The sequence below is a fragment of the Aplidium turbinatum genome, chromosome 12 (assembly GCF_918807975.1).
Source record: "Aplidium turbinatum chromosome 12, kaAplTurb1.1, whole genome shotgun sequence".
In the NCBI taxonomy this organism is placed as follows: domain Eukaryota; kingdom Metazoa; phylum Chordata; class Ascidiacea; order Aplousobranchia; family Polyclinidae; genus Aplidium; species Aplidium turbinatum.
Window position 1 is genome coordinate 16,032,244 of NC_137483.1, and position 144,179 is coordinate 16,176,422.

Here is a 144,179-nt window from a genome sequence, read left to right on the forward strand (position 1 = left end):
TAAATAAAAAAGTATAAAACTAATTGCAAATTTTGCGACTTTTTCAAAACTACTGTAATTAACCTTGGCTTTGGGTGTGACGTTGCGATTCTACGCAAACTACGTCAACAATTGATAGGCCTAATAGCAACAGTCACTAACTCATTACAATTCTTAGGCTAGCGATCGAGTAGTTAAAAGTAAAAGTTAGCAATACCAACTATATACCTTTACCCAGGTTGCTCATAGTAATTAATTTTTGCAACATCTAATTTTTGCAATTAATTTTTGCAACGTCGGAAATACAAAAGCTAGTTATCATCTTTAACATCAGGAGGTAACCTAGTAAATAGTCACCAGAAGAACGCAAATTACTTTTATTATAAAATGCCTGGTGAACAGTCTCTCTCTGTTTTTGCAACATCATTGATCAAAAACCATTTTTTTTCAAGTAGCCTACACAAAAAGTGATCTTGAAAGTGATCTTGATCTTCAAGATCACGATCTTGATCTTGATCTTCAAGATCACATAGTTTGGTGATCTTGATCTTGATCTTCAAGATCACATATTCTTGGTGATCTTGATCTTGATCTTCAAGATCACCAATACTGGTGATCTTGCCCATCTCTGCTTGTAGTACATATAGCCTATTGTAGCCTAGACCATAAGCCACCAGGAGTGTCCAAAGCCCGGCTGCGATGCGTTTTTATGAGCTGTAGTCCGCGCTTATTGCACAACGTGTTGTAGGCTTTTGTAGCCTATTTGGCCTCAATTGAGTTGCGGATCAAAAGGAACACTTGCAAGCTTTTTATCTTTTCCGTTTAAAATAGATATTTGAAATTTTGACTGTGGTATTGAGATACAACGCCATCTTTGTCTACGAGTCTTTGAACAAAACTGAAGTCTGTGTAAGATTTGAGACAATAAAACGATTTTTGAGGCAAAAAAGTAAAATTTTCGCATCTTATAGAATTTGTATTTTGTACTATAGAGCAAAGTGCTTATAGAATGTGGTTTAATAGGAAACATTCTCAATCCATTTAAGTTAGGTGATGGCAAATAACAGACTTGAAAAGCTAGTCCAAGTTTCAACTAAGGCTATGCCAAATGCAAGTGGCCGCCATGGGGACCAATGGTTCACAACCTGGTGGGGACCAGTGGATCAGCTGAATGCTGAATCAGCAGTATTGTTCGCCTACCGAGTAAACAAACCACAGAGATAATCAAATTTCTCAGCATCTTCTAAAGCATCCTTCAAGTTTAAAGTTGGTTGCAGCCTTAAACGTAGCCTATTAACAGACCACTATGCAATCATTAACTCGATAGTGATGACGTCAGAATGGCTTCTACGTTCTAAGGGACATGTACTTTAATTTCCTAATATACTTTGGTTGCTAGAAATATAAATTAAACTGCAAGACCATGCAAATAGTAATAAAAATAAATAAGCAAATAATGCAGATGCAAATTGCATTTGTTTTGGACGGTGCTTGAGTTCTTCTTCAACAAGATGTTATAAACCAATGGTCCCCAACCCTTGAACCAATGGTCCCCATGGGTGGGACCAATGGTTCAATTAAGTTGTATTTTTTGCAAGCAAAATATAAACAACTTTTCTCTTCTTACATTTTGAGTTAAATGCTGTGGTATGTTGAAGGATAGAATAAAATTCATGTTAAGACTTCTAGATCCCATTTTACGAGGCAAATAAAACCTGCACATGCAAAAACGTCAAAAGTGACCCACTGGTCCCACATTTTCCCTAGTTACTTTCCCTCACAAAATTTTGTGCTAGTTACGCCCCTGGTTAGGTTGTATAAGTTACCGTATCTGCTTTTCAACAAAAAATATCACATCTAGAAACATTGTAAATACACAGCTGTGTTATTGTGAAGGAGGAAACTGACGTCTTGATTTTAATAACCAGGTCAAGTCTGGATCGAGCACTAGCGAGCGAGGCACAAGAGAAAGATGTTGCAGTCAGCTTTGCAGAGAAGCTCAATTAGCTGCATTTGAGCTGGAGACTCATCAGGTTTCAAGCAGAAAGAAGTGAGTAAATAGCAATAAATCCTTTACATTTGCAGCAAATTTCGAAAGCGGTTGTCAAATTTGCTAGCGAGAAAATTAATAAATGCACGGCTGTAGACTGTAGGCTACTACTCATTTCCTTTTATCTCCAGGCAACAATAATTGAATTCGCAATTATGACGCAACAAGGATTTTCACTTTTCTCTCCTATGGTCTGTCGGTGAGAAAATGTGGTTTTATTAATTTTTGAAATAATGCAAGTTGAATTTGTATGACTTCTATGTGTCTGCGGACAAAAAATAACACATTGTGCAACAACAGGCACGGGTCATACAAAAACGTATCGCCGGCCGGATTTTGGGCACCCCTGATCTAGGACAAATGATTGACCGCAGCAGTTACACATTAGTAAAATTCACACAAATAACAATATGCTGCACATTTGACAACACAAAACTCTGCCATGCTGTTTGGTCTATTCAAGAGTGTGACAGTCGATAACGATATTACCAGGCCTTGCGAAGCAAACAAAAACGCACTCTGTAAACAACCAATGCAGTGATTGCACAAAAACTTAACGAGAACTGAGCCTATATGCTTAGCAAGGTAGATTTCAAAAGAAAACATTCTAGAAAATTCTTCAGAAAGCATTTTACAAATTGCAGATTTTCTGGCAATAGTTGAACAAAGATATCACAACTAAATGTAGGCTATAACTGCTTTTAAGTTTAAATCATCTTGTCAACAACAAAAACACATAGGCTACGTTTAGCAACAGCATTAATCCAGATAGCTTGTGTAGGCTATAGTCTTGTCTAAGTTGAATAGTAGGCTAAGATCAGTGACGTTCGGTGGCTTAAACCGTTCGGAAAGCAACTTGGAAATATGCTGCAGCAAGGTAGTAGGTACGAAGGGCGTAATCGTCGGGTCTGGGGGGCCTCCCCCAGAAATTTTTGAAAAACACTTCCAATTTGGTGCGCTCTGAGAGCATTTCCAAAACAAATCAAAAATAAAAATCTGTCAAATTGTGCTTCGCCTATGTCGTGATCATACATCCATTTAATGTTTAGAAGTCATGAACAATCTTAATTTTAACGTTGCAGGACCAAAATCCTGTGTTAGACATAGAATAATAGTTGTCTAAATGTTTAATTCGTCATGAATGTTCATTCTCAGATATTCAGTTAAGCCTACACTACAAAAACTAACACTTAGGCCTAAACATTACAACCGCAAGCAATTTGTACAAAAAGCTGGATAAGTTTGCCTCCTGCGTATAGAAGCTTAACAAACTAAATATTGTATCCGCACCTGAACGTTCATTGGCGAAGTAACGTTATATCAACGCTGTAAAAAGGGCAAAGGCATGACTATGAAAGCTAGTACAGTAGGCTAAAGTACATGGCGAGGAGACATCAAAAAACAGCAACAAGCTTTTTGGCATTATGATGCTGTGCGTTTACCGTGACGAGATACCATTCTGACGAGTTAGTCTAGTCGCTCTAGCGAATGTTCGCATTGACGTCACTGGGAAAGCACAACTAACCTACCATAACCATAACACATCTGATTGGCTAAGCAGCTGGTGACGTTTTGCAAAACGGGTGAGGATTGGTTAAAACGAAGGCGTTTTTTGACATTTTTGAATCTGGGAAAGCAAGTTTGATAGTTGCTTACCTGGAGCCTCAGTGATTGTTTCTGACAGAAGCGTTTGCGTCAATTGGCATTTATAGGCAAGACATGCGGTTTGGTGAGGACTTAGCCTACTCACAAGCGTTACGAGTAATTCTAGTCACGAATACAGTAATTTTCAAGTTAAAATAGACGTGATAAAAATAGTAAGTTAAACCTAGAAATCAGTCATTATATTTTGCATAGTTTTTGCTAAGGTAAGCACTGCTTTCCTTGCTTTCCCTCACCGATCGTCACTGGCTAAGATATAGTAAGATATTCATTATAGCACATGACTAGGAAACTGTGTTCTCAAAGCTAGTGCAAACAGGAAACAGCCACTACCACAGCGAACTCGCAACATCAGGCTAAAAGAGATCGTTTGTATCTACATTGTGAAGTAAGATGTAGATATAGAATGATAGATGTAGAGCTTGTAAGCTATGGCTACAGCTTTCATTAGGCTCTCATCAACACCAAAAGCTTATGAAAGCAGGTCACTTTTTAAGAGCACTCTATACAATTTTCTGTTTAAACATTTTTCAAATAGTTGTTTTTGTTTAAAATGATGAATGAAGCCAAAATTGGCGCCTTTGCCTTTGTGGTTTTGTGGCCGTGTTAGCTGTATACAGACATAGGCTATACCAGTAGGCCTACTGCATAAACCAAAGCTGTGGAGTCGAAGTCGGAAGGATTTTGGCATGTCCGGAGTCGGATTCGTTAAAAAAGAGCCTACTTTGGTTTGATGTAAAACGATGAACAATAAAATTTTTGTTTGCAATCTTTTTTCAAAACTTTTTTTCTTGTTCTCTGTATTGCGCTCTTAAAATTTAACAGAAAATATAAGTGTTTGTTTTTGCCAGTTTATGGAAAAGTTGCCGTTTCAATTTGATCGCAATTTAAGTGAAATTAAATTTTAAAAATGTGAAAAAGGACAAAACTTAAAAAAATTAGGCAACTCTCAGAAATCTGGCAACACTAAAGTCGGAGTGTGCCAGTTATAAATTGAGGAGTCAAATTCGTATAATTTTCGCCCGACCCCACAGCCCTGGCATAAACAACTATTGATTGATTGCTTGATTTGAGAATTATCCTCGAACTGGAAAAGCTGCTTTGAGAGCTTAATCCTGGCACTTTCGCATACTTGAAGGCAGGGGCTCGGAGAGGGGGGGGGGGAAGTCGGGCTACTTTCCCCCCTAGCATAACATTGTAAAGGAAAAACGAGTAGTTTTTCGTTTTGTCACTTTTGAGGGGGGCCCATTTATACTACTAAAATAAAAAATTTTCAACCTAAAAAGAAACAAATTTTTGAATGAAATGGGTAGTTATACAGCTTTGCCCAATACAGCCATACAGCTATAAAATTATTTTTCGAACAGACAAGAATTCATCAGAAAACACGCCCGCACTGCCTTAACACAAGAGAGTTTGAACAAACTATACTACATTCTTTGGATATGGTGCATTTTTCTTGGAAGTGTCTTTATTTGGGGCTGGAAAATCGTCTTAGTACGGGACCTAAATTCTTCTCTCGACGGCCGTGGCCAGAGGCACTATGTATATGAGGTGTGCATGTGCACATCATACTTTACTGCAATTCTTTCAAGAGGAAATATTGAGCAGCAATGGCAATTTTGCTGCAAGTATAGTCGAGTGATTTTTGTTGATTTTCATAATTATTGAAAGAAGTTTTTTCATATAGATATAGGCCTATACCTACGTTGTTTAAAATCGAAACTTTAAAGGAATTCAATTTCACGATGAGGAAAGTAGCCAAATTCGGCTTAAGACACATGATGCAACGCATGATACGAATTCGTTACTTGTATTTTTGCTGAAAAATGTTCTTTTGGGGCCCACTTTTAGTATTGTTTCCCGACCAGTCATGATTTCTCTCGGAGGCCCTGCTTGTAGGTAGAGGCTTTGAACCACTGGCGCAGGGCCGATCACTAAAATTGACAAAGTAGAGTTTTCGCTTGTGTTGAAGTGTTGTTAGCAGAGAATTATTCCATCCAGTAGAGCCGCTGAATGGAGAGCAGTCCTAAAATGCGTTGCTCAAGCCCACACCCCGGGAACCAGCACCTCTTGATCTTGAGGCAGGCGCGTAACCACTGAACCAACCGGGGCGTGGCTTCAGTCGCGTCTTAACCTTTCAAGGTTTGCTTTCAAGTGTCATGGATGATGAAACCAAATACTGGCTGCTCTCTAGTAGCCTTCCAGTGTAGTCCGGGAACATCGTGAATCTGGGGTGGTAAAAGGATAGACCCTCGGCCCCAGACGCTCACACGACGACGACGACGAATGTTTGCCACCTTTCCCACACATTAACTTGCTGATATATCGATTATTGTAACTAGTAGGCTACTATATTTTTCATTCCCGACACGCTAATGAAAGAAAGAAAATAATTTTATGATATGATTGTAAGTTAATCTATGAATGGTTTGCGTGGCTTAACGACCGATTTGATGACTAATTCCGCTTCTTACCTGAGACATTTGAAGTGGAAGCACTCAAAATGATTGTCACTTTCATCCTTGAACATTCTCACAATGTTAAAACTCCGTTTTACAAGTTTTAAGCAGTAAAAGGTTTTTGAAAAGTAAACTACGCCTACAATTTAGATCTACGCTACTACTGTAATAAGCCTAGAGTAGAATCGTATGGTGTGCATTGCACATTTCATACTGTATCCAGCCTTTTTGGTGTTTTAATCAGTGTTCGAACATGTCGCCACTTGTACAGCAGGCTATTTATTGATCCATATCCCCATCAATTTTAGTTGCTGGACTATCCTTGACCAGGTGATCGACGTCTTGAATGCCACATTTGCAGTGAGGTCATTCAGGGACGCTCAGAGTGCCCATCTATGCTGTGTTTGAGCAGTGCGAACGTGTTTACTACTAAGTTTGTTGGCCTGTTCCCATTCTTGTCTATTTGCTGTATAGCCTACAGTGGAATTAGGAGAAATCTTTGTTAAGTCGCTGACGAGATTTCTTATCCTTTACAAGTCTGCGAGCCAGTATTGATTCCATTCGTGATGAGAATACAAGTTGTTGTAACTGGCAGTTTTGTAGATAGATTTTCTTGATTTTAATAAAAGTATTCATATGTTTAGTCCGTTCTACTCTAGGAGTTAAGGTATGAATTGGTACACATGCCAATTATACTCAAAATAATGTAACCGTGCTGCAGTGCTGGTGTTATTGTTTTTTTTTTCATTTAGCATCTTCCATGCTTAAATTATCCCATGAAACCTTTTCTTGAAAATTGGCTAAAATATATAATTACAAATCTGTGGTCAACCATTGTGTAATAAAAAAAAAAACATCTTTCTAAGAGACTGGGATACAAGGCAAGAATTAGACCATAAATTAATCCGAACGTTGTACAGTGTCGATAGCTTATCAAAATCTATTGTGTTCTAGGGGTTACCCGGGTTGTGATCTCATTTTCTTAAAGCAGAAAATCTGAATATTTTCAGGAGCTTTGTTTACATATACCTAACAATTGACAACAACATCCAGGTTTTTTAGTATTCGACAAGAAGTCTTCAAGAATAAGATGAAGAAACGTAAGAAAAATTCCAACTTTTAGCGTTATTTGAACTTAATTTTGTATCAGTAACGTGAACACCATTAGGCCTACAATGTAGAAATAGCCTACGTAAATGCGATAGCCCAACCGCAAAAGAAAAAAGGTGGCATCACCAAATTGTGTAAAAAAAAGTGTCCAATGAAGCATTATTTTTAAGTCTTGCTTTAAAACAAAAAGTGAATTCAAGAGCTCAACGACATTTGTTTATTACTGCTGTGACCAACGTGGAGCAAACGATATAATGAACTAGATGTTTGTCAAGAGCAAAAAGAAAACAAGAAACAAAATTGTACGAAAAATATAAATAGGCAAAATAAGAAAAAGTGAAAAAAGCAATGTCGAGTTTGCTACGACACGAAATAATGAAAGAAGATAATTATGTAAGAAGACCAAGAGACAGTTGGAAAACAAGAATAGAAAAATAGGGACCAAAGATCGTGCGCTAGAATGTAAATATGGTGATGCGCAAGAGGATGAGATGAACAAAGGACGATAAAGAAACAAAATCTGCAACAGTAACTCTATCTAATGGGGATTGAAAAATCATGTGAATTTAAGTAAAAATTATCATAAAAACACTGTATTTATTCCTGATGATCGCATTATTTTTCTGTGGTGATGATGTAAGATAAGCGTGTAAGATGATGCAAGTTTAATGCTCTCAGCAGGTGAATACATAGCTTAGAGATTAGTCCAGCTCTGCCACTGGTCTAGTGTATCATCCTAACATTCAAATATTTTTGTAATTGCATTGATAGAATGCTTTATACTTTCATTCATTCTTTTGTCAACAGCAGTTGATGTAGATGGCGACAGCACGAAGTCAGATGTTGACTCCAACGTTAACGATCTAGAAGAACAACACACTGGGTCAAGATGTTTATCTGTTCTTCTGCTATTTTCTATTTCCTTTGCCCGAATCGGCAGTGTAAGTTTTTCTTTTATACTTTAACAATTAACTTAACTTGTTACATCAGAAGCTCGATACTACGAAACTCTTGTACTAATTTGAAGAACTTGAAGTTTTCTCGAGACAAGCAATTATTATCATACAGAGACAGTTGTGTTGAGAAATTGCTGGTTCAGAGGGGTTTCAGAGTCTTTGTGATCTCAGCTGATAAAACTATGACACATTAGCCTATAACTGCACTTTCTATAAATTAGATTATTCACAAGTATCATCACTTCATTTTGGACACGAATACATAATATTGTACAATGTAGACTATGGTGTTGTTTATGGGTTTTTCAAAGATGTCATAAACGTTTTGGGGCTAATGCAAATAAACTACCATATATTATTACTTGAACATTCAGGGCTTATTTATATCAATTCACGGACCAACTTTGCTAACTCTCGCAAACAACGTTGGATCAACGGTTGGTGACGTGTCGTGGTTATTCAGCGGTCGATCTCTTGGCTTGCTTGTTGGAGGTATACTTACTGGCCCCATCATGCGGAGAACTGACAAACTTTTGGGATTTGGTAAGAAAATGTAGTTGGTAGAAGCTACGTAACACAAAATTCTCTCTGTAACTTTGTGTACTTCAAAATGCTTTTACTAACAAAACACTAATACAAGTACAACCATACAAAAAATTATTTCAATTTTCCAATATAACTTAGTAGTCTAACGCCTAAAGTTTTGCTTTTACGCTGGCAAACAGGCTATATGCTCGATACCAAAGAGTGAATGAACAAACTAAGTAATTCATGAATAAGAGTTACCGTAGGACTATCAATGTACAAGCTATTTGCATTCACAAAAGGTATGTACATCTGCACTATCTTTTGCTAAGCAACAGAAATCTATGGATGCTGAAATTGAGCCTGGCAAAGACCATTGTTACACCTTTTCACCTTTACAACATGGAATCTACGCGTCAATTGTCAGTCTCTCTTAACGAAAACCCACTCCCACACAACCCGTGTCCCACCTACGTAGGAGTGAAGCTCGACCGACAATTAACCTACAAACACCATGTTGAAGCCCTCCATGCTAAACTATCAGCACGCAACAACTTGCTGAGATGCCTAGCTGAAACATCCTGGGGTGCTAGTACATGCACACAACCAAAAAGTGGTCTTGCACTTATTTACAGCATCTTCGAACATGCTTTCCTCACTTGGTGCGTCAGCGTACACACTAGCAAAATTGACACTGCCCTCAACACTACCATGAGAATAATCACTGGTTGCCTGCTTCCAACTCCCACTGACTTTCTGCCTGTACTATCAGGCATCGCCCAAGGTAGACATCGCAGGGGAAACCACCATCTTACAAGCTATCCTACAAAACTATCCTACAAGCTATGTCAAGGGATGACCACCTCCTCAACCAGATTGTTCTAAACTTGCACTCCCAAAAGCCCCAGCACTTGAAACCTCGATTCCCTTTTTCCCGATATGTTGCAGTTATCTGTAACTCTAACTTCCACATTTCCGAAATTTGGAACAGTGAATGGAGAGAAGTTGCGAGACCAACTAAATTCACGGTCCTTCCCAATACTAACACTCCACTCGGAGCAGAACTACCTCAGAAGGAGTGGATGAAAATCGCCTGCGAACTGGGGTGGGCTGTTTCAACAGTAACATGTTCCAATGAGGCCTCGCCAACTCATCATCTTGTGCATGTGGCTCAGATTCTCCGACTTCACACCACATTATCTACCATTGTCCTGTATATCGACCCCTGGACGGATATGTAGAGTTGTAGACCTCACAATGCTCGATGAACACACAATCCATTGGCTGCTGCGCCTGGATGTAACAACGTGATCTGCGGCGGCATCAAATGCAAGAAGAAGAAGCACCAGGAATTCAAAGAAAGCGCCATGGAATAAAATAAAAAAGTGCCTGGAGGCAGGCCCGTTGGGAGGATAACTTAGACCCGATACCAATGAGATTCTTGGGTCCCAAATCAATAAACTTTGTAGAAAGCGAACTATATCAAAAAAATACGAGATAGTTTCTTCAAGTTCTCGTGCCCCTTGGAAAGGTTTCTTGCCCCTAAAATCATCCCAGGTTTGTGTCCAAATGTATCTCTTTGTTATAGCTATTGCCTATAGGTAATTTTTAGTGTTTTTTTTTTGCGCAGAATCAAGCTCAAGCTCTTTTTCAGGTCTGTATTCACAAAATTTTCAGGTATCACTTCGTTAATTCTCAGTGGCGTAATCATAGCAACCCCATGGATTGAGGACTTGTGGTTACTTGTAGTTGTTGTTATGATTGGAGGAATCAGTTTCGGGTATTTAGACGCCGGTAGGTAAATGTCAGAGTGGTTTACTTAACAAATTTTCGATTTGTGCTCGATTTAGGTGTCTAGAGAAGCGTTAAAGTAAACTTAGTGGCGATGATTAGATAGTAGAGTGCTAATTTTGCATGAGGATAATATCAAACAGGTCCGGTATATTTGGAAAGTGAAAACCATGTATTTGCACAAGGCTCTTAAATCACATGCCATACAACAGCACTATTGACGTTGTTACACAAAGAAAAGGCTAAAAGTAAAAAAAAAAACACGAAATCTACTGGTTATCATGACACTGATAACCTGACTCCCTTGCAGGGATGCAAGCTTTGATTTTGCAATTATGGGGAGAAAAGCGATCTCGAGGTCTCATTTCTGGATATCACTTCATGATTGCAGTGGGTGCCTTTCTTGCTCCTATTTTAGGTGAGTTTTGTGTTTTAAATATACATAGCCAGAATTGTTTCAAAATCTTCAATGGGCTGTTTTGATTTAATTGGCCTATGCTTAAGCTGTTTCCTACTGTCGGCTAGTATTAAGTTGCACTATTCTGAAGGAATGATAAAAATTTATTACCAAAAAATATTCGGTGTTACAAAAGCAGCATAAAGTTGTCACGTCTATATTTCATTAAACAAACTTGTTGTTTCGTATGACGAAACTTGTATATTTATAGAGTCGGGTTTGGATCGTTTTTAGTCAGGCATCTCATCCGCAGCCGTTCCAACATGGGTAACCCTGTGTTGGGCGCGCTTGATAGGAGCATCAAGCCTCCGCACGTCGACAACGTGACGATCCAGGTCATGGAGGCACTGAACACTAACTGAATATAAGTGTTGTTTACATTTAGCTGGACCTTTCTTATCACAACAGGATAGCAGCGAAACTTGTCCAAAGCGGAATGATGAAGATAACAACTTCAATGCCACAACAACATCAATGGCGGTACGATTTCTATACCAAAACTGTTTGAATAATAGGTGTATTGCAAAAATTTTCATCTTATAACTGAGAAAACTATTTAGGAAGCTCACTTCTGGAAGCTTTGCATGGCGTACTTGTTGAGACTTTAAGCTACTTATGCAGACCCGGTCACCAAAAGTAACAGAGTGAAGTTTTATTGTGGGCAGTAAATTATCTAAAGAGAGTTGACATTGAAATCTGTTGCTCCAGTACACTTCTCAAGAGTTTTGCTAAGTTTGCTTGATCTTGTTGTTACTTTGAAAACCGGGATATTAAACCAGGTGAACTTTAGGGACGGAGCTTGAGTTTATTCAATTTAGGTATGCCATTTTAGTCAATCCTACCGCTTTGGTTCATGCTTATAGTCAATGTATGGAATAAAATGGAAGACGTTTTTTACTTCTTCCATCTTGAGATTTTCTTCCATCCCATTTCCATTCCATCTCGAAAATTTTCTTCCATTCCATCTTCACTGCAAGTTTTGTGATTTCTGCAGTTGTAGGTCTATAGTGTAGACTCTGTACGAATTAAAGTGAAATGAATGCTGCCACTGACGAGGTGTGAGTGTTGTCAACTTTTTGTTCGCAAAGTTACGTCGGTTGAATAGCCTACGAACCTATAATTGACTTATTTCACTTTAAGAAATGTGATCCAACGAAAACGTTTATTGAACTTAGGCTATTTTACAAATTTTTGTATTTTTTGATACGTGTTAGAAAGGCCTTGATGGAATTGGGATGAAACGATGGAAAACTGTCTTCCACCCTATCGTCCGAATATTCCATACCTTTCCATCCTTGACATTTTCCATCTACCATCCCAATCAAAGTTATAGGCATTTCAGTCGTAGAATTGTGTTCAGTGATTGGCCTACCACGTTTAACAACGCCAACTTTTGTACACACATATTTCACATCAAGATGAATTGTTTTGCAGGTAACTGGTGTCGATACAACCACAAAATTTGGAAGTTCAACTGAAATAAATCCTGTTGTGTGGGCATATCTTATTTGCGGATCTGTGCTCGTTGTTGTCTGCATGGTTTTCTTGTTTCTCAGTTGTTACCGTTTGGAGTCCAAGTTGAGGAAAACTAAAAGCGAAATAGTTGAAGATAGAAAAGAGGACTCCATCAAAGGATTGATTCTGCTGTTCGTTCTGATTTGTGTCTATTACTACTTTTGTGTGGCGGGAGAGACTTCCTATAACAGCTACATCTACTCCATTTCCATATGTTCAGATTTACAATTTTCAGTGAGTAGCCTACAGTAAATAATTGGTAGGCCTATTGCTCATATGTTGTAAAACGAATTCTTGTAACAAAATGTCTTTCATATAGGTCTGTTAATTCAAACTTTACAGTTTTAACCTTTTTTTTTTCAGCCAAGCAATGGAACACTTATCAATTCTTTGTTCTGGATTGGATTTGGTCTTGGACGGCTTGGGGGTGTAGTATTTCTTCAATACCTTACTCCTCGTACTATCATCATTATTGACTTAGTGGGAACTATTATTTGTATGGTGGTTATGGCAATCGTTGGGGAATCCATAGCCCCTGTTGCTTGGGCTGTTACGTTTCTTTATGGCTTTTTTCAAGCAACGATTTACCCTGCTGGAGTATCATGGGCTTCTCAGTACACAAACATGTCAGGAAACTACATATTTATTTTTTCAGCCGGTCAGGCTTTGGGCACTATGACTCTTGTGCCTGTAGGTGGAATATTATTTGACATCAACCCTTTCAACGTCATGTATATCGTGCTTGGATGCTCTGTGTGTAATGCCATTACATTTGGCTTGATGCTGCTCGAAGGTAGAAGACTAACAAAGAAAAAGGAAGCTGCTTATGACGATTCTATTAAAGAAGATTACAAAACAAACACTCAATTTTAAAGAAACTGAAATTGTAGGGCTAGAGGTCTCAGCTATAACTGTGACGTTCACTATCGGAACACTTGTAATATATGTACTTCAAGTCTGATTGGCTTTAAATAACGTAGCATAGCCTACTATTAGCACTTATTTTAACAAATGATGCAAAATAATTACGTGCAACGGATATCTGCACTAATTATAATATTGCTGAAGCAATAGTTGTTGCTCTGTTATTGTATACTGACCGTAGCCAATAGTTTGTTATTTTTCCAACTTATTCTAATTTTTCCTTTAGAAGTTTAAAGGGTACGTTTTTATTAGTTAATTAAAAGGTAAATCCAAAAATAAAAGCCATTTTGCTCTCAGATGATGGAATACCCTGCCTGTTTGTAGCCATGATCCTGATAATTGAACTCTTATTTCAACTTAAAACTCTTTCATCCAGTGCCTTACTGATAGCTCACCAGTAAAAATCAAGTTTTGAATGTTTGGCATGATTTTGAGAAGTGTGGGGTCATTAAAAAGATTAAGAAGCAGCACTTAGCGCCACTAGTGGTGAAAAGGAATTTTGTTTATTTCAAGTAACGTACCTATACACATCTTTTGTAATTTCTTAATGGGTCTAGTCTGACAGAAAATAGACCTCAGATTTATTTCTAACAATGACGCCAATGTGACGTCAAAAATCATGATGAAGTCATCCTAAAATTTTAAACTGGCACAATAACGATCTAATCAAGTGCAAGGGATTACCCCATTACTCTGTATGGGTCGGGACCCACCGGTTGGGAAGCACTGGTCTACATGATTGCTTTTGTCATAGCCACTGTTTGCTGTTTTTTTTTCCCTAGCGGAAGAACATTAATAGACAGTTGAGTTCACAGTGGATAAAATAACTCACAGACAACACTTCAACAAGTGTGGAAGCTTCACTTTGCTTATCTAGGTAATCGGCGATGCGACAGGAGTTCAAAGCCTCCATAAGTATGCGAAACTGTCAGGAATAACCTCTCAGTTCAAAGAAAAACCTCTCAGAATAACTTCTCAATTAACATCCTTTGTTAGTTTGGTGATGAAGATTCAAAACTAACCAACCAACTAATACGCTTTTGCTTAGGTCAAGCATCGATGTCACCTTTGTGCACACCCTCTCAATAACTGGTCTTCTACTGTCCTGTTTGATTTATTGTGCATCCTTTATGCAACATCTGGAATGATAACATAGACACAAACCATAACATTAGCTTCCTATTATAAAATCTTGTAGCTTATGTATCTGGCTGTGAAAAGCAGGTCTAAGGCCAAAGTAGTTGGCAAGCCCTATTATTCTTGTTTGGCCACACTAGATGTCGTCTACAACTTCACTTGTATAGCCTACGCTGTATAGCCTACGCTACTTTGGCTTGTTCACTGTTCAGTGTAACATCACAGATGTAGAAAGATTTGATGGTAGCCTAAGGAATAAAAGCGTTTGAGAAAAACTTAAGCCTAATCTATGAAAGCAAAGCTTGTTTTACTTTTTCAGGACTAATCTTAAAAGCAGTCAATGAATCACAAAAATACATTCTTTTTTTACTTCGTAACAGCCTCTTTCTTGTATCTATAAATAGTAATCAATAATCATGCATTCATGCGTTTTTAATAGCACGTCTCGAATGGCATAATCGTTTTCAAAAGCCCAACAGCTGGTAATTGGCAGTGTTTTCTTGTTTGGTAATATTTGTGTTAAAATGAGACATCCGTTGTCAACAAGTGAACCTTATTTGTTTTTCATTAGCTTTGAAGTTTAGATAGGTTTTGCAAGTTAAAATGGTAATTAAACATGTCAAAAATGTTTTTTACGGAACTTTCCATTCTCTCTGGAAATCCATGGCATAAACCACGTGAACTAAGCCGGGGAGTCATGGATTTGATGTTTTCATACGCAAAAACATATTCATAAAACTGAAAGCAGAAACAATTTTTTTAGATTAGAGGTAGCATATTAGTCTACCAGGATGCAAGTTAGGTAGGCTAAACGTTTTTACAAAAACAAACTGAAAAAGGCATTTGAGTTTTGCACAGGAGACAATTGGTGTTTATAGCCTATTATTACAAGTATTTAGCGGGCTATTTGTGGTTGGTCTACATGCCCTGGTGGTCTTTTGTGCTAAACATTTTCTTAGTTATAGCTAGGCTAAAATGAGAAAAGAAAATGGTCCAAGAAATTAATATTTTGCGAATTGAGCATGAGCAGTTAAGCGAACGCTTTCAATTAAATGGTTCATAAGATGTTTGTGGTTTGTAAGTATACTGTAGTGCTATGTCTGGCATTCAAGCTTAATTAAGCGGTTATTGGAGGTGTGCTAGAAGGAGAAAGATGTAAAACGAAGTATACGGGATGACGGAAAAGAGTTTATAGAGGTTATGTAAATCAATGTGATGGCTGGTCATACATTCAACGCCAAGAGAAGAGGGGAAGATTGAAATTATTGGAAACAATCGACAGTCAACCCTAGCGTCGGAGTTGCCATATAGCCATGATGATGGATGGCATGAATTTTTTATACGGGGAAAGGTGTGTATTTTGAACCCCTTAAAGAAAAATAAGCACAACTCAGCCAACTTCCGGTCAATGTGTATTATTTTTCACCCAGATACAGTCTAGGTACTTGCAAACCAGTGTAGAAAATATAAATCACATACAATAAAAAAATACAGAATAATTAAGCAATAAAAAATGTTCAAAAATGGTCCAAATTACACATATGGTGTGTATTTTGGACCATTGGGGTGTGTATTTTGGACCATTGGAGTATATAATTTCAACTGAAGTTGCTTGAGGTCTTCGAAATGAAATTTCTGGATGACGGTTCAAGAATCCCTTAAGCCAATCTTTTTCAGCCAGACCCTTTCCACTGTTGAAGCGGGTATTGATATTATTGGCAGACGCAATGTCATATGCAAGCTTTCTTAAATCTATGGCCCCTAAACCATAAAATCTTCACTCCATTTCCAAAACATGTTTGACCAGTTGATCTTCAATATTTTCGGGAAGATCAAGTTGTCGACCAATGGTTTTTGACACTTGTGTAGCATATTTATTGGTAGCCTGTTATGGACATGTTTTAACACTACAGCTTTGGGAATTTTGAACTGACGCGATGCTGCATAGGTGAGATGACTGGTCCAAATTACACACTGTCATGCACTGTTAAAAATTACCAACTATGACTTCCACACTTGGTTACAAGTCTTGTAATTGAGCACAACATCTCCTTATAGGTTAAAGATAATAACAACATCATATCAGACTCAAACGTCATGCCAATAACGTCTCAGCGCTTAGCAATCAACTCCCCAAAATAACATCAGCATACCCAAAACCACAAATTCCAATCTCCCGTCCACGTTTCTAAACCTAATGAGCTGAGTTTTTCACATCCGGGCTATTATTATTTTTTCTTTCAAGCTGTTCAAAAATACTGACAAAACGATTTTTATTTTTTGAGTTAGGGGACTGGTCCAAATTACACACTGGTCCACGTTACACCACTTTCCCCTATAGGCAACACGACATTGACCTGTACTTTTACATATTTGTTACCGGTACATTATCTTCTACTTGGTATGTTACTTTAAAATGATTTGTCATGTATTCACTAACAAATGGGTAGCCTGCTTGTACAGTAGCCTATTATAGGCAAATGTCACGTAGTATATTCGACTATCACATTTTGCTGTGTGCACTGCATTATAGAGCAAATTTATTTAGACGCAAAGAAAGCTCTTTCCAGATGTAGCGATGAGCAAACGTCCTTCAGTGAGTGCAGCAGCGGTTAGTTTCCAGGTTTCGAGCCATTTTACTTTGACATGACTTTGATATGTAATTATACTTTGGTCAATAAATAAGTGTACTACTAATACCACAAAAAGTGCTTAATGCCAAGCAAAAAAGCTAAGCAGAGCAAATTACACCAAATATAGTTATTACTTTCTAAAACCTCTACAGCCTGTTTTACCCTACAAGGGAGATCATCAGAAGGTCCTTTTTCAAATAAATATTTTATTTGAATAAGGTTTGAATATTCTATTCGAATATTCTATTTAAATAAATATTGTATTTGAATAAAAACCTTTTGATGATCTCCCTTTTAGGGTGAAACAAGCTGTAAAGGTTTTAGAAAGTAATAAATATATTTGATGTAGCCTAATTATAATTTGGCATATTTGGCATTGATGTGAATAGGCTTTACTGGAGTTTATAACTTGTTTGAAAATAGCTAGTCTATAACAGAATAAATGAAAAACCTTTTTGAACACCCTCAGTTGAATTTGTTACAGGGATGAAAAAATTGGCAAGGATGTCTTAACTTGAACTCAACAGTCCAGTTGTGAAATAAAATACCATAAACATCAGAAAACAAACTTTCTTTTTTGAAAACTTCATGTAGGCTAAGCATGAATCATACTAATAAGCGAAAAGTTTTATAACCTAAAATCGCCAATGGGTTACAAACTCCTGCAAGCACCATGAATCAGCAAATAACCTACGTTGCTGTGATTGTATCAGCACTCTCCCAACTCGCGATTTCCGGTGGCAAAGAACAATTAGTCAGCAGTTTATAGACAATGCCAAAAAATGACAAAGAAAAAGATTATAAACTATTCTTATTGCAACCCGTCTTGTCACAAAGCAGTAGACTATACCAGTGTTGTCAGATAGGGCGATTTATCTGCAATTGGGCTACTTTTAGTTGGGCTTGGCGCCAAAAAATGTTGATTTGCGACTTGCGCTTTTTTGGGCTACTTTCAGTCTCTGATTTGGCGCGAGATGGCGCTTAAATTTGGCAGAATTTTAAGTTGTTTGACAGTGAATTTTGAGTTGGCAGAACTGAATAATTGGTAGAATCCGACCAGCCTTTGAAAATGTTGGTAAAGTTTCGGTTTATTACTGAAAAAATGACGTTATTTTTTTGATTCGGCATGAGGATTGATTTTACTGCTGACCATTAGCAGCTTTGACTGTTGTTACAGCAATGCTGTATTTATTTTCATCCGGGAGAATGGAAGGACTGACTGGCGAGTGGCGAAAGCAAAATTGCACTTGTATCGAATATCGGAAATTATAGGGTAGTTATGATCTTGGTTTAGTACCGTACCATAATTTTTGAAGCTTTTATTGGTGTCTAAGCTATAAATTAAAGTGGGAAAAATTGAATGTCAGTGGAGAAACTTACTGAATGTAAACTGGTCTTCCTTGTATCATTAAAAAACAATGATAGATTCTTGTATTTTTTGTATCAAGGTGTACGAGTTTAGAAATGCTGCAGGGGAGTATAAATTTAGAGAAGTTGCTCAATTGGCACTAACAATGTAGCCTATACCAATCAGCAATGCATTACGGTGGTTGAGCGAGCCTTTTCGAGAGTTTCTGCAATCAAAAACAAACTGCGAAATCGTATCGGACTTCAACTTTTGTCAGCGATTGTGAGGATCAGAACTTTGCTGCAACAATTGGAAAAATGCTGTTTGATCCCCGGTCATCAATGCGGAAGCATGGCAGCTCTATATATGAAAATGAAGCTTCAGCAGTTGATGATAGAATTTTGTTGGGTGTTGGTTCTTGGTAGTTCATCTGAGTTGACGAGCTTATGCTATGCATTAGCATCTACTATGGAACCATTTGTATTTTGAGTTTGAAAATAGGAATTTGTATGAAGTCTGTATAGCATTGGCTCGTCTAAGTTTTTTTCTATTGAACAATGCTTGATTCAATATTGAACATTGTACTTATTGTATGTTGTATTAATGTATGTATTTTGTATCTACACAATCAGCATGATGGACAAAGATGTTGCTTTGTCCATGACTCTTGGGGGCATGCCCAAAAACCCCCCTAGAAAGCCTGTGCCTTCGTTGCTCAACCGTCAACGTCGCGACGGCAAATTGGGCTACTTTTAAGTTGCTTTGGCGCATTTTTGGGCTCTTTTTTTAAAAAAAATCTGGCAACACTGGGCTATACCGCATATGCAGTAGACTGCATGTTACGGTACCTTGAATCTTTTTACAGTCAGTAAAAACTGTTTTCTACCTATTGTCTGAAAACGTTTTATCTTTAATCTGCAGTAGTGAAAGAATAAACGTAGGACCAAATGTAACAAATAACAAAATTTTACTAAACTTCATTAACGTTGTTCGTTGGCACGTTGTTCGGAGAAGTAATGCAAAAATATTGATTTAAAGGAGGGATTCTTTTATTCAAAACACTGTGAGTTTTAATTGAGTGCTAAAAGATTGAGGACGACTTATTAATACTTGGATGCCATAGGGGCCCCTGGAGGGGTGAGCTTGCTGGTTTTAGACTGAAAAACAACAGTTTTCACACATCTTTAAAACGCGCTACTACTGTATTTATCTCTTCTCAGCGTTATTTGAAAAAACCTATCTTGAAAAGTTCATTTAGCTTTCACCGCCTACACCACTCCACGTCATTTCCTTTTGCTACTATCTTGCAACTGGAAGCTTTAGCAGGTTGATGTTGAAGCTACTTTGCAACTCTTTGACCCTTGCAAGGTTTTTGTTGTAAACTACACAGTAGATTGTTATCTTCTAAAACGCAGCATAAATTGTCAGATTGGCAAGAAAATTTAAGGAAAAGTTGTAGAACTTAAAACTGAAATGCTCTTGTGAGCAAAATTGGATCACGGTGGTCACTATGCAAAAGAGTTTGTGTGGAAGGTTATAGCAAGTGCAAAAACAGTTCCATGTGCAACAAGATGAGAGTAGTGCAATCATCGAGAATGAGACCTGAAATAGGACCTTGATAAAGCAAGCAGGCTACGTTAGCCTGTTTAACAAAATCAAAACCCAAAAAGGAAATTGTTACCATCGTTTATTGTGTTATTAATAATACAATGACTTAATTTAATCGTTCTAAAATAAGTTTTGATTTCAGCTATTACCTGCTGTTTATTTTTGTATTATTGTTTTAATCCATTTTTGCCTTATTCTCACTGTTATACGGGAAGTTTGTTTGTTTGTTTGTTTATCTTTATCCTGCATTGCTGGAAACCGGACTTGAGCGGTATGCATCGGTGTACGCCTTCCGACGTACACCTGACCCACGCTGCAGCCGACGGCAATGTCTGTTTCCGGCTGTTTACTCTACTTATGACTTAAATTTGGTACTACCCATTACTCAAAATCGATCACTGGGTAGAGGCAATTATCGTAAAGTTTCTTGCCCAGAGAAACAACAGCAAGTGCGGGTGGCTGGAGTCGAACATGCAGGCTCTCGACTGCGAGCCCAACGGGCTAACCACTCGGCCACTGCTTGTACTGTTACTGATGTTTTCGATCATTGTGGTGGTTGGTTTAATGCGGAAAGTTTTCCATGTGGAGTCATGTAGCCTAGAAGGCGAAGAGCTGGTAGTCTCGTTGGTTAAGGAATACATGGGACAGACAATACTTATGTTGGTTGTTTACTTCACTATATCTCACTGTCATGCAGCAGATTTTCTAACACACCAATGCGTAAGCAGAAGTTAGAACAGTCGACTCCGTTTCCTGGGATGGCTTATTGTCAGCCATTCTTGTCTCTGGAGCTCAAAACAAAACAACATGTTTTCGGTGTGAATGGACTCATAATTAAACTTAGGTTTACCAGAAGCAGGGACTGAATTGATAATAATTAATTATTTGATTCTTGGGCTGGTGATGTGATTGATATTAGTCTATCTACGACGTTGCAGAATAGTTTCTATCAATCAGCTATGTATTGTAGTGTAGACCTAGCACAAGATGTTTATAAAACTGCTTAGGCTACTGCACAAAACAATCAGACGTGGTTTTGCTGAGCAGTAGCATACAGTGTGTTTACCATTGTTTAAAAGATGAGTAGCTTTGAGTTAAAGTATCAAACAACATTTCTAGAAAAATTGAATCTAAACGATGGAAATTTAAGCTGCAAGGTTAATATCAAAAGGAAAAAAACACAATTGTTTTGTCTAGATATGTTGAGTGCAGATGTACAGTACAGTATAATTGCGTGGGCTTGTCTAATTCCATTATGTTAGCATATGACCGCAGTAGGCTACTGAAAGTGCGAGGTAGTTTGCTGTCTCCATCATTGAATTAACTTCTGAAGAGTGCAAAGACGTCTGAAAAAGATCATTTTACACTTTAATATTAACTTTAAAACAAATGACTTTCGTTGGATTCTACAATTATAAATATCACTATTAGTGACTGGTGTTATAAAGGTTGTAGCAGTTTTAAAGACCTGTTGTGGAAAAACTACAATGGTTTGAGAAAGTCGTTCTTCAAAAGGCTTCTTTACAGAATAGGCCAGTTTTTCATGAATCTGTTGCACTCTATTTAAAAGAATGCGCAGGTCTGGACTTTTTAGATCTCTAACATTGCATAGTTTCGCACCTGGAGTTTGTTCTTGTAAAGTATTTTCTTTCACCACCTAACCGATTTGTGGAAAAGAAGTCATGCGCTTTTAGGTCTTGCTGAGTTGTTAGTTTGCAATGCCAATTTCGCTTGTAGTCAGTCTTTTTAAAAGTGTTTCACTGAATGTGAACAATAACACTGCTCGTTTATTATCAATGCTCTTCGTATGTTTAGTTGCGTTGTATAATTTAGCTCCTTATTCTCCAAATAGGTCTACTGTAAAAAAAAACGGTATAGCATTTTAAATTTGTGGCTTTACAACATGGCAAGAGTTGATTTGCTGGGAATTTCGACAGCAAACGACTGTGGCTTGGATGAGATGTCTGATCTCGTTGACAATTTTGTCAATGATGTCTTTTCCAAGGAAGACCCCGACGCATTTTGGAATCGGCTTTGCAGTAGTCCTGAAGCGCAACAGCAGTAAGTGTGCCTGTTTACTTTGTCAAAGAAATACTAAATAATGTCAAAATTAACAGAACCTTTGTTTTGTTTAATTTACTTCCTGGCATTTTTATTCTGTAAGTTGCATGTGTTTTGTGAATGAAATGTGCAGTAGGTAAAATGTCACAAAACTTTCCAGTGGTGAAAATTTTTCATGGTCAATAATTGATTGAAGCATACTGAAATTAATCTTTTAGTTGGAACCCCACTAAAGTCTTTACAAAAGATTAAATTTAAAACGCACGTAAACAATGATTGTGATATTCATTCTTCGCATCTAAATAACTCTCTGGTGATGGAGTAACGACATCATGACTTGTTAAGGAATATCCTCTTAAATTCATATTGTTTATTGGGTAATCCAGCTTTGGTTGCAGCCTAGTAGCCCAGGCTTATGTTATGCTTATACAATAAAAAAAGAAATATAAAAAAAGAAAAATATTTCCACCTTCTTTTTATTTATTATTGTTATGTTTTGTTGAATTAAAAAAAAAATCCTGAAGTTCCCTTCTCAAAATACAAAACAGAGAAGAAAGCCACAGCTAGAAAGTTTTGATTTTATGTTTTAGCTGCAAACAGATAGACCTATTTATATAATAATGTTTATTAAAATGTTTTGTTTTAGCAGTAATCGGAAATATTATCACAGTAGATAACTGGAAAATACCTAATATAGATAAATTGTTTCTATTTATATTCTTTAGTAGCTATCTGTGGTTTCTCTTTTTATAGCTCATTGTTCTAAACAAAGCGTGTAGCCTTTTAATATGGAAAAATAGAAAGTTGAATTATCGATATGTAGACTTGCTGTGTCTTTCATATAAATTTGTGAATTTAATTTTTGTATGATATCTTCATTATCGTATGTACCATTATACCTATCATAGCATATGCGCTTTTGATAAACTGGATGCCAGGCTCGTATATTTTGCCAGCGTTTTCGGTGTCATGCAGTGACTCAATAGGTTCTTGGTTGATTGATTGATTCAATGTGTTATAAATTTGATGAAGATGTTATTCACCGTTTGTTGAGGGCACGCCTTCCACGAAAGTGATCTCCTAAATTTCAGCGGTTCTTAATTTTTCAGACAGCGGATTTTTTTTGACGTCCGCATAAATATTCGCAGACTTAGTACAGAAAGCTGCATATGAGTTACAGAAAATAAAGTAGTCTTGACAACAACACTAAAGTAAATTTGAAAGAAATTAACTGAAAAAAATTATTTAAAAAAGTTGCGCTTACGGACTCATGTACAACCTTTAGCGGACTCATTTGAGTCCGCGGACTCGTGGTAGAGAAAAATTATCTAGGTTCTAGACAGAGCTTTTCATAGCCTATTATTTTTTCCTTATTTCTTTGATATAAAATTTAACTTTAAAACTAACAATCAAGCTATTATTTTTAATATTGCTTCATTTTCATTTCAAAATTACAATTTTTTGTTGTTGCAGTTTGTTATAATTCCTTCTAGTTCTTACACGTAATGAGACTTTGGAAAGATTGATGACGTAGTTTATTGGGATATCAAACGTTAAACAGTCAGATAAATGGTCGAATAATTCTTCTTGTGAAATGATAGATAAAATGCTTGAACAGACAAATGGTTCACCACTTTTAACATGTAAAGAAATCAAATTCTGAACAGCAAACGTCTTTGTCCATTTCAAAATAAATATACACTACTACTTGCATCAGCTACTTTACAATTGACAATAACTTCCACATTTACATTCTATTCAATATCGGCTGGAACTCTATAATCGTTTTCAAAATACTTTTCATTTCAACTTCTAATTCCTATAATACACAACTCCCAACACAACTTTAATAATGTTGTAATCAAATCACGCGGCTATTTAGAACAGGCTTGCTTGGACCAAACGCTTCCAGTGACAAAGGTAATATAACATCACAAGAGTTTATTCTTCTGGTGAACAATTCCAAGACGTTTCCAAAATTTCACGTAGACAAAATTTTCTAGAAGCAGATTTCACAATAAAAGATCGCGTAACTAAAGGTTACTCAGTAATTGCCGAAACAGCACAGCAGAATTACAGAATAAAATAACTCACCTACTCAAAAACAAAAATGCAGCCTGACTCGGAAAATAAAATAAATAAAGATTTGGTTATGCATATTATGCAGTGTCATGTAACAGCAGCTGTGGATTTGACATAGCGTACTAGCTTTAATGTAGCTTACATAGTATGTCTTGTTATTTTGTTCACTGGATTTGATTTCTTGAAGTAGCCTTCTTAATTTTTTTGTGTTTAAGAACTTATTCATCAGATTTGATTTGAAACGATTTAACATCTATTGCACTATGTTCTGTTTCAGATATGCAAAATGCCTCATATACAAATATATCGCTCTCATTTACGGATTGGGTACGTAACTCTTACGAGAAAAGGATCTATTGCATAATGTTTGAAATGTGTTTGGAGTGCACGTTCAAGCTAGGAGGATGCCGGCAGCTTTATCGCGATCATCAGTTTGGTGACGTCGATAATAAAGGGAGCTTGTATTCAATCTTTGAGATTTTTTAATCAGTAGCCTACAATGCTAATGTAAACGTAATATACGAATTGAAAGAAGAATACGTTACTCGTGACATCTTTTAAAATAACATTATGAAAATTCAACAATATGTTTTAAAATTCTTACTAAAGAGATCAAAATGTTGCAACAAATACAAAACGCTGTGTCATTTCACCTTCTTCCCTATTTGTAACCTCAGTTGTATAATCACTAAACTAGGCCTACCGTATAGCTTAAATAAATAATAAAATGGAACTCTACTGTCTTAAAATAAAACAAATAACAGCTACTTAAACCATGATTTTTGCAGGGCACACGCCATTGAAAGAAGCCATTCGGATGATTAAGAACATTACTTCAAATCCAAGCCAGAGTCCTAAAAAATCCAGCGAAAACCTCAAAGTGAAAGAGAATTACCGAGCGTCAACCATCGAGTTATCACCTCTTCACAAACGAGGAAGGCCTTCTGCCACCACACCCCGCCGATGGACCAGTGCGGATAACAGGATTGTACAAACAAAGAGGGATTCTCTTGCGCCAGCAGATAACTTAAGTGCTCAGCACAACAGAGTTAAGCGTAAAAGCAGTGACAACATATTAGAAGATATCTTCACAACTCCACAAAGCAGCGATTCAGGTAAATGAAATTAACACACTCATGTTTGTCAATCCATAGACGTAGGAGAGTAAAAAATGTTAGGGGGACAAAAAAATTGTCCAAATTTTGTCTTTGCAAGTATACTTTCAAAAATGCAACATCACTCACTACCTCGGAGGTGGTGTATAATCTAGTACAAGGGTCGGAAGCCTTTGAAGCTGTCGGAAATCGGTCTGAAATCATGAAGCTACACTTTTACAAATGTATTTCCATAAGAACCATATAATGCATTAACACTTAATACAACTAATATGTAGTGGCAGGTGATGAGTTGTAAAAGGAGGGATATGTGCTTACGGAAAATGTAAAACAGCGGAGGGTTTGAGGAACCTCCTCCAGAAAATTGTGAAAAAATACATTTGAATTAATTTTTGCAGATGTTGGGTCGAAACATATTATTTCGCCCAAATTGCAATACCACATGCAATAGTTTCCAAAATCGATGATAATGCATTTTACATTCATTTGAAACTATCGATGTATCTCATAACTTATAACAATTGTGTAAAGTTTTTAAACTGGTGATGTCGAAACATCATGTGGTAAGATTGATTTGCCCAAATAACTGAACATTTTTGCCAGAGTTTACAACGTTTTTTTTTTCAGCGGGTAAGTGACCGCTCCTCTGTCCCCTACATCTCCTGCGGCTATGTTTGTCACTGTAAGCTATTGGGCTGATGTCATACTGATAAGGGTTAAAATATTTAAATATGCACTAAAACAGGTTAAAAAAGTAGCTGTCCTTTTTTCTCGTTGACAAGCTAATTTGTAGGCTATACATTGTAGCCTAAGTATAAAAAAGAAATGAAAACCACAAGGAAGATTGCACAAGTAAGAGCGTGGAATCTGTGAGTTTGTAAGAAAAAATGGACAAAGGATTTATTGTAGAAAAGGCAAACCAGCACGGTAGCCGTCAAGTTAAAGAAAAAGAAGCCTACTATGGACACCACTTCAGATTAGGACGCTCCACACTACAATAAATCATATTTTGATTTTAAACTCAAAGCTGTTTGTTTTGTTTTTATCTTACTTCGAGCCGTCGTCTGTCATGGAGTGAAATCTTGTTTAGTTTCAACAACAGATTGCTTCACTTCCAATCGTCAATGCGTAGCCTCAGTTGAATCAATTTTTTTTGTCGTATCCAGACTTACGCCCGGTGATTGAAAATATCAATCAATCATTTTATTTTTCGTCATTAACGCGTCCGGGACGAAAAAGATACTAACTACAAAAATCGATATAGACAATACCAGCAAAATATAGACTAAGTGAACGGGAATGCAAGGAAGCCAATCTTTATGGCCACCTTCAGGCATGCATTTAATTGTCCTGCCAAAGACACATTCCAGGGCTCTCACCGCTCGGCAATGCAGCCGACTTCAAATTTTGTACTTTACTAGATCGAACCTTCTTATTTATCATGTTTGTAGAATTATTTTATTGGTACAAATTATAACAGTACTTGTGGTGAGATAGACTACTGCATTAATATTTACTTACAAAGTTTAGACTTAATTTTTTATACAAATTTGTCTAGGGTCTAGACTCTTTTAAACATAGAAACGGCGTAGTACCTTGTGCAAATACTTCAACTGATTGCCAAAAAGCCTCCACAGAAACCTATAGTGAAACTAATGGAGATTGCATTAAATATTTCACTTTCTTTTGCCAAATCTGTTTGGGCATCAACCAGTCTACTGTACATTGTACAATGCAAAACTTTAAATCATACATTCATGAGTAAATATGTGTAAAAATACGCAACTTCAAATCTCCCGAGACATGATAAGAAATGGTCGCAACTACGTCACTAGAAATGTCACTGGTCAGCGTACTCCGCAAAATAGCTTTTATAAACACTCTGGTATCAGCAACTGACAGCCTCTAAAGATACGTCAGGCACGTTTTTTTGTGTGAAGGAAGCAAATTGGTTGAAATAACTTAAAACGAGCTGTTGTTTACCGCTTGATTGATACACGCTCTTACGCGGAATTTATTTTGTTTGCGATTATTCACTTGCTGAGTTTTGCAACTTTGTATGACGTCACATAAAAATCGTGCTTGCTTACTTCAATTTTTTACAGTCATAGCTTTTCATCAATGAGCTAGGCCTGATATGAATATAAAGCTAGGGTGCTTTTTCAACTTGGTTGCAGACAATTATAAAATATGCTTCGCGAGAACATTTCCTAAAGCGCTATGCGTTTAACTCAGTAGACTTCGTGAGCATGCAATAGATATGTGCCTCACCGAAAATAACGGCATAAAAAGTTTCGTTCAACTTTCTTTTGAAAAGTCTTTTTTAAAAAAAAAGCTTTTTTGTATATCGCTAAAGTTCATTCTTATCATTCGCTTCTGATTCTAAGGCATTTCATTTTAAAGATTTTGATAGCAAATGTGAATGAAAAGTTTACAATGAACATATAAAACCAATCCAACCAGGACAGTGGAGTTTATAGTTTTAGCTTAGGCCTACTGTAATTCAAACACAAACAGATAGGCTACAAATCGTAGGTTTACGGCTTCAATAGGAATGTTTTGTACTGTAGATCTTGGTAATACACGTTATGTTGTTTGTAGCCTATAACAATCCAAGCCCTCATTCAAGCAATGCTCGTTCAACCATCCATGTGCTGTTCTTTTGAGCGACGCATTTCACAGACAGGTCTTCATTCAGGGCTATCAGTAAATGGAATAACCCTATTTGACACACAACAACGCTAGTCTGCTGCATAGCCGAATGTTGAGAGCCTTGGTACGGTATTCGAAAGGGCGCGGTTTAATTCCGACACTTCGATACAGCTGCAAATCATGTCGCTTAGTCTTTAGCAGGACACGGAAAGGCATGCCTGAAGATGGACAAGAAGATTGGCTTGCTTGTCTTGCCGTCTACTTAATCCAAATCTTTTACCACCAGACGTATGCCTGGATACAACAAAAAACAACACATAAACAATATTAAGCAGAAAGCTTCACTTTGTCAATCTCGGAGACCGAGTCTATGTCACTAGTTCAAATCTTTTGCAAGTATGCAAAGTTACCAGAATCAATTTTCGAAAGAGTCTGTTTCAGTCCGAGGATAAAAACTTCCTAAATTAATCATAGCAAGGAGAGTACGATTGGACAGGCTTTATTAATCACCACTCAGTACTGTCACTTTAACTATGTCAAACCAATAACTTCAAGGCAAGACTCCCTCAATCAATGAAGCCTCTATTATGAGATCAATAATAATCATGCTTTTCCACAGAATATGATCCCGACACTGTCACCAAGTTGAGAGAGTTGATCTATTCCATATCGTTCTTAGTAAACACTTTCGACTTATCGAGATGGGACTTCAGTGGAATGAGAGAGGTCTTTTTGGTATGGAGCAAAGGTAGGCACCTTTCAAACTCAATTGGTATGCACGTATATTTCATTTACTAGATAGGATCTGTTCTCCGATCCCCCCGTTTCAACGTTGTCTATAAATTTACTTGTTTGTATCATACAAATATGACACATGTAGGTAGGCTATGTCCACTAGACACTTAGCTACGAGGTTTCGTTTGATTGCATGATAATAACGGGATACAATGTCGGCATATTGCAGTATAGAGCATATTTGTAAAGCAGGCAATGAGGTGGATAAAAAATGTTTTGCCCTACCCTGTAAAATCTTCTATCCCACATCTCTTCCAAACTTTCATCAGTCGCTACCATGAATCTCAAAGTTGACAGCTCTCCAAGTTGGAGTTTGTTTGTTTATAATGCCACTAAGTTAAATAAGCATTGGCGTCTGTTAAAGTTTGACGACAATGTTCTTTACGGCTAGAAACATATTCTATCATTTCAAAGACGAAAGATTATACTAAAGTTGCAGAAAAACTATGCACAATGCCATGAATAGAACATTGAACCGAGAAAGTAAACCATACAAGTTGCGTTGAAGTGAAGAAAATTGTTTTCATTTTATTTCATGTTTAATTTCCTATCCTGCTCAGTCTATCTCATAACAAATGCTATAACATTTAAACGGACTTAATCATAACGAGTAAGGTCGACCAACACATTTGTTAGTCAAGTGGCGTTTCCAAATCATTGATATTACAAGAAATAACCGTTTATTAAGGTTTTTATTTTGACGTCAATTTTAAAGTAATCGGTAATATCTTAAAAAGTTTAGTAAAAAGTGATGTTGCCTTGAACGTAAAAAGTTTAGTAAAATAGTCTTTCTGTAATAGCTGAGTTAGCTAAGCACCCGACGTTGTGCACAAAGAAACTGAAAGATGAGCAAGCAGCGCTAGCTCAGTTCTCCGATACGTGCTTGACCAACTCATGCTAAGGACTGATCTTCGATCGGAGGCACTTGGTGGATGAAATAATTCAGATACAAACACTCAAGCGAAAAATTTACTCTGTCAGCCGCAGTGAACAGGCCCGCGTCTGTGGTTTAAATCATCTACAAGTATCTACTGTAAAACTACCGGGTTTAAGCTACCAAAACAGCTTTCATAGTCGAAGGATAAAGATTCCCATTGTCACAATGACGCAATTAACAAGTATCAACGCCATAAGTGAACGTTTCTACGAAAGTAGTTTACCTGGGTGGATAACAGGTGGATAACATATCCAACAGTGGATAACAGGTGGATAACAGTGGATAACAGGTGGATAACATATCCATTTTTACATTATTTCGTTGTCTGACGACGTCTATACGAAGTCTGACAACATCGAAACGTCGAAAACGTCAACAAAGTCTGCGACGTTTGAATTGAAGCTATGTAAAACAGGCAAATTTTACTCGAGTTGCAGTTTTTTATGCTTCTTGTTTTGCAGCTCGAACCTGGAACAAATCTGCGACTGCGCTTGAGCAATCTGTAAGTGTTAAATGTTGCAGAAACACCTTAAAAGTAATAAACTATTAAGTGATGTATAACTTTCAGCCATTCTTTTATCTTTTATTCCATTTTTGGGCATATAGGTGCTGTGAATTTTTTTTATTAGGCTATATTAGGCCTATGTCACTTTCTTATCCAACATCTTTAACCGTTTGCTTTTAGACGTTGTGGCTTTTTTCTAAACTTGTACACTTTGGCTATAGAACATTTTTTGTATCTGTTGCGATGATCAAAAATCAACTAAACTGGACTGCTTCAAAACACAAACTGAACAAAAAAATTATCATCAAACTATTTGTAATGTACATTGACTGTACAGCGTAGACCATCTGGCAACAATTGATTGTCACGAATGCTCCACAATTCACATGTTTATATTCACTTATTCATGGGACTTTCTCATTGTTTCATGTTCCTTCTACCATTTCATAAACACAAATAAAAACTGAATTTTTAGTACAGTTTTGTGTCATTCTTAACACAATACTTCAGAATGATTATTGATTAAGTTTAGTAATTTTTCTTGTTGCCCTGATATTTTTTTGCTTTACAAAATTCATCGGAAGTAAAATTAATACAATCCTTATATCTGAAGATATTTTGTTTACAGATCATGAAGAGAATATCCAAACCTCCCAACATTTACAACATAGCTGAACGAAAATGGGAACACGCACTTATTGATATTCTCAATAACTGTCATTCCGATCAAGATGCTCAAAGTTCGAAAAGCTTAAATCATGAAATGGGTAACTGTCTTAATTATAGGCCTACTTTGCCAGAGCTTTTGTTCATTTCAACAACAATTTAATATATACAGTATGATTTATTAAAAACATTATCGTCAATTTTCACCAATGAAATGCCATTATTTTTTACATAAATATTACCGTACAACAACTTTGTCAGTTTAAACGAGATATCAGCTGATTCATAAAATATCTGGCCAAGAATATTGTCTCGTTTCATATCAGAAACCGACTATTGCTGCAATGCCTAAAAAGTGATTTACGTAAAAGAAATTAAAAGTTGTAAGTTATTGTATTTACAAAACGTGCATCCTATCTGTAGCCTGTGGCATGTAACCTAACTTGCAGCAGTGATTTTCAACCAGTGTTCCGTGAAAGATCGTCAGGTATTCCGCAAGAAATCCCCCACAAGAAATTTATTACTTTGATTAGTGTTCCATGAAACACCAGTCAAAAATCAAAATCACAAAAACTTCGTGTTTGTCTTTTTGCAATTCCTGCCCGAATATCAACTTTCATCCAAACAGGCCAAGATATCGCACTGAGACAAACTGAAAGTGCCTAAATTGTTGTTGTGTTTGTTTATTTTGTTGCATGGTTATAAAATTTTGTTTGGTGTTCCGCAAGATTATTTTAATGCATAAAGTTTTCCTTGGCTCAAAAAATGTTGAAAAACACTGGCTTACAAAAAGAGTGGCACTATTGTTTATAAATAACGCAAGCAGAGAACTATAAAATTGTTCACGACCATCAAATTTTGTTGCTAAACTATAAAGTCAATCTAGAAAAATACCTATCTATTGCTTTCATTAGCCTATCCAGAAAAGATTTAAGACGACTCAAATGTTTCTGAAACTTTGCCCTATGATCATAAAGTCCAGGCCGGCATCTAGCTGGTATCAATCAGTCTCGTAATTTTCGTTGCTGTTAGGCTGTGACCACAAAGATAATACATTTTGTCAAGCCGGTCGTCAAACGTGTTTTGGGAATCCAATTTTAGCTTGCGTTGACTGCTCTTCCAGGCAAGGGTTTTAGATGGTCTTGTCGTGTTATGCCATTCAATTTGAAGCAATTTTTTTTCTACTTAAATTTTTGACTGTTTAGTAACGTTTTATGAGTATACTACTTAGAAATTGGTAAGTTATAACTCACTTAAAAATGCGTTGCCTCTTTTTCTTCTAAATAAAAAACGAAATAGCTTACTGTTTATAATGCGCTAGTAACACCTACATCCATTCTGTATTCTGAGTAGCTGGCCTAAAACCTATATTTGTACGAGACATTTTCAGTACCAAGTGTTGTTTTAGTGTATTCTGGTTAAAAAATACTATTTTTACTAAGTTTGCTATATGTATCCAAAGATAGGGGAGGCCGGGGTACAGTGAATCACGGTACACAGTGAATCACCCGATCAAACGTAAAAAGTATATATTAAATTTTCTCTGTAATCACTGTTGCGTGACCACAGTAAAGCTTTCGTTTCACGTGCAAAACCACAGGCGGAGCATAGTTCAGCATTTTGTCCAAGATAGAATTTGTCGATTTCGTTAGTAAAAAGTAAAAAAATTATGTTGAAGAGTTTTGATCATATCTTTGTGCATGGTCAAACTTATGCAAGAGTGTTTATATAAAAAAGTACAGTTATAAGTGGGCATAAACAGGAATAAAACTTAAAACTAAACTCGTTTGAGAAAAGCATGTTTTTCTCATTTTTGTTTTGAGGATAGGCATAGTACACAGTGAATCATGCCTCAGTGAATCAATGGCGGATTTGATTCACTGTGTACCGGACTTTAGCATGTTGTGATATGTGTATAAAAAGTTTTTTTTATTTTAGATACGTTTGTAACTAAATATGCCTAGAGCTAGAAATAAGCCAAGAAAAATTGGTGCTACTCCTCCGGAGTTGATGAAAGAAGCTGTAGAGCAGATCATCAAAAATAAAACTTCAATGCCGGGGGAGGCAAGCTTGCAATCGAGGGGATGGCTCCTCCTCCCCCACCCCATGGCTACGCCTCTGTGTAGCTCATGGATCTGTTCCTTTTGCCTATTTACAAGAAGAAATTTATGTCTCACTTTTAAAAAGTAACTGATTGTAACCGTGATTCACTGTGTACCGGCACCGGTCCACAGTGAATCAATTTTTTGTTTACATTTAAAATGCAAAATTTCAAAAACTAAAAGTGCAACAGATCTTGCATTAGAGTCATGTATAGTTTAGATTATGCGGAATCGTGTGACAAAATTTGATGTTTCTATGTTGATTTGAATGTGAATAAATGCAAAAATAAACATTTGTGATTCACTGTGCCCCGGTCTCCCCTATATATCAGCTAATCATTAGAAGACGATATTTTTGTTTCCTTTACATCTGCAAATTTGTGTGGTCTTTGCAACATACACGCAGTTATCACAAGTAAAATGGAAGAAAGCAGTTGTGACAACTTACCTCCAAAAAGCTATGCTTTGAGTCAAAATAGATCAATCATGCGTGAGCTCACATGAAGAAAGTCAGTTTGTTACACGATATATCTTGTCTGTGTTATTGAGCGTCATAACTTTGCATCTACACTGTTCATGCAGAACGATTGGAATTCTTCTGTTTCTCGCACACATTTTAGTCAAAGAATATCACAATCTGCTTGACCACTTGTAACAGAAATGCTATTTCTGTTTTAAAAAATAAAGTAGAACCCATTTTTTTAGTTGAAAAATGTTATTACCTTTTGTGTTAACTTTTCCTTTACTTAGTTTTTATTCAAGCTGAGCAAGTGTTCCAGTTAGTGAATACTATCTGCAAACCATAAGAAACCTTGTGGTGTAGTTTCTTAAGTTTGTGCGCTGAATTTTCATCTTCTATAACGTTCTTGTTTTAGTTGGAAACAGTATAAAATACACAACTTTGCGATACAAAGTGGAAAAAAATGAAGACACTATATTGTCTTACATTGAAGCTATAAGATCACTAATTGAAAAGGTTGGTTATATGTTTTTTAAACAGTTAAGATGTTGTGCATGGCCATGAGCAATTTTTTAGCTTGAAATGGACTTTGAAGTAATGACAATAAAAAGAAAGTGCAGGCCTAATTTGTGATTACTAATGAGTAGCCTAGCTTATTAATTAAAAATATTTCCATAATATTTTTTTCAATAGTTTTATCATTTTATAAAAAAGTGTAACTTATTAAAATATTTTTTTAGTTTATGTCTGTTTTCATTTGATAATTCCTACTTAGCTTAACCCTGTTCTGACCAAGCTATTTTTGGCAGCTAATGGCCTGACGTGTGGACTTATTCCATCCACACTTTCATTTTGTAATAACTTTTGATATAAAAACGTTACAAGGTTGCTTTTTTCTCAAAATTAGAGCAAAATTATTGAGAAACTGGTTAAAATTTTAAGTAGACACACATACTCTACCAGTTTTTTACTATTGCTTTTTTGCTAAAAGTAGTCAATTTTTTTTAATTTGTCTGATGTCTCCGCCATAATCTCCTTGAAATCGCTAATTTCTTCGTTAAAGGCAAGCACGGTCCAGTCACACTTTCTTGACATGACCTACTTTCTTCCAACAACTGACGCAAAATAAAGTGGTGGAGTTAATCCCTCTTAATCCCTATTCAATTTCACGCTGATTAATGTTTTAATAATTTTGCAGACAATTTTGGGAGTAGGGTGTCAAAAACTGCTGATAACTAAAAAACTATACTACACAAAAATGTCATTTTATTACTAAACCAAAGATGAATAATTTTTATGAAAAGTCATAAAACTTCAGTTAATTTGAACCAGTAGCTTTTATGTAATCGATGAAAGTTTTTGGTATGGACGGAACCCGTCCACCAGTCAGTTCGAATAGGGTTAAGCAGCATTCTCATATCATCCTATAAGACAAGTTGGGTACATGCAAAGCCTACTTTTACTTTTTGTTACGTCTTACATTTAATTGAAATTCATTTTTGGGTTATTTATCCGCTTTATTTAGATTTATACAAGGATAGACAAATCAAGTAACCAGTACAATGAAGAAGCAAAATTGTTGTCTCTCCTCCAAGTGTTTTGTGAAGCAATTGTAACGGTAACTATGCTTTGGTTTTGATTTAATTACTTTTTGTATAGTTTATTGTACACCAAAGCTATACACGCATTTTTACTGCAGATCTATAGTAGGCTATATGTAAACAAACAGTTTTTTTTATCCTTTTCTTCAGGCCCCCCATGTGCCAACAAGTTTATTGGAACGAGCGTATGGTACTATACAAAGCTTGATTTTGATGCCCTTACCTGTGTCTGCTACCGCCACAGAGGCATTAGATTTAATTCATGTAGAAATGAAATCTCCAGGTGACTACCATTTTGTAGATTGTAGTGGAGAGTAATTGTCAACCACTTGATGGTCTTTCATAAATTGTGTTGTGAATTTAATTTAAACTCACCAATGCTTGGTGCGGCTTGGTGCGGCTTAGTTGTGCCACATCACTCTAAAATAATTGCAGATTTGTGTTCTCGTGGTGTTGCATATGTAAACTGCAAAATATAACTGTTTAAAGTCTCTCCAACAGCAAGGTTACGTAATAACCTATTCTTTATCAGCTCTAGAATAGTAGCTGACTTAATGTAGGTGACCTTATTGTTTTGCTCTCGTTTCATACAATAAATTTTTATTTCGTTTTGACTTTCTTACATGAACAAGGAAGCATAATAACATAATAATAGCCTACTAAAATGAGAAAATTATTTCAGGCTATTTCAGACGAAAAATATTTTTTCAAGACCACGAAACAAAAGAAGACAGTCAAACAGCAAACAACATTTCTTTGTGAGTTACCTCATATTCGTTATTTTGACTCAAACAAACACGGAGATTAAAATTAACATTTAAATATCATAACTAGGGCTGTTTGAAACAGCTTTTTTGATAAAAAGCGATTGGAAGCGAAACTTTATGTATAAAAGATGGTGAAAAGTTAAACTGCAGTAGCCCACTTCAAAGCGTCATTTTTAGTGCCTTGCCAAGACACAAGCGACGCCTGTTTGGGGGTCGTGCCGATGTCCTTACTCCTTGACTATACCTAACGGAATTTTACTCTTCTTTCTGCATTTTAAGATTCCAATAAGTTTTGTTTTTTGTAAAACGAAATTGTTTTGATTTTGAAACGAAATAATTTGAAAGCTGACATTTGCCGTTGACATTTTCAGGGGAACACCTACAAATGTGTTTCTGGACACAGAAAACGGAAACTGGAATACTGTAGAAACAGCTTTTCGAAATCTGGCCGAAAAATGCAATTTTATATCCTCTAACGAGGGCCAGAAACAAAGATTGACAGTGGAACACATTTTTCATTCCGTGTTTGGTTCTTCTGGTTGTGACATGCCTTTATTGAGACAAGCACTCGAGGTACCGAATGAAAACATTATTTTCACTTTTTGTTGCAAAATTTTTCTTCTCACGTGTAGGCGCTAATATTACTGTATGGCACCCGTCGGTTAGCCACTGCCTGGTGTCATCATCAATAGAGGCTAGGCTGGTCGTGTCGAAATTGATTCTTACGTTTCAAACTGACAAGTAGCATACTGTTTATTTCGCTATAGAAAAGGTTGTAGTTGCAAAAAAAATAAGTGACTACCGCAAAAACTAGATGATGAATTTTGGAGCTAATCATCGTCTTAATGGAAGTCACAAGGGTTAATATTTTAGACCTGCTTATTCGCAAATTTGCCTGTTTACTTAAAGACATTTATCAAAATAAGAATACAAATTTTCGTCATGTAAACAAAGCACAAATGTAATTAAAATAAGTGGAATTCTATTATACCGTAGCCTAATTTTCTTTTCATGCAAAGCACATTTCAAAAATAGATCAAATAACATTTTCCTTTCTGTGAATATCTTTATTTCCCATTTATATTGTTTATTCTTATTTTTATTTTTGTACAATCTTTACTTTTTACTGTAAGAGTAAGTAAAATCCATTTATGTCTTTTAAACAATATAGTTTGGTTTAGTTTTGAATCTTTACCCTCGGACTGACAAAGCCTTGATAGGTTATTCCTGGTAGTTTCGCATACTTGTAGAGGCTCTTGACGCAGGGCCGGTTTTCGAGATTGGCAGAGTAAAGTTTTCCGTTTGTTGAAGTCTTGTTGCCGGGGAATTATCCCATTCACTTGGTGCCGCTGAATGGAGAGCGGTCCTAAAATGCGTTGTTCAAGCGCGCACCCCGAGAGTTGAACCAGCGCCGCGTGATTTTGAACCGGGCGCGTAACCACTGAGCTAACGGAGCGGACGTTGCCTTTGAAATGTTATCATTAAAACAGTAGACCAGGGCTACTCAACTGGCTGACCGCGGTTCAAATCCGGACCTTCTGGGTGTTGAAGGTGGACCTCGGACTTCTGGAAGAATAACTTCATTGCCACATTTTAGGGCCTCTTTAAACTGATTCCCATTAGGAAAAAGCAATTTTTTGTGATTATCCAGGGAGCTGGGGGCTTCGCCCCCAGACCCCCCATAGCTTTGCCGTCTTCTCTGATGTGCGATCCACACAGCTACACTACAAAGAAACACAATACATTTTTTCCTTTTTTATTTCTTTGTTTGTGTCAGACAAAAATCCAAGTCGTGTTACATACTACCTAAAAAGTGTTTGGGTGCTCGTAGGCTACTGGTTGTTTAATTTTCGTGGTTGCATATGAAATATTCACCGGACCGCGAAAATATTCAACTTGTTAAAATGGACCTTTGCGAACATTAGTTGAGTAGCCCTGCAGTAGACTAAGTGTAGGCTAATATTTGTAGGCCTAAATGAAACTGCAAAACTGGCTTTGTTTTTGTGGTGTGACCACTGACCAGTGACATAAGGTACTTTAATTTAATAGAGCAGAGTTGCTTTATGAAAAGGCTACTATTGTATCCAGGGCTGTATTTTTTACTTGATGATTTTCTTTAAAGTCTTGCTCGGAATCACGCTTGTTACAAATAAATTGTGAAGCAATGAGACTAACGGAAGAAGCTCTATCAATGGACAGCCCAAAGTCTGCGCAAGAGTTTATCAAACAACAACTCAAATCTCTCTCAAAAGTGATAGTACTTGACGAAGGTGAGATACATGCTGTACTATGTTTTTCTTTATTTAATTCAGACCATGTTTTGAAACCGGTAATGAAATGTTTAGATTAATTAATACAAAAACGAAAATCTTGATCAGCTAATCTGTGTCTTTGATCTTTTTCGCACATACAAAAAAAAAATCTTTGTTAGTAGGTTATGTTTTTTAAGAAAACACAGCTGTGTGCTTTTGGTAGTCGTCGAACCAACAACCTTTTAACTTTTCCTTCCGACTCACTCAAGCTTCCGACACTCTCAAGTAATATCATGAGATATTATCAGTAGTTTTTGTGTAATTAATCAAAGTTTTAGATTTGGACGGAACCAGACTACTCGTTAGTCTGAAAAGGATTAAACTTTCAGAAAAAAATTAAAACTGAAAACCTTTACTCTTTAACGCGGCATTGATACTTTATACAGTTTTGAAAGACTTTCAGTTTTACAAACGTGAAAAACGGAAATCGTTAAGTACAAAGAATTGTGCAGTTACAACTCATTATCAATTAATTGTATATTTTTGCCTTGGACAGATAATCAATCTCCGAAAGAGGGTCTACCTGTTATAAGGGAAGGACACCAGCAAGATACCAAGTCCGTTTTCAGCAAAGCATCTGCTTCAAGCAAATCCTCTCCAGCTCTTTCAAGTCTTATCTCCCCTCCAAGGATTCGTTCCCATTTGAGCAGAGCTGCATCAGAAGAAAATGAAAGCTCTCTAAAGTTAAATCGAGTTCTGGGCAGGGCTGCATCAGAAGAAACAAACAGCCTTTCAAAGTCAAATCGTGTGCTGGTCGAAGAAGAACAAGTAAAGGAATTGACTGCTGCAGAAAAAATGAACTACACTCAAGTAAAATGGCGTTATAGTGTTTAAGTTAACAGTTTATTCATAGGCCAGTTTAATCATGAGTAGGCTATATTCAATGAAACTCTTACTAAGTATATTCATAGGCCAGTTTAACGGTAAAAGCATACCTTTTTTAAATCAATTTTTGAAAAAAAATACTTGCAATAAGGTACTGATGTGATAGCTAAACTACTGAAAATCTCTTACAAGTGTTTAGTTTAAAAACTCAGTTTGCTTGTGACATGGGAACGCATAGTGTGGGAAACGGATCATCACTTTAAAGAACGTTGGTACCACATCCATTGAGAACATGGAATTTTTTGACTAAGCGCTTAATATTAAATGGTTGAGGATGAGCACGAAATTTATCTTCCTGAATGCCTATTTAGTCCATTATCTAAATCATTAAGCTGCAGGCGTAACTTAAAAACATAAAAGTGTAGCCTACAAATGTGAAACTGCAGTCGGTACACATCAATGAACTTTAATTGTATGTCTAAACGTTATGCTGGTAAAACACCTCACAGTATCTTGGTGGTTCATTTTGTTGTATTGGTTAGCTCTACTCAAGATGGTTTTAGTTCCTGAAATGGCAGCACACGTTTCTGGTGATTTTAAAATCATAGACACATTTTTTTACTTCTTCTTTCTGCGGCGGCCTCAAACGCAAAAAGAAGAAGAAGTACTCTTTTATATTTCAAATTTTAGGTTTTGGCTTCCTGTGTTGCTTTGATTAGTGCCCCAAAAAGAAATTGTTGAACGCGATGCAAGGCTGTTTCGAAATTGAGGAATGTATAATAATGTATTCTTTCAATTTAACAAATGTATATCAATTCTTTCAATTTGATGGTCTTGCAGTGATGGTGCGGTGCCATCTATAGAGCTTGGGTATTGGCTAATGTTGGACCCTTTTCGTAAGACTTAATCCCTCATGAATTAGTACTTTAGCAGTGTTTTTACTTTAGCAGTGTCTTGAAACGAATCTTAAAACTTTGTAAAATCTTTAGAACTACATAGAGCGTTGGTCTAACATTTTGACCATTTACTCTCACACTCATCATTCACCTTTTCTACAGATCATCCTGAAACACTTTGACAAAGACCAGCTATCGGACGCAATCTTTGAGTTGGTCCGGTCCACAGCCAATGAATTTTTGTCTGAAAAAAGACGAAGTAGCAGTGGTTATGTCACTGCACAAAAACGATGTGAGAATATTTTCAAGCATTTGCGTGAAAACTTATACACCTGTTGCCATAAAAACACTTGCGATATTGCAGCTTATAATACTGATATAAAAAAAAGGAATTTTTGTACAAAACGTGAATACCTATAGGAGAAGATGTTGCTGATACATTTACATGGTTATCGTTTTGTTGGTGTCCGACAAATTGTTCGTAAGCAATTGTTCGTAAAGCAATTGTTCGTAAGCAATTGTTTGTAAAATAATTGTTCGTAAAATTAATTCTTCGTAAAGCAATTCTTCCTAAAGCATTTTTTCGTGCATGCAGTTAAAGTTTGATGTATACGAAGAAATGCTTTACGAAGAATTGTTTTACGGATTTCATTTTACGAAAAACAGTTTACGAACAATTGTTTTACGAACAATTGCTTACGAACAATTGCTTTACGAACAATTGCTTACGAACAATTTGCCTATAACCGTTTTGTTGATAGCCAAGTTTGTCAATGTAAAGCAACATGTAGGCTATGCTATTAACAATATAGTCTACTGCAAGCGTTGCAATTAATTGAAGGAAATTTGATTTCTTTTTAGATCTTGTTAAAAAAAGTGCAAGCTTTTTAAGCACAGAAGGAACACGGGACAGTGGATTGATAGACGACTATCCAGAAGGAGAAAAGGTATTCTGACGTATCACGTTCTCACCAACAAATCCTTCATTTTAACATTGATACTACGTTGCTTCACGTTGAATCAATCTAACAAGACTGATCTTGCTGATTGGCTACAAATTTTCGAAAGAGATGTCTTTCAGTGCAAATGCAGTCATTTAAATTCTATTTATTATTATGTCACAAAGTAACCTAGTGGCAAAAGAAATTGGTTTTGATATGTTTACCGTTTGTGGTTTGTAAAGTTTCTTTCAAAAACTAATGATATGGCAATTTTCTAAGATATTGGTTCTTCCTGCTGGTTAGTATTAGCTTCAACATAAAACTAGTTTCACCTAATCTACTGCCATTGCTATCATTGAAGTAAAGCTTTTTATGCTGCTTATACAGGATAATGCAATTTAGATTCTGAAAAATACTTGAACTGAAATTCAATCACACTAGTTACAAGTTGTGGTGCTGTTTGAGTAGGCTATAATTTGGATTAATTTGCAGGATTCCCCGGCAAAATCTCCTGGAAGATCACCAGGATTGTCACCCATAAAACCACCAGGATTATCACCCATAAAGTCACCAGGATTTTCACCAAGAAAGTCACCTTTGGTTTCCCCTAATAAATCACCAAGAACATCTGGAGAAATGTATTCAGGTGATTTTTGGAAAAAATTTAGCGAAAAAGGATTTTCTGGTTCTAAATCAAATGAGGGTGAAAATCTCGACAAGTTGGCAAATTCATTTCGATATTCAGGATTGCTGTCTGACGATGAGAAAAGAGAGTTAGAGAATGTAAAAAGAAGGTCCGGGAATTTGCTTTCACCCAATGATGCGTTAACACGACGGAGCAAATCATATGCCTCTGATCTTCCTTCTATGAAAAACAACCTAAAACTTCCTCTCGAGCCAAAAAATCCACTCACATCCTCAATACCAAATAACAAGCCAACTTCAAGCCGATCAAAGAAAGCCAAGCACAGATTTATGACCTTAGGCCGAAAAGGAATCAGCATGATGCGTGGAATCCGACGAAGTTCATCTGCACGTACTCCAGATTTAACAAGCCCTGGAGATTTTTCATTCCCATCAGAAGAAAAAGCTCAATTCATCTCTCCTGCTAAACCTCATTTACCTAAAGATGAAAAAAATCATGAAGAGGTCAAGAAGGAATCAAGTAAATTATCTTATTTCACTTGTCAAACTAAAAGATTTACGTGTATATTTGTGTGGCTCTACGTTAGTGATATGCAATTGGTAATATACTATAAGATGATAATGATGTGCAACTCCGTTCAGATAGAACTTAATGTTTGCAGCAAAACCACAAGCCATAGGCCGGTGAGGTGGACTGTCCTTAAGTATCAAACCCCGAGTCCGAATAATTAACTTGCGTTCTGGGCTGAAATGACTTCTAGAGAAGCTAGAAACACAGTCTTGGAATCCATATTAGGGTTTTTGAGGATGGCGAGTTCAATAGTGTTACTTTCAACACCGTTTGAGGTCATTTTCAAGGTAAAAATATTATATTTTAAGGTCAAATTACTGAATTTTGGTACTTTTTGCCCATTTTTGCGTTTAACTCGTAAAGCAAAACATTTTTAAGGAAGTCGTGACGAAACATGTTATTACATAAACAACATATGTATTTCTCAACACTATGGTTATTATCTAAAGGAGTCTATGATTACAATATAATACACAAAGTGACAATACATAACAACATGACACCATAATAGACAATGTCTATCACTAGTTGGAAAGCTTTTCTTGCCTGCTGAGGCATCCCAAAGACTTTTCTTTGCCCCTTACATTGAGGACATAAGCTTTCAATAGAATGTTGGCTAAAGTAGTACAAGCATGCATTCACAAAGGATAACATCTCAGCAAAATGAAACCGGCAATGCATTTCAGTCTTGTCATGCAAATTACAGGCATTATGTACAAAAAAGACAGTTGACAACAATCTTTCAAACCACAATTCCGAGTGATTCCACAGGATTCAAATGCTGTTACAATTCAGCTATAGCAAATGAAAATAACGCGTTACGATACGTCGAAAATACGTAGATCATGCGGAATAAAATTTTGTCATTAAGTAAGCCTTTTTCCAAGTGGACCCAGCGCGTACAAAGCTGATAGATATGTCAGACGTTTAACACAAAGCAAAAGCCAAATTAGTAATCAATTTGTACTCACATGAAGCAATCTCTTTCAAGCTGCTTATCCGAATTCTACAAATCTCGGCTTACTAACTAAGTCCGAACTGGCTGACAAAACGCTGTCACAATCCAAGTTCACAAATGAACAGAAGTCTTGCCCCACATTTCCAGTTAATCAAGTGCAGTTGATGAATCGTCAAGAAAAAGCAGCTATGCCGCCAAAAAGGGCATTTATCAATATATCGCCATTCGTAAACACGTGAACTTCAAACAACTTAGGCAGTGTAGAGAAAATATCTTACACAACCTAGGTAGCAAAAGCTGTCATGTTTCCACTTATTCAACGTCTGCAGACTCCAAATCAATACAAACAGTGCGGATTTTGCTAGCTGGGAATAGATGAAGTAGGTGCACAATATCATGTTTCGTCACAGACTTCTTTCAAACAGTTTTGCTTTACGAGTTAGACTCAAAAATGGACAAAAGTTACCAAAATTCTGTAATTTGACCTTAAAATATAATATTTTGACCTTGAAAATGACATCAAACGGTGTTGAAAATTAATGCCATTGAACTGGCCATCCTCAAAAACCCTGATATGGATTGTAAGATTGTGTCTCTAGCTTTTCGCTAGAAGTCACTTTTGCCTAGGACTCAAGTTAATCATTTGGACTCAAGTTACAAACCTCGAGCATGGGAGGTTCCAGTCCTTTACTTAAAGAGTCCGTGGTTTCACTGAATATAAAATTGTCTGAGGAAATCACTATTTTGTTTATCCTTTTGTTGTGTCGTAGAATACTTGTATGTTACGTCTATCTTACTGGTTAATAATGCACCGCAGGTGTTACATGAAAATTAACAACTGTTTTTGCAACGTTTTCAGTGTCAGTCAGTTCCACGCCGGCAAAATCTAATGGTTTCTTCGAAGGAATGAACGTCCCTAGATGGCGCACTACATCACTCCCCCTGAAGAAATCACATCGAGAAAAGAAAAAGGATAAACCGAAGCGTGGGAACGTGATGCAGCTGTTCCAAAGCGCCGGAGATATCCGTCTTGAAACTCAAAATGATGTGCTTCCAGTAAAGCGAAAGTTAAGCAAGAAGAAATCGAGAAGACATTCTTCCTCATCCTCTAAACAGAAATCTATCTCTCTTGCAGTCCCTAAAGCACTCAGTTTCGACGCCCTTGATAGTGACAACTTAAACCCTTTCAACAAAACGAGCGCTGTCTCCAAATCTCATAGTACATTGTTGTCCAAGAAGCTTTCTTTAGGTATGACATGCATGACAGAGGCTTGCTTCAACAATGGAAATGAGAAGTAGGACATTGGTCGATATAGAGTCAGCGTGGGGTCTATGCAAAAAAGCAACTTATTTTTGTGCTCTAAGCTTAAAGTCAAGAGTGTATAGTTATAATAATGGTGTTGCAAGCACAGTGGTGATTTTTAACCTTTTTTCACATGTTAATATTATTTCAAACAATGCAAGAATTATTAGTTTGCTTTTGTTCCATGAAGTAGATGAAACATTCACTAACTGTGAAATGATTCAGAGTAGTTTATGCCTTTCTGTGTTAAAAGCTAAGTCATGTTTTCTACTTCTATTTGCTTGGCAACACTAAAGGCTCTTTAAAACTTGCAATTTATAATGATTTTTACATGTTTGTACAAACAACTGTAGCCATCATGTAATGCTGCATGTACAGCAGATGTTGTATGTATTACAGATGATAAGATGCAAGTTTTCGACGACGATGATGAAGTGAGGAACAGGTCGGCTCTGTTTCCTGTCTATACAACTATGTGTTTGTTATGTTGCATGTATTAATATCTTCACAATATGAAACACGTTTCTGGCTTTATTAAAAGATGCATTTTTATATGTCTGTAAACTACTGTACGGGAGATATGAAACTTTTGTTGGTGACTATTTCATTCCAGTGCTATCAAAAACGAGCCCCAAAATTGTTCTTCAAAATTCACGAAAAATAAATATTTGAAAAAAAATAAGATTTTTTTGGTTCACTGTTATTCCTCTCAAAATTTTCCCAATTTGTTATTGACTCAGCCACTCGCAAAGATTAGCCCCCCAAATAGACCATGAGGTTGTAGGGTTTTGGCTTTCAATGCATTAGAAATGAAAATTTCACAAATAATTAGAACTTACTCTAAATTTAAAGCTAATGACAAACTATGTGTTTTGACTCAGCGTGCTTGAAATTTGCAATAGATAGCTTACGCTTCTTTTGATTTGAATTCAGCCTAAGTATTTTACCTTAGCAGCGAAAGACGTCCCTTAATAACCAAACTAACTATTCTTTCAGAATGGACTCTGGTGTCACAGGAGACAAAAGCAGTGATGAAGCATGCACAGGAACTCCGGAGGCTGCCAAAGGTGGATGCTGGGAAAGTACAGGCGTGGCAGGAGTGAAGTTTGCTAGAAAGCATGTTTTAAGGTAATAATTTGAAAACATCATTTTTTAAATAATGCATGTTTTGTTCTACTCCAATCCAATTGCTTATCTACGATTTCAGCTGGTTCAAATGATGGTATAAAAACATTTACAAAACCTAGCATAGGCCTATCACGATTTGAGCTTAAAAGCAAAATATAATATTTATAAATTTTGTATTATCTAACCACTATAACAACTGCGTTTAAAACTTTATCATATTTAGTTCAACATACACTAAAAATTATGTATTGTCTTCAATGTTTTGTAAACTATAAGCTCATCTAAAAAAATTCTAATTGCCTGTTAGTAAGAGTATTTGCAATTATTTATATTACATAAATATTTGTGCATTATTGGCTATTCAATCGAATTGTTTTAAGAACTCATATCAGCTATACACATACCTTTCCTCTTTAGGTAGTGCAAAATGTTGGTTTACAGATGGCTTTGTTTTCGACAAGTCGGCAATCTAAAACGGCCCACATCAATCTGCTATTAAATGAAACAAATTCATCTTCAAACTTTAAGCTAATATGGTTTTGCTACTTTCCGTAGAATTGGTGAAAGCACAAAGTAATGAAGGATCAGTAATCTATACGTTGATAGAATAATGCCACTTCTAAGTGTTTTACTGATAGATAAAATGTTTTTCATTGTGGATGGATGATCGTTCGCACAACAAAGCTTTAACAAAAAGATGTTTTGATAACTTTAATTTCAATATACTCATAAAGTTGTTTTCTTTAAATATGCTTGGAAAACGACCAACTGGCTAAAGATAACTACAGTAGAAAATAAATGGCTCGATGGTGTATTCTTATAATGTGATGGCAAAAATCGTAAACGTTTTATTGCATCATTACCTCAATATTACTTAGTCTCAAAGTCAGCAATCTTTGTTTGAAGGAGGAATCGCAAAAGCAGATCTTCCTTTTCCCATCACTTCCGGGGATCATCTTCCAAGAAAAAGATCCTCAATCTTGCTTTTGTAGGAAGTGACAGAACCGTTGGAGACATGGCGCGAGCTTACTACGAATTGCGGTGGGAATGACATAATGAAATATATAATGTCCAAAGTTGCACCTACAGTGTAGTATAAATTCACTTAAAGTGTTGGTGCTCTTTACGTAACTGTTTTAAAATGTTTTGTTAAGTTTCATAGAGATAGGTTGAAAAAAAAAATCCAGATAGGCTATAAACATACGAAGAAAGTTAGCTGATACCTATTTTGACAGATAGTAATGTGTTTTTTCAATGAGATGTTATACAACGAAAGTATTTAAGTGCTGCTATTTTTGAAACATTACCATCTTCATTTAATACAGACGTCGGCAGTTAACCCGTGCACCGCTGAGACATCACATTGATTTGAGACTTTACTATATCCCGGTCGGCGGAAGTGCGTTTTCAGATGAGTTTGGATCAATTCAAAGTTAGTACTTCTCTAGCTAACGCTGGAATTTATCAGTTGTAATTTTCACAAATCAGTTCTTGCACTTCGTATTAAAAAGTTTCTATTATACCCTGCAAGGTTCTATTTTAAGGCCATCGCACTTTGTAATGCTTTAAAACATTATTTTTTGTTCAGGTGGGTGTGTTCCTTTCGACCTGGAAATAAGCAAAATGTTGGGTGATGTTGACCCGTGGTACAGATCAGTGGTGACGTTAGCAACCAACAACTTACGGAGAGTGTTTCCTTCGGTAATTGCTGATGACTTATCTTGCAGTTTTTTTTACAATACATGAGACTTTGGCTCTAATACTTAAACTATTGTAAAGATTGGTACTGGCTAATAAACAAGCCACGGCAATAACAAACAAGGCAAATACTTCAAGACAGGTTTGCTAGAAAATCCAAAAACTTTATAGCTCATTTCCATAATAAGTTCTTAAACAAGCAGTTACAAGCGGACATGATGAATTGTTCAAGTAATCAAATAATAATCATCACCGAAAATGGCTTGAACCATTTCTTGTTGATGGATTATACTAACGGCATACAATACAAGCAATGCAAATCAACATGATCACATTTCGATGGTTGTTTTGCACACCACGTTTGATACAAGATATTAGAATGTCGCTGATATCAATTTTACTGCATGAATCGTGCTTAATTTCTTTAGAATTGAATTAAAATAATCCTGAATCTTGTGTTATTGCTTAGTTTGATATGCTTGTTGTTCAGAGTGAACTCTTGACCAAAACTTTATCAATTACCTTTGCTCTCCAGTTGTAGACTAGCTTAATGCATTGTAAGTTTTTGTCAGAAAGAATACATTTAAATTAATACTTTTTTGTAAGGTGAGACGATTCTATATCTGGTATTCTTTTGTGCATGCAATTTTAGTGATTTGATAAGTGGTCAAAACATACTTTGATTTTCTATGCATTTTCGAAATTGCACACAATAAGTTTCATCATGGTTCACTCGTGGATGCACTACCAGCAAACGACCACATTTGCTAGCTGAGTAGGTCATTGGTTTTCGCAGCTGTGCTTACACAAGTTCGTTAAAATTTCGATTTTCTTAACAATGTGCTGTGTATTCCAGATCAACAGCGAAAATTTGGATGACAAACCCGCGCAATGCTCAGAAGATGCTCACTTTGCTTCCAAGCCTACACCAGATAATGTAAATTAACTTACTTGCTAGTTTTTTGGCCCTACAAAACTTTGATTTCTTTTTTACTCTAAATAGCATCGTTTAGTCACTTTTTTGCTCAGCACCTTGAAGAGATAAAAAACAATCATTTAATTACCTAGCAAAAAAAACTCAAATAGGTTAAAACAAAGAAGGTTTTCAATTCTACAAGAGATGTAGCCTACCAAGCGCGAAACTACGAGGTTAACCAACTTTTTTCAATCCAATTCTAAATATTTTCCCATTTAAAAACATGTTTTTACAAAGTAGGTAGGCCTACTCACAATTGCTGTTGATCACTTGGGAACAGAAATGTTGTATTAATAGATTGTTTCTTAATTGCTCCTAATTAGCACAATAATTATTCCTACCATGTCCAGTCTTTGAGTGAGGTTTAATGCGAATTTGAACAAACATGCCGCATAAAGGTCTGTATTGGCACTTACCACTTATCCGCAGTAGTATTTGATGACGTGTTTTGTATTTTTTAGATTCTGGCCAATAGCGTTCTTAGCTACTTCCGTTTTGCCATAAAAACATGTCATGTACCAATATTTAAGGTAAAGCGTCTTATTTTGTGTTTTGATTTATTGTTTAGTAGGCTTCCTAAAAATGTTTTATTAAAACTTGTCTTTCACTAAGTTTTTTAAATTAAAGATAGATATCTTTATAACAGACTGATCTCTTTGTTCAAATTATATGGAACACATGGGTTGACCAGCATTTTTTCTGTGAAAAAAACAAAAACAAAACTGAGCAAATTAAAATCTTTGTGGAGTAGCTTCATGCTTAGGCTACTTCAGAAAATAATATCCAACCACCATTGTCGGTCATTTGTTTATCGTTTCGCTAAAGCGCTTCTCCCCAAAACGTTCCGTCATTCCAGTTACGTTAGGCCATAGTGAAAGTACCGTAATTTGTCTTCTTCAGGCTGTTTTGCGAACCAGCACAGATGAACTGATAACAGAAGTGTTCTGCTGCAGAGTTGAAATCGGACACGTCGCGTACAAGCAGGCAATTGCCGCAGGTTTGCAATAAAAGTGTTGTATTTGTAGCTGTAAAATAGTAAAACATATTTGGAGGGCGAACAGAATTTGCCCAAATTTTGTCTTTGCAAATATATTTTTAAAGACGCAACATTACTCACAATCTCTGAGGCAGTGTAATACAGGGGTCAGGAATCTTTTTAGGTAAGCAAGAAATGAAAGCTACATTTTTTTAAATGTATTTTCGTGAGAATCATATAATGCTTTAACACAAATAGTTATTACTATCTAAACCCTTGACAGCCTATTTCACCTAAATAAATCATCAAAAGGTTCTCATTCAAATATAGATTCTATTTGAATCAGAACCTTCTGATGATCCATTTAAGTGAAACAGGCTGTCAAGGGTATAGTAATAACTATATTTGATTTAATTCACTCTGCTTTGCTTTTTTGCTTAGCATTGAGCACTTTTTGTAGTATTAATCGTTTTCATTGTTTCAATGCTTTAACACTTAATACAACTAACATGTAGTGGCAGGTGATGCGTTTGTAAAAGTGGGGCAATGTGTTTACTGAAGGTGAGAAAAACAGCGAAGGGTCTGAGCTACCTGCCCCAGAAAATTGTGAAAAAAATGCATTTAATTTAGTGCATTCTGAGAGTATTTTCAGCTTTAAATTGTAGTGAAAAGTTGAGATTAAACTTGCCTGGTATATCAACTGCATGAAGTAGATGACAAAACACCATAACATGTGCCATAACAATTGATCGTTGGTGCTATATTAGCCTACTGTGTCATGGATGGTAAATAGCTGAGCAAGTCAATCCTAAGATTGGCAAAGACAAACAGCAGTTCATACAAAAATCTATTTTATAGAAAACAGTTAAACCGTAGCTCAAACAATATAAAATTAAACACTGGAAAGTTCACAAATTGTTTTGAATTTTTAGTAACTTATGTAACTTAGGTGTTGTGAGCACAACGGCCTGTACCCACAGGCTATACCAACGTGTAAATCTACAAGAATGACTGAAGTCCGTTGTAACTTTTATGTTGAACTTTAAGCTCAATACACTTTGTATTTATTGAAAATAGTAGTTTTAAAAAATCAAGTTGCCAAAATGTGAGCACAAAATGAGATGATTAAGCTAAAGTAACTCAATACCATTTGTCATATAATCGAATATTTTTGCCTAAATATTTTTTACAAATAACTGCGTTAGGATATAACCAAAAAGAAAAAAAAAACCTAAACAGGTTTCTGAGGCCAAAACAGCAGTGGTGCCGAAGTTAGTTGAAGATTGGGGGGATAAATCAACATTTTGTCAAATTTTAGACGATTTTGAACATTGGGGGGGATACATATTTTTATACACAATTTTAATGATACCGGTATTAAGTTTATTAAACAATCACCGGACCTCGGTAAATTAGCTGCTAACAGCATGCTATCATGGAGATGAAAGTGCTACCAGTGCTCTTGTGAATGACTGCTGTAAGATTAAGAGACAAGCAAAGAATAATTAGTAGGCCACCTACAGCGGGATTCGAACCTATGACCTTTCAATGAATACTTAGTTTTTCCAAAAAAAAAACAGAAGTTATACTTTTCTTCTTGTCCTCTCCTTCACTAGAATCACTACACTTAGTGCACTATAGGACTAAGTCACTAGTCAGGAGACGGAAAACAGTCGAAGCTACAGAAGAACATCTGCAAATTTATGACAAAAATAATAAATTTCAAACACATCACAAGAACTTGTTACAACCGAACATATTGCGTCTTACGGTAGTGCGCATTGAAAACTCATTAGCAATGTCATTTATGCTGATGTCATTAGGAATATTTTGGTGAATGTTGCAAATAATGCTAGCATTCAACCTTTCCTGTCCCAAAGTACTTCTCAGCCAGGTTTTCAATCTACGAAGATTGGAAAACGACCTCTCACAAGCAGCAGAGCTTACTGGGAAAACTAAGAGGATCTTAATCAGCTGGAGTATTTAAGAATAGGAGGTTTTTCCAACTCGGACAATGCCTGGTAAGCTCTTTTAGCATCGCATAGAGATTTTGCTCCTGTTGCCTTTCCAAATGAATCAATTTGATAACTCATCGATTGTCTATTCAGCTCTGGACAATTTTTGACTATTGCAGGAACTAAGCCGGTCTTGAAAATTCGTGCAAGTTCTTTATACTTTGCCGATGTGGAATTCAGGCTACTTTCAAACCGTTCGGTCAGTTCAGAGATAACTCTGTCCATGAACTGATTGTAAAGTATTTTATAATGCAGTTCAGTGTCTGCAGTATAGCTGCCATCGAGCCTCCACCCAATCTTTCAGGGACTCTTCTTTGCCGCGCGGTGCTTGCAAAGACGTGATAAAAATTAGCAGCAAATTTTTCGGGACGTGAAACTGCATTTTTGTAATTGTTCTCAAACTCCAAATCACGATATTTCTCTAGAGTAATTTTCAGGATCACGACTCACGTGTTGAAGCACTGCAGCGCATAGAATGATACAAAACACGCATGTAAGTTAAATAGACGAAGTTGTTGATGCGATTGTCGTAAAAGTAGAACAGCAGACACTATAGTTACGAGCTGCGATTAAACGCAGGAGATTAATCCATTGCATACCAGAGACACAAGACCGACACAGGAGATTAATACAATGAGTCCTCTCAAAAGCATTACTGCAGTGCCAGTGGCCTGGTCCAACTCGTCCTTAATACCTTCAATGAAGGTCCTTTCATTGCCTAGCGTCAAATCCAAGACAATTTAGAACTGTGATCCAGCATCAATAAAAGAAAAACAACAGCAATTCGATATGCTTGCAAACAACTGAATCGAAGTACAACTTCATAACAAATATTGTTTCTAAATTATTGGTGGGGATGCTGCCAAAATATTGGGGGGATATATCCCCCCATCCCCCCCTACTTCGGCACCACTGCAAAACAGAACCTCATAAAGTTACCAGTAGGCTTCCAAAGTTGTACCTTAAAAGAAATGTAGGCTAGTATCGTAATGAATATCTTTAACAAGATTACCTCCGCTTACCAATTGCATTCTTTTACATTTATTTTCTGCAGATACTAAATCGAAGTTTAACATTCAGCCAAAATTGTAATACCAAATACAAAAGCTTCCAAAATTGATGATGCTACATTTTGCAATCTAAGAAAAATGTTAATGTATTTCAAAATACAGCACTAAACAAAGTTCCTAAACTGGTAGTGTTAAAATTTCATGGTAAAAATTGATTTTTCCAAATAGCTGGACATTTTTTCCCAAATGATTTTTATAAATAACTGCAATAGTAATAATCCATCCTACCCGTGAAGAAATGTAGCCTACATGCTATTGAATAAGTTTACCTCTGCTCGCCAATTGTGCTCTTTTTACACTTAGGCTACTTTTTGCAGATGTTGAACCAAAACTTGTCATTCTGCTCAAATTTCAATACTACATCCAATAGTTTCCAAAGTTGATGATAATACACTTTACATTCATTGGAAAATGTCAATGTATCTCATAAATTATAACAATTGTGTAAAGTTTGTAAACTGATCATGGTAAGATTAATTTTTCCAAGTAACTGAACATTTTTGCCCAAATTCAGAACTTTTTATTTCAGCAGAGGAGCGGCCGCCCCCTGCCTCCATCTCCAATGCGGAGATGGGTGGCAGAGGGAGACCTATGGCTATGAATGTAGCCATAGGTTTTATAAACAGTTAAAACAGTTAAAGGTCTTATCAAACAGTTAAATAAAACCATAGCCATGGCTATGGTTGTATTTAACTGTTTAAATAACAGTTCAACTCATAAATTGACTCGAACCAATTAGCCCTATCAAACAAATTATTTAGTAGAGCTTCGGTAGAGAGTTTGTCTTGTTGAACCATAGGCATACGAAGCCGAGCAACGTGATCAAGTTTAACATCTTCAAGTTTATTACATTTACATAAACATAAAACTACGCAACAAATTAAGTATCGAACGTTTTCGACATCACAAGATGTTCTCTTCAGGAATAATATACATACAGCTTAACTACATCTGAAAAAAATTACAATGGTTAACTAAATCTATAAACAGAAAAAGACAAAAACTGCACAGTACTTCTGACTAGCTCAAACTCAACGATATAGGCTCCACGAGAATCAAAGGTAACTGCATCAAAAGGTGTTAAACAGATCACATGATATGGTAGAAAGGCAAGGTGCGAAAAACTAATTTTAAAATACAGAGAGCAAGAAAGACGAGCCGCAAGCATACAATTGTTTGTTCAACAGTGGATTGTGACGTTTTATGTACAAGGCTTCCAAGATCTTAGTTTGATACTCAGACCTGCCTCTGGACATGATCTCAAACTACTTGATAGAAACGTTATTTTGGCATTCTGTACATGAAAAAATGTGATCTTTAATTGCGCTTTTCTGTATAGATAAATGGATACCCGTCATACTTTTTTGATAAAATATTAAAAGCTTTTTTGGATACGAAGCCGAAAGTTAAACCCGAAGAAGACGATTTTAGCAACTTTTTTGATATACCATTCTTGGGAAAAGATTCGGTAAGATTTTCAAAAAATCTAGCTAAAATTGTCAAAAAGAAATTTGATTGTCAAAGTTTAATAAACTTATAGCTGCGTTTGTCAACAGAAAGTTCTTTTGCGCAATGATTACCAGTAGTCTTGTACTTTAAGTATTGCATAGTCAGTTTTGTTCAAATAAAGTGTAGATTGTAAAATTAGATTTTTTCAATGCTTCCATTGATGGGGTGAGTTAGAACAGTGGCTGTGGTGCCAGTTGGAACATGTTCCAACTCACTCCACTGTATAAGAACTTAGAAGTTAGGCTAGGAATAATGTTGAACTGACTATGCTCAGTTACAACCTATTATATTCACTACAACCTTTTCAATTTAGAGTCTGCAAAGCAACACAATTAGAAAATAATGTGTGTTTTTATACGAAACGTTTTTGCAAGCTCATCGCCATAAATAGCCTATATTATTATGTGACATTGCATGCATGTGATCGTAAACAATGACAGCTATTAGCCGGTACGAATACGGCTCAACTAGAAAGTATAAGTTTCGAAAAATATACACAAATAAACACAATAAATTCACTTTTTCAACTCGCCCCATTGCATGCTCCAACTCACCCCACTAGTGGGGTGAGTTAGAACGTTCAGGTTTGAGATGAGTTTATCAGATTTTTTTATATGAGCGTAATACAACTTTAAATATTTGCGAAAATGTTTAGTTACCATTAGTCTCTCCATTTGTGAAGTTTTAAGAATTTTGAAAAAGTGAAAGCGGCAAAAGAGGCTTCTAGAGGCAAAACAATAATTTTTGTTCCAACTCACCCCACCTTCCCCCTATATAGAACGTTCAAAGTAGGCAGATATTTTCAGCTGAAGCCGCCTACGCCCTTTGCTCTATGTTCTAATGTCGTTTGTAAATTCAGTTGTTTGCGTGATGCAAGCCTGACATACATCGGTATGTCAACAAGACATTTATCGACTAGAGCTGGGGAACACCTGAAATTGAATTCTATACAGAAAAGCGCAATTAAAGATCACATTTTTTCATGTACAGAATGCCAAAATAACGTTTCTATCAAGCAGTTTGAGATCATGTCCAGAGGCAGGTCTGAGTATCAAACCAAGATCTTGGAAGCCTTGTACATAAAACGTCACAATCCACTTTTGAACAAACAATTGCATGCTTGCGGCTCGTCTTTCTTGCTCTCTGTATTTTAAAATTAGTTTTTCGCACCTTGCCTTTCTACCATATCATGTGATCTGTTTAACACCTTTTAATGCAGTTACCTTTGATTCTCGTGGAACCTGTATCGTTGAGTTTGAGCTAGTCAGAAGTACTGTGCAGTTTTTGTCTTTTTCTGTTTATAGATTTAGTTAACCATTGTAATTTTTTTTCAGATGTAGTTAAGCTGAATGTATATTATTCCTGAAGAGGACATCTTGTGATGTCGAAAACAATTTGTTGCGTAGTTTTATGTTTATGTAAATGTAATAAACTTGAAGATGTTAAACTTGATCACGTTGCTCGGCTTCGTATGCCTATGGTTCAAATTATTTAGTCGGTCTACAATTTAAAGTAGAACTTTCCAATCTTTACACCACACAATACTGAAGCCTAGCAGCATCTCACTGCAGTTCGTGAAAGAATCATCCTTCGGTTAGAAAGCGTCAAACGACTACAACACCTTGTTAACTCTTTGAACACAGTCAAAACAAACGAACTAAACTCTCTCTGTGTCTAAGCTCGTGCCGGTTTTAGACCTATATTTTTTCAATATTTACAGACTTTTCCTAAATTTTATCAGCAAAGGAGTCTACTTCAATGTTGTGGACATTACAGTATATCTTGATGTATTGTATTTACACTGTAAAGTAAGTTTAACAGGAGTTCTGAATTTCAGGCCGTTTCGGAAAGCTCGGAAAACTTGTTGATATATCAAACGACACTGGACCCCCGGCAGCATACACGCAGTTTAGATACAAGAAAGTAAGCAAACACTTCATAGCAAATGGTGGGACATTTTGAACGAGACGAAAGCTTTGTAGTGGGCTACAACCATTGGTCTTTAAGGCTGTTGGAAATAAAAATATTTATAATCGTTTTTACTTGTTTCGAAGTCTTCAGTTTAGTTTCGTTTAATTTCGTTTCAAAGAAAGAACTGTTGGCTTTTTATGTGGATTCAACGTCTGCAGACATTGCATTGTTGAATTGTTGCCGTGCCCTTGAAGACGTTGTCAATGCAAAAAAGAATTAGTTTGTTGCTGTCTTGAGTTGCAATTAAACCAAGCTTCAAGCTATCTTATTTTCAATGTATTTATTGAGTTCCATTAAGGATTGGGGATCTTATGGGATCGCATTTTTAATAACAAAATATCTTATTTTCAGTATGGAATAAATGGAAACTTCATTCTGAGCAAAACACTTGAAGAAACCAATTACTACAGAGTTTCTTTGATTCCTGTTGCTTTATCTGGAAGTAACAAAGGTAGAAGAAGCATCTGTTCATGGAACTGTTATAATTTATAGCTTAATTATAACATACATTTGGTACAAATCTAAATTATAACGTTAGCCTTGTTTCGAAACGTGTTAATTTTCGAAATTACAGAAGACTGTAATAGTTACGCTGGCATGTAGCCTAACGTTAATTTGTATAACTAGGCAAGACTGAGCCACACGACGTAACCAGCTTATTTTCTTTCTAAGCTTTGGAGTACCCAGCAACAACTTCCCATGCGTCTGCCTGATCTGAAGGTGCTTTTGACCCACAATCAAGATAGTTGTTCCGCTAAATTGCAAAGCTTCTTTACTTGTTTTCTTAAAGGCAGCAGTGTCTACAAGTTAAAGACGGGTCAGATAGCTAAAAAAAGTGATACAAAAATACGTTTTTAATACTTATTTTTTACTTTTGCAGATCAGGCAAGATTTCCGGGAGCTGATGGTCTCTATGTCACCTTAGTGGATAATGAAAAGCGGCTGAAATTGATAAAACGTGGAACTAAGGTAAGAATGCATGTAACCCAACTAGTATTATCAGGTAACAAGTAGATGACATAATAGTAGTTACTACTGTGATAGTAAGTAGTATAGTATTTCACCACTCAGCTACACAGAAGATGCGCATTATTGGCAAAACTTTAGAATTAGGCTGAAGCTCTACCAAAATAGGCATTTGTTGGGTAGCCGAACGGTGATAGCCATTGCACAGCGCTCGAATGAGCGTTGGTTAAACTCCAATCAAGAACGCACAGTTGTGGCAAAACACGTGACATGCTTAAAGAGTTAATTTCATTGTCCACTTTATCTAAACATTCACCCAGGACGTAGCTTGCAGTGGTCTAGATGTGACAAAAACAATTTATTTTTTAATTTATTTCTATTGAACGTTCTTGGCTTATAAAACAACCACTTTTGAGAAACTGTATTTCGAATTTTATGAGTAATTTTATTGAAATTACTTATTAGTAAGCTATCGTTTGCCAGATACTATACTGTAGGGGAAGGGAATTTTTTATACACTGGCAGTCTGGCACAAATCTCCCTTCTTTATGTTTGCCTTATTTGAAGATGTATTTTCTTCTTTCGATGCTTTCACGTCGCATTATAAATCAGCACTTTTTTTTAGAGTCGAAAGGTAGGCCAGCTTCTCGGCTCTCAACGCCACTGGCATGTGGTTTAACATGACAAAATATTTCATGCTTGTCCAACAGGTTCCTTTGCAAGACGAAATTTGCACTAAATCACGGTTTACTGTCAGCGAGGCTAAAATGGAAGTAGTAAGGCCTGTTCAAGGGACTTTCACCGTATGTTTGGATCATACCTTAATTCACACCAACATAAAAAGGTAGGCTAAGTTGATAGACTTGTCTTGTAACAAAAATTTAGTTGCTTTATTTATGCCATCTATTAGGTAAAGTTAATTTTTTTGGCATGCAATCGTATACAAAGTTTGAAAAGTTATAAACACCTTGTTGTGAGACCTCCATATCTATGACACTTCGTCATTCAGTGGCAATTGAATAAGAGGAACTTTACACTATAACCTCGGTGAGTGGGTCTGATTTAAGGGTTCTAAGCCTTTACATCTACAATTAGGCAATGAAAATTCCAAAGCTAAGCTTTCAGATTTTCTCAATTCTTTGATATGTTTTTTACAATCCTTTAATGAATCCGCAAAATAGGAGTTGTCTTGCAATTATTTTGAAAAACTTATTCTTACAGTTTTGAAGTTTCCCGTTGTCTGGCGCCAGAGTACGAGCGTCCCAATGCAAGAAAGCGGAAGCCGATTCATGCCGCTCACGTGATGTCGCTGCCATTGAAAACTTTTTGGCCAAGTTCTAATTTAGCTTAATTAGGCACTTGTTGATCATTAAAATTACCCTTCCGTTTTCACAGTGAATTGCTAACTTGATTATTATTGGACAAAACGCTGCAATCTTATTTTTTATAAAGCATGGACGACTTTAACTGATCCATAAATATTTCACGCGTAGTTCAAAGAGCAAAAACACAGATGGCGAGCAAAGAATGACTGGTGCGATAGAACCAAAAATGAAGTCAAGCATTTGTGAAGTGTACAGTATTCGTTTGTGTAATCAACCTCGGTAAAAACTTTTACGTCTTACAACTTTGAAAAATGGGCTTATATTTTTCAGAAAAGTTTGCAACCAATGCAATACAAATGTAATCAATCAAACCTAAATATTAATTTATCTTTGTTAGATTAATATTGCTCTTTTTTAGGTGGGTAACTTTAGCTATCAGTGAGCAATTGCAGCTGAAGAGAGTTCATGGCCCATAGTTTTGATCCAAAACAAAATCAGCTGTATGGTCCAAGTTACTATTTTGAGGTTTCTATGGATAAGATTTCTTATCCTGCTCTCTGTCAGTTACGTCCTTGGTGCCAGAGGGCAAACTTACAATAGTTACAAGAGGCCTATGGTCACTTTTTGGGTGCAAGCTATTATTAGCATGGCTTCATAAAGCGTAGCTATAGGCCAAACCTAATAAACTAAGACTAGCCTATGCACTTAGCCTACATGGGTTTAATATTGTCTTTTTAGTGTATGTCTTCGGTGTAAGTTATAGCGTTGAAAATAACGTTTTTTGAAAAACTATTTGTTTATTTAATAGTATAGAGCAAAGATCGACATCAATTCATTTTTGCATAGTTCACTCAAGTCGGTCTAGCCAACTTAGTCTACATTGAATTATGGTTTATTAAGCTACTGCTCATGCTATGTTGAGTGTTGCAGTCACAGGGTAGCCTATAACCATATCGTTTTACTAGGCTTAAGCATAAAGTCAATCGATTATTTACCGTGTATGTCACAGCTCTGTTTGTTCCGTAAAGCCTGTTTCTCTTACTTTTTTTTATTGTTATTTCGTACTTTACTTTTGAATACACAAAATAGATGAAATTTATAATTCATTATGTTGCAAAAAAGTAGGCTTAGAAAAGTTATCATCAAAGCCAAGGGTGAACAAGCAAAGTGAATCAGCCTGAAATTTAGAAATAAAAGCAGTTCACTACATCAAACAATTTTTAGGGAAATATTTTAAACTTTTGTAACAGATTCGGAAAATAGATTAAGTTCCACCTTTAGCAGCTGCCAGCTAGCATGATCGTAGCTTATTCTACAAATGGTTTTTCACAAGCTTTCGGAACACAGTTTTCGAGTCGTGTGCAATAATGAGAAATATATTAATATGGTTAATTTATTATCGTTCTACAGCTGCTAAGGTCTTTTAGTGACAGGGCTCTTGTTTAATTTTGTATCAGATTTACGATATCACCACATGATTACCTAATTTATCCTCAAGGATACAATCGGTAGCCTACCATTTTTGAAGTCTTCGGGTTGACTCGACCTGAAATCGATCTCAGACCTATCAGCACTAAAGCCAAAAGCGAAACCTTTCGGCCACAGAGCTGGTTGTGATGACTATAGTGGTAGGCTGCAGGAGTCAGGCTATTTATCGTTGTTTTATAAGGGCAATAATACTCTTCGCCATGCAGCTGCTGTCTCGAATGCCATGAGTTAAGTATTCGTGCTGCCAAGCTTGATCGCTGTCGCACAGTTTGTAGAATCCGTTAATCCCTCTTGGCACGGTTGTCGATTATCACATTGAATGTGCATTTCTAATAGCCCACTCAGCCAATTTAAAAAAAAATCTCTCGCTAATGTCGTGTAGTCTATAGTCCTATTGTCTCGGGTATAGGCTAAAATGAAAAATGTTAAGTTTTTCAAAATCGCAGTTAGTTCAGTTCTTTTTTCTTTTTTTTAATTTTTTGACCATCATGACGAAACACAATTATGTTAGGCTATGCTTAACATAATAGCAGGGATTTAAAGAAAGGCTAGAAGCAAAAAATGCGACCGTTTTTTATAACGTGCTTGTGCTTGATACGGATGGATGGATGGATGGTCATTTTATTTTTGTTTGGATGCGAAACGCCGAAACACACATAAAACAAAAACTGACAGTGTGCATCCAATGAGAGAGTGCGAAAGACCGTAGCCCTGAAGGCGTAGGAGGTCGTCGAGTCTGCACTCTCTCATTCAAATAGTTACACAAAAGAAAGTATTGCGTTGATAATATTGTTGTATTGATACCGAAACGAAATAATCAGTTTGAAATATACACGGTCGTAACCATAATTGCGTTAACATACTTGCGTAATTGCGTTAACATACTTGCTTAATTGCGTTAACATACTTGCGTAAACATAATTGCGTAACCATAATTGCGTTGATAATATTGTAATATTGATACCGAAACGAAATAATCAGTTTGAAATAACGGGCGAACGGGGGCGAACGGGCGAACGGGCGAACGAAATAATCAGTTTGAAATATACACGGTCGTAACCATAATTGCGTTAACATACTTGCGTAATTGCGTTAACATACTTGCTTAATTGCGTTAACATACTTGCGTAAACATAATTGCGTAACCATAATTGCGTAACCATAATTGCGTTGATAATATTGTAATATTGATACCGAAACGAAATAATCAGTTTGAAATAACGGGCGAACGGGGCGAACGGGGCCATGGCCCCCCCCCAAATTTTCAAAGTTTGGATTCCGAAGTTGAACCCTTTGTTGAAAATATAATATAATTTGTATAAATTTATATTGTTTTCCAAGACATCTGGCTATTAACACCCCCCAGGACTTGGTTTAGACACACAAAAAGACACCAATAAATTTTGCAAATCGTAAATCGCGCAAAGTTTACGCGATTTACGCTTCTTTTAACTAATCTGTGGAAGCAATTTCAGAATCGCTTACTCTGTAGGGTTTTTGTGTAGCTGAGTTTTTTGTGTTCTCTAATTTTAGCCGCAGTTTTTGCCCGTTTGTGTGTAAATAAGAGCTACCTTTAATAAGTTAATAGCTGTTTATCTGCTAATAAGTTTCATACAAATATTACCCTGAAAGTGTTTCCAGAAAGCGTTATAATCCATTATTTAAGTGTAATTTTGCAAAAATTTTCCGGGGGAGCATGCCCCGGACCCCCCTAGAATACGCGTGCCTTCGGCACGCTCTAACCCCCACCAGCTTTATTGCTTCCCTTGCTTAACCCACCAGGATGCGCCACTGCACATCAAGTGGTGATGTCTTAAATCAAACATTTTGTCGTTCTCTTCAATTCATCAAATATTTGGCCCCCCCCAAAATTTTTTTCTGGCTACGCCACTGGTCGTAACATCTTACTAGTCTTTGCCAGAGTTGTACGTCATTTGACGGCGTCAACTTTTTGTTAACGCTCAGGCTAGCGCCGTCAGTTTATTTTTTAGTTGACGGAAGTGATAGCGCGTCAACTATTTTGCCGATTTTAAGCGTCAAGCGCTATGCGTCATTTTTTGGTTTCATGGAAAACCTCGTTTCACAATGTATTCTGGCCAGCGCAGCTTGTCCGAATTAACGGCTTTCGCGTTGGTTGAAATGGCTACCTGGAATACAAGCGGAAGAAGTTTGCCAAATGGTGATCACTCATATCGCGAGCAGTATCGAGAACTAGGGATCAGAAAAAGAAAGCGAAAAATCAATAAATGTGATCACGGAGGTTGACGATAGTTTATGTCAAAAGCTCTATGCCCTGAAAAGAGCGATGTTGGTGCAATGGACCTCGTTAAAAGGTTTATATATGCTAATTGCTAAGCCATCACAGCACGCTTGGAACAGCGATCTCTTTCCGAGCAAACGTTTTCAAGACTTGTTTTTGTGGAACGCATGCTTTCACTTGGAAAGGACATTATGCGTCCCGAACGCAGCAAATTAATCAGACAAACGTTTTGAAATGCTTGTGTTTCTACAAGGAAATAACTGAGAAACTAAGCAACTAATTAAAATACAGTCTCACTCTCAAAACACAAAACTTGCTCTTTATTTATAGCCATTGTTAGCCTAAACTTGGTTGCAATACTTCCGTTTTGTGAGACCCTGGCTAAAATAGCGCTAGAAATTAACGCTGACGCTGTCAATTTCTTTAAGAGCTGACGCAGTAGGCTACTTTACGCCGTAAAGTTTTAGGAAATTCGCGCTGACGCTGACGCCGTCAATTTATTTGATTGACGCGTAGGCTACAACACTGGTTTTTGCATTTCAGTCCACCTCGCCAGATTATGGTTTCTCAACTCGTTTTAATCAATGGACCACAAGACCAATTGTTCGCAAAAAGAGGATATAGGCCTATAACCACGTTTGCCGTACGAACTTGCATGTGATCGGTATTGCATAACTGTTTGCTCCGGTTCACAGAGTCAAAGGTTTTTGAACTCTTTCACTGGTTTTATTTTATCTCCCTGCTTTTGTTTCATTTTGTCGGCAGCCGTGGCCGAGTGGTTAGCGCGTTGGGCTCGCAGTCGAGAGCCTGCATGTTCGACTCCAGCCACCCGCACTTACTGTTGTTTCTCTGGGCAAGAAACTTTACGATAATTGCCTCTACCTAGTGATCGATTTCGAGTAATGGGTAGTACCAAATTTAAGTCATAAGTAGAGTAGACAACCGGAAAACAGACATTGCCGTCGGCTGCAGCGTGAGTCAGGTGTATGTCGAAAGGCGTACACCGATGCATAGCGCTCAAGTCCGCTTTCCCGCAATGCAGGATAAAGATAAACAAACAAACAAACAATTTTCTTCTCTTCATCATTATCTTCTGTTGAAATCTGGAGTTTGAGATCGGCTTTGTTTTTACCTGCTTTTTTTATCCCTCGATTCTTTGTTGGTGCTTTCTAAATCTTCAGCCTCTGTTCTGCTTCCTCTTTCGTCTTTTCACACACCATAACGTAGTCTGCAAAGCAGCTTATCCCACAGTAGCCTACCCATTTTTATTTTTAGGTTTTGCCACAAATAACACATTTTGCATTATTTGTAACTTACTAGGCTACTAAAATGTCCAAATTTTAAACTACAGTAATAGGCTACTAGTAACAGGCTACAGTAATCGGCTACAGTAATAGATATGAAGAAAAGACTAGAGGCTGCCGAGATGTGGTTTCTGAGAAGGATGTTGAAGATATCTTGGACTGAAAAGAAGAGTAATGACAAAATTATGAAACTGGCAAAAGCAGAAAAGAGATTAATAACAACAGTTAGAAGGCGCCAGATGCAATTTGTAGGCCACGTCATATTCACAGACATGGAGATTTGGAAAAATTAGCACTATTGGGGATGATGCAGGGAAAAGAAGCAGAGGTTGACAATTACGACAAAGATTAACTTATTTAAACAGCTTGAATCAATGGGCCACAAACACAACAGTCAAAATGAACGATTTTATACGAATGGCAAATGACAGAGAAGTTTGGAAGACTATGATCGCCAACGTCTGTACAGGGCCTACAAGGGAAGTCAGTACTGGTCGGGAAACAACACAAAAAATGGGCCCCATAATATTTTCTAGCAAATATTGCATTGCATGTTCGTGTTAAGCTGAAATTAGCCTACTTTCCTCAGCATGAAAAGAACTTCGTTCAATGTAAAAATCATCAATATATAGCCTAATCACTGGATTACACTTGCAGCAAAAATGCCATTGAGGCAAACTATTTTGTCTAGAAAGCTTTGTAAACACACAATAGGCCGACAGGCAACGCAAATAGTTCAACCAAGCATTTAATTCAGGAGTGTCCAAACTTTTTCCCACGCGAGCCAGATTTGATGATAAGTAGGGGAAGGTGGGGCAGGACGGGACGCTTAACTTTAATCGATGTTTTGCAGAATTCCTTTTTATCAATATCGGCAACTTTGGTTTCATGTTATTCCTATTGCACACCACTACCAACCAGCAAGATATAAAGACTCAGTCAGTATCGCATGACCTCATAATTAACAAAAAAAAAAAATAATAATTTGTCCCATCTTGCCCCACACCCGGGGCAGGACGGGACACATGTCCCATCTTGCCCCATTGTCACTAAAATTCATTACAGTATTGTTTATAACTTAGGGAATCAACTGTAAAACCACAAATCCACTGATATATCTTGTAATTTCAAAAATGACTTGCATTTACAGCACACATAATGACATCAGGGCAAAATGACAGTCTACTTTTTTCCATAAAAATCCCATACAAAATTGCCACGCCCATTACAAGCAGAACAGTTTTCGTGGCACCATTTTTTGCACAAAGAATAACTATCTTAGACTTTCAATACAGACAATTGATTGATTGCTTGTTCAATTGTATTTATTCAAGTCAAAGATAGAACTTTGTGACAAAAAGGTGGTCCTTTAGTCTGTAGAGGCTTTGACTTAGTTTAATGAGATAATAATATAATAATAATCAAGAGATGATAACATAATTATGTGACAACCCATTTTATGTTGTACGATCAAGCCACCTATTGCTAAAATGATAACTGTTTTAACAAAGGTTGGCTACAGCATGCTAAAACTGCTTCAACTTTACAATAAAACAAAATTCATCTAACCTCTCCTCTACCATTTATAGTAGGTGTTGCCCTAATGGAGGGTGTGATGCAAAGCTTACTAATAGATGCCTAACTCTCAAGTTACTAGTTAACTTAGCATTTGCACTACCTAGTAGGCCTTGCTTACGTGACAAGTTGGGCTAGCATATCATTGAAAATTGATAACTTCAGTGGGGCAAGACGGGACAGATGTCTCATCCTGCCCCAAGCAGCTCTGTCCCGTTTTGCCCCAATGATTGGCATTTTGAAATTTTCTGTTTGTGTATTATATATGCAACTCACATCTAAAAAGTCAGATACCCCAAAAAGCACTTTTATTACTGTATCTCTAGACCACGTATCATCTTCCAGATTTTTCTGAAATCATGCTAAAATGTGAAAAGTTTTGATAAGATTTCTTATAGCAACTAGCCTCTAATCAGTTATCCTGCTGCCACGACCACGTTGTTTCTCTGAACATCTCTTTTTTTGCAAGTCATTGAGAATCATGGTATCCTGTAACATCTAAATGGGTAGAGGTTGCTAAATCTAATACTTTTAAAAATATCCACGGTGTCCCGTCCTGCCCCACGTCCCATCTTGCCCCACCTTTCCCTATTCGCGGACCAACAGCCACAATAATTTTTCTGAAAACTGCAAGTTGAATTTATATGATTTTTGTGGGTCTGCAGGCCAAAAATAACACATTGTACAACAACAGGAACGGGCCATACAAAAACGTCTCGTGGGCCGGAGTTGGCCCGCTGGCCGAACTTTGAACATCCCTGATTTAATTCAACCCTTTCTGGACTTTTTGCAATGCAAAGTTACGGTTCACAGCATCAAATGATCAAATTTTGCGACGTCTGAATTGATGCACAACATGTATAGTTAGGCTTTTCAATCGGTTTTGAGTCATAGACCTATACGCACTTCATTTAAGAATTTGTTGATTATTTAGTTGGTAGCCTACATTTTTACTTTAGTAAAACTAAAAATGGACCCCCCTCAAAAGTGCAAAAACAAAAAAAGTACTCGTTTTTCCTTTACAATGTTTTGCTAGGGGAGAAACTGGCCCAACTTCTCTACCCCTCTCGGAGCCACTGCGTCTGTATCAGACCAGGCACATAATCATCATCAATAGGTTCTTCCAGAATTTTCTGGCAACTCTGGGGCTTGGGACCGGCAAGCAGCAACCAGCTGGTCAGTGTAGGTCCACGTCCCAGTTTGTTAGGTTGAATGAAAATACCAACAATAGCCTACATAATAAAGAAAAGGTTCATTAATGTATAATTTTATAGCTTTAAATTTGTTTTATTGCTGCCGCCGTCATGCGGTTACCTGCATGCGCAACCTTTCGTTTCGTAAAAAGATACGGGAGGTCAAGTTTAACACGCCTGAGCGCATATTCATTAGAGCAAAATTGCCGGTTTCGTAATTTCTGGAAAATTTTAGCGGTTGCTGGTTTTGTTAGTACTGGACTGATTGATTTCTTTTTATTTCAAACCAAACTGTTATTTCTAGCTAAAATTCGTTTTTTGACTAATTTTTGCAAGCACTCAAACTTTCTGCTATCTGGTGTTGTTTCAACTTGCAAATGATTGGGCTGCTTTTTAATGGCAATTGAGCTGGATATATAAAAATATCTGGCAATTCTGCCTCATAGGGACAAAGGCATAGTGAATGGGCTATACCAGTATTCACAATATGTGATAAATATAGCCTAGAGCTGCTTTTTGCAAATCTATTTTCAAAGTAGGTCACATTGATATGTTGCTGTTTTTCAATCAATCATTTTTTTATTTTTGTTATTAACGCGTCCGGGACGAAAAAGATACTAACTACAAAAATCGATATAAACCTACCAGCACGTTAACGAACGGGAAAAGGTGGCAAAACCTTGAAAGGTTTAAAACGTGCCTGAATGAAAAATTATATAGTACGGTAGGCTATATATCAGTAGTTAGCACGGCCACAAAACTACTCGAACGTATCATTTGGCCAAAAGTGTTTCAAGACTTTTTTCTTAACACGTCAAAATATTTGTTCTGATTATAACGTTAGGACATCATCATATGAAAAATTTATTGCAATCAATGCTTGATATTTTTATTTCAATTATCTTTGGCTTTTTTCATAACATATTAGCTTTTTTCTTAAAATAGATTGACTTTTTTATTTTCAATTTGTCAGTCCTGAGTTATATGAAGTTTGACTGGCGATCTTGGTGTCCATGGCCAAAATCAAGAAATTTTGCACTGAAACACTCTTAGTTGGAAATTATTTGTTGAGCAGTTTGTTTCTGCTTTTGTTTTAATTTAGAATTACACTGCAACTGATGACTTTTTTAGTTAAGGTGGCAACGCTTAAAGGTGTTTTATGAAGCCTTCAAGCCTATCCGAACGATCAAATTCTTCTTTGGTGTGAGACTGATTGAGACATGGTTGTTTAGGACAGGTGATAGAAAACCATATGGATTTAGTATCGCTCATCATTGCTGATCATGCACTCTATATGGTAATTTGGTATAATACTTTGTAAACAGAACATTCAAAAGTGACATTGTCAGCAGTTTGTTCCTATGAGCTGCTTTCGCAGAGGGAGCCAAGCTCTACTTGTGCATGTTGGAATGGAAGTGGCCAACTTCTGTTAAAATTCTATTTAGCGTGACCCTTAAGTCAGCCAAGCTGGTCCAAAATAGAAGGGCGAGCGATTAGGTGAGGTATAAACCATGGTGTCGATGGCATTCCAAGTATCTTCTTTATAATGTTCTCATTGTTATCATGTGAGCTTCTAGGGTCTATCCTTTTACCACCCAAGATTCATGATTTTTCCAGACTAAGCTGGAAGGCTACTAGATGCTAGTAGGAGATCACTGAATGGAAGTCAGTTTAAGGGTATGGTAGCAAAACTTCAGTCACCAGGGAGATTTTGGCGTGGGATGTGGAGTTTTGTGTGAAGGAAGTAGTTAAGACGTTTCATCAAAGTTCAGCAGGTTGGATGTCTGCAAGGAGTGGTCTGGAGTTGGTCGCAGGCATCCAGTCACAGTACGCTATAATGTCATTGATTGGCTAGTCCACCATGCAGGAGTGCAGTATCTAGAGGTCGATTAAATCAAAGTCAGGGTTGCAATATGCTAGCTGTCATCACTTGAACCTCAATTTGTGCTTGCCAAGCACCCCAGCAAGCCGATTTGAGATGTCAGCTTTACCAGTGATGGTAACAATACGTAAGGGATCTATTACGGGTAACCTCAAAATATGTAGGCTCTGGGTGAAATAGCAAATTTTAGCCACTGATGGCCACTATCACTGTCATGTTAACAACAAAATAGCCTAGAATAGTGGGGTAAGCCTAGAATCAGGGTATTTCTGGGGTGGTAAAAGGATAAACCTCGGCTCCTGAGAATGAAGAAACATTCTTATCAGAAAGAAGCACTTGTCAACATCTTCCAGTTTAACATTGAAGTCCTTGCAACTAACAAAATTGATGTCATACAAGGAATAGCAAACAACAACTAAAGACCATCAGTATTATATAATCTAATTTTTGGAAGCTAAAGTCTGTTTACCAGGCATTTGACTTTCAGGTTGTCGAGAAGGTACTGTTAAAAGCATAAACACAATCATCTTTAAAAAAATTTTAGTATAAAAGTAAGTTTAATGATTGTATGCTACAATGAGGCAGTCAGTATCAAATCAGAATGATTAAATAGGCTACATTTAATTATGGACAAAATTATGTTATGAAAATGCAGTACGAACAGCTACACTTAATTATGGACAAAATTATGTTATGAAAATGCAGTACAAACAGCTCATGGTCGAGAACAATTTTTAGTATAAAAGTAAGTTTAATGATTGTTTGCTACAGTGAGGCAGTCAGTATCAAAACAGAATGATTAAATAGGCTACATTTAATTATGGACAAAATTATGTTATGAAAATGCTGTACAAAAGGCTACATTTAATTATGGACAAAATTATGTTACGAAAATGCAGTATGAACAGCTCATGGTCGAGAACAATGGCGCATTGTATCCAACCCTCAATATGAGGAAGGAACGTAATGATGATGATTTACTGTCTGATTAAAACTTAAAACAAAATTATGTTATGAAAATGCAGTACGAACAGCTCATGGTCGAGAACAATTTTTAGTATAAAAGTAAGTTTAATGATTGTTTGCTACGATGAGGCAGTCAGTATCAAAATAGAATGATTAAATAGGTTACATTTAATTATGGACAAAATTATGTTATGAAAATGCTGTACAAATAGGCTACATTTAATTATGGACAAAATTATGTTATGAAAATGCAGTACGAACAGCTCATGGTCGAGAACAATGGCGCATTGTATCCAACCCTCAATACGAGGAAGGAACGTAATGATGATGATGATTTACTGTCTGATTAAAACTTAGCCTCTTATGTTTATTTTTTTCCAATTTTTATGAGATTTATTGTATTTTTACAAAACGTATTGTTTGGCCTTTATTGTTCTGATATTTGGCTTGTGATGATTTTTCCTTTTTCGATTTTTACATCTGGTCATCCTGAATATAATCTAACCAACAACTGGATCTGATGTCTTTACTGACTTGATGCTTTGCTAGCTTTCTGTGCAGGTGCTTTGACTATGTACTTGGGCACATGGCTGACAAAAAGTTGGGTCTATTAAGAGGCTATTGAAATATCAAGGTAGCCTATCATTTATTTGTTTTTATACAGTATATTCTGCAGCGGTATACTTTTAGTCAACTTACATGTCACAAGATGATAATTCTGATTCATCACTGAGGGCATCATATAATATTGAAACTGTAATTTACTACCTGGCTAAGTTGTTTTGTTTCATGTAATTTACATCCTTTACCAAGCAGTGTAAGAGATATAATTTTTTGAATTATGAATGCAAAAAATGAACTATGGAACACTTTTGATACTTTTTTTCAAACCATAGTTGAGGATTTGTCCACTTCAGAAAATGAAGATGAGGTATCATGGAGTTACAAAAGAATGAAAGAAATTCTTGAGTACAATGTTCCTTTTGGAAAACGAACACGGGGCTTGACTGTGGTGTCATCATTTAAAAATCTCAAAGGAGAGAGCATATCTCCAGAGGAAGAAAAAATTGCCTTGATACTTGGATGGGCTGTTGAAATAATGCAGGCATCTCTGTTGGTGGCAGATGACATTATGGATCAATCAACAACTCGTCGTGGACAGTTGTGTTGGTATCGCAATAATGATGTTGGCTATCAAGCCATTAATGATAGTTTATTGTTAGAATCATGCATTTTTACTTTGCTTCGTAAACATTGCAGAAACTTGCCTTGTTACACAGATTTGTTCGACCTATTTCACAAGATAATGTTAAAGACTGAACTTGGACAAAGTCTTGACATGGCAACTTCAGAACGACCTGAAGTAGATTTTTCATTGTTCACGGAAGAAAGGTATTTGGCAATCATTAAGTATAAAACTGCATATTATTCATTTTATTTACCAGTTGCTGTGGCAATGTATTTGAGTGGGATTTCTGATATTAAATTGCACTCAAAAGCAAGCTATATTCTTTTAAAGATTGGATGCTTATTTCAAGTACAAGACGACTATCTGGACCTTTTTGGAAATCCAGATATCACAGGAAAAATAGGGACTGACATTGAAGACAATAAGTGTTCTTGGCTTATTGTCAAAGCCATTACAATTGCAAGTCCAACTCAATTGGAAACCCTTAAAGAGAATTATGGAAAAAAGGATAAAGAAAAGATTGCCATTGTTAAACAGATTTATGAAGATTTAGATTTGCCTTCTTTGTTTGCAAAATACGAGATGGATACTTACCAGGAAATACGTATTGAGGTAGACAATTTTGAAGACAAGTCTATACCAAAATGTATTTTTTTAAACTTACTAAACAAAATTTACAAGCGTGTGAAGTAAGATTGATAATGCTAAACCAGCTTTCTTAATATGGAAGTGAAACTAATCTTATTTTTTGTGATGATTGTTGTCATAGAAAATGTATTGTCAATTGTCATTTATATATAAAAAAAAATTATTTCTGAAACTGTTCAATTTTTGCTTGCTTGAAAGGATAATGATGAGGAGAGCTGTATTTTTTACTGATTAGTAGTTTTTCATTGTCATAGTTGTCTTTATTACAATAGCAAAATTTTTCGCTGCTTTGTAGTTTACAAACAAATTAGTATTGCAATGCTAATCATGGTTTCTGTAAGTGTTGAAATTGTCCACTATATTTCTTGCACACTGCATTGGCTACCTTACACATCACCGTACGTACGTACACTTCTGGATATTACATCGTGATATATTCAAGACCCTTACTGCATGCACTCAACTATTTTTTTTATTTATTATGGAACTTTTGCATAATTGGCAATATCATGGCATTGTTGTTTGTTCATCTGACCGATTTGTTGTTAATCATATCACAATTTTTGTATCGTGATAACAATTTTGTGTGACATGTATTTTACTAGTAAATTGCTAGTTGTGGTGGTATATTTTTTAAAGAACAGGCAACAATTAAGTGTAACAAGGTGGCTTGATAGCAATACAAGTGTGCAACACATAGTTTTTTTCACGTAACGTCATTTTTTCCGTAGATTGGCGAAAACAATTTGCCTGAGATATCAATTCAAATATGAAGAAAAAATTATTGTTGCTTTAATAAGTGTTTGTTTTATTACTAATTTGTGATTGGTGTGGTACTTTTACAAGCTCTTATAGCAGATTTAAACATAGACCTTCTGGGCGTTGCCGAAAAACAGTTTTCTGGCTAAACTGATTCTCAGTGTAAGATATTTTTGCCGATTTTGAAGGTCACATGACTTTTTGGGGCATTTAGCCATCTGGTTGTACATTACTAATCACTTTGAAAGTTGTTTTTAGGCCTAAACGCCACTTTTAAGACATCTGGTTTTTATATTGTCCATTTAATGGGTGTGAGATGGTGCCCATTACTGCCAGCGATGGATATGCATCAGTATAATGTTCCTGTCCAATCTTGTGTTTGCGATACTTAGAGACTAAGTTGACCGGAGATATTTGGAAGCATGATTGTTTGCATAAATTTAAAAATACATTGCTTGCTCGAAACCACATCTGTGTGGTGATTGTAGCCATGAGGCCACCACAGTAAGTTTTGCGCAGTATGAAAACGAATCCTTTCATGTATCGCATAGCCTACACACTGCAACGGTGTCCGACGTTTTCTTCGTAAACAGTTGTTCGTAAAACAATTGTTCGTAAACAAATGTTCATAAAAGTTAGGCTACAGTTTTTTTTTTAGTGTAGACGAGCAGACAGAGTGTAGAGTCCCTGATTCAGAATGGCATTACAGTTTGTTAGCAGCGAAAAAGGAAAGCCAAAACTTTTGTATAGTGGCTAGCTTTATTACGAAGATTATAGCGCACTTAACGCACAAGGGCAAGAAACTACTTATTGGAAATGTGAGCATTTTCAAAAGAAATGTCCTGCAGGAGTAACAACTGCAATGGCAGCCATTGTACAATCCAGAGGTGAGCACAATCATGCTGGTCATGTCGAGCAGCAAAGGTCATGGAAAATATTCGTTGTGCAGCAAAAGACAGTCGTGATGCCTCAAGTTACCTAGTCTCAGCAGAAACTACAAGTAAAACTCGGTTAATCCGGATTCGATTTGACCGGCGATTCCATCCGGATTAACCGATGACGGTTCTATCAAGCCTGACGTTACCTAGATAGAAGGGTATCGGTAAAAGTCACCGAAATTGAACGCATTAATGTGGTCATCTGCCAATTCCGAGACGCGCGATCACCATATTAGCGACCCAGTGATAGAATTCTTTTGAAATGCAGTAGGCTATGCATGTAAAATGAATGTACAGTAGAATTCGGTTAATCCGGATAAAACTGGAAGTACAAATGATTTGTAATCTTTTTCTTGAGAAACAGCTTTGGATTATCCGGATTATTTAATCCGGATCTTCGCCTATTCCGGACAAAAGTTGCGCTTTATCCGGATTTTCCCGACAGTTTTGCAATTTTATGCTAAAACTAAAACTTTGAGAGAGAGAAAACTTTTATTTTGTCTGTTGCAACAATAGCATGGTACAATTATACACAACATGAATAGAATAGCACCATAGCCATCTAGGTACCACAACAGACAGGAAGCAGCGAAAGACTATATCAGTCATCGAGTCAGCTGCTTCCCTGATCTTAATGTGACAAATGTCAAGCATCGGTAAATTACGTTTTAGTTATTTTTCCAGTTTCCCTTTTGTTAGTTTGCCGTTCACTACGTGTTTGCGCCAACAATTAAAAAAAAAAAAAATTACAAGTTTCCCGAACTTTTTACTTTGAGTCTTCATAGGCAAGTTAAAAAATGAATTGTGATTGTCACAGAAGACCCCCCCCCCCCCCCGCAAGATAAAAAATTAAGGAAACCGGTTCAGCACTTTAATCATTTAATTTTAGTTTAAAACGGTGGTATTAAAACAAATGAATTAGGTTAAAATGCTACGCAATTAAAAATATGCAGCTTTAAAAACAAAAAATGGTTAATGGATCAAGTAGCCTAATTAAGACATCAATTAGTAGTAGTAGGCATCCTTCTATCTTTTCAGATGATGGTAGCACTCTGGGTACGGCAGCTTCTCATGTGGCTCTGAAGTCCAATCCTGGCGTGGCAGTTTCGTCCACAGTTTGGACATATGAAATCAGAGGAGTTCTGAGGCTGCTGTCTCTCTTTTCTTCTTTGCTCTAGTTCAGGGGTTCTTAAACTTTTTGAGCCGCGCCTTCCTTTGACGTGCCATCGAAACTTGCGCCCCACCAAACTACAAAATTAGCAAACATTAAAGTGTAATGACTACAGGAATTTATATTTAGCCTTCATCAATGTGAGGGATGTAATTGTTTTTCGGAAACCAAAAGTTTAATTCGAGGCTTTGTAGCTGATAATAATGCACACCTCAGATCGGCTTCACAATCAATAAGTTTGTTTCGATGTTTTGTTTTTATGTTCAAAAGTGTAGAAAAGCCACTTTCGCACAGATAATAGACGAAAACGAAAGAAGTGTGCGTATCGCCACGCTACCCACTCCCTTGTATATGTGCAAATATTTAACCCAAAAATCAGTTAGTGGCATTGCTTCATAATCGTCTTTTGCAGTGGAGTTACACTTTATTTCCAAGAATTCCTCTTGCAAATCGTCGGGAAGAATGTCCTCGTTAACACGAAAGGGATTTCTTGTCATCTTCTATTCTGGAAGGTCGGTGTCACCCAAGTCTGGGAAATAGCGTTCGAATTCTTGTTTCAAAAGCTGAAGGTGAGCCTCCACTTCAATCCTTCCAGTTCAAGTTGCTTTTTGTCAAGTGCAGTATCTAGGTTGGGAAATGAAGCTGCATTTCCTATTTGTATTCGGCGGTGCCACAAATGCTCGAATGGAATCATAGCTATTAATCCGGTTAGTATTTCTGCCCTGCAAGAGCAGATTTAGTTTAGTCACATAGTTTGACATCGCTCGCGCCCTCCTTGTGAACCTTTCGCGCCCCCCAGTTTAAGAACCGCTGCTCTAGTTGCTTCCTCCGCCTCGACTGACCCTTTGCTAGACCCGCACTGACTTCGTAGCGCCATCAATTAGACTTACAAGACCAATTAGGCCTACTGTAACATGGGGAAACGAAACTTTGACCGGGAAACAAAAACGAAACTTTGACCGTGATTTTTTGTAAGTTTTCCATAGAAACTCGTCTTCGGTAACTGTTTTCAAAAGTTTTGAGTGACTACAGATTATTCCGACACGCATGTCTGATGATGTAACTTTTGCCAGTGTGTTCTTGCGTAAGACGCAGAGTCTACAAATACATTCATTTTACTTGCATTTTAAAAGAACCCTATCACTGGGTTGCTAATGTGGTGATCGCGCGTCTCGGAATTGGCAGATGACCACACTAATGCGTTCAATTTCGGTGATTTTTACCGATACCCTTCTATCTAGGTAACGTCAGGCTTGATAGAACCGTCATCGGTTAATCCGGATCTTCGCCTAATCCGGATGGAATCGCCGGTCAAATCGAATCCGGATTAACCGAGTTTTACTGTATTTGTAGACTCTACGTCTAACGCAAGAACACACTGGCAAAAGTTACATCTTCAGACATGCGTGTCGGAATAATCTGTAGTCACTCAAAACTTATGAAAACAGTTACCGAAAACGAGTTTCTATGGAAAACTTACAAAAAATCACGGTCAAAGTTTTAGTTTTAGCATAAAATGGCAAAACTGTCGGGCAAATCCGGATAAAGCGAAAGCAAATCCGGATAAAGCGCAAACTTTTGTCGGGAATAGACGAAGATAATCCAAAGCTGTTTCTCAAGAAAAAGATTACAAATCATTGTACTTCCAGTTTTATCCGGATTAGGCGAAGATCCGGATTAACCGAGTTCTACTGTTATTGGACTCAGTCAAGCCACGGCAGCAAAACTGCCAAGTGTGCACAGCATGAAAAGGACAGTCACCAAAGTGCGATTGAAGGAAAATGCAGGCCCAGCAATCCTACGTTCTCTCCGTGACATTGTGCTTCCAGTAGAGTACAAGCATACGTTTGCTGGCGTCACATTTTTGGCCTATGATTCTGGGCCTGCAGATAACCGTATGGTCCTCTTTGCCACTGAAAGACATCTGCAGCTCCTTGCCCGTTCAAAGCACTGGTATGCTGACGGCACCTTCAAGACAGTGCCTTCACTGTTCGAACAGCTTTACACAATACACGGACTGAAGGAAAACACTTCAGCGCCTCTGGTGTATGCCCTGCTGGGGGATAAAAAGAGGGGGACATACATTCATCTGTTGCAAAAGATCAAGAAGTTACCTGTTGTTGCTTTTCCAGAGACAATCATGACTGACTTTGAGATGGCCATGGTCAATGCAATAAGCAGGGAGTAGCCTACCCACTTTCAACTCACCGTGGCTGTATCTTCCATTTGTGATTTGGAGAAAGACGCAATCAAGTGGCCTGAAGGAGCAGTACGAGACAAGTGCAGAGTTTGCTTTGAGGATACAAAAAATGCGCTTTTTTATTGTACTTATTTGTTTGTGTCGTCGTCACTTGGTTATTCTGGAAAACTTGCATTAGCCTATGCACCTTCATCGGAAATTGCAAGACAAACCTTGCTGTTGCGAAAAATTGTTCACGAACAATTGGCCTATCACCTGTTTACGAACAATTCACCTATACGAAGAATTGTTTTACGAAGAATTAATTTTACGAACAACTGTTTACGAACAATTCACCTATAACCCACTGCAACGTAACGACATGCTATAGAATAGTAACCTTCTATTTATCCCCATTTACCACACACCTCTTCCATCCTCTCAACATTGAACCTAAAGAATGGTGGCTTAATTGCATATTGTCCATATGCTGCCGTATCTCTAGTTCGCAATGCTGTTTGTCGAAGACTAGGAGACAACATTGCCAGAGCGTTATAATACGTAGACAACATGAAAACAAGAGATTCTTTCTCGTGTTTCTCTTCCATAACTGCCACACATAGTTACCAGGCTGCGTCAAGATAAAAAAGTTTGAATGTACGATCATGAGGTGGCAAGCTAAACATGTTCTTACCATAATACGCCCTGGAAACTTGTCGACTGCGCAATGTTGAGGAGTTCCAATTAACAGACGACGAAGTTAAATCCGACTGGAATTTTTCCCAGCATTGTTTTTCCAACATCATCAATCGGTGGTCACGCATAACAGTAATTATGTTTATTGCTAAAGCGCACAAATAATATCAAAATGACAAGTATAAAGTAAAATGATTTGTTGCATCTTGAATAGAAGATCAAAACAAGAAAAATATTGAACTGGCTGACAAAGATGTGGTAGGAATAGCGCGGTGCCGACAGAAGACTGCCGCTTCTCTGTCACAGTCGACTGTAGATAATGCATAAAAATCCTTTATAATCATATTTCTCATACTTTGTTTAAATTGCGTTATAAAAGTCAAGATCAATAAATACTACGTTGCTGAAGGTTTCTTCAATATACCGAGCTCCGATTTTCAAGATCACTTCATACCGAAGTTGCAATGTGACCACTCACCAGGTAATCGTGGATGAACATTAAACATTCACTAAGTGAGAAATGCAATCTCGGCTTAACACAAAACCACCAAGCCACATGATACAACAATCATCAGTAAAATCAATGATCACGCTTGTGTTAAAAATCAGTCTTGGCCGCGGGACACCAAACTACTCACGCGAGGTTCGTACACCCGGCAAGCCGAACTATGCAAAGCATGTGATGTAGCGGTGAATAAAAATTCTATTAAAAGCTAACGCTCTATGAAAAATTTAATTCGCCTGCAACGAACATGTTGCAGACAGCTGGATAAATCTCTACCAAAAGAGCACTTCTCAGTCACCTGGCTCTTAAAAAAATCTGGTGACTTCTGGTCTGACAAAGAATATACCAATGACAATTGTTGCAACCGGTAAAACTTCAAACAGCAGAGTTTTTATGCAGTTAATGCAACATAATTTCTCACAAATACAAAGTGCCCATTTCTTCTTGAAGCGAACAGAAAGGTTTTGCATTGAGAACAAACTGTGTCAGGAACAAGGCTGATACTTTTATTCAGAAACACTTCATTTTCATTGCTCTCTTTTCCAAATAATCACAACGCCCTGCAATGGAAAATAGCATTTCAGTGAAAGCAAACTTTATTAATACCGGTACCTTGAGACCACGTGCGTTTGTCAAATAACACTAAACACAATGATTCTCAGTAACTTGTAAACATAAAGCATTCTTTGTGTTTTTTCGCCTCATGCTTGCAGTCAAATTTTACACAGCCCTACATGTGTAACTGAACAACTTCACCACAAGCAATACAACTTAACTCAACGTACAATACAACGCCAATTTGTTTAATAAGATTGAACATAAAACATCAGTTGTACCTCTGTGTCGCACGAAGCTAGCATGCTTTCGTCACAATTAAAAGAAACGTCAAGCACGATTGAGGAGTGGCCTTGTAACCGGTTGACGCAAGGTTTGTAGCTGCGCTCGATATCGAAGAAGCAAACACTCATGTCTTCGCTGGCGGTTACTGGAATGGTAAGCAACAATTATTGCAGAGATAAAGGCAACTGCTCAAAGTTAAGTTACCGATTTTCCTAGGTTGGGGAACCCGGCCCGACTGACAAGTAACATTGAACAACTAATAGGCTACTACCCAGACGGCAAACCATTCAATGTCTGCAGACGTTGCATCAATGTAAAAAGTGGTTAGGAACAACGCATGTGAAACTGAATGTTTTGAGAGATAATAAAAAAGGACAGCTGTGAGCCGCGCATCGACCTATTATTCACCGTGAGAAACATTCAATGAAAGCAGTAGGAACAGCACTGACCGACGCATGCTCCTTGGCGGAACGACATCAACGGACAGAACACGCTTCTTAAATGATGTTTTCTGTGAGATATAGGAAAGCTTCGTTTGTGCTGCAACATCCCTCGTTCGTCAGTAACTCTGTTGACAGATAAAGTTTGATTTTCTTTTAAAATATCGAGTCCTATGCCTCGCAAATGGTTGAGAATGCAAGGAAGCCAATTTTTGTCACCACTTGCGAATGTCATTGAGCGATGAGCATCCTGCCGGGACAGTCGCGGTTACTATGTCTTACTGACTAAGATTTACTAAGTTTTATTACTGATTCCAACCTACTATTTTTTTGGGAAATTAGTCAAGGTTGCGTGAAGCTATGGACCATACAAATGTGCTTGTTGCGGTCAACGAAGCGGAACAATTACTACAAAAATCGTCGTGTCATTTACAAAGGCGCTGCCTGAAGGTGGAGACGAAGATTGGCTTTCTTGCATTTCTGTCCATTGAATTTATTTCTTCACCAATCGGGCATTAGCGTGGTAAAAGGTGAGCCCCATACTTGATCCAAGCATCGGGGGAGGAGAAGATAAGGTTCTCATTATACTAAGCCTTCGGCATTGACGAGAGTAGGGTGGCCAGTTCCTTTCTCTCGGCCGTCTTTCCTTCAGCAACTACGCCCATCCAATTTATTACACCCTGGGTAGAGATGAGCGATATTTTTCAACAACCAGAAGCCGGGATTCGAACCAAGTTTGCTCTTATCGAAAGCCAACGCCTTATCCGCTGCGCCATCCCACCGCCATTAGCTTGGAAACAAGGCAGACAATGTGTCAATAAGGATTAGCATCAAGTGGTGATGGTGACAACTGACAACTATTGCGACGTTTTTACTGATAGAGAGCTCTTCAAATACACATTTTTACTGATAGAGATCTAATAGAGAGCTCTTCAAAACACAGTGAGACATTTCAAGCAGCTCCACAGACCAGAAAAGTTATTTGACCATAAAAATCACACGAGGGCCATCGTCTGACAACCCACCTGTACAAACACAGAACATCAGCGGCTGCATTGACAAGCACAGACGGGTCTCGAGCCTCCCTGCTGATCCAGGAACGGGACTGGATGGAAGTGACTGGACAGCCCGCGTGGACAACCATTTGGTGACCTTTCCTCAACTGACCAGTGGCGAGGTCAAATGAAAACGAATATATAGTACCCTGGGAGAATGGCATGAGATCAGGTAAGAAAAATATTTTGCATTGAAATACGACGAGAACTTTTTCACTACTGTGACAGTTTTGCAAACAAAACTTTCCATTCCTTGAAAATATTACAAGAAAAAAAAATGCCTTGGCCTTGAACCAATCAATTTCGTCTAGCAAGTAAGTAAATTCTCAAACCTGCTTAACTATGAAATAAAAGCAAACAGCCAGTTACGAAGGCCTAGGCAGGAAACAAGCATGACATGAAAGTTGAAACAAGTTGCTAAGGTCGGATCGAACGAGAATTGAAGACGTCATATCCGAGTTTCACGCCTTGTTCAATCGGGGTCTTGATGACTATACAAATCCCCACACCCCCTTGAAAGAAAGTTGCACAAACTCACGCGATCGTTGCCAACCCACAGAATCTTCCCAGAAGAATCAAATGACATGCTCATGACAGAACCAGACAACCTCCCATTGGCGCCCTGCATGGAAGACCGGATGTTACATCAGTATACAATATCTCTCATACGGTCAAACGTGTTTATAAATAAAGGATAGAATGACATGAAGACTTCCGGGCGCTTTTCAAAGTTTGATAATATTGATAGCAATTATACAGCATCAGCCATCCCGGATAAACCAAATTTCAGTGTAGGCCTAATTACAGTTCCAAATGATCAGTAAGACAGAAGCTTATACGTGAGCTTTAAATGTATGTCAGTTGTCTGCTTCGTGTTACAGAAACTCACAAAGGTAACACGTAAAAAAACTCGTTTGGTCGAAGTAGCTTGACATTCCACGTGGATCAATGACTTCTGTGGTTATAAACATTCAACCAACTAAAACGCCCAATTTAGTTCGAAAAATTACATCATTTTCCACGTCAAATCGATTTGAAAATGACCATTTACCTTTCTCGTCTTGCCTGTCGATATATTGACAACCGTGACCTGACCACTGCTATTTCCAAGCACGACCATGTTGTTATTGATTGGCTGGAAAAGACAACACCGCATGGGACATTCCGTCATTCCGATCATCAAACTGAACAGACAGGAATTGACGATTAAACGAGTTGATTGAATCGAGAAAAATACTCATTAGGCTACTCATTCTCACATTGAAAAAGCTTGCTGCCCAAGCGAAGTTTAGTCTTAGCAGTTTCAGACGCACTTAGGCCATGACCCACTGACATAAGTCAACCTTGGAAGATGTACGGTAATTTCCGATTGCAGCAATAGCAATGCAGCAGTCCATAGCCATTTTTCAAACGTTGCCACTAAATGGAGCTTTGCTTTTAAGTGGGCTGTTCAACTGCCAACACTTACAACTCAACCACAGTCGGTTAATCTCGTAATTTATTAGTTTTTAGAATTACAAAATATGTTGATCACTTGAAAGGGCGTGCACTGAAGACCTTTGCACAGGCAATTATCAAGTACGAATTTTAAGAAGTGCATCATAAATTCTCCCGGACATTTGACCCCAATGAAATGTAGTCCAAAAAAACAACCTCTCATACGAAAGGAAGAACGAAGCAATTTTGAAAATTACGTAATAGATCAACCTTTATAAAATGCAAAAAAAATTGCTTGTATGGTTATTTACAGCAGCATGGTTCTGTGTTCTGCCATATGTTGCACAGGCAATTGTGGCTTGACCAAGCTTTCTGAAATCAATCGTGTCTGATGGACGAAACGTCGGAATAAATGCGGATTATCATCTTGCAATAGCTCAACTATTTTTTATGTCAATCCTAACAGTACTTGGAAACCCAGACAAATGAAAAGCAAAGAGCATTCTCACCTTGTTATGTTGCGCAGGTTGTTCCCATTCCCAGTCTGCCACAACTTTACGGTGGCATCGTTAGATACGGTCACAATTAGGTCATTCGACAGCGACCATGCGAAGTCTGCACAAGATATAGAGTGTGACTGGGGTTAGGAATCAAAACGATAGGGGTTGAAACGTTTGTCACAGGTCCGAACATTTTTATATTAACATGGCAGCACTGCAATATCACTGCACAATACAAATGACTTGTAGACTCAATATAGAAGAGAATGAATTAAGAATTCGATTAAATCTAAAACAGTTTCATTTAAAGGTTTGGAAAGCAGATTAGTGAGCAATTGACTACCTGTTACACCTGCACTGTGTCCCTTTAACGTTCGAAGCACCTTGGCGTCAGGAGCGAGCTGGCAAATGCTGACGCTCCCAGACAGCGACGAGTAGGCGAGTAGGTGCTTCTCGTCGTTGGCAAACTTCACTGAGGTTGCTGCAAAACATCGAACATTAAAGGAAACGGAACAAATGTAATAAAAACGAAATCACATTGGTGCAAGCTGGTGGAGGTGGCCTTTTACATTATGTACTGCATATATGTCTAGTGTTTGCTTGCAGCTATGATACTTCTACGATGCTGATGCTTGCTATGAAGAGCTTCCACGTAGTTAACAGAGACTTTAAAAATTAAGTAGTTTTTACTAAAATAAGCGCGAAAGGCCTGTAGATGATGTATCACCAAAGACTTTTTCGCTTTGAAATGATAAACTTCAACGACACCGTAGAATTAAAAACACTCAGTATCATAATGTTTACAATATGAGGAAAGATAACAATGGGTTTGAACTCTTACCGGGTAAGGTTCCAAAAGTGAGTTAGGGCTCGCTGAGACAAATTTCTTAAAAAATTACAAAACTTTGCATTCTCAACTAGTAAAATCATTCCTACTCTTAAATTATGAGAAAACTGTGGTAATCTAAAAATAATCAAACAGATAAAAAATCGATGACTATAAGCATCCAAATAACGGACTGACAAAGCTGAATATTTGAGTGCTGCATTGATGGAAAATAACATGACCACCGATGACCATGTTACACGGAGAAACTTACAAAACGATTGCAAAAATTTACTGGTCTCAGATATTTAAACACTATGTGCCATATGGATAAAAAAAGACCATAAATGCTTAAGTATTTTATTTACAGTATTATAATTAAAACCTAAGGCATGACCACCGTCCACCAGCTATGTATTTAATGCTGCTGGTGCGATTTGCACTTTGCAGTTCCACAACATAGTTGGGTTAGTACGGACATGAGTTGGAGTTATGTAAAGAAAAAAGTTAATTGACAAAAACATACCTGCATGGCCAACATTATCATCAAATATGTGATGCATTCCTGCAAAGGCGTAGTTCTCACTGACGCTTTTCCCACCGACCATAGCTCTAAATGATAAAGCAAAAGACGTACATCACACTGCTGGATAATAACGTCAGCGTCAAGCAAGATGTTTTTGAAATATTGAACAAAAGAAAAAGTACCGACATTATACCCAGAGTTCCTGTTTCGAAACAAGTGATCAGCAGAATCCAAACAAGCACCAGTGAACTGTGACGGGGATTTCCAACTTTTTTAGATTCTCCAGCAAAGGAGAAAATAGCTTTCGTTCGCATTTCGCGCTTTTATGAAAGCTTAGATCTTGGAAATAACCAAAAATAAATGGAATGTTTATTGGCAACATTGCAACATCAGTCTGTAGCAAGTAGTCATTGTCAAGTTTTGAAAAATTATCGCTTGTTATCATGTCTCGAGATCGCCACTTACTTGCTTGCCTCCGCCTGATAAGTTGGAACAAGACGCCCGGTAGATTTCTTCGGCGATAGCTCCTTTCGATCGTCATGAACCTGAAATGGTGATTTCCTGATCACAAACTTTCACTTCCAAAGATTTAAATCATGATACGCTCTTGTAGTGAAAATTATCACAAAATGCCACAAGCGGCGGTCCGAAATTTTCCGACGTTTTGTCAATCGGCTACGACGAACTTCGTCGAACAACATTTCAGGCGATGACTACCGGACAATTTTATTCAAATACAACAATTTTAAACTTACAATGCTGTTTAATTTTTATCATATTAAAATGTTACGATCTGTTTTATTTTGCTACAGTATGACTATGGGAGAAACATAGTTTTCTTGTGCCATTAACAGTAACACTTGAATGACAACAAAATCATCGGGTTGAGCAATAATATTCATCACTGCATGAAACTACTAGTCAGATGTGGTTGCTTTTCGAGGGCCGAAAACGAACTTTTACTGTTTTATTGGCTTCGTTCTCGCTGGTTCTTGTTAGAACAAGATTATTCAGCCGAATAGCGCTGCTGTCAATCGTCTTTTTGTGTTTCCACGCTCCACAGCCTCGTCCATACTTTTAATTAACCTTCCATTGCTTGCGTATTGACGGTTTTTATTACTGTAATTATAACAATGGTTTGTCCCAGCTCACAGGTGCCATTGCATATCCAAGCCAACTTGCTGCTAAATGCAGATGTGGCCAGTGGTCACACTCTTTGAAGCGAAAAACTTTCAAAATTTGAAGGCCTCATTTGATAATAATAATAACAATATTTATATAGCGCCACATCCACAGTCAAACAAACCCATAACAATGCTTGATATCAACAACTCCGTTACATGCCTTGTAATACAAACGAATCCACTTTCACACGAGTTAGCTCAATCATAAACAGCTAAACATCAATTTCGATTAGCTAACATCTATTCTAGATTATCTTCAGTTAAGCTTATTCAAATAGAATCGTTTGTGAAAGTGGATTCGTTTGTATTGGCCTCAATTGCAATGCTTTTACTTTTTTTAAATAAAAACTTTCGTACAGTAGGGCAGGCCTTTAGCAAATATATATATATAACAATTTTCATCAGTATATCTTCAAAACGTGATGTGATAGGAGGTGTGACAAGGTTTGCTAAAATGTCATATATTAAAGCAGAAATAAATACAAAACTCACCAACTGAGCCTGGGAATTTTCAATGCGATCCAACTGTGTTGTGCTCCCCAAAATACTGCCACTCCTCATGCTACTGCAATTTAAATATAATAACATAAGAGCTGGGCAATAATCTATAGCGTTTGATGCTGATTACAGTAAACATGTAATTGTAAACTCACAGTAAGAACGACATTCCCTGTCGTAACCTATTCTATGAGAGTTTCGGTTTATTCGCTTACAATTGCTGGTTCTAAAATCTAAACCGTGGACCAAACCAGAGCCATCATCTTTTTAAACATCATTGAAATCATGCCACTACTAAGGTCGTATAGACAACATACCTTGCTTCAGACACAGGACCGTATCTTTGAGCTAGAAGCTGGGCCCGTAGTCGCAGATACCGCTTTCTCACAGCAGTGTCCACCTGCAAGATCGAAATTATCACCTAATTATGAACAATGTTTCGGATTTAAATCAACATCAAATATCACACATGACAAGAAGTAAGTTTTCTGGAGATACCGCTCTGATGAAATATGCATAAAAATTGTGAAAATGAACATTTCTGCAGTAGCGCTCTGCAAAACGCTGAAAAGACTCACCGTTACATTTCCGTTGGATTAGAAATATAACAAATTTTACATTTATTATGTCTTTAATAAACCACCGCACAGTATACATAAAACCATGAAATAAGCGACCAACCCACATCATCGAAAAGTGTAAGAGTTGTCACATAGCTCCATTGTACATGAACAGCATTGGGTTGCAGAAAAAACCTACTGAACTGGAACGAAAAAATAACGACCGAACAAACACATAGTAATGACGTAGGCCGAGGCTACAAATACATATTCTTTGAAGCGGAAAAGCATCAGGTAAACAGAATTTCTTCGTATGCCACAAGGAATGTTTCGAAAAGTGATCTCAAATTTCAAACCATAGTCTTAGCAATGTGATCTACTTGGTGAGATATGAGGACCTCAGCTCCCCCTCAGACGGACATTTACGTTGACCAAGGTTACTATCATTCGCAGCATTCTTGCTGCAACAATACCTGGCCGTGCCTGTTCTAAGGTCAAACTCAGTGTTTGTCAGAGCAGCTAAGCTTAAACTCGGCAATATTTTTGATTTAGAAATTATGATCTGAATTACTCACTACTAATATCAGGAGCTCGATTGCACATTATAAACGGTATATATGATATATAAACCGGTGTCCTGCAGACTTTTAAAATATTTAAATATTTTTTTATACGCAAAACCGGCGAAGGAACATCAATTTAAGATGATCATGCCAAAGCACTTGCATAGTTTGCAGTAATTCATGCATAGACTGCTTGAAATGCGCCAATATATAACATCATGTGTTGGTCTGACGTTCACTGAAGAAGAACATGACTTAAATGCATTCACCAGAACATTCTGTTCTTCCTTAAACACAGCAAACAACAGAATTGTCACGATAGAACAACATCTTTTTACCTCATCAAAATTTAAACATGGTGATTGGTGATTGAAGAATCATATGAAGGAAATATGAATACAAGAAATCTAATCTCACATTGGCCATGCAATCACCAACAAAATTCATCTAATACAGTACCGTTATAAAGATGCAACTTTCTGTGTTCTAAATCTTGTCCGAATGACGCAGCCAATACAGCAGACTAAAACAAGTCACCATAGAACATATCTTGTTCAACTACCAAAACGTCACGTTTCGCACCAGTCTAGCAAGACATATCCGCAACCACACATATAGCATGTGTGAAGCATTTTAAGCATGAACAAAAAAACTGCTACCAAGTTATTTAAGACTTCTACTTACGTTTTTAGCATTTTCTCTTAGCAATTGACTTCTTCTACGGATATATTGCGTTCCTGTTCAGAATAATATGTATATACAGAATTAATAGAAGCCTACTAATATTCACACAAAGTAAAAACACGTTCACAATCTCATTTTAACACAACTTAGGCTAACTTGGTTAGACGTTAGAAAAATCAGTGTCACATAGCACTTGTAAGCTTGGGTTGGGTGCAGAGCATCAATAAAACCTAAGCGTTTTAAACAAAACTTGTCCGTGACAATGAGGGTACCAAAGTTGTCAAATTGTCTAAAAGTGGAGATACAGGGCTACTTACGAAATTGAGCGTTGTTAGGTGTACGATAGGCGTTGTAGCGGGCATCCAACGCCAAAGCTTGCTGCCATACTAATGATGTTCCCATAATAATAACATTCTTTTAACTCATTTTCTGCATAAAACATTAGTTTTAAGTTTCGTTGGTGTGTTTATGTATCGTCTCTAATTAAACCAGGTGCTAACAGAAGGAAGTCGAGGTAATGAAACAATAAGCTAAAATCTGCTAGAAAACCAGTTCTTTTTACATTATAGACTTCTGCTACAGTGAAGTAAATGTACATTGTACAGTACATAAGCTGATAGTGATACCGATATATCGCCACATTTCTTGGCAGTACCATACGCGGTGTGACGCAGACACATGCCAAATGACATAAATGCATATTAATCACCTAACCTATAATCAAACTACCATGAGTACTCGTAAGATAACAGCTAATGCAACATTCACTTTAATGTAACACCATTCGAACATGAACAATGAATATATAGGAATAGTCTATGACTCTATGTAAATAATTGTTGAAATTTCTCCAGACGAACGCATCGAAACGATCATCTCCGAATCGGCGTATCCGAAACGGGTTAATTTAATGTGTGCTTGAAATATTCACTTTTGAATCGGCAAACATGGGTTCGATACCATGTCGGATCATACCAAGGACTTTTTAATAGTGAACTTTAGTCTTGATTGACACCCAGAAAAGAAATGAATGAAGTGTAATAACGCAGGGGCGCAACTAGGGGGCTGTTTAGTCGGTATGACAGCCCCCTTTAAGCTTTGCAACTTCAAGAAGGCCGACTAACTAGACTGAGACTTACGTACTACCGTGTGTCAGTTCAAGCTACGTTCTACGCATACCAAGCTTGTTTCACGCTCAAGTCGCATAAACCGCAATACAAAATATTAACAGACCGTCATTTATTCACGCAAACTTGTGTCAACGGTCGAATAAAAACAAATGCAGGCCTCGAAATTCGTTTTTGTTGACAGCGGACAAACGTGTCCGGTCTGGGCAGCTGTCTCGGCGGACATGCAGTTTTAGCGTCGATCGTCATGCTTAATCACTTTATCTTGATAATTCTTCGCCATTTGAGAACTATGACTACGGTTTTAGAAGGCTTTTTAAAATTTCAGCGAAGTCACTCTGGAAGGCTTTCATCAGACCAACGACGAGCGCTTAAACAGTCAAAGCGCCGTGTAGCTGCTCAATACGCCGCATCATTGATTAACTTCCACCTACGAGGTCGTGTGGCTTCTTGCGTCACAATGCTCTGGGCACGAGTCGGAAAACTTCTTCACTGACGCTACTATTATCTGCTAAGTTTATTTTTGGTATCAAAAAAACGGCAATTAAATTTTCTTTACAATCTTGTCAAACTGGACGTGTATCCAGAATCCAGGCCCTAAGCTTGTATGGACTACTTTTTAAAATGTGGGCCTGGAGAGCAAACAATTTGCTGCCTACTTTCGAAAGCGCGAAAAACTTTTTTTGAGAATGAGTAGCAAGCGCAGACAGAGCGAAAAAGGTCGCTTCGCACGTCACAGAATTGGATCATTGCGCTGTCAATTTACACTAGGCTAATATTCTAACAATCTAACTGTGATATATCCGCTTCTACAAATAATTGTTAGTTTTCACTCTCGTTGCCGACCCCCCTTTGATTTTTTCTAGTTGCGCCGCTATAATAACGTACTCGGCTGAGCCGACGTTGTCTGCTTTGTGATGCACTGAGAGCAACGCACTGTATATTTGAGATGGACACAACGCCACAGTAAGATATTAACTTAACTGTGGCAGAAGTTAAAAAGTTAATAGAAAATGCAAACAGAAAGAAAACTGCTTTCATTACCGTACTTACTTTGTTAATTTTTTGGCGCAAGTTAAGCGAAATTGATATGAAGAAAATTGCTTGATAAACAAACTTGAAAACTTTACTAAATATATCTGAAAAACATTACAGTTTGCAATCCATTGTTAATAAGAAAAAAGGTAAACATTTAGGTTTTGTGTGATGTGAGACACCACTGCAAAATCAACTACTTGTCTGCGGGCTAAGTAACAACTGCAACATTGAAAAGGGAAGTATAAAACATAAGCACAAATTTGGCAAGAGATAAAATAGTGGTTTCAATGCATTGCATATGATGCTACAAATCACCTTTATTTGGATACAAACTTTGAAACTGCTTTAAAGAACTTGAAAAATTATTGAAATAACTGTTGAATCAAAAGCAAATACAAAAGGAATGAAATATGCAGTTGTCAAGTGTACATACAGATCACTTGTTTACAATGTAATTTTCTTACGTCAAGACCGGAACATGTGATGAAAAGACTAAGATGCCAAGAGTGCAATGGAATAGCGGTATTCATCTCGAACGACTTATAGAATTACAATTATCTATTACGTGACTGACGTCATAACTAAAAACATAAATAGGGCTTCCGTGCAACAAAGTAACATGCTACATTGTTTATTTCAATAACAATAGCCGAATACTTAGTAGAAATGTTAGAAAAATGCATAAGTTGAAGGGAGAGTCGATTAAATGACTATGCCACAAAAAATTTAAAAAAAAATATAAGAATGCATTTGGCAACACTCACATACAGAAAACAAAGAACACCTGACAAATTTATTGCAATGCAAACAAAACGTTACCGCATTTCAAGTATTGTTACCGCCTGCTGAAACACTAACTACTGTGGTTACTGCATTAGAAATAAGCATTAAAACCGTCCAACTCGTATGCGTGGACGCATCGTAATCATTTTGTAAAAACTGTATCATATACTGCGAACTTGCATAATACACACAGCTTTCTCATTGTGAAGCTGATTGAGGACATTAATGCAACAATGATACAGTAGAAGGCAGTTTTAAAAATAGAGTGGAGCAATGCAGTTAAAATATGAGGCAAAAATAAACTACGAATTAGTTTTGCAAATAATACAAGAACTCTTACAAACGAAGTTGCAATATCTTTAAAACATACAAAGTAACGTTGCAGGAAAACATTCAACAAATTGTGTAAAATTATGACTTAATAGAATCCATAGCCTACTTGAAAAGCTTTTACAAAATAAGAAAAGTTTCAATGACAGTGCGAAGCAACAACAAAAACACAAATTGGTGCATGTAGCAATGGCAAGATACATAAATCTCGGTGCAGAAAAACAGCTGTCAAAGTGTACGATTCTTCACTTTAAACCCATGTCCATATCAGGCCCCATTTAGTTAGGTTCAACTCTATGTGTTGTGTCAAAATAACTGACTTTCAAAGCACAACGTTGAAACGCATTTGCAAAATGTAAAAGCAAGTTTCTGAAGGTCGAAGAGTGTACCTTAGCACTTAAATGCCAATGCTAATTTTAGTTCAACGATAAATTTCTGTACATTGAATTGAGTTGCCACTATAAACCACTATCATTATATGACAAGGTAGGTACGGTAATCAAAAATTATTATTTACAAAATAACATTATGACAACTTTAATATTTGCACTAGGCTATGCAAACATACAAATATCTTTTAAAAGTTTGAAGAAATGCAGCATTAACATCTCTCTGATACTGGTTACATAGTTTTCTTGAAGTATTTCTGCTTATATAAGCCAGGGGTCCACAAATAGTGGGTTGCAGCCCAACATCCACTGTGGGTCGCAAAAGCGTTTAAACTTACTATCATATAATTTGTTTGGCAAAAATAAATACAATCATATACTCTTTGATGTGCTAAGTTTCAAAGAATTTTGTACAAAAAAATTTATCCTTTCGATGGTAGTACAGTAGTCCCAGCTTATCAAGCCTTCGGTAAATAAGTCCACCCGCTTATTAAGCCCAATTTGGTTCATTAGAACTAGACTTACTGAAGGTATAGAAGTGGCGGAGAATCATCTCCTCGCTTTAGTAGGCCTAGCCGCCTAACAAGCCTAAAATTGTCCGGTCTCAATATGGGCTTGATAAGCGGGGAAGGCAGTAAAAAAATTGAATTGTATTGATGCTAAATTGCAAAGTAGTCTATTAGTATTTTGTGCAAAATTATATGCTTTTTGGGTCACGAAGATTTAGAATGATTGTTTTTTGAGTCGTGCCAACAAGTATTTGTGGACCTCTAACATAGGCTACTGTATTATATATGATAGTGTATATGACACTCATTAAAATAGTAGGCTGTTTGTAATACAATTTTGGTAAAGAGGTTACTTTCTTCAGCCACAGACATATACAACCAAGCAACCACACGGCATTTAACATAATGGATTAAAATTGAACATAAACTATAAGCTACAAGTTTATGCTTATAGTTTATGTTTATGTTCAATTTTAATCCATTATGTTAAATGCCGTGTGGTTGCTTGGTTGTATATGTCTAGGCTGTTTGTGTTGACTAAATTATATATATATCAAATTATCACAGAACTTTTCTTTTCCATTAATGTTCTTGAAAACCAAATATATACAGTTCAAAAGGTAAAAGAAAACTTTGTAATACCCAGATTATGGTTACATTTTCAAATGATCAAAAGTTTTACTGCTTCAATAAGTCTTCAAAAACTTCAAGAATTTTTTGAAAAGAAGGTCGTTTGGTTGGTTCGTACATCCAACACTGCAAAAGCAAACTGTAAAGCCCTGGAGAACAGCCAATGGGACAATCTAGTCTCTTTTCACTCTCAATCATTTGTAATATTTCTTTGCCTTTCATACCTTTATAAGGCCGACTCCCAAATGAGCACACTTCCCATACAGTCACACCAAAGCTCCAAACATCTCCTTTTGAAGTGAATTTGTAATGAAGCAAAGCTTCGGGGGGGTACCATCTAAGTGGCCATGATCCTGGCTTGCTAGCTTTGTAGAAGTTTTCTGTATCATGTAGAATTCTTGACATGCCAAAGTCAGAAATCTTAACAAAGTGTTCTGACACCATCAGAATGTTGCGAGCTGCCAAATCACGATGAACAATGTTGTTTTGTGCCAGGTATGCCATACCATCGCAGACTTGGTTCATTAACACAAGAATACGATGCTCAGAAAATGTATGAGGATTATGGCCGCGTATAAAATTCTTTAAAGTCCCCAGTGGGGCTAGCTCGAGAACTATCATTAAGTTTGCATCTTGATGTTTCGGTTGACAAACAGCTAACAGACGAACTATGAAAGGATGATCTAACCCTTGCATAAGAGCAGCTTCTTTCAAAAGGTTATCTTTGTTGGTTTGGACATCACTCCCACTTAATATTTTGACAGCACAAGGCACAATTTCACCCAACAAAATACATTCAGCCTGTTTTACACTTCCAAAATGCCCTTTACCAAGTTCACCCATCAACTTTATTTTATCTGCTGAAATAAAAAGACCTGGTGCAACAGAATGAGCTTTGCGAGTCTTCCCATTCTCATTTCGATAAGGACTGTAAAAACCAATACTCTCTTTTGGCATACTCATTCTATTAAACCGGTTGAAAGTGCTGTTTTTCGGCGGGACTGCAATAACTTTTTCTTCGTTTTCCTTGCTTTGTCCTGAAGTATCTGACCAGTTAATGTCTAAGCTATTCACAGGGAGCATTGACTTGAGCTCAGTGGCCAAAGCTGAGGCAAGACTTTTTACTGAGCTCATAAAACCATCAGTTGCTGAATTAGAAGTCAGTTTACTCACTTCTTTTTCATTAATCGCAACAGAACTTCGACAACATGGAATCGATAATTGACACTGAATTCCAGTGACTTCAGGAGGATATTTCTGATGAAAATCTAATAAATTTTCAATGGAATTGAATCGAAGATTCTTTTGTTTCTCATCTAAGAAATATTCATCTGATTTGGGATCACGGGAGATGATGTATCGATGCACCTTCTCAGCATGAACTAAGCTAAGAACAAACTTTCCTTCATCTTTTGAACGTACAAGAAAAATACCATTCTTTTTAGTTAAATAATAAGTGTTTGACAGGCGTCTGGTATCTTCTTGTCTGGTGATTTTTCCATGAAACCAATCGTGTTCTTCATAGTTTGAGCTGGAATTCATGGAGACCCTATCTGTTTGTGATCCAACACTTGACAGTTGTTTTTCACAAGAAACCGGATATACAAGTTTTGTCTTTAAACCACTACTGTTTTGAAAGTAGTGCTCACAAACTAAAACTGGATTCTCATGTCCACTACCATGGCTAACGCTGTACAGTTGAGTTTGTGGAGATTTTTCAATCGCGTAGTGAATAATTTTGTCACTTGCAGTCACAGACAAAGCATACTTATCAGGCATTGTTACATTTTTTCTCAGCAAATATGAACCTACAAGTTTTCCTTGAAGAATCTGTTCAGCTTCACCACGACAAAGGGGTCCATGATAATAAGACGCATAGCTAAGATCCATGCCTATTAATGTATGTTCATATGGTAAGTACTGCAGGTCTTTCAGCTTACTTACAATGTTGCAACTTGCGAATGAAACAAAGCCATTCCTGGAACATAACGTAATAATTTTAAAGAATTGCATGTATGCTATTTTATCATATATATACAATACATGCTAACATCAAACAATGTACCGGTACTGCAGCAATTTTTTGCAATGTGTTTGATAGAATTGCTTTTAATTGCTCTTTTGCAATGCTTTAATTTCACAAATTGGGTACAATACATTTATCCACTGGTTGACATGGTTGCAATAAAAAAAACATTGTTTTGTGGCAGGTGTTGTCAGGGTTAGGGTATATTGTCTTCAACAGCTTTAAAATTTTCTCAAATTAAAGCAGAATTTTTTTTATTAGGGACAGTGGAACAACGGGACGACTCGCTTTATTGATTTTTCTTGCGATATCAGGGGTCAATCTTAACTTTTTTTTTCACTAGCCCACCGGACTAGTTGCTCTCCGTTTTCACTAGCCCACACGACTTTTCACTAGTCCGACCAGTTTACTGACTTTTCACTTGTCTGATGACGTATTAAGATTTATCAAAGTGTTTTGGCTTAGACTGAAACTAACTAAAGTAAAGGCTTTCAGATTTCAGTACGCACAAGAGAGCAACAATACGCACAAAAACACCTTCTTGCACTACAGACGCAAACAATGCAATTTTAAAACATAAAAAATAAATGTGGCATGCGGTGTGCTTAATATTTATTTATGTTTTCATATTACATTGTGTGCATCTGTAGTACGAGATGACACGCCACTCGCCAGGGTGGTACAATACATAATATTCCTTCACTGTCAAAAGAAGTGGACTATTGGATGGATTGCGTTTGGTTAAGCCTCTACCGTCAGACCTGAGACGGCTTGTTGGGTCAGCATAACTCTTTAAGTCACGGAGGCACACTAGCTTTTCAACTACGACAAGGTAGCAATCCAAAGAAGAGGGAAAAAAACGAAATGAAAGTCAAGTAAAATATTGTTTGTAAAAATGTTCAAGCTTGGGGACGTATTAATATTACCACGTGTCGTGTCTAGCAAAGTTGCGAGAAAAAAGTAGTCACGTGTTCAGTTGACCAACTTTGCAGCCTTCTTCGTGCAATTTCGCCTCTGGCAAGCAAATTTTTGCAGTATAATATTTCAGAGTGACGTCGCCAATCGCCATTTTGTAGACCAAAACTTTTCACCGGCGAATATTTTCACTAGCCAATCGGACTAGTACTACAACATTTCTACTAGTCCGCGCAAATTTTCACTAGCTATTGGCTAGCGGACTACCGCTAAGATCGAACCCTGGATATGGACAGCTGGAGGGTCACTGAGAAATTAAAAAATTGGCAGAACTGCAAAAAGTTTTGTTTGCTTTTATGTAAATTCATGTTTAGCAAATGAAATGCTATATTTTGCGCGAGGTTGAGAATGGTAGAACATCGACAGAAACTTGCTACAGCAGTGTGAGGTTAATAGCTCTGTTACCACTGTAACGTGAAATCTATTGCTGCATTATTATGACTAGCATGGCATTACATAAGCATGATATCACATATTTTCATACATTTATTTTGGGAATACACACTTTGTGCACACGCTGCACCTGGATATTCGACATATTGCGGTAGACCTCAAGCTATAGTTGCACTAAATTTTGTCATAACACTTTGAGTCATTGACCCTCCAGCTGTCCACCTTCTTTTTGAGTGAGCAATTTATCCCCTACTTCTACCATCCCTGTTATTTAGCAGGCAACACTAGTTCAGTAAATATAGCCATTATTTTATTCTTTAGATAAATCTTTAAACGCATTGTCCTGAACCTGATACTTTATCTAGATGGCGTCTTTAAATGTAGCAAACCTAGCAAACCTGCAAACCTCGCAAACCACAAAGTTGCCAGATGGTATTTTTTTAATTGTACTTTTTTTTAATTTCTTGGCGTTTTATTTATCGGGTGCATGCTTTTTTAAAAGCCTTTTGAACATGTTATTTGATTAGTGTTGATGTTCTATTTTTATCAATAAAAAGATATCAAAATCTCTGCTTTGTTGGTTATGGTTAGTTTTGATATAAATACGTTTAAAGCAATGCCTTTGCGATCAACCATTGTTAGATATTGAAAGATAATATTAACGCAATATTTAGTAGTCAGACATTCCGGAATCAGTACTCAATCCCTTAGACTCTCCCCGTCACTCCCCCTATAAGCGCACGACTTTCTACATAAAGAAACTTTAAGAGAGAATACTTTTATTTCGTCTGTTGCGAGAATATATAGTACCGGTACCGTACAAATATCAACAATAGACAAGAAGCAGCGAAACACTATTACAGTCATCTAACCGCAGCTGCTTCCCGAAGATCGAACAGCGCTTGTTCGACTCTTGGGGTGTGCGCTTGAGCAACCCATTTTAGGGCTGTTCTCCATTTATGGCACCTGTTGGATGGAGTAATTCACAAACAACAACACTTTAACAACAGACGGAAACTTAATTTCTCTGTCAATTTTGGTAACCGGCACTGCTTCAATGCTTCAAAGTCTTTTTTGAAAAAGTAGTAGGCCTAGCCTAAAACTACCAAAAATAACCTATCAAAGGCTTGATTTGTCAGTCTGGTGATAAAAATTCAAAACCGCAGCCAACCACCAAAAGTGTAAAGATATAGCATATAGCCTAAGTGTTAGTGTCATCATTTTTGAGTAGGAAAACTCTAAAACCACCTGCCACGACACCGTGTTCATTTCTCAAAAATAATTGGTAGGCCTATGAACTTTCGATTCATACAACTCGCACCCGATGAAAACAGATCTTACTACCTGGCTAAAACAAAACTGCAATTAGGCTACACAATAAGCTATGTAGGCTACAAGAAACAACCCTTTAATTCTGCTTAATAAATCGATAGCGTCTTATTAGCCTATCTCCATAAACATTGGACACGCACAACAGTCTAGCCTATAGGCCTACGCTACTGTAGCCTATCGGCTACAAACTGAGCGTTTATTTCCCTGTTTTAATGATCAATGCATGGTGCGGACTCGTATTTTCTTTGTGAGCACACACCAGGGGTGGCCAACTTTTTATCGATTGCAATCGATCAAAAAATTTATTAATAGGCCTAGATCTAAGGTAGGCTACCCTTCCCCAATAAGGCCTCATGAAATGAAAAAAGCGGCTACTAATGTGTGTTTTATTGTGTTTTAGCATCTTCAAAGTACTTCTTTGGAACATCCTCTATAACATAGCCTATATTAATTAACCACAGTTTTAAAATGATAGTTGATTTGCTAATTGCTCAGTGGGTCTTAAAAAGGCACATTGGCCATTGCCTAAATAAAGCCAGCTTTCTATACTCAATTTTTGAGCCATAAATTGCGGGAAAAAAGAATACACAAAATCAAAACAGTGAAAAATCCTGAAAACAATTTACAGTACCGTAGCCTACTTACACATACACAGTTTATTAATTATTACAAAAAGAAAGGTTAGCCTTCACGTAGTGAGGTGACATTTGCCAAAGCGTAGCCTATGACACAAAAAGCGCAAAGGTCCACGAATCTTTGTCTACTTTAGTAGCCGTAAGCTAAATGTTTTTTGTGGCACACATTATTCTAAGCATTCCGACAGCTCGAAATTGTGAAGATAGTTCTTTTTTTATTCATTTTTAAAAAGAACTATAGGCTACGGAACTTATTTGATTTGACTAAAATGCAACATTAATTAAATAAACTCCGAATCCACTCCATTTTCTGAAAATCGGGATAACTCCGGCTCCACTCCATGCTCAATTCTACATAGCTTGGCTACTTTTTAATCCAAGTGATTCAACCGAAAAGGACTGCTTGCATAGTGACCGATATCGGGCTGTGCACTTGTGCAGTATCTCGTCAATTGCTTTTGGAGAAGATGGTTACAGGAATACCACCGATCGATAATTTCTCGTTCAAAATAGCGTTCCATTCCAGGAATGCCAACATTAAAACGGAGACAGATGTCTATGACGCAGCAAGGTTTTTCGGCTTTGGTGACCATCAAAAAGCAGGAACAGGTCTTGTTGCGCGTAAGCATGATTTTAGATGTGCTATTACAATATCACTAAGCAGTGGGATGGCGCAACGGATAAGACGTTGGCTTTCCAATTAAGAAACCTGGTTCGACTCCTGGCTTCAGCTGATTGTTGAAAACACCGCTCACCTCTACCTAGGATGTAATAAATTGGGTGAGCATAATTGCTGCAGGAAAAGCGGCCAAGAGAAAGGTATTTTGTTTGTTTTATTATCTTTATCCTGCATCTTTATCCTGCATAAAATTTAAGATATAAAGGAAAAATAAAAAAAGAAGCTGTTACAAAAAAATAAATAAACAACATATAGGCTATTTAGGCTATAGCTTTATTAGCCCAAATAGCTTTAGCTGATATATTTAAGATTTGTATGGACAGTTGCTATGAAGATCGGCCATGGTGCGTTATTAAGAGTGCTGATGGTCGTGAGGGGAACACGTCTTGATGCGTTTAGCTCATAGCAAAGAAGAGCAAGGCAGGCAAAGAAAACTCCAGAAAGAAATTCTACCACGAGCAAAGCCATTTCAAGCGCAACGCACCAGGCCTTGCACGACTCACAAAATAGATACAACTTGGCGATACGAATCAATGACGAAAACAAATAAAACAAACTAGAAAAAACAACATCATCATCTTGCGGAAATTCAATTATACCCAGAGTAGTTATGTCTTGAAAACAGTGACGATCGGTGAGGGAAAGCAAGGAAAGCAGTGCTTACCTGAGCGAAAACTATGCAAAATATAATGACTGAATTCTAGGTTTAACTTCTTATTATTTTTATCACGTCTATTTTAACTTAAAAATTACTGTATTCATGACTAGAATTACTCGTAACGCTTGTGAGTAGTCTAAGTCCTCACCAAACCGCATGTCTTGCCTATAAATGCCAATTAATGCAAATGCTCCTGTCAGAAACAACCACTGAGGCTTCAGGGAAGCAACTATCAAAGTCGCTTTCCCCAGGTTCAAAAATGTCAAAAAACGCCTTCGTTTTATCCAATCCTCACTCGTTTTGCTAAACGTCACCAGCTGCTTAGCCAATCAGATGTGTTATGGTTAGAGTTGTTTTTCCAGTGACGTCAATGCGTACATTCGCTAGAGCAGCTAGACTAACTCGTCAGAATGGTCTCTCGTCATGGTACACAGCACAGCATCATAATGCCGAAAATATTGTTGCTGTTTTTTGATGTCTCCTCGCCATGTACTTTAGCCTACTAGCTTTCATAGTCATGCCTTTGCCCCTTTTACAACGTTGATAAAACGTTACTTCGCCAATGAACGTTCAGGTGCGGATGCAATATTTAGTTCGTTATAAGCTTCTATACGCAGGAGGCAAACTTATCCAGCTTTTTGTACAAATTGCTTGCGGTTGTAATGTTTAGGCCTAAGTGTTAGTTTTTGTAGTGTAGGCCTAACTGAATATCTGAGAATGAACATTCATGACAAATTAAATATTTAGACTACTATTATTCCATGCCTAACACAGGATTTTGGTCCTGCAACGTTAAAATTAAGATTGTTCATGACTTCTAAACATTAAATGGATGTATGATTACGAAATAGGCGAAGCACAATTTGACAGATTTTTATTTTTGATTTGTTTTGGAAATGCTCTCAGAGCACAACAAATTGGAAGTGTTTTTCAAAAATTTCTGGGGGAGGCCTCCCAGACCCCCCGCTGGAAGTGTTGCTTTCCCAACGGTTTAAGCCACCGAACGTCACTGCTTGAAGATATCAAGCGTGCTTTGATATAGAGTTGCGTTGATAAAACAATAATTTTATACCCCAGTCAGCTAAACTCGTCACCTCCACACCGATCCAACGTTAGCAAACGTTGAATTAATGCAAAAATGACAGGCATCGCTAGCTGGGATGTAGTAGTGGCATGTCACAGTAATATGAGAAATTTGGGTTACCATATGTTCTACACGTACGGTTAAACCATAATAGAAGTGAAAAAAATCGACATATTGAGCGCTATGCATCGGTGTACGCCTTCCGACGTACACCTGACCCACGCTGCAGCCGACTGTAATGTCTGTTTGCGGTTGTCCACTCTACTTACGACTTAAATTTGGTACTACCCATTACTCGAAATCGATCACTGGGTGGAGGCAATTATCGTAAAATTTCTTGCCCAGAGAAACAACAGCAAGTGCGGGTGGCGACGATAGGCCCTACTGGCCAAAGTGGCCATCCTACTCTCCTTAGTGCCGAAGGCTTAATAGGCTACAATAAGAACCTTATCTTCTCATACCCGACACTTGAATAAAAAATGGGACGACCGACTTTTTACGGTATTACTGTTTGTTAAAACACACGTCTTCGATTTAACACTTTTGGAGAAAATGTTTGTTGTCATGAAGCCACTGGTAGGTTATGTTATTGTTTTTCAAAACTGCACCTAACAACACCAAACCTCACCAACAAAATAGCCTATATTATGTTCATGAGCCAAGTTAAGCAACCGTGCGCCGTGTATTTGTCGATTCGAAAATTAAGTAATACATATAATAGGCCTACCATATTTTCAAAGCCCAAAAAGAGGACACGTTTCACCAGGAAGCAAAATGCAAAAATTTTACGTTTGGACAATCTTTTACATCTTTTGGATAATTTTACGCTAGAGCAGCAAAAGTTACAGCAAAAAAACAACAACATAAATTTATATGCCAGATTTGGCATATGAATATTGAGTATTTTGCAGCCTCTTTATATGGGCTGATTTGTTAGCCTACATTCTGCAACACGTTTCCAAATTTTACAACTTTTGGTTACCGTCTGAGTGAAATTTTTAAAAATCATATTTTAACATCTTTTGCTCTCTTTCCCAAGTGACACAATGAGTTTCAACATCACAAGGGTTGGAAAAACGAAGATTTAACCTATAACATTTCAGTTAGACTGGTAACAGGACTTGCTTACAAGGACTTTTTCAACAGTCTGCTTTAACGTTTTTTAATATAGCCTAGTCTTTCTCATTTTTGACTGCTTCCTCAAGGCAACAAAAAGCTTTCATATTATTACGAGTCAGCAAAAAGTGAAAATATCTGATTTTTAAAAAATTTAAGTCAGATAGCAACGATCGCCAAAATTTACAAAATGTGACAAATCTGGTGTTACGGACAATTTTCATATCAAACGTCATATAAAACCGTTCAGGTCTACTGAATCTTGGCGTCTGACGTAATGGACTATTGCTAAAAATGAGCAGATTGCAGAATCGTTTGCAAGACCTGTAAAACATTTGCAGCTGCAGCATAACATTACATGATCGTTAAATCTTTAATTACTCGAACAAGTGTAAGCCAAACTTGAGCAGGTGTGAGCTAGACTTGAGCAGGTGTGGGCCAGGCTTGAACAGGTGCTTGAATAACTTATCATTGCCTATCATTATTACGTCACATAGCTGCTTACGTGCGTTTGAGATATTGCAAATTATTCTCGTCATTCGTCAAAATTGTTGCTTGAAAGTTAGTCGCATATTTAACTGTTTTGCTTAGTGCTGCCAGCTGGACGAAATTTCCGTCTTTTATCTAAGTAGTTTGTATCGTAGTGACAAGTTTTTAGTGGCGTATGGTGTTGCGTTCCAATTTCGACAGCTTTGAGGCTACTTTTACAGAAATACAATTCTTGAATAGACATTTCCAAAAGAGTGTTTCTTTCTGTCATTGCATACAGACGAATGGATCCGGGAATCTTATGTTACAATTTTCCCACGAAGAGATTATGGTTTACCGCTGTGACCATCTGGCACCACCTTCAGGTAGCAATACCTTAAATTTCTCAGTGAGAAAGGATCAACTTTGAAATCACAAAATTGTTGGAATGAGACATGATTGAAATTGTATGCTACTCAATAGTTAAGATTCTGAAAACAGACTGAGATACCGGTAACTAAAAGGCTGTTTGTTTTCCATGCACCATTGAGGCTGAAACGAGAATCGTACATAAAATGCGTTCTATTTTCATCTGCATAAACTGAAAGTATCTATGCCACGATTTCTTTTTGTGATAGCCTACCGTAAGCTATGTTATTCAAGGTGCACTTTTGGACATTCTTTCCTACTTTCTTCACTTGACCAACGAGCCAAACTCTTAAGTTGGTAATCATAACGTCTCCAAGCGTTGAATTAATTTAATAAAATCTTAGTAAAAAGATTATTTTTTTTGTAAAAGTATGCATTGCAGAGGGCCGTGAATTATAAATACGATAAACTCTATTGCATTTTTCTGTTTTTAGGTCACATTTTTAAATGTATTTCCTCGTGATTTAGCCTACATAGCCCACTCATTTTTTTTTGATTGCACAAATTTCTTATTTCGTCACAAATTTCCGATAACCGCGAAACAATGGTGTTTGATATGTTACAATACAGTAGACGTCTGATTGTTTACACAACAACGGAGCAACAAGATAGGCTTTGCCAAATTTTTGAATCATGTTTGAATATTACATTGGTGCAGAAAACTGTTTGGAAAGCACATACAAGCAGTGCTGTGTTAAGCCCTTGGTGGGCCCCGGGGCCAAAATAATTTTGGGCCCCTTATCGGCAAGCAGACTTATGATAATATAGTGTGTATGTTAACTGCACTGATATGGAAAGGTGGTTCACTTCGCTAGACTTTCTCACCAGTTGAGAAAACAATACAAATGTAAATAAGAGCAAACACAGGTCCATCAAGTCATAGCTACAGTGCTACACCTTTGCTTGCAATGAAAGCCAAAAGTGTTAACGATTTCTAAACATACTGGCAACGGTCATGAAGCGTAGGGGTCATGCAACCCAGATCTTATATCAGTAAAGTATATATCACACAGTAGAAGTTAGCATAAAAATTTGACATGCTTATCACATTGAGTTCATACAATTTTTTAAATCGGACAAGAATTGACAAAATTATAAGAATTTTAAATTGGTTAGTTACATTTGAAAGCCATTTTTTCCAAAAATTACAATTGGCATCTGAAATTTCACTAACCTATTATTTTTAAATGTATAGCCATAACATAGCAAAACAGTTTAGAAGTGCAAAAAATGCTTTAACAAACAACATTTTAACAATTTCACCAAGTGGTAATTATGTTTTGCCTTATAGGATCACTGGGGTGGAGGCTGACTTGGTGACCTCATAAGGTCTTTCGCTTCCTTCCTCTCTCACTTTTATGTAATGTACCAGTGCATTTGGTGTAATATTTTGTGAAAAAACATAAACCAGTGATTGATTGATTAAACCACTCACCATTACAATACTTTCAAAAAGCTACCCAAGTACCCATTCAAAATGCTAACATGAAAACTCAAGTGTACTCAAAACTCAAATGTGCATAATCAGGAACTTTAGTATGATAAAAACAGTAGTTACCAATCTAGTGATATACTTTCAATTCACAACAGAACAGTGGTAATTTATAACAGCACAGAATGGCGTACATGGTTTATTAACTAGGCCTACTCACACAAGATACACTATTATTAGAAACCTGTTGTTAATCATGCTATATTTCACTAAAACATTTTTTTTTATTAATTGCTTTATTTTTGGAACATTGTGGTTGTTGAATTTAAGAAGCACAATTATTATAAGCAGCAGTTGCTGTAATCTAACTGTTGAATTAACTTCACTACATGTACAGTCCTCGAAATTAGCGGCGGCACTCGGCAATTGCCGTGGTAAATGCCGCTGTAAACGTCATAATGGCCATTCTGCTACGGCAATAAAAATGCCGCCGCAAAATGAGCACTTAATTAGGACAAATATTGTTCAAAATTTCTTCCTGTATTATTTACTCGCAGCGGGAGTTTAATCAGCAGAAACATCGTACCAAGACCTCACCTCGGACCACTTTACTTGCTGTGAACACTCACGCAGTCTTCAAAAATATTATATTTTATAGCATATTTTTACTAGGCAAAAACTTTGCCGAGGCCAAACGGCCAAAGTTGAAATTGCGTCGGCAATTGCTGTGAACGTTTATTACGACAAAATTGTACCAAAACATGTAAAACAAGAAGGGAAAAATATACTAAAGTAGTCTATCACCACCGCATCGTTTGATTTGTTGTGATGTAATAATACTAAAAGTAGCGATAAAGCGAGCAACGCAATACGCACGCTGTTACGTTAATTCACAGCCAATAACTCAGGGGAAAGTAAGTTAATTTTGGGTTGATTCAACGTTCGAGTCAGCACAAATCGATTTAATTTTCCTGGCAGGTTATATTGCGCACTCAGACAGCAAAACCATCATTTCTACATCGATTCAACGTCTACAGATACAAAATCAATGCAAAGATAACGAATTTTGCTGCCTGGGTAACAACAATGCCCAAGAAGAAATTTACGTTTGTTTTTCGACATCTAGCGACGTTGAACCATCATAAAATAACGTTAATTGCTCAAACATGTACCGGTAACAAATTAATAGCTCCCTGCGAGAAGATTGGCTCGATTTACGTTTATACTAACATAATTTCGGCACAATTGGGATACTGCGTGCGAGCAACACATAGTCTGTTGGATAAAGAACTAGTCAGAATCGGAATCATCAGATGCTATATCGGAGGATGAGGTTGTCGCGTCGTCACTGGAATAATTGAAGAGGCAAAACTGCCCGTTCGTGAACGTGCGATGCCATATGATCGGAAGCATTATTTTACTGCCGAAAAACCATTTATATATCCAAATTTGTTCTACTTTTTTAACTTGACCCCGTAGCTTTTCTAATTCCGATTTGTTTCCGTCATAAAATTCTTTATAAATTGTGCAAAATGCCGCACTAACTTTTCCTTCTGTTCCCTCTGTTTGATAACCTATAGCAGGTAAATTCCACTTTTTAACTGTATCCTTCACCATGATTTATATTCGCAACGACACCGGTAAACAATAAGCATTCGATGAAAGAATAACTTTTTCGTAACAATTAAGCCAGTATTTACAAGGTTGCAAACTTTTTGCAGTTCACAAGAGCATTGTCAGCGCATAAAATAGCTTGCGTGATGCTCTCCGCTACCGCCGTATGAAACACGAAGAATAAGCGCATAAAATTTCGTTTGATGAAAGCATTACGGCAATTGCCGCCGCAATCCAAGGTTTGTTGATTTGGCGACGGCAATGTTTTTGCCGTCGTAGATGGAAGCTAATTTCGAGGGCTGCATGTATTATAATTATTTTTTTCATATGCAAACACCATTGGTCATGCTAAAAACAGCTGTTATTGGAATGGTGCATGGGCATGAATGCTGACTTATGTAGATGAAGTTTAATAACTTTATCACATGTTGCAACTACTTCACAGGAATCACAGCATACATAAGAAAATTACTATGAACTTTAACAAAACGGAGCAATATTTACAGTGCAACACTAGTTAAGAGGTTTCTAGGTAAGGTCTAACAGCTTCATTACTCACTGACATTTGACAACTTTGCAGTACTCAGAAAGCCTTCATAGGTTACTGGTGCTTAATGAAATGTTGTAATGCTTACTGCACAATAACTACTACCTAGTTAAACTTTTATAACTTCATAAACCATCAACCCAGCAGTGTACAGAACACAGCAAAAATATAATTTATAGTAAACACAGGTCTATCAAGTTATACCTTCATCTTTGCTTGGAATGAAAGAAATGAAATATAAAGCAGCAACGATTTGAAATCACAAACAACATCCTGGCAACTGTCATAAAATACTTATTATACTGGTATCTAAATGTATGTTGGTTACACTTGCCGATAGCTACCTCTGTAAAGTCAGGGATATTTATAATTACGGGATTGTAAATGCTAAAAATGAAATGCTAATTAATCTATGAGAAATGCTATTTTGTTTACCGTTTACAATTTTTTAGCAGTAAACAAAATATGACTGCAGAAATGGAATAGGCTACAAATAAGACAAACATTTTTATGGCCTACATCTAAAGGCAGGTGAATTGATTATTACACTACTCAATGTACGCTGTCCGCTTATTACTTGCTGACCTTTGAGGTCAGTTTTTGAATTGTTTGCCTTACTTTTGGTGGTTGTTCTTCAGCTTGTGGCCTGCTGGTCACTTTATCTGGTTCTTACCACAGCAATTAAAGACATGAGTAAAGATCTCAAGGTTTAACATTTGGCTGAACATAACTTTTGAAAAAAAAACTATGCAAAGAGCTTTGAGAAAAACATTCCCTTGTTTGGAACATCTGCAAAACTTTTGCAGCACGTCTGCACCATTGGCAATCATAGTAAACGAATGTACTTCAATGGCAATAATGGCAAAGCAAAGTTTGCTTGGTTCTGACAAACCTCCATGGTCAGCCATTTCAAAGAATTCCTCTTAGAGAGTTTTGTTTATAAATCTGAAATGTTCAAAGCAAGAATGTTGCTAGTTCAAAGAAGACATCTTCTTTATGAAATGCTGAATAAAATCTTGGTACATAGCAATGTTACACCATTCTAGAACTAGACTACCAGTTCTAAACCAGTAACATTCACTTTGAAGTTAAGCTTAAGAAAACAAAACACCCTGTAAAACCAAAACGTTAAGCTAAAAGTGCAACAGCCTTAATGCAGCTTATGACACTTCAAAAAAGTCTTTTACCTTGCAAGTTATACCAGTAGATGTAGAAAAATACTTTATTGTTAAAAGGGGTATCAATAGACCAACCAAACTTTCAGCTAGTCCAGTATTACAAAAAGTATTTTATGTGTCTTGTTTAGTTATTGGCAGACTTCAAAATTAATCGTACCTCACTCTTAAAGTTTATGCTAAAGAGAAGCTAACCTACAAAACATGAACGCTTTTACCTTACCCGGTATGCTAAAGAAAGGTTTCAATGTATGCTTTTGCAAAATTTAGACAAGGCATTGCAATAAAGTTATGCAAATGTCTTACATAATTTTCCCATTTATGACAATCAATTTAAAATGAGCTGTCTACTTTGTGGTTTAACAGTAGCTTACAAAGTATGGTGATCCTACCAGTGTATAAAGTGGTTTCAGTTCAACAGTTGCCAATTCCAAAGTTCTACCACAAAATACGAAAAAATAAACAACCAAAATAATTAAAACACATTTATCTTAAACACACCTTTGTGGGAATTGGGCCCGTCTTGACTTCAAGTACCAGTATTCAATTGCAACCAACCTGTTTTATTTCAAATACAGGTAATTTTACTAATGTTGTCATATTTTAACTTTTCTTTAAGATAATGTGGTGATTTTTGAGATGTTTTGGTATAAGGGCCCAGCATCTCATTGGTACCGGGCCTAAATTATCTTCTTAATGGACAAGTAGGCTACACGCAGTAAACTTTAACAACTAAAAAACGCATTGTTACTGAAACGCAAAAGTCTATTACCTGTGGGCCCCCTGAAATTCCATCACAAAATAACTACCGTACAACACATTTATTTTAAACACACCTTTGTGGGAATTGGGCCCTTCTTGATTTCAAGTATTCAATTGCAACCAACCTGTTTTGTTTCAAATACAAATGATTTTACTAATGTTGTCGCAGCCTATTTTAACTTTGATTCAAGATAACATGGTGATTTTTGAGATATTTTGGTACAAGGGCCCAGGCCCGGCATCTCATTGGTATCGGACCTAAATTATCTTCTCAATGGAAGTACACGCAGTAAACTTTAGCAGCTAAAAAACATGACACTGACGCGCAAAAGTCTATTACTTGTGGGCCCCCTGAGATGGTGGGCCCGGGCCCCCCCTTGACACAGCACTGCATACAAGCCATCGCCGAAAATTCGCACAACAATAAAATCCTGTTGAAAATTTAAGCAAGAAAACTCAAAATACCAAAAAAGAGAACATTTGAGCATTTCTGAATGACCTTGGAGGACTATTCATTTTTCTTAAAAAAAGAGGACAAATCCTCTAATAAGAGGACATATGGTAGCCCTATATATAAGAGCCTAACAACACCAAATTTCTTCAACAAAATAACCTATGTTATGTTCATGAACCAAGTTAAGCAACCATGTGCCGCGTGTTTGTCGATTCGAAAATTTAGTAGCCTAATAGGCTATAGGCTACCCTCTACTGTAGTCTGTTCAGTCGCTGTTACCGTACCATGCATAATAAGGCTCTTTCCTTGTCGGTTGATGAAGTTTTTTATTGGTAGCCTTTGTGCTAGACAGCCCACGATAGCTGAGTGGGTTAGTTAGGGCTACCATATGTCCTCTTTTAAGAGGATTTGTCCTCTTTTTTGAAGAAAAATAAATTGTCCTCCGAGGACACCCAAAAATGCTCAAATGTCCTCTTTTTTATATTTTCAGTTTTCTTGCTCATATTTTCAACAGGATTTCATTGCAATGTGACTTTTTAGCAATTTCCAATCATTTCTCTACCAATGCAACATGTTGATTTATAGATTTTCGAAAAAAACATTGGCGTAGCCTACTAAGTTATTTGATCTGTTGTTCTAAACAATCTTAGGCTTTCATTGAAACAAACTACATTGCTTTGCGATTGTCGTAGGTAGCCACATGGCGGTCAGTGATGAGTGCGAGCGAACTGCAGATCCACTTGTGAGGGAATTGCTTCATTTGAGGAGATCTGATCAACAAATTTACGAAAAATTGGGACAAACTAAAAAAAATTGAGAAAATTAAGAAAATGAGTAAATCACAAAGAAATAAAAAATTAAAAAACGCAAAAACTTGCAAAAGAGTTTGACATGTTTACATTTTAAGGTTCTCACACTTTTACAATAAATTATTTTATCCAGATCTATTTTATATTGATTCAGCGCTTGTAGACGTTGCTGATTGCCAACTTAATGGTTTGGCTAATTTGTCAAGTGAAGCAAATCGAAAAAAATAATCCAATGTGCACTATGTATAACATACAACCTATTTCAAAATAAATCGTGGCATGGATAGTTGGATAGCCTACTTACAATTTATGTGGGTGCAAATGTAGAATAAATTTTTATCGGTGATGCGCAGGGGCGCCGGAAGCGGGGGGGCGGATGTCCCCTGCCTTCAATTTTTATGTGAATGGAGGGGCAAGGGGTTCAATGGTGCCCTTTTAAGGTCATGTAAGACTGCATATTTTGCAATATAACAATTTCTGCTATTCACTTTTAGTCTAATTATAATCTTTCATTTTTGCCTCAAAATAATATTCACGGCACAAAATTCTGCAACACAGTAGGTTACGGTACATCAATATAACGTAGCATGATGCCCTTCTTTGTATACCGGACACTCGTATCATTACTCGATAGTGAGCTGATAGATGAGCATTATCGCTATATCTTACGTATTTTAAAACTTTAAACAAAGTGGCCTTTTAGCAACAAAAGTGCCCTTTTTTCATAATCCTGCTCCCCAGTCAAAAATCGTTCCGGCGCCCCTGGTGATGCAGCAACAATGGTACAAGGAAGGAATCAGCCTTTTAGTTGAGTCTGTCCTTAGCATCTCATTAACAGCTGTATACAAAATCAATTATATTTAGTGCAAGTAATTTTATGATTTCGTTAAAGCTGATCCTTTTTTTCTGAAAAAAGTTAAAGCATGGCTACCCACAGATACTGCCTGCCTCACATTTTTATTTTGTCACACAAATGTAACAAATCGGCTTGCGAAAAACAACTTTGTCTGTTTTTTTTTGTGTTTGTTTTTTTGCTGTAACTTTTGCTGCATAGGTCTATAATTATCCAAAAGGATGTAAAATATTCTTCATACGTAACATAACATTCTACTTGTATTTTACTCGCTGGCGAAATGTGTCCTCTTTTTAGGGGATGAAAATATGGTAGGCCTAGGGTTAGTGCGTGACTTCGTGAATAAAGATCAAGCTGCGCCGGTTCGATTTTCCGGGTGTAGGCTTGAGCAACGCATTCTAAGGACTGCTTTCTATTCAGCGCCACCTATGGATAGAATAATTACTCGGCAATAACACTTCCCCACTCGGAAACTTCACTCCGTCAATCATGGTAACCGGCCATGCGTCAAAAGCCTCTACAAGCAACCTACGCGAAACTACCAGGAATAATCTATCAAAGCTTTATCAGTCCGAGATTCAAAACCAACCAACACAAGCAAAACTTACTACAACAAATTCAATTTTTTTTTCAAACACATTTGAATCAAATGTTTATTTTTTTTTATAATTTGTATAAGTCTGGACTATTCCTAAGACTTTACCACAAAGCAGTAGCAGTATTTATAAAGCAGTATCACAAGAGGTTAAACACAAACGGCACCATAAGTCTCAGGTCCCATCAGTTGTAGATGGCATTGAATGATGATGCAAATCTAATACTATCTTTGCAAATGCCGACAGAAAAGACTTTTTGGCAGTTAAAACTACGTTACCCAGTAATTAATTACCTCTGCCTTATCATTAGCACGTCTTAGTCTCAAAACGTAATTAATATATTTGATACGTCGCCACATGCCTTTTATTTTAAAATCGTGGTTTGTCAGGTTATGTAGTAGCCTACAGCGATGAAAATAAAACTGGAAAATATATCAGTTAGTTTATAAAAGGCAAATAGAAAATTTAGTGTGGGCATGGCCACCTGGAGATGCGGCCTGATTTGTCACATTTTGCAGATTTTGATTACAGCTACTGCTAGTGCTTGACTGACATTTTTTGAGATGTTTTTACTTTTTGCGGTTTCCTAATGACAAAAAACTTTTTTGTTGCCTTGGGGAAGCAGTAGCAAATAAGAAAAAGTAAGTTGAAAAACGCAAAATCAGACTGTTATTTAAAATTAACAGTCTGACTAAAATTTACAAAATCAAATTTTCTTTGTTTTTCAACATGTGAGGATGTTAAAACCTATTGTGTCATCTGGGGAAAAGAATAAAGAAAGCGTAAAAATCTAATTTTTAGAAAAATTTATTTAAACGTTCGCCCAAAGTTAGAAAAACCTGGAAATTTCTGCAAAATGTGACAAATCAGGCCGTATCTTTAGGTGGCCATGGTGTGGGTTATGTAGCCTACCTTTTAAACAGGTTTATTTTAACATCTCCATAAAGTTGACATCAACTTAGCCTGACAGTTTATTGAAAAAATTAAACGAGACCAAAGGCCTACATTTTGATTTGATTTGTAGACAGATAACACAGCCAAAAATGTAACTAGCACCACTTAAACAACCAATCAACAATTCATTACGTTATTTTTTAGTTTCCCTCTTAATGTAGGCTACATAGGCTATAAAACTTGCTAGTTTATTCCGTGCACTCCAGTCAATAAAAGAAAATAGCCTGACAGTGAACTAGCCTTGCTGTAGACCTAGCTAATGTTTTTAGAATATGCAAGCTACAATAAAATCAACAAGATAGACTGTCTCTACATGAGCTTTCAAGATAAGAAAGAGGATTTTTAAAACATTGAGGTTACTGAAAGATTTACTTGACCATAGGTTTTGAACCAGTGATTCAAACCAAAAAAAAGTTAGAGGGTTTAAAGTACTTTGTTGGCTACTTATGAACCATCATGATGTGTCTAAATGTTGAAGAAATGAGATCATATAACTATTATGACTTTAATTGTATACAAATTACATCAGAGGTACATGATCACAACACACAGAACATTAAAGATTAGCTTCAATGTCACAGAGACAGAAATAGTCAAAACGGAATTTCGTAAATACAGTATAAGGACAATGGTGTATGCAGAGGAAGAGGGCATTGGGCTTTGCCTCTCGTTTTAACGAAACGTTTCAGTGATTTAACGAACTAAAGTACGGCATTCAATTTGTTTTGAATAGCACTGTAAAAGCAAATAATAATATTGTTATAAACTAAGCAAATACTTAATCACGGATCAATGCCCCTCCGCATACGCCGAGGTACTTATACAGCAACATAACAAGCCTTTCCACATTAGATTTTTATATCACCCACAATCAGATATGAAAAGAAAATCAGAAAGACATAAATCGGAAATTCAAACAGAAAAGTCTATGTTCGAAAAAAAGGACTATCAAATAAATAGCCGAACTGTTCTTGACTGAAGAGCAATACAATATATGAATAAGTGAATAAAAAAATAATAGTAACATCTCAAGTACATGTAGCTCCACACAAAGTGAAATTTGTATGATTTTAGACTCTTTTTTTTATTTCTTTAAAAATAATGTCTAAAAAGACATAATTAAAAGTAGCCTATAACTACGGACAGTGGCCATTTTCCGATCTCTTCATCGTAGTGAAATGAAAGTAGAAAGTTGCTTTGAAGTTATGCGATGATGGTTTCTAAGAGTGATATTTGTCACTTTTGTGATCCAATGAGAATTGATTTAATTTTTAATTTTGGACTCCAGCGAAACATAATTTTGTCGCCAATTGGAAAGTGAGATTTTTTGAGAAAGGTTGTGCTAAGTAATGATTAAAATTTGTTCACGTAGTTACTTTTAATTATGTCTTTTTAGACATTATGTTTAAAGAAATAAAAAAGAGTCAAAGTCATACAAATTTCACTTTGCGTGGAGCTACATGTGCTTGAGAGATTACTGTTATTTTTTTTATTCACTTGTTGATTTATGCATATCAGTTTGTATCCTCTTTGGATCCTTCTCTTATATCATGGGCCAATCCTATACAGTAGATGTTTGCTGGTAGACTACACCCCTTCATTTTCTTTGAATATCAATATATGAAAGTTGGTAGTGAAAACAAACAATTGTCGTTGGTACAACTTGGTAGGCAGTCTATTAAAATACAAAAAACTCAAAATTATAGAGAAGACGTTAATGATGTATTGCAGTCCTAACTGATGTGTCAAGGATGATTATTAGATTATTATCAAAGATATCATTAGTTTTATTCTAGATTTTCATATTCGAATGCGATGATTACGTTGGTACGTCATCCACAATTGCTAAGGGAAATTCAATTAATTAGTAAAAAGTCATTCGATAAACTTGGGTTCCAGTAGCGCACCCAGAAAAAAATTTAGGGGGGGGGCTAATTCAGAAATGTTGGCCGAGTGATTTGCGATAATAATGAGGGTGACAATAGGCCAATAGGCTACCCAGTACCCATCCCTTTGATTATTTAAAGGCACTCACGGCCCACAACCCACCAGCTGCCGATACATCAGGATTTGTTCTCTCAATCAGTTTACAAGTTGGCCTATAGTGAACTCCATGCTACTAGCACCTTCAGCATCCTCATTCCTACGTCTACTCTCGCAATCTTTTGTAGATGTCGACCTTTTTCTCATATAGGGGAGAGTGGGGTTAGTTGGAAGGCGGGGTTAGTTGAAAAATGATCACTTTTTTAACTCTCCATAACTTTTTTAAATATTTACTGCAAACATGTGAAGTAGTTTGTAAAAACACACAATCCATGTTAGTTTCGATTTGTTGAGTCAAGGTATGTTGGTTTGGTTGACAATTTTGTGTTTTCTTACTTTCGAAGTAAATTTTTTAGCGTACATGTATTTAAAAACATCTCATGCGTCGATATCGTTAAAGATAGGAAGAAGTTTTTTGGTGTGTGTCAGCTGTAGGTGTTCTACAACACTAAGAAATAAACAAATTTTAGTTTATTGCACCATGCTTGAATATTTTAGGAAAATAGTTTGTCATATGCTAATGGGGCTAGTTGGAAAATAGTGGGTGGGGTTAGTTGGAAAATGTTTTGATAGCGGTATGACTATGTAGTAGCCTATGTTACGAGTATATCGTCGTGGTACGATAATAAGTAGTATAAGTTCCAATGTACCTGTTTTAAGCAGACATACATTGTAAGATTTTAATTTGAATAACTTGGAAAGTGCTATATATGCAGCATCACAAGTTTTAACAATGCGTTTATTAAAAAATGTTTTTTCGATGATTATAGATGTAGAATTCATTGCATTTTGATTTTAAAGCAAGTAAACATATTTGCTTACAACCCCATGTAAATGTTTGTTGGTTGAAAAAAGAGTATCCAGTTCATTAGTGGGCATTAAACTGACGTTTTTCAACTAACCCCAGGCATGGGGTTAGTTGAAAAATCAATTGTATGTTTGTTTATTTTAAATTTTCATTAAAAGCTGAATTGATTCAATACTTATTTTTGGTTGTATGATAGAGGACATCATAGATGATAATTTAAGCCGCTTCAAGTTGTCAGGTTATGCACCAATTGTTTTAAATTTCACTTAAAAAAAAAACTTTCCGACTAGCCCCACTCTCCCCTATGACAAAATAGAATTAGCTTTCTGTTTGCCAACACAAATAAGTGCGAAAACAACAACTAGCACAAAAACAGTTTGAAACAAAACACTAATTTTGTAAACAGTACGGTAAATTTGATGTGGACGTTTTGCCTACTTACAAACCATTCAAAATTGGTTCGCATTTTGAACTAAAGTCCCAGACGCCTTCGTCTCTCTGCTCAAATTTCGTATACCGGTACAGTTTTACATGTCCGTGTGATGCAGCATTGACCTACGGTAGCCTACATCGGTAGCCTATATGTCCACCAGACATTTGACCACGAGAGCATCTGAACTTTAAAAGTAGGCCTATCATCAAAGACCATATCATGGATGTTCTTTTTGTACAGATCGAAAATTCTCTGCTGACTCATTTAAAATTTTACGCGAGGGAAAATCCCAATTTGACACTAAAATTCACGAAGCAGAGTTAATCAAACGCTACAATCCAAATTTAAACAAACAATTAACTTATTTACTGGAGGCGAGTCTATTCTCCTCAACATTTACTTGATGTAGGCCTAGGTATCACGTTCCCTGTGGTGCAATTTTTTTATAGTTATTCATGTAGTTGCCTTTTCCTAATGTAATTTTCCCTTTAAGAAGTTGAAGTTTATTGCATTTTTATAAATATTTTCAGGTTATTTTCTGATGAGGGCTTAAGTTAAGCTGAAAAAGTTCGACTGTTAAAACTATTTGTAAATATGTAAAATATATTGTTCTAATGTTCAGCCCTGTTGTATTGTTGTGTCTTATTCATATCTAACCTGTAAGCAAAAGGTATTAATGGGAAACATACAAAAACTTCAATTTTGGTGGAGGGTTTGAGGGGGGCTTGAGCCCCCTTAGCCCCATGCTGGGTGCGCTACAGTTGGGTTCTATATCAGGCCGTATCAAATTAACACTTAGATAACATTTATATGACTTTTAGATGCATACGGTCTTGACATGACTTTTTCAAAGTTACGCCATTTAACGACAATGTATTGCATTGCGTTTTTGTTCACTTTGGCGCTGCTACAGATGCCTGCATATGGCCAACAATCTACAAACGGTAAGGAGCCAACAAGACCTAAGATCATTGGTCAAGTTGCCACATAACTTGCTGAGAAATCTACTCAGTCTGGTCACTAGAAAAAAGCTGCACAACTACTTTTTCTGCCTATTAGAAAAAAATATCACACGCCTAACGATTTTCTCTTTATGCGACAAGTTTTCATGAAATGGTATGAAATCTTTACAAACAACTAACAATAATTGCAATAACAGACATTGAGTAGGCTAAATGTATAAGAAGATTGCAATTCTATTGAAATGGTTTAATTAAATACAGGAGTGTCAACAACAACACGGAATGACTGTGATGCTTTTGTACTGATAAACAAATGAAAATATAATTAAAACGTTCCACTAGTTATATAACTTCATATATTTAACCTGATAAAACAAACAATAAAAAGAAGGTCTATTTGATGCTACACTGTCCGTGTTTGAATCCCTCTGAGAAAGATGTGACTAAACCAGTTTGAGTTTTTGCGTTTACGTTCACTTCTCTTCAGTTACTCTTTTTAAAGCAGGCTAACGCTTAACAAATGTTACAGTTGAAGATCTTTCACATTTGTAAAACCGCTGACTAGTGCTGTGGAGTAAAATTAACATTCCTGGCTCCAACTCCAATCTTTAAAGGACTTGTTGCGAATTTTGCTTTTTGTGTGTAATAGACCTGCACTCTTTTTTACAACAAACAATTAATTAACTTTGTTCAGATGAGTTTTCTTTGGCATTGGCTCTGGAAGACATTGGACACTACTCTGAAGACATCATTAGTCACGTTCCAGATTTCCATAAATACGAATACGATGATTACATTGGCACGCCATCCACAATTGCTAACGGACGGTTTGATATGTACACTGCTGGCAATGAGGTAAATCATTAATTCTCTGCCGGAGAAAACTTTAGCTTGGCAGCTCAGCTCATTTGTACCCAGACTGCAAAATCTGTTATTTTTACATTGATTGAACGTCTGCGAACGTATATAGAACCAACTTGAGAATGACGCATTTTGCTGTCTGGAATAGAAGCTTCGCTTATTGTTGCCTACAAGTACGTTAAAGTTTGCGTTTTGTCGCTTCTACTTTGGTTTTTTGAACCTTTGCTACATTTGTTATGTTTTGTTTCTCATTGTGATGGCCAGACATAATTAAGCTACTAAAACAGTAAGTTGGACTGTTCAGAAGTATTTGTAAATATGTGAAATATATTTTATCCCATTGTGTTGCATTGCTTTGCTGGCTTTGGGTGCCAAGAAAATCACTGTCTACCGAAGTACCGAAATTATAAGATATTTTTAATTCGAGCGATCCTACTGACTATCGTTGAACAGCCAGGAAGATGTTTAACAAATCGAAACATTTTTAAAAGAAAAAGATTAATGATAGAGACTACTGGTCATTCATCCATCAACTGCTTTTTTCCCACACTTGGGCACAACGGCTGCTATACCAGAAGGCAACTATTATTGTTCGTCTAAGAAACAGATTGTGTTATTCTAAACGTTTGTGCTACCTCGATAGCGTATCATAATTAAACTTGAACTTTTTAAACGTCAGGTACATTTTTTGATTTTGAAAAGCACTTCACTTGTTTTGATTTTTAGGTGGCATTTTGGACTCGGCTGGAAGAGAGGCCAACGGTTATTTTGTACGGAGACGTTTACGAGTAAGCAACAAAAACAAAATCTTAAACTACCTTATATGCCTCGCAGTAATGTTTCTGCGAGTGATTTTTACACAGGCCTATATATTATCTTCTTGTTAAACTCTATAGATTTCTTTATTCAGTTCATCGAAATCGTTGTTTTTTTACATACAGTATAATTTATACAAAGTTTAAAATTTAAATTTTACGTTTTATCGTCTTTCAGAAACGTCGGCTTTTCTTTGTTAAGTGTTATGACATACCCATTCACTGTTTTGATGTGGATTAACCAAGCTCCACCTAGTGGAAGGATCTACTTACAGGTAAGTACTGACAAAATTTCAATTTTCGGTTTATCTAGGTTAAAATGGGTTTTCAAGAATGATAGCCACAATCGAAGGCTGATGTTGCCAACCCCCTCGTGGTGAGTCTTGGTAATTCGAATTTATGAAGCGACAGGCAGCAACCAGAGACCGCAACTCACAAGGCAACCGGGATGGTAAAAGGATAAACCCTCAGACCGGTGTCCAACGGGAGACACTCATCCTACTGTCGGAGTAACTCTTTTGCAGCTGAACGTTGAAGGCCTTACTAAAGTCAAATGCAACATCTTGGAACATCTCGCACAAAGAGCATAACGTGACAACAATGCTCGTACAAGAAACCCACACCACGGAATTATCGAAGTCAAAGATCAGTGGATATACCCTGGCAGCATGCACCAATAGCAACGTTCATGGAACAGCCACATATGTAAGGAACTCCGCTAAGTGGATACCGATTGCTTCATCCAACCCTGACTGTGAAGTTGAATGGAAAGCCACTGAAATCGAGGGCACAGCTCTGATCAACGTGTATAAATTACCAAATACACGTCTGCAAGCTAACTTCATTCCGCCTTTGCTCCACCATGCATGTATGCCGAAGACTTCAATTTTCATAGCACAACCTGGGGCTACCGCCATTCAAATGCAGACGGCATAGCGCTTGAATCATGAGCAGCTGTCACCGGTGTCCAGTTACTGTTTAACCCAAAAGAACCAGACAGTTTTTGTTAGAAAGATAGAAAACAACAACCAATCCGGATCTGGCCTTTACCAACCTAAAAGGACCTTTAATAGAACGTAGCATCCTTAGACCCTTTCCTAAGTCCCAACATAGACCATTGCTCATCACCCCTGAAAACCCATTCAACCCAGTCCCAAGCAAACCTGTGAAGAAGTGCGATTTTCGCAAGGCAAACTGGACCAAGTTCACACTCCTGGTTGAAAAGAAAACCCGGCACCTTCCAGAACCAACTTCTGACCGGTTGGAGAAATCTTGTAAAGCCTTCTGCAAAACCTTACTCATAGCAGCGAAGTAGTGGATTCCGTCGTCAATTCATGCCTTCCTGGGCCGAAGAATGCAACAAACGCTATGATGCGTTCCTGGCCTCAAAAATCAGTGAAGAAACATCCATGACTGCCACTGATCTGTTGCAACACCTCAACGCAAGACGTAAACAACGTTGAGAAGATACAGCACAAGGTATTGACCTCACCAACTCAAGAAGAGTTGCATGAAAAATCTTCAATCGCCTTACAGGCCGCGCCTTCAATCCTGAACGATGCCCAGTAACTGCTAACGCCATAGCACAACAGCTCCTAGCCAATGGTAAATGTAGAGTGGCAAATAAGAAGCAAGCCCTAGCAGGAATACAGCAGGCTTTGGAACGCCCCAAGCGCAGATGGCCATTTGTCAGCTCTCTTCAGCACCAGAGAACTTGCATCTGTCATCAAACAAGTTAAAGGCGGGGAAGCACAAAGGCCCAATATAATCCCTCCAGAAATCCTAAGGCATTGTGGCTCCAAATGTCTGGCATGGTTGAAATGTTTCTATTCTGCTTGCCTGACCCTCCAGGCCATACCTAAAATCTGACAAAAAGCAACTGTACTGGCACTACCTAAACCAAACAAGCCAGCTGATGATCTCAAGAGCTATCGCCCAATATCACTACTCTGCGCCTCATATAAGATCCTGGAACTGCTCCTGCTAACTAGACTCGAGCCAGTTGTTGATCCTCAGCTACCAAAAGAACAAGCTGGATTTCGGCACGGACGCTGTACGACTCATCAAGCAGTCAAGCTGACCGAGGATACAGAGGAAAGTTTTGAGAAGGGCAACAAAGCAGGAGTAATCTTGGTGAACCTCACTGCTGCCTATAACACTGTGTGGCACCAAGGGCTAACCCTAAAGCTCCTCTGCATGATCCCAGACAAAAAGGTAGTGCGATTTTTCGTAAACTTTCTGGCAAATCGAACCTTTTTTGCTGAAAACGAATGACTGGCAGTGCAGCCGGCCCCGCCTCTTAAGGAACGGTGTTCCGCAAGGATCATGCTTATCACCCCTACTATTTAACATCTACCTCAGTGACATGCCAGAGACTACGTCAAGCCAGTACGGCTATGCTGATGATCTGGCACTACTCTATTCTGACAAGTACTGGCATGTGGTATAGGAAACACTTACAAGTAACATGGCCCAAATCGCAGACTACCTGAAGCTATGGATGCTGAAACTGACCTTGGCAAAGACCACTGTTACACCTTTTTGCCTTTGCAACATGGAATCTACGCGCCAATTGCCAGTCTTTCTCAACGGAAACCCACTCCCACACAACCCGTGTTCCATCTACCTAGGAGCGAAGCTCGAGCGACAATTTAAAAACACTATGCTGAAGCCCTCCATGCTTTGCTATCAGCACACAACAACCTGCTGAAATGCCTAGATGGAACATCCTGGAGTGTTAGTGCATCCACACTCCGTACAAGTGCTCTTGCACTTGTTTACAGCACCTCCGAATATGCCTTCCCCGCTTGATGCCGTAGCGTACACACTAGAAAAATTGACACTGCCCTCAACACCACCATGAAAATAATCACTGGTTACCTGCTTCCAACTCCCACTGACTTTCTACCGGTTCTATCAGGCATCGCCTAAGGTAGACTTCTTAGGGAAAACCACGCACGCAGTCTGGTCAGACAAGCTATGTCAAGGGATGGCCACCTTCTCAACCAGATTGTCCTAAACTCGCACTCTCAAAAGCCCCAGCGCTTGAAATCTCGACACGGTTCAGCTATCTGTAAATCCAACTTCCACATTTCCGAAGTTTGAAACAGTGAATGGAGAGAAGCTGCGAGACCAACTCAGTTCACAGTCCTTCCCAATATTTACATTCCAACCGGAGCAGAACTACCTCGCAAAGAATGGGTGAAGCTCAATTGCCTGCGGAATGGAGTAGGCCGTTTCAATACAAACATATTCCAATGGGGCCTCGCCGACTAACTACCTTGAGTATGTGGCTCAGATTCTCCTCCACCATTTGTACTGTATATCGACCCCTGGACAGATATGTGGACCTCACAACGCTCGATGAACACACTATCCATTGGCTGCTGCGCCTGGATGTAACAACGTGATCTGCGGCGGACTCAAACACAAGAATAAGATTACTACAATGAAAACAATCTTACATAAAATATAAGCTATTGTTTATAACTATTTAAACTAGCGTAAATTATAGCCAGGAACATAAGTATTGGATGAAGATAAAATGAATTTCTTGGAAAATAATATTTGTTGTTCACGTTTTGCTCGTAATCACTTTCTAAGCTCAAGGTGTGGTTAAACCAAACATTAAATAACATAAATGTAATGGTTCTAAACAACATAAAATAAGCTAACCATTATTTTTTTACATCTGTACTTTGCTTGCATGTAGAACAGTTGACCGTGAAAACAACAATAGCAGCAGACAGGCAAGATGTGACTGTGCGTCCCCTCTCTTCTACAGTATGTGAATCACGTTTACATTTTGTCGCTGCAGCAGGTGTGCTTCACCGTGCGCTTACAACTACTGTAAATAGAATTTCTCTTTCTGCTTCCAAGCCTGCTTATTTTATCACAAACAACTTTTCTCAGACACGTTCATTCACTAGTCAACAATCTGGAGCCAACGATGAGACATTTAGAGGCATGGTGCAAAGAGAAAGCTACTTCATCGAGTACATTGTATACCAACTATACGGATCGAGTGAAAATCGCCCTTCCATATGTGAAGTGTATTACATTATATATAATACACAGGTAGTTGGAAGCTTAGGCTAATGTTTGGAATAGATTTGAATGAAATCTAGTTAGCCTATACTCAACGAATTTAACTTTAGAACCATAAAGTTACAGAGTTTGATGTATAAACTTTTTTTGTGTGGTAATGACTTAGTAAAGTTTTCAAATGCAACACTTTGATTCTTGCATCATAAAATTATCTTTCCATTTTTATTTTAGTTTTCCAAAAATGTGAACAAACTTTCAATTAGTTTCAGTTTTTGTTGATCCCATAAGAGCTAAGCACTTTTGTAAAATACCTTATACTGTATTGTATTTCATAGTAGGGTACAAAGCTACTTAAACCTCTCATATGACAAATAGGCATATGCTTTATTTTTTTATCTCTTACTATTTTGTTTTGTCTTATAGGACAGAGATGTGGTAAGACCTAGAAGCTTCTCCTTGTCGGCGGATGGTGCACCACCACATTCAATCAGAAGCACTATTACTCTGCAAGGACAATATAGACGAATACTTCTAGGATACTCTTTATATTCCAAGTAGGCCTATATAAAATTTTAATTAACCTACCGCAATTGTTCAAAGGTGTAGGCTACATTTTCACTCCAAACTTTGGGGAAGAAACAAATAACTTAGGCCTACTTGTTTAGAAGGAGCGAATTTGATGGCGTCAGCGCAAGGCTGACTACTCACTATAGCATAACGACCAATGGGTTTCACTACCATACCGGTGTAACCTCCAGATATGATTGACTGGCAAAAGCAGCGGTCGTGAACGCTGTGGCATGATGAATTAGTGGTGCGATACAGGTTGAGTCAAGCCTCATGGGTAAAACTCGTGTCTATCGCTGTCAACAATTTGTGTTACACTCGACTGCCGAAAAAAAAACACTTTTTGAGTAATCTTTTAGAATTAGATTAAGGTCGTATATAGCTGCTACATACAGTAATCAAAATATTTCATATTAAATTAACATTCAGGTGCTAATAAAATTAAATAATAAAACGTAGAATCATGTTTTTTAAAAGTTGTTTTTTGTCAACGTGCAAGGTCTTGAGTAGGTTAAACGACGGAGAGTAGACCTCAGGTCGAGGTTGATGCTAAAATAAGTTCTTATGCAGGCTACTGTAATTTCAGGGTTACCAGTTTGCAAATTTCAAAACAAGAAGTCGAGTTAGCTCTCAATGAAACATTGCGCATCATCATTCAAAGTAACTCTCCAGACAGTGAGTACATATCTTACATCTTTGCATTGTCTAGGACCTAGACTCTAGGTTTGCATACATGGAGGCTATGTTAAACGCGTGACAAAAATGATCTGTGACTGTAACCGATAGAAAGTTTGATTATTGTTGTTGGTTTCGCAATAAAAACTATAGTAGCATTTCACAATGTTAATAAGACAAGAAATGCAGTGACAACAAATAATGTGAGCAAGTATAGCTCTATTCTGAGCCAGAGGCATGAAATATAAAATCTATAGGACGTTTAGCAATTAAATTGCTTCTAAATTGAATAAAGGAAGGTATAAGCATTGTTTGAAGCTCATCAAAATGTAAAATTTGTCTATAATTTTGCCAGACGATAGACTAGTTTGCTTTTTATCATTCCCATTATTTTTTTGCTGGTTCCCCAGCAGCACACATGTCATAAAAGTAGGCCATAGCTTAATTGTTTAATTTTACATTTAATTTGTTGCGACCGTTGCTGTTTTGTTGTGATGGCCAGTAATAAAAACAAACTGAACTGTACATTTACACTTACTCAAAAAAAGGCATCTAGAGTGGTTGGTATTTTATAACTTTATTTTAACACAAATTTAACAGGACCTACACCGCCTACGCCTGTCCCACCATTTCGACCGCAAAGAGGTTTGTATTTTAACCTACGGTATACTTGCTGTGTTGCTTGATAGCATAAAAACATTCAAGTTCATTCCATCCTTATTGATAGCCAAAAAATTATATTTAGCCTCTACAAAGGTGTTACCATTTTGGCAATTTTGATGGTCATTTCATATTTTCACCACACGGAGAAAATAAAGGTATCGTTCATGAACATAAGTATGTGGTGTATCAAGTAAACCGCCACACGATTTGAGCAAAATAATGCAATTAGTGAGATAAATAAACGTTTTTTGTAGAATTTATTAAATTGACAGTTTTTCTTCGGTCACACAATATAATTGGGCTAAAAATGTATTTCAGCTACTAGGCTACGTGAATCACCAAAAGCTCTGAATAAATTTGTGGCTTATTTCAATTCCAATTTTTCTTTATCGTCTTGTGCAACCGAAAAATAACAATAATTATATTAACAGAATTAATGGTGGAAAAACTGGTGAAAAGAATTGAAGGTGTTTCCAATAGAATAATACAAAGAATACCAGACTGGTATTCCTACAAGTATGACAGTGAAGAAAGTGAAATCGTTGATGGTGGAAATGATGTTTTTGATTACGGAAACAAAGTAAATGCTTTTAAATCGTTCATATGAGATACGACATCTTTTTAAACAGTAATGACGTCATCAACTTTGGCCTTACAAATATTTAACGAAACAAAGTTATGAAAAATTATGCGGGTCGAAACGTAATTCAGGTTCCTTGTGTTTCACAGACTGACTAAATTTCGTTCTTATGGTATTTAATATAATCTAATTTATTTTGAAGCAACGAACGGTTGCAATAACTTAAAAACTGTGTTAAATTGAGTAGTTTGTTTTTATTTCTGATCATGAATCATGATACCGAAAGCGAAAAGGTCTAGAAAAACAATAAAGCGACAAGCTCCATGTGTTTTTGTTGAAGCATTCGATCAAGATTGAGCTACTTTGACATAAATTCACATTCTCTTAACATTGCGATTTGGGAATTACTATTGCGTGTTTTTGTTGTTAAAAGTTGCACACAGGTACAGTAGCCTACCATAGCCTAATAGGCTTATTGTAGGCTACAGTTTAATTATTAAAAACTAACAATAATTTTAGCCTACTTACTACCTCGTAGGTTCGATATAAGAAAAACGAAGAATTGTACAATCGAGGTGTATACGATGAAGTTCGCTTGTAAGTACATAACTATGAAAAGCAGGTAGCCTACTATGCAAGTTGCGTTTCTTGTTTGCAATAAACGTAGGATCTCTAGGGTCAAATTTACCTAAAATTTACATATTAAAGTTTACAGATTAAAATTTACAGATTAAAATTTTCTTAAATCTGCTTGATGTTGCACAATTTGTTTTACATAGCCTAACTCGTATGACGTTTCTCGTTGCAGTCATAACGACTTTGAATTTTTTGCTCGAGCCATTCATCCTTTCGTGGCCTTGCTTTGGATAGAAAACTCAAATCGAACTTCCTTGTCGTTCACCTTGCAGGTGATGATTTTGGTTGGTTGGTTTTGAATCTTTATCCTCGGACTGACAAAGCCTTGATAGGTTATTGGTGGTAGTTTCGCATACTTGTAGAGGCTTTTGACGTTGGGCCGGTTACCGAGATTAGCAGAGTGACGTTTTCTGGTTGTTGAAGTCTTGTTGCCGGGGAATTATTCATTCACTAGGTGCCACTGAATGGAGAGCAGTCCTGAAATGCGATGCTCAAGCGCACACCCCGAGAGTCGAACTTGCGCCGCGTGATCTTGAGCCGGGCGCGTAACCACTGAACTAACGGGGCGGATCACTGAGCACAGTAGCAATCGGTTGCAAAACCCATTGCTACTATGAGTGACGAGTAGCCTATAATTTGCTTATAATTAAGTAGGCTATTGCTTCATCACCAAGTTCAGCAAATAGCATATGACTCAATCGCCTGCGTGGCCGAGCGGTGAGAACGTCTGCGCAACGTTCGAGACGTGAGTTTGACGGTTATAGGCGAATTCTTCGTAAACAATTCTTCGTAAAGCAATTCTTCGTAAGCAATTCTTCGTAAACAATTCTTCGTAAAGCAATTCTTCGTAAGCAATTCTTCGTAAAACAATTGTTCGTAAACAGTCGTTGGTGAAATGAAATCCGTAAAAGAATTTTTCGTAAAGCATTTCTTCGTATACACCAAATCTCCATTGCATGCACGAATAAATGCTTTGGAAAGAATTGTTTTACAAAGAATTAAGTTTACGAAGAACTGTTTACGAAGAAAACGTCGGACACCGAGTTTGACACCGCAAACAAAGGGAGCAGCTGACTGGAATACCAACATATCACTTTGCTGTTTCCTGATATATTGATCTGCGATCGCAGTGTAACCTACTGTATGTTGTCACAATGGGCACAAAACAAAACATGATTTCATGTCAACATTTCATATGCGAGCACTGTATATCAATATAACGTGTTCTTCAGTCAAATAGGCTGCTTGTTTGTTGAGAAATTTCATTTCAGGTTGATGGGAATGTTGGAGCAGATCAAGATGGAGGGATAGCTTTGTACAATGGCAATGCAATTGAAATTGGAAAGTTCAGTGTTTCTTACAAAGTTTTTCAAATACATTCTGCTTTCGATCCAAGCGTTTGTGAAGTATACTTCACTGTACACTCGAATCAGGTGAGTTCTCAAAACCAATTTGGCGAAAATGGATAAAATGTCAAAAAAATGTTTCGTAACGTAAGCATCTTACCTCTGCTATTTCCCAGTCATACAGAACATTAACAGTGAAAAAGGGCCATGACTATACTTGGAGAGCTTTACCAACTTCCCCTCAAGTAGACCTACATCGTCCCACTCGCACTCCCGCGCAACTAAAAAATTTGAACTCGTTTAAAATAGTCTTCCAAATCAACTAAATAAAGTTGTCAATTAGCATACATTTATTTCCCGGTGGTAGCTTATGGCAGTAGGCATAAGGTATGAAGAGTACTTCATTTTTTACTGTAAATGCAGGCTTAATTAGGATGAAGGCTTCTCAGACTCCAGCAGAGACTATACATCCAGTAAATAGCTTGATTCATTAAGCTTGGTTCTTATATATTTTGCAAATTCCGAGATGGTTAGTCTTCATGTAATCCCCTTTTGATTAGGTTCATTATGAAAGGATTTTTGTAAGAGTTCACCCGGTTGGTTTGTTTCATCTGGTAACGGCATGTTTGGTATGAGGCATAGCCTACCTTTGTTTCAGGCTATCCCCAAAAAAGACTTTGACGTAAAGTCCATAATTTGGTGATTTTGACCTAAAGTCCAAACAATTTAACTTACAATGCTTACCTTCCAAAGTTTTACTAGAGATTTATTTTTCTACACTAAAAGGTATGGAACTCAATGGCTGCCGACGCTTTCGAAGTTGTAAAATTTAGCCAAGAAACAGATGAACTAATTAACGTTGTGCGAGTCAGTGGTTCACCACACCGCATGCTGCTTGGCTACATGCTCCTGTCCAAGTGAGTGTCTCAATCAAATTCAGTAACTCAATTTTTTGTTTCAAAATGCGTTTCAGAAGCAACTTCCTTATTTATGTTGATCATCAGCGTCATCAGAATGGCCCATCGATGGTACATTTTTTTACAATTCGACATAAAAATTAGAGAAAGTAAAAATGCTCTGGGGGCAGTGCACTGGTTACTTCGAATTTATCAATAAAGCAACGGTTTTTATGCAAAGTTTAAAGCATATGGAGAGTTCAGAAGTAGTTTAGCTTGTTCCACTTGTAATAAATTCAAGCCTTCCATGTTGCAGGATCGATGGAATTTTGATTACAGAAAACGAAGTTTTCACAGCTCTGTCCACCATGGTCTTTTCGTTTGGTAGGTTTTAATTCAAACCGTTGGTTTATCACTTTGTAAGCCTGCAGTATATTTCTTTGGCATAAAAAGTAGGTTATAATAGCACTAACAATGAGAGAAAAAGCCTTAAAAACGTATTCAGTCAAATGCCTTATTTGTCATCCTAGCGAGTCTTCAGACCTCTTCCTGTTGGCTACCGCATTGACGATTGCATACCAATATTTGATTTGGTGATAACTGACACTTAAGATGGATGCACTAACAGTGAGTCAACCACCGATTAAACAAATTGCCCGATTTAGCAGCTTATGGTGCAAACTAATTTTTTACTGTGAACTAAAAGTAATCCGCTGATTAGAATCCCTCGTTACTGATCCACCAATAAACTTCGCATAAACTGATTTACAATTAGCCAAACTAACCACAAGGTGCTGCTTAATCAACCGCTTAAAACATCCACTTGGTGCATCCTACCCTTAATCAGGCGATAATTGATCACTAGACTTTTATCACACAAACAGTTTTGGTATCGGGTATTAGTAAGGAGTAATTATTTACCTGCAGCAATACCTGTCGAACTGTAATTTAGTTAGTCTCTTTATGGTCTTCTTTTCAGTCTTCTTTTCGTCCCTCTGAATACCAAAAAATGGTCTTTGTTGGCTAATGTTACGTGCATAATGAGCTAGGTGTTCAACGATGACATAGCTACACACAGAATAGCCTGTTTTTAATGTTTGTATTTGTTGTTGCAGGAAATCAAAATAGCATCCTCCCACAGGTAATTTAGCATTCTGAGCTGTTATAGTCCAAAGCAACCACTGAGTATAACCTATAATTCCTATACCATGTTTACTACGGCAATTTATCGAACAGCATCCATCGAAAATCACTTTTAAACGACAATCTACTGTTTTTATCGAACCGACAACCATGGAAAAAATTGAAAACGACCGATTGTTATGTTAGTGTCAAAGCTCTATATCTCGCAACTGTAATGACATTGTATTTAATGTCTGTTGCATTGCCGAGTGGTGAGAGCCCTGTTACGACGTTCGAATGGGCGCCGGTTCGACACCGCTCAAGAGCATGCGGCGATGTCTGTAGCGGGAAACTCAAATATTTCTGATGGTGGACACAGATAAGCTTCTCTGTCCTTTGGTTCACTTAATCGTATAATTGATCTAAATCTTCAACGACCTGGCATAAGCCTGGACACGATAATAAAAACAAACCGTATTAAAAACTTTTTGCTTCATGAAGTAGGCCTAAGTTCTTTAATAAAACACGCAGTGGTGCAGTTTTTCGCGGTTTACTACAGTGCAATAGATTGTTCAGTAGGCTATAACTAACTTTGCTATCCAATACTGTGTGAGCTGATGCAGAAGCATAATCAGCTGTTTCTGACTGACTGAAGCAATTTATACTTTATAGAATCTTTGCTAAAATTTGAGTTCTCTATTAGAATTTTAATTTCAGCAACTTACTGTGTTTAAAAACTGTTTTGTACTAAGTTGCAATTTTCTAACCATTTTTTCATACCTTGAATAACACAGCCTGGAACTGTTGCAAGAAGAACTACAAGTCCAATCCCTTCGTCGACACCAGAGACAACTACGGAAGCTTTCTCATTCGGCAGTTTGCTTGAAACTGTAGATTTCAATCAGAGTCCAGGTCAAATATAAACTCATGTACGCGTACATGAGTTTATACATTACATGAGTACCATTACATGAGTAGCGTACATAGTATCTCCTTCATGTACACTCAGGGTATTTCTCTTGTCCAGCCAAGGCACTGTTCAGTCAAAAATAGTTCAACTGTAAAATCTTTGAAGTACAAGCTTCAGTTTATTGCTCTTGTGTCGGATGAACTTACGACGTTTAATTGGGACATTTTGTGATTTCTAATCTCGACCCGGTCAAACCGGCAGCTTTTTATTTCACGATCAAGCAACGTCTAACACCAAATATGGCTTCGCCGTTGTATTTCGTCGTTCACATTAGTGAAGAAAGATAAAATTAAGTTAATCAGTTGGGTGTTAATCACACTACACTTGACACTTGATTTTCGTTTGCACTTTATATTTTATTGCAAAAGTAGTTGAATCTGATTGATCAGTAGCGTAGCTAGGAATTTTAAAAGGGGGGGGGGGTTTGACGACCCAGCGGCGGGGGGTCTGGGGGGCCTCCCCCAGAAAATTTTGAAAAATTACTTTGAATTTGGTACATTCTGAGAGCATTTTCAACAAAAATGTGGTTACGAATATTCCTATAAAATGGTGGTGTCTGGTGGCATAGCAAAAGGATAAGATCATGTTTTCTTCGGCATTTTTTGGAAATAAAGCTAAGTTTCTATGTTTTCTTGTTGCTAATTCCTGGCTGAGATGTGTGGTATTGGCAAAACTTGCTCTTTTAATGCAATTTTGTTTAAAATTAGGCATTTTCTTTAGACTGAAAGCATCATTCTCTATATCGTCACGTCACACGCGCGCCAAAGGGGGGGGTTGTAACCCCCAAAACCCCACCCTTGGCTACGCCACTGTGATTGATTATTGTTTGCAAAGAACACAAACAATTTTTACTTGCAATTTAAACAAAATTATTCAAAAATCTTTTGTCATCGTTGGCTAAGCTTGTAGGCTAAGATGTCAACAAAACCAACCAATACTTACAGGAGATTCTATTGTGGAAGAAGTTTTATCCGTTTACACTTCTTTGTCCTCAAAGATTACAAACGACGTCATAAACGACTGGAATTCGTATGCTTACGATGACGTCACTCCACCCATTGATTCTATTGCGAATGGTGGTTCACAGATGTATGATGTTGGTAATCAGGTGGGTACTTGTTCACCAAGGCCATTGGAAAGATATTTTTGGTCTCGTATCCGACCGGAGTCCTTTAAAAAAGGTACCTCTAAAGAAAACAATAGAACTCCAAATATACGCTTGGAAACATTGAAAAAAAAGTTTTGAAAAGATTCCAAACCCATAAAATGATCCAAGACTCGGGTTTAAAAAACTCACTGAACCCCCTGCAAAAGCTATTATTTTCCTAATCTCCAATAGTTATCTCAAAAATAAATAAACCAAAAATCAGCTGATGCAGAAGCATAGCAGAATGCAGCCGTTGTAATTTGACCATTTTTTACTTTTTTTTTATAACGAAAAAAAATGAAAAAATTGATAAGGAAAGTGTGGATTGGCATAACGCAAACGTGTTCATCTGAAGGAAACCTTTTTTTTTAAATTAACAATTCCTATTTTGACTTGTACGTTACAAGAAGTTTTGCTTATTGACAATTTATTTTTAGGTTTCTTTTCGCAAAGACAACGAATCTTTCACCCAAGCTAACTACAATTTACTATACAGGTTGGTAATTTATCCTTTTTTTGCAAAAGGAAACCCTGCATAGCCGATTAAACTTTACATTAAATTGAAGTTGTGGAGTAAAACCAATAATATTTGTCTCCAATAACTTACGTTTTATTGACGGACTTCATGACTTCAACTGTTCACAACAGCCAACCTTGTTTTTATAAACTTACAATCATTTGAAAATTTCTTGTACTGAAAAAAGTTAAATAGGCTGTTTCTTAAATAGTTTACAACTGTTTTGAAACGGTGGATACATTTACTCTTCAACATTGTTTTAAAATTGTTGAAGTTTCAGTTCTTTTATTTTTACTAAACGGTTTACAGTGAGCCATACAATAAACGGCTTTAATTAAACTATCAGATAACCCTTTAACTGCCACGGCCTCTTTAAAAAGCCCAAGCCCTAACTAAAAGATACACATTGCTTGCAATCACCATAACTCTGGTCTTTGTTTGCCAAACTGCATGGGTCTTAATTTTTTAGAAAGAAAAAGTCTTGTATTTTCTGTAAGAAAAAATTACCAGGTTTGTATTTGAATTTTTCTGCAATTTTCAATTATTAACAAAAACAAATTTTTTTTTTGCTTGATGAAGTTTGAATTATTTTTTCAAATGTCCAAACAAAAACAAAAATAAAACATAAAATTTTTGTCGTTTGTCAGAAAGTTTGATTATTTAAAGCATTTTTGAAAAAAATACACAAAATCTGTAAACATTCTTCAAAAGACTTTTAAAACTACAACAACGGCAGTTACTGTTCTCAAAATACAATAGTTCAAACAGGCCTGCTAAAGCCAAACTTTTAAAAATGCATCAAAAAAAGCGTGGCAGTTAAAGGGCAAAGTAAAGCTGATAGGTTTCTAACATTGAAATTGTGGCACTTTAAGCTACAACTACAGAGCTTTTTATTATCACCATTGCAAAATATTTTACAGATATGTTGATTACGAATTTTTGACGACTACAATTACGACTTACGACTTTCTGACGACTACAAGCTATCCATTTGCTGCCTTAATGTGGATAGAAAATATCGACACGGATTTTCACACTTACACTTTGAGGGTAAGCGACTACATTAAGTATTATCATAGTGAAGGTAAAGATGGTCCCATACTTGATTCAAGCATGGGGGGATGAGAAGATAAGGTTCTCATTATACTAAGCCTTCGGCACTAACCAGAGTGGGGTGGCCAGTTTCTTTCTCTGGGCCGCCTTTCCTTCAGCAACCACGCCCACCCAATTTATTACACCTTGGGTAGAGGTGAGCGGTGTTTTTCAACAACCAGCAGGGCGGGAAAACCCAAATTAACTTTTTGCGAGTTTTTTGTTTCAGTGTGATGTCATTGTGTACAACATGCGTTTTAGCAAAAAAAAAATCCAAATTTTGTAGCCCTCGTCTCGCTAAGGCCGCTTTTGTTTGATACCCGTTTGCGAGGTCTCGCGCGCATCAAGCTGTGATGCTGTTCGCTGTGACGTCACAAGGTACATATAGTTGTGGCCAAAAGTTTAAGACCAGACTTGATTTATGACCATTTTTGCATTACTTCAAAATACTGCATCATATTGTTTCAGTTGCATCATCTTTATGCATCATCTTATATCTGATGCAGTATTTTGAAGTAATGCAAAAATCGTTATAAATCAAGTCTGGTCTTAAACTTTTGGTCACAACTATATGTACCTTGTGACGTCACAGCGAACAGCATCACAGCTTGATGCGCGCGAGACCTCGCAAACGGGTATCAAACAAAAGGGGCTTAGCGAGACGAGGGCAACAAAATTTGGATTTTTTGATTGCTAAAACGCATGTTGTACACAATGACATCACGCTGAAACAAAAAACTCGCAAAGTTAATTTGGGTTTCCCCGCCCTTTAAACAGTTTAGGCAACAACACAAAATGATAAAAAGACAGAAGTGAAAAGGTATTCCACAAAAAACTTTAGTTTTGTGTAAAACAACAAATATTCTGTTTTTTTTTGCTTTTTTTTTCTCGCGCAACGAGAGAAATATTCTGTATACTACAAAAAAATACTCAATGCCAAGCAGAGCGAGTTACATCAAATTATTGTAACTATATTTGGTGTATTTTTAGTGGTAAGTATTAAAATATTTTTAAACGAAATACAAATTGCACATCTTAAGACTGATAGGCTATCATGTTTTCAGGTGAATAGCACGTATGGAGCCAGGGGACGTGGAGAAATCATTCGATATAATGGTACAGTGAGAGGAAAAACATATCGCATTCAGTACAACGTCTTTCACATCCATGGCACTGGAGAAATCCCGAGTGTTTGCGAAGTCTACTTCACTATCGGAAGTAGCAGGGTATGCATGTCACTGGAGTGTAGTTTACAGCGATGTTTGAAATAGGTCTTCTTTCATAAAATAAAGTAGCTTACTGTAGAACAGGGGTTGCCAACCTTCTTTACACCCTGGCCCCGTTTGAAAATTTTGAAAAATCAATGGCCCCGCTATTTTTTTCAACCTATTGAAAAAATTAAGAAACGTCATTTTAAGTAAAAAACTTGTTTATACAGTAACCGGTAGTTAGAATGATATTATTATCTTTGAAACAACCGGGAATTAAAGACCATTTCATGAAGATTTAGGCAAAATGTACTACCGGTAGTATTTTTATTAAATTTTAATTTATTTCTTTTGTTATGTAGTGTTGGAGTGGACTTAGAGATAAGAGATAATAAATAAAAAATATTATTTTGCAAATTTCTCCATGGCCCCCTTGAAACAGGCTCATGGCCCACTAGGGGGCCATGGCTCCCAGGTTAGGAACCCCTGCTGTAGAATGTATTTTCATTACATATTATTGAGGTTACAAGTGCCCACTTGAGCAACGCATTCTAAGGACTGCTCTCCATTCAGCGGCACCAAATGGATGGAATAATTCCATGGCAACAACACTTCAACAATCGGAAACTTCACTCTGTAAATCTCGGTAACCGGCCCTGCTTGAAAAGCCTCTACAAATATGTGAAACTAGCGGGAATTAACCTATCAAGGCATTGTCAGTCCGAGGAAAACCCTTCAAAACCAATCTAAGCCCAACAAATTAAACTTAAGTTGCTAAGACGTCTCAGAAGAGCTCATGATCATAAACAATGGTGCATTGGTTGCTTGGTTTGGTCCTATATCCTCGGACTGACGAAGCTTTTGATAGGTTATTATTGGAAGTTTTGTGTACATGTAGAGACTTTGAACCACTAATGCAACGCCGGTTACCGAAATTGACAAAATAGAGTTTCCGTTTGTTGCTGAATTGTTGTTGTCTGTGAATTATTCCATCCACTAGATGCCGCTGAATGAAGAGCAGCCTTAAAATGCGTTGCTCAAGCGCACACCCCGAGAGCCAAACCAATGTACCGCTTAATCTTGAGCTCTCTGCGTGTACAAAGTGTGGCGCTTAACTCCTAAGTTAACAGGGCGGGCGTGGCAAACCTTCACTAATAGGAAGTGATATAATGATGGTAGCCAAAGAACGATAAAAAAATATAAAGTAGCCTAATAACAGGACACAGACAATATAGTGAAAGGCATCAGTTTAACCTACCCAACGAATATCTTCACTTATGCCATCCACTCGTATGCGAAGATTGAAAACGCTCGTGAAATTGAAATTAAGTTCATTAAGTGATAAATTTGCATTTTGTTTGCATGGTGGCAGGCTGAACTTTTATTTTGCCATTGTGCCTTTATTCATGTAAAAAAGTTTCTTGCAGCAATGGAGGTCAAGCAATAACTATAGATTTGAAGTGGAATCGTTTGTGACCAGCACTGGGGTTTCATCTGCCGGTAACACTGTGAAAATATCAGGTTATCCCAGAAACACTCTCTTGGGCTACATGCTTTTATCACGGTCAGTCGACGATTTGTTTAAACGATTTCAGTAATAAATTGCTTTTTATTTTTAATTTATTTTTCGACTGACAGTAACACAGGTTATGTCAACAACACGTCTAGGTAACATGCCTATTGCCTATGCTTGGGATAATCCTGTATTGATTTTTTTTATTTTTTTTTAATTATGTTGTGGTCTGTGGTGTTTACGACCTTGTGCAAGTATGGCTAGCCACTGAAAGATAGCAGAAGGAAGATAATTTTGTGTGCAAAAATTAAATTCGCTTGGATGAGACGCTGAATTAGATGTTACTTTAAAGGTTTTTGTAACAGTAACGGTATAAATACTAAACAAGTAACATTACTCTTAACTATTTGTTCCTGTTGTTAGTACCGTGTTTAATCTGCACTGAAGCTAATCACTTTCGCTTTCTTTAGCTACGATGTGAAGCATTTTGAATTTCTATCATTACACAATATTTGAAGCTAAAAGAAAATGCGGTTGCTACAAAATAAATTTACCTTTATTTCAGTCAGAGGGGAAGACAAATCGTTGAAAGAAAAATTCGAATCATTTTTCGAAGTTTCCTAATTAGTTTGAGTAAGTTAGTTTGTTTTATTTTGAATCACAACTAAACTTCGTTTGACAAAACTCAAATGGCTTGCTAATTTGAAGATCAGTAACCTAATTTCAGATATTGCAAGTAATCATTTAGATAACTTCAAAACTTATTTTTAACTGGCGGCATCACATGCGTAACTAGAAAAAAATAAAATGAAATCTGAAGGTTTGCTTTTAAAATTAGGTGCAAGATTTTCAACATACAAAAGCTACCATGCATTTGCAAGTCCCCTTCTACAAAAATTCTATTTAAAAGGTGAGAGATCTTTTGACATTCCGTTTCCACCAACTGGGCAAGTGGTGAGGACAACCACTTCGACAACAATGAGACAAACTTCACGTCCTAACGTACAACCAGACACCAGCACAACTCAGACGTCTTCAACGCCATCTTCCTCCACTGAAAACACCGATACAGGTCTTCCTGGTTTCCATGAAAAGCTAATTCTATTTTTTTAGAAATGGGATTTTATAGACGAGTGTTTTTGATCTTTTATTGTTAGCAAAAATGTTTCCTACCTCGATGAAAACAAAATAATTTCTACAGTTTAAACTTTTCTCAAGGTTTTAATAATTATGATGATAATGTCTACAGTTTATTTATCGTCGTTTTGCAACTGCTAAGCTCTTTTAGCGACAGTATTCTTTATCAATTTGCGTCATATTTACAATGTTATTTATCCAACCTAACCTCACTGTGTTGTGCAAAAAAATCGGTTCCGTTTTTGAAGTCTCTGGTATGACCCGACTAAGGGGTCGGACTCAAAGTCCCCCTCAGCTACAGAGCAGGTTCCTAAATGACGTAAAACCTGTTTTTTTTTTAGGAGATCTTGTATTTTTACCAAGCTGTACAGTGAAAGAAGCAGTCCAACGTGTGTTGCAGTGCACAGATATTTTTGCGGAGCCTGTGAAATACTTTGGACCTCAGAGTTGCATGTAAGAAAGAATAATATTTTGTATTTGCATCGGGCCATGTTGCTGGCGTTAAACGCAGCTTACAAACTACAAAAAAAAACTACAAAAACAGAATTGCACAACACAATTTCATTACAAAAAAGACCATCACTGTTTAAATGCAGTGACAATATCAGCATAAACCGTCTTTCTAAAATTAGATAATCAGGATTTTCACCAGAAGAACGCAGCAAGTCATTTTATTTTTCAAATGCCTGGTGAAGGTAAACAGTTTCTCTCTTTTTTTACTAAAATCTTTTTCCATGTCCTCAGGCACCACATTGATTCAACAAATGAGGTTATAAAACTTGAATTGCATTTCCTGGCACATGATAATGCGAGATATGTCAAAATGACAATGTCATTGCAACATCATTGCCAGCAATCCACTCGTTTTATCATTGATTTAACGTCTGCAGACGTTATAACAATGATAAAACGAGTGGGAACAAGCACAAAGCAAGCATTCCAAAGACTGGACAGCTCGCGATACTTAATGCGAAAACAGTGCTATTTACAACAATTATTGTTTTGAAAATAGGCAGAAATTAAAAAAAAAGAAACTGAGTGGAGGCTAGGCTTGCATTCTTTGACTCCTAAAGTGCAACTAAAGCAAATTGTATGTTCTTTTGAACAGCCCTGCTTTGTTACGTGTATAAAAGCCACATTTTGCAATGTGATGTCATAGTTTAATAAACGACAATTCATTTATACAGAGAAACAAATAAACAACAGCTGTAAACTAAAAAAAGTGGTCTTATGCAACAGCAGTAAAATTAAAAAGTGGTCTTATGACCTTGGGTAGCTTCTTGGAAGATTTTTCAAGTATTTACATTAGATCCTACAAGTCCTACATTATCACAACTTCCCAGGCAGTTTATATCATCAAAATTTTATTGAACAACTACTTCAGGTTCAAAGTTTTATGTGAAACGTTGTTCCCGGACAAGCAGATGTTCTAAAATTGTGTAAATTTTAAAAAAGTGGTCCATAAATTTTTACAAATAAACTTTTTTTTTTCAGAAAAGTTCTGGACTGCGCCACCAGCTGCGTCGCCAATCAGATTAAAAAATGCAATGAGCAAAGCAAAGAAATGCCTGCTGAAACCAGCTTGACTGGACGCAACCGGAATAAACTGGATTCTTTAAATCTTCCTAATTTTAACTCAGAGGTGAACTACAATAGTTACCCGTAGACGATTAGCTTATGAGATTCGGTACTGCAACCTATGTGTGCATGAATGTATAGGGTACAAATTCATCTCTAGCTCATTTTAATAATATACCTGCTTCTACTGTACATTGAAACATAAAAGTTTTTTTTGTGATCTGCTCTTCACTTGTTACCAAGTTTATTTTTCGTGTGAAGAGTAGTCTACAGCTTATATTCAATAAATAAATCTTTTTTTTTTATCAATGTTCAGTTTCTTTTATTATTAAATTTATAACTGGCAAAGTATTTTGAAATGAACGGCTGTAGCTATTTTTGGGTAGGCCAATGTCTGTAGTTCCTAATTGTAATTTGTCAAAGAAAATTTTAAAATAACATATTTAGAGTTTAATCATTTTCTTAAAAGGAGTGTTTGCGTTTGAACTCACAGTTCTTCATCGGAGCGATTCGGAATCTTTCTTCTACCTCCGCAAGAGGAAACGATCCGATCACGACATTTTGCCACAGCGCTCCCATCGGTAGCGATTTTCCTCATAGATACCTTGCTGATGTACCAGCTTGTCATGATGATAATTTGTGGGACGTCTTAATACAACAAGCAAACTCAGCCTACTACAGTTTTGTATGGGCGAGACATGAGGAAGATGTTTGTCAGTAAGTAAAGCAGGCTGGTTTCCTTATGATAGCCTATTTCCAAGTGATAGTTCAAATATTTTTTTTGTTTTCAAATTGGTAATGGGGAATAATAAGTTATAAATAACACGATATAGCCTACGTTCTTCTGGTGCAAACTAAGCTGAACAATCACAATAAAATCAGATCATCACCTCATAGCCTACATAATTATTGTGATAGTTTAGCTTAGTATTTACCAAAAGAACGTATATCATGTTATTTAACTAAACTCCTGGTGAACAGCCTATAGAGGATAACCTGAATGATGCTATCAATTTACTTTTAAGATTGTATGCCGTAAACCTAGTTAAAACAAAATATTTTTTCCTTGACAGATAACAATCCTTTATTAGCAACGCATAAAAAAAGGTTTTTGTACGTTATAGTAGGCTATGGGTAGCCTACGCTTAGCCTAAGTCACTCATTGTTTGTAGTTTAACTCTATGTTGCAAATATGATTTGGAAAAACGGCTAAAAACCGATAGGCTTACAAGTTTGATACATTCGAAATCGAAACGAGGATCAACTGGTCAGCTGCTTTTTTACCAAAGGAATGTAGGCTACAAAGAAAAGACTTTCGGCAAATTTTACCAGCAATTTATTTATTTTATTTTTTAAGTTCTGTGCAAAATAAGAACGGAACATGAGTAGTAGCCATAAATTAATGTAGATTGTAGATGCAAAGTATTTCTGCTCTGCTGCTTAGCACCATAACTGTTCTTGTTAAAACAAGTTTGTCATTAACAAAACCTGTTATGACGTTATTTTCATGCGGTCTTTATTCAACGACGTGCGTGACGCGTGTGACGTCAACAGTCTCATTAATTTCAATGTAACTTTTGCTTTTCGTGGTCTGACGCATATGCTTTTATTTTAAATGGCTGTAACGTGCTTTATGCTGCGATGCAGTCACAAAGCGTGAAATATGTTTACAACATAACAATATATGTGCCGTGGAGTAACATTTTTGTTTCGATGAATTTCGTAGGTCTATTGAGTTAGCCTATTACTTCTTGAAAGATGTTTGATACATTGTGGAAAAACAAAAGTAAATTAAAAACAAATCTAAATTTAACAAGAAGTGGCTACAAAGACATTTTTAGGTAAAAAAGGAAAACAATTTCGTTACAAAATGTTGTCAAAATGAAGTTGTGAGTTTGAAAATAAAGCTCACATGACCAGCCGTGTCGTTTCACAAATCAGCAGACCTCTGTTTGACCATAGGCTCTACATTCCTTCTTGTCCATCACTAAACAAACTGCTGACGTTGGCTGTTTTGCAATGGACCTTTGCCACTTAAACAACATGGTTACAAGTTACAACAACAAACAACAACAAGAACGCAATTAGTCTTCTGTTTTGAAGACAAGTCCGAATTAAAAGCTCAGCTTTATATACTATACGCTTTGCGACTTGCGAGCGATATGGCCTAACCACAAGATATTACAACGGGTGAATGCAAGGATGTTCGCTGAAGCAAACTATTTCAAAGATAGCTCTTTATTTAGCGGCATCTAGTGGATGGAATAATTCACAGACATTTCCACAAGCGAAAACCTCACTCAAGTCAAATACGATAACCGAGTTTACATTACTGTTGCTGGTTCAAAGTCTCTGCATGTATGTGAAACTGTCAGGATTAAGCTTTCAAAGAGGCTATCGGTCCAAGGGTACCGATTTTCATTAATCAATCAATTAAGGTATAATTTTTTTCAAAATTAACTTAAAAAGAATAAGAAAACAAACTTGAAAGAATCCTGCTAAAATCCCTGAGTTGCTTATTTACTTACTACCCAAGTTATTAGTTACTACCCAAGCTTTTATATGGACCATATTTTCATCAACATTTTACCATTGAAAAAAGTAAACTTTATTGCATTGCCGAAAAGCGTGTCAAATTGCTTGATTGCCCTTTTTTCAGATCTTTAGCAAATTTGCGAACGAACATTCTCGAAGTGCTGGAATTCTTTTGTTCATTTGAAAGTCTGACTGACGTCAGTGTCTCAGAGGAAGATAGAGAGTATCTGGTTGCCATGTCAGCCATTGCCATGCAGGAATTTCGACGTTTTCGGTTCAAATCTTGCACAAGTCAGTTTCTTTTTATCGTTTTGTACATTTAAAGCTTGAAAATGTTGCAAAGTAACATTTAGTTGCGTTGTTCACAAAACTATAATGAAGTAGACAAAATTGCATTTATCTGAAACACTTAATTACAATTTGCCAATAGTATTTTTATTAAGGCCGACAGTCTATCTCTGCTTATTGAAAGCAACGAATTCTTTTTGTATATGTCATTGGTTAAAATCCTTATGATACAGAAAAACAAGAGCGACAAGCCATTATTGTACGCATCGTTCCAAGTAAAGTAATTTTATCTTGAAAACCGTAGAAGAATAAAACTTTGTATGGGGTGCGAACAAAAAACGAAATATGCCTCCATGCAAACATATATTTTTAAAAACTCAGCATACAGAGATTTTTTGCAATTTTCTTAAAAAACTGGACAGTTTTGCCTAAATTCGCAATTTTTTATAGCAGGTAGTGCCCCCCCCGCAGGGAGTGCCTCCCTCCTCCGCCTCCCCCCCTCTCCGCATTTCCACTTCCTGCGGCTATAAAAGGCATTACTAAAGTTTTTAGAAAATATGTTAAATAGATGTGTCGCTTATTTCGATATTTTGTAAGGGTATGGTGCGCTGAATCACAAGCCAACTCATCAGCATAAATCTATACCTTACATTATGCAGAGCTTAACACAAAAAAGAGTTTATAAAGATCTACATTACGAAATGACAATATTATCATTTCATGAAAAAGCAAGATGCCAAAATTGTTTTTTGTTTCACATTATTCAGAACTTTCGTCGTCCGATGCCAACAGCCTATCATACGTGGACTACGTTCGAAGGTACGTAATTGTGTGACGTATGGTAGGCTACTTAGCTGATTCTCTCTGATTGGTAGGGCGGTAATCTATAGATTATAATAACTAAGGCTATAGCCAGCAAAGTCCGTTGTTTTTAGATTAGCTCAATTAACTTCTGCAAACGTTGATTTAATGCATACGAATGAAATTCAATTTTGAAAACTGCAAAAAGGGTTTATTCGGCTCTTTGTCGGTCCAGTAACGGATCGAGGTTTGTGCCAAAGATGAACGTGCCTCAAAAATGACTCCTGACCATGTGTGAGGATCACTTAGTACCTAGCCTTCTGCATGCAGTATTTCACGCACAAAAATTGGAACCAAGCATGAAAAGTGCACTCCCTTGCCCCTCCATTAAGTACGCTTCAGGTTCAACCCTCAATCAAAACCAATTTGCTATGTCTTGGTAACCGCAACCCAAATATTTTATGCAATTATATAATGCTATGGTATGGCAGATATTGAATTAAACTACAATTATGTGCCGAAGTAGTAACAATTTTAAACCAAAAAACGTTTTTAAGCTGCAAGCATTTTATAGTAGAGTAAACATTTGAACTGATTATTATGCACGTTAAACTTGCATTGATAAATGCAAGTAAGTTACAACGAAATCTGTTGAAAAGAGCTCGAAGCAATGTGCAATGTGATAAGAGTTCAGACTGTTTCATGTTTGAGTACTATATTGTACTGCATGTATAATTTTTGTATAATTTTTTGTATAATATTTTATGTGGTACTGACAACGTACAGCCAATCAATATATTGTGCTGCTGTAAGCTGTTCTAAAAAGTCATCACCTTCCCTGACAAAGCATCAGTAATTTGTACATTGATTTAACGTCTACAGACTTTGAATCATTGTAAAAATAAAGTTTTTTTGCAGTCTGGGTTTGTGCTGACTGCCAAGTAGAGGATCATTTTTATATAAATCTAAACAAGTTTAATGTTTTTCAGACCTTTGCCCTATTGTGCATGCTCTCAATCTCAAGCTGATGATGCAGGTAAAATGTGTTACGCTGATAACATTTTTTTCTAATTTTAAGGTCTCTGAATGAAGGCAGACTTAGTTGTTGTTTACAAACTCACTTAAGACTTTTGACAGAATTTCTCATATAAAACCTTTGCAGTGTTGTATTTCGTTCTTTGTTTAAAATCGTAGAAAAGCAATGTCTAAAGTAATGCCTCGTTCTCTGAGACATAAAAGTTTTGTGATGTGATCACATAGTTGGTTTGGGTTGATATACAAATACAAAGATTTTACATCGGTGGCTTTTATTACTTTCTATACAGACATTCCAGATCTCTGCCTACCCAGAACATCAGACCCTTAAACTGCGAAGGAGTAAGACAAAAGCTTTGCTTGAATAGAGTCGCTAGATTGATATAACGTTTGACAATGCTAACAAGATCGTACTCAATAAACACGCTTTGCCAAATGAATGTGTACTTTGTATCTGTATCCGAACAGCAAGTCAAAGGTTTGCGTGGATTAGCAAATGAAACTACCAACCTTCAATTGTTTATAAACTTACATTTTTTTCTGCAAATTCGGTACACTGACTGTAGTGTAGATATTTAAAATAAAACATGCAAATAAAATAAAACAAATTTGCGTGCACCTGCTATTGGACGTCGCAAGTACTGCTACCTGAGATGTGATTTAAGCTTTTTTTAATTCATTTGAAACGAACACAATGTGGTGTCAGAAGTGGAATTCAAATCCACTCTTCCCTTAAAAGACAGACCAGAATCCATTTAACGCAGACAACTCATTGGCTAGATTTAAATTACTTCAGTCATGTTTTGACATTGATTTCATTTCAATAAGCTTGACAGAAAATTATCTCTTGGATTGCAATCGATTGCGGGAAAAATGCGTCAAATTAATTCGAGACCACATAATTCGTTTTGTCTTACACTTATCAAGCGCATACGATGACCGCTAATAATAGGCCATATCCTACGTAAACCAGATTTTGGGCTTGAAAACGCTTATTCAGTTTACAGAAGCCTTTCTCAAAAAGAAGTAGCCTAATCAAAACTGAAAAATTATGAAAATAATTCTCTTAAAAATATCTTGGCCTTCATTAAAATTACTTGTTTGACTATGCACAAGGACATTGCAGATCTTTGCCTTGGAAAACCGTTGCTTTTTTTTCTGAATGATAAAAAAGGCATAAATATTAGATAGGACGGTTACAGAATTAGCCCATCTACGTTTGAGTACTCTGTATTATTTTGTGTATCATATCACATTATTTTGTTTACAGCTACACTGTGTCAGTTAGTCAGATAAATTTAGAAAATTACTGGTTAGCTAGATACGTGCTTATGTTTTTATGTAGGCTATACTTTGTTTCAGCCATTACAATCATTTGCCCCCTCCGCCCGCAAAGAAGTTTTGTTGTCCCCTAAACTTTTAAATCTGACTACGTCACTGAGCTGCCATGAAACCCAATCGTTTTCTTGATCCTGGGCAACAAGTGCAGTGCAGAAATCAAAGCCAGCAAATTGCAGGAAACGTGTAAGGTTGTAAATTATTGATTTGGACTTTACAGCTTCACATTCAGTCAAAGACTTTTAGCTAACAAGTGACATAACATAATAAATAGGCAACTAGGCATTAAAAAGTTTACAAGAAGAAAATATTACAATAAAAAACGTGGAAAATAACTTAGCTTGACAGCTTTATTCTAAAATCTAAGCTCATACTTTGCAAACAGCTTGAATGTCAATATTATACCTTAAGAAAGATATAATAATTGTTGACCTACTTTTAAATTAACTGTTATTTCTCACAGAACGCACACACCTCCTACTTCAACTTATCTCAGCGTAATTTTTGTGAACGTAAACCGCGACAATGTATTACGTAAGATCACGTGTTATGAGTATTTTAGTTTTTTGTTTTGATTTGTATTGACACACCGCATAGTATAGCCTATACTAGGCCTGCTCATGTAGAACTTGCAATCTTCCTTAGAAAATATTTTCAATGGTTAGCAACAGATTGAAGTTACCAATTTAGCTACATCACACCAAATTTGTTTGTAGAAAATTTTCAACCCTGGTTCTCAACATTTTTTCTCGGTGGACCATTTTTGGTGCACTCGAAGCGGTCGAGGACCCCTAAAAAGTTTTTATCTGAAATTTTAGTATTGGCTATATCGCGTAACGGAAATAAAAGTTTTATAATTTTGAAAGACACACTCAGAAGAATTTGGTGAATTCGCGACTCACTTGTGACGATTGATAACTTCAACAAAGTTATGTTTTGACCTATATCTTGCAAACAGAATCAAAAATCAGTAGCCTACTTTATATTTTGATTTAATGTTTTTCCATTATTTTTTTCAAAAATTAACGTAATTTTTGCTACCTTCAAGTTACAAACAGTTTCTCTATTTTTTTTCATTTGCAATCACTATTTCGTTTAAATCACACTATCACAGTCATGGCAAAAATGTAAATGCTGCTAGGCTGCTTTCGATTTCTCTTAATTAAGCCAGCCCAACCAAATTTTAAACGTCATAATACTGTAGATCAATCATGGTGGAAATTCGGAAACTTTCACGCATCCTCGGTTGAGAATCGCTGCTCTACAAAATACATTTTGCAAGGCCGCGCTTGGAATGTCACTTTGCAAAACCATATTGAAAGTCTTTTAAAGTGCGTCATTATAATAACTTTAAAACCTCTCTTCTTGTCAGCCTCAAATTTAGTTTATGGACGTTTTATAAACTTTGAACAAGGCAGAAAATTTTTGGCTTTATTGACTTTTGGTTGCCCTAGTAGTCGTTACACAAACATGTAAGCCAAGGCATCAAGTAGGTCAAAATAGCCTACAACCTTTCTTCTCAATATCGAACTAGGTCACATGAAGATGTTGAACAAAAGCTAACCGCCATACCTTTGCAAAGGTTACGCAACAAAGGCAAACATTGGATGGAGTTTTGTAGACAGATCAGACCGCCCTAACAAGTCGGGCGATCATTGCCAAAGGTGAGCGAGCAATAAAACGCCAGTCAGCAAACATATCACCGCATGCACTTTGACTTCTGTGGCTTTCTATTTATGAAAAGATGAACAAGCAATAAAACGCCAGTCAGCAAATAGATCACAGGCATGCACTTTGACCTCGGCGGTCTTCTATTTCATTGACTAGCGAGCGAGTGTTTGGACCAGTGTTGCCAGATGGACAACTTTGTTCCTCAACTTCTAAAAATTGATAAATTCAGTGGCGTAGCCAAGGGGGGGGGGAGGTTGGGGGTTTCAACCCCCTTTGACACGCGTGTGACGTTATGGTATTGAGAACGATGCTTTTAGTCTCTTTATGTTTCTAAAACAAAGTTTGCCTAGTTTTAAACGAAAGTGCATTAAAAGAGCGAGTTTTGCCACTACCAAACATTCAAATATCTCAGCCAGGAATTAGCAACAAAAAAACAACAGCGACTTAGGTTTATTTCCAAAAAATGCCAAAGAAAACATGATGTTATCCTTTTGCTATGCCCATGGGCGCCGATCGCTTTCTAAAATTGGTGGGGACATTTAGCCTACTAGGCAGGGCCGGATTTAGCTGATGGGGGCCCCGTACAAAAAAATGTTTGCGCCTACGGCGCGAAAAACCACCTCTACGTCTACAGTAACATTAATCCAGCACTGCACAGACTTTTTCAGAAACTTTAAAGGCTGAAAAAAAAAATTACACTTTTTCCACGTCGGGGGCCCTTAAGGGGGCACCTGCACCCTCTATGCCTCCTAAATCCGGGCCTGCTATTAGGAAAGGTAGGAAGGAGCGACGAGCAAAGCGAGCTAGAAAGATCGGGGGTCTGTTCTGACAAACAAACAGATAGGCTACAGTAGGTAGGCTACAGTCTAATGCGATGTAAGTTATGTTTTAATTGTCAGTGTCAGTATTGGACAGCAGACGTCCAAACACTCGGCAACGAGTCTCCGGCGAATTAAAAACGAAGTCCTTGGAGAGGTCATGGAGGTTGTTCGAATTCAAAACTTTGTTGTGAACATGGCAGACCATTGCATGATTTAGCCATTTCTGTGTCATGGTAGGCCGTAACCAAGTTTTGACACGTCGCAAAGTTGAAAATGACCGTTCAGCTGAACACGAGCTGGCTGGTGAAATGAGCAAAAGTCTAACAAAAAGTTCCACTTGCGAAAACATTTGTCGAACAGCGGATGGCATCTCCTTGAATATCATTCGAAAATCTTCCACCGACTTTCCATTGTACTGCTTTCGAA

The 144,179-nt window shown here is 37.0% G+C and overlaps 7 protein-coding genes across 9 annotated transcripts; 5 read left to right on the forward strand and 2 right to left on the reverse strand.

Moving 5' to 3' along the window:
* The first annotated feature begins 7,112 nt into the window (after positions 1-7,112).
* LOC145781061 (sodium-dependent glucose transporter 1A-like) lies at positions 7,113-13,847 on the forward strand. 2 transcript variants are annotated; one of them, XM_082592787.1, is made up of 8 exons: positions 7,113-7,253; positions 8,074-8,204; positions 8,594-8,762; positions 10,422-10,538; positions 10,846-10,953; positions 11,378-11,472; positions 12,427-12,741; positions 12,871-13,847. In XM_082592787.1, the coding sequence occupies exons 1-8, from the start codon at positions 7,244-7,246 to the stop codon at positions 13,378-13,380; spliced, it is 1,455 nt and encodes a 484-aa protein (XP_082448913.1). In that variant the 5' UTR covers positions 7,113-7,243; the 3' UTR covers positions 13,381-13,847. The 2 variants fall into 2 exon arrangements, with proteins under 2 accessions (XP_082448913.1, XP_082448912.1); XM_082592786.1 differs by having other exon boundaries at positions 7,114-7,253; positions 8,071-8,204.
* An 8,213-nt stretch (positions 13,848-22,060) lies between these two features.
* LOC145780620 (uncharacterized) lies at positions 22,061-35,451 on the forward strand. The gene is made up of 9 exons (XM_082592246.1): positions 22,061-22,218; positions 24,578-24,627; positions 25,089-25,415; positions 28,687-28,815; positions 30,261-30,301; positions 30,933-31,071; positions 33,948-34,048; positions 35,058-35,150; positions 35,284-35,451. The coding sequence occupies exons 1-9, from the start codon at positions 22,061-22,063 to the stop codon at positions 35,449-35,451; spliced, it is 1,206 nt and encodes a 401-aa protein (XP_082448372.1).
* A 2,613-nt stretch (positions 35,452-38,064) lies between these two features.
* On the forward strand, positions 38,065-59,176 carry LOC145780622 (uncharacterized). The gene is made up of 20 exons (XM_082592247.1): positions 38,065-38,170; positions 38,709-39,022; positions 40,096-40,225; positions 40,795-40,880; positions 41,367-41,520; positions 41,620-42,039; positions 43,908-44,297; positions 44,751-44,796; positions 45,348-45,479; positions 46,386-46,520; positions 46,805-46,911; positions 47,068-47,180; positions 48,034-48,114; positions 48,615-48,683; positions 49,054-49,150; positions 55,561-55,646; positions 56,046-56,145; positions 56,575-56,663; positions 57,371-57,504; positions 57,882-59,176. Exons 1-20 carry the CDS (start codon positions 38,065-38,067, stop codon positions 58,009-58,011), a joined length of 2,919 nt encoding a protein of 972 aa, XP_082448373.1. The 3' UTR covers positions 58,012-59,176.
* A 10,318-nt stretch (positions 59,177-69,494) lies between these two features.
* On the forward strand, positions 69,495-71,074 carry LOC145781052 (farnesyl pyrophosphate synthase-like). Its single transcript, XM_082592774.1, has one exon. The coding sequence runs from the start codon at positions 69,495-69,497 to the stop codon at positions 70,533-70,535; it is 1,041 nt and encodes a 346-aa protein (XP_082448900.1). The 3' UTR covers positions 70,536-71,074.
* A 5,279-nt stretch (positions 71,075-76,353) lies between these two features.
* LOC145780776 (WD repeat-containing protein 13-like) lies at positions 76,354-90,400 on the reverse strand. Of its 2 annotated transcripts, none has more exons than XM_082592411.1 (15): positions 88,032-90,400; positions 86,169-86,280; positions 85,852-85,904; positions 84,362-84,444; positions 84,039-84,108; positions 82,828-82,907; positions 82,363-82,448; positions 81,354-81,491; positions 81,020-81,125; positions 80,125-80,257; positions 79,612-79,695; positions 79,044-79,222; positions 78,028-78,146; positions 77,575-77,723; positions 76,354-77,298 (listed from the first exon to the last, which is right to left on the reverse strand). In XM_082592411.1, the coding sequence occupies exons 2-15, from the start codon at positions 86,251-86,253 to the stop codon at positions 77,266-77,268; spliced, it is 1,398 nt and encodes a 465-aa protein (XP_082448537.1). In that variant the 5' UTR covers positions 86,254-86,280; positions 88,032-90,400; the 3' UTR covers positions 76,354-77,265. The 2 variants fall into 2 exon arrangements, with proteins under 2 accessions (XP_082448537.1, XP_082448536.1); XM_082592410.1 differs by having other exon boundaries at positions 84,039-84,111.
* A 164-nt stretch (positions 90,401-90,564) lies between these two features.
* On the reverse strand, positions 90,565-92,623 carry LOC145781096 (tyrosine-protein kinase SYK-like). The gene is made up of 2 exons (XM_082592848.1): positions 91,857-92,623; positions 90,565-91,781 (listed from the first exon to the last, which is right to left on the reverse strand). The coding sequence occupies exons 1-2, from the start codon at positions 92,545-92,547 to the stop codon at positions 90,706-90,708; spliced, it is 1,767 nt and encodes a 588-aa protein (XP_082448974.1). The 5' UTR covers positions 92,548-92,623; the 3' UTR covers positions 90,565-90,705.
* Positions 92,624-113,765: 21,142 nt separating this feature from the next.
* LOC145780623 (uncharacterized) lies at positions 113,766-140,461 on the forward strand. Its single transcript, XM_082592248.1, has 30 exons — positions 113,766-113,876; positions 114,589-114,749; positions 115,482-115,543; positions 115,749-115,845; positions 119,483-119,647; positions 120,041-120,171; positions 120,771-120,859; positions 121,460-121,504; positions 121,954-122,102; positions 122,641-122,699; positions 122,911-123,010; positions 124,010-124,171; positions 124,871-125,001; positions 125,297-125,364; positions 126,096-126,121; positions 126,897-127,014; positions 128,017-128,180; positions 128,657-128,715; positions 129,657-129,786; positions 130,893-131,054; positions 132,464-132,600; positions 133,115-133,182; positions 133,460-133,621; positions 134,028-134,139; positions 135,181-135,328; positions 135,758-135,981; positions 137,924-138,090; positions 138,855-138,906; positions 139,878-139,924; positions 140,214-140,461. Exons 1-30 carry the CDS (start codon positions 113,804-113,806, stop codon positions 140,252-140,254), a joined length of 3,309 nt encoding a protein of 1,102 aa, XP_082448374.1. The 5' UTR covers positions 113,766-113,803; the 3' UTR covers positions 140,255-140,461.
* Positions 140,462-144,179: the final 3,718 nt, after the last annotated feature.

Excerpts from the sequence above, each read along its gene's own strand:
- LOC145780623 (XM_082592248.1), top strand. The coding sequence starts at position 113,804 with ATGTATTGCATTGCGTTTTTGTTCACTTTGGCGCTGCTACAGATGCCT. Across the intron at positions 128,181-128,656 it reads TGTATGATGTTGGTAATCAG|GTTTCTTTTCGCAAAGACAA; the intron begins GTGGGTACTTGT and ends ATTTATTTTTAG. Across the intron at positions 138,907-139,877 it reads TACGTGGACTACGTTCGAAG|ACCTTTGCCCTATTGTGCAT; the intron begins GTACGTAATTGT and ends AATGTTTTTCAG.
- LOC145781096 (XM_082592848.1), bottom strand. The coding sequence starts at position 92,547 with ATGGATCTTAGCTATGCGTCTTATTATCATGGACCCCTTTGTCGTGGT. Across the intron at positions 91,782-91,856 it reads ATCGATTCCATGTTGTCGAA|TAAAAAGTCTTGCCTCAGCT; the intron begins GTTCTGTTGCGA and ends TTATGAGCTCAG.
- LOC145781052 (XM_082592774.1), top strand. The coding sequence starts at position 69,495 with ATGAATGCAAAAAATGAACTATGGAACACTTTTGATACTTTTTTTCAA.
- LOC145780622 (XM_082592247.1), top strand. The coding sequence starts at position 38,065 with ATGAGACTAACGGAAGAAGCTCTATCAATGGACAGCCCAAAGTCTGCG. Across the intron at positions 47,181-48,033 it reads TACGGAGAGTGTTTCCTTCG|ATCAACAGCGAAAATTTGGA; the intron begins GTAATTGCTGAT and ends TGTGTATTCCAG. Across the intron at positions 56,664-57,370 it reads TGATAAAACGTGGAACTAAG|GTTCCTTTGCAAGACGAAAT; the intron begins GTAAGAATGCAT and ends CTTGTCCAACAG.
- LOC145780620 (XM_082592246.1), top strand. The coding sequence starts at position 22,061 with ATGGCAAGAGTTGATTTGCTGGGAATTTCGACAGCAAACGACTGTGGC. Across the intron at positions 25,416-28,686 it reads TCCACAAAGCAGCGATTCAG|AATATGATCCCGACACTGTC; the intron begins GTAAATGAAATT and ends GCTTTTCCACAG. Across the intron at positions 28,816-30,260 it reads CTTTTTGGTATGGAGCAAAG|CTCGAACCTGGAACAAATCT; the intron begins GTAGGCACCTTT and ends CTTGTTTTGCAG.
- LOC145780776 (XM_082592410.1), bottom strand. The coding sequence starts at position 86,253 with ATGGGAACATCATTAGTATGGCAGCAAGCTTTGGCGTTGGATGCCCGC. Across the intron at positions 84,445-85,851 it reads TAAGAGAAAATGCTAAAAAC|GTGGACACTGCTGTGAGAAA; the intron begins GTAAGTAGAAGT and ends TCGATCTTGCAG. Across the intron at positions 77,299-77,574 it reads TAGCTTCGTGCGACACAGAG|GGCGTTGTGATTATTTGGAA; the intron begins GTACAACTGATG and ends TTTCCATTGCAG.
- LOC145781061 (XM_082592786.1), top strand. Across the intron at positions 8,205-8,593 it reads CCTTTGCCCGAATCGGCAGT|GGCTTATTTATATCAATTCA; the intron begins GTAAGTTTTTCT and ends TTGAACATTCAG. Across the intron at positions 10,954-11,377 it reads CTTTCTTGCTCCTATTTTAG|CTGGACCTTTCTTATCACAA; the intron begins GTGAGTTTTGTG and ends GTTTACATTTAG.